General features: G+C 41.1%; 2 protein-coding genes across 2 annotated transcripts in view; both read right to left on the reverse strand.

Annotated features, from left to right (window-relative positions):
- Positions 1 to 30,766: 30,766 nt before the first annotated feature.
- On the reverse strand, positions 30,767 to 100,380 carry LOC308688260 (Fc receptor-like protein 5). Its single transcript, XM_081361217.1, has 23 exons — positions 100,348 to 100,380; positions 99,307 to 99,379; positions 88,385 to 88,768; positions 88,244 to 88,300; positions 76,850 to 77,233; positions 76,709 to 76,765; positions 71,738 to 71,812; positions 71,502 to 71,588; positions 71,251 to 71,328; positions 54,603 to 54,860; positions 54,255 to 54,509; positions 53,827 to 54,084; positions 53,396 to 53,653; positions 45,411 to 45,668; positions 44,986 to 45,240; positions 44,639 to 44,893; positions 44,205 to 44,459; positions 33,617 to 33,871; positions 33,407 to 33,491; positions 32,872 to 32,911; positions 31,619 to 31,696; positions 31,478 to 31,544; positions 30,767 to 31,331 (listed from the first exon to the last, which is right to left on the reverse strand). The coding sequence occupies exons 1-22, from the start codon at positions 100,360 to 100,362 to the stop codon at positions 31,512 to 31,514; spliced, it is 3,753 nt and encodes a 1,250-aa protein (XP_081217343.1). The 5' UTR covers positions 100,363 to 100,380; the 3' UTR covers positions 30,767 to 31,331; positions 31,478 to 31,511.
- A 34,970-nt stretch (positions 100,381 to 135,350) lies between these two features.
- Positions 135,351 to 144,179, reverse strand: part of LOC308688269 (B-cell receptor CD22-like) — a 19,395-nt gene continuing 10,566 nt past the window's right edge. The window contains exons 5-11 of the mRNA XM_081361230.1: positions 137,728 to 137,982; positions 137,370 to 137,624; positions 137,158 to 137,251; positions 137,016 to 137,055; positions 136,231 to 136,308; positions 136,090 to 136,156; positions 135,351 to 135,943 (exon numbers count right to left, since the gene is read on the reverse strand). Coding sequence (XP_081217356.1) covers positions 136,124 to 136,156; positions 136,231 to 136,308; positions 137,016 to 137,055; positions 137,158 to 137,251; positions 137,370 to 137,624; positions 137,728 to 137,982 — 755 coding nt within the window. The 3' untranslated portion in view covers positions 135,351 to 135,943; positions 136,090 to 136,123. The remainder of the gene's footprint in view (positions 135,944 to 136,089; positions 136,157 to 136,230; positions 136,309 to 137,015; positions 137,056 to 137,157; positions 137,252 to 137,369; positions 137,625 to 137,727; positions 137,983 to 144,179) is intronic.

Raw genomic sequence — 144,179 nt, forward strand, 5'->3', positions numbered from 1 at the left:
TTGGAGCTGCAGTTTAGGTCCGAGGACAAGAGCAAAGAGGGCCGGATCTTGTGGTCAGTGACTTTTAAAGCTTGACAAAGGACAGCCCTATGCAGGCTGGTTCACCCAATGAGAAGGGTAGAATTTCTGGCGGGAGTTTCTTCTGTCACCAGGATTTACAAGCCTTTGTCTTAAGCGTGCTCACTCAGACTGGCATGCTGGATTGATGTTTAATGACACTACTAAGGAAGATTCTTAGTAATTCTAATGTGTTGCACAGCTATTGGCATATCATGTACACAAACATTTCGATCTTCAAAGTACCAATTTATCGAGACCAAACATGTTATAAGTGGGGTTACATTGACAGTTGGTCCTGTAATAACTACATAGCATCAAAGAGATCATAGTATCAACAGAATTATTAAAATACAAAACACACAACAGTAAATCATTCTCAAAATGTTATGGAATGCATGTTCATTTCATGTTAGTCAGTTCATCAATAAATGAATGCAGGAGAGTTTGTTCTGATATCTGTGGCAGAGTTAGTTACTTGTTAGCATTCCTGAGAGTCATAAAAACATCCTATCTGATCGCGGCCATGGCAACCAGGCCCCTTTCGCCCCGCCTGGGGGGTTGGGACCCTGCTCTTGGATGGAAGTTTTTAAAGATTTGTGTGTGCATATGGCAAATAATTGTGTCTGATTTGTCTCAGTCGCTACATCAGTCAGAACATATGCGGTGCGAAACTAGGATAGTTCTCAACACAAACGTCCGTGTCCTCGTCTGATTCAGAGATTTCGTCCAGGAGAAATTGTCATCGTTGAAATTCTTTGCTGCAGACGGACTCTATCTCTGTGTTCGTAGCGGTTCGTAGTTGCATAGTGAGATCACCGGCGCGACCAGTCCGCCCTAACTCGAGCCAGTCCGGGCTCCACTTCCGCGGCAGGCAGGTCTTCTGCCTCGGCTGCTCTTCGCTATAATGCGGCTTGTAAAGGTAGCAACAAACACCTGATTCAAGCATCAGACTTCCGAAATCCTCTTCCTCTATATCATATTGAGCACTCTCCTCCGCTATTGTCATAACTTTACATCTGTCTCCACAGCGCCTGTTAGCTTAGCTTCAAACAAGATGGAGGATATTGCTTTCAGTTTCAGAGAGTAAAGCCCCACCCACTGATCTGTGATAGGTCTGTAGCGTGAGCGGGTCCCGCCCCCTGGGAAAGATGAGGAACGAGTGTTGTAGTCTTAACAGAAATCCCCCCCTCTTACACTTCCTCCTACAATGACGCAAAATGACGATTTTTGCGTCATTGTGGGAGGAAGTGTAAGAGGTAAATAACGGATTTCTCCCATCTCAGGGGAAAATGAGAGAGTGTTGCACGACCATTCAATAGTATGACTGGGTTTCTAACAATGCAAAGCTTACTGCAAATGGGTGGAGTGACCCTTTAAAGCTTTAAGCTGTTGACTGCCATGACCCAGGTTGAGTAAATTAGTACATTTTCATTTTTGGATGAACTATTCTAAGTATTTGACTATTCTTTTAAGACCAAAGGTCACGTTTAATTTGAGGTAGGTCATGTGTGATAGACAGTTGCCCTCCATTCATATTGAAACCAAAACTAAGATCACATCTGATAACAGACAAACACGCCGCTCCTATCTGACCTGATCTATAAATCCATAATCACAGTTATGACCAGATATAATTTGATATCTAAATACAACCTTTGTATGTTTGTTGTACTGAGTTTATTGTGTAATCTACAAATTATAGCCTATTATCAGCAATAAAAAAATGTAAGTGAAATGTTGATTTAAAACATGATTATTTTTTTTACATAATTACCCACTTTTTTACTTAATTTTATGGCTTTCTTTTTATGTTTACATTTATGCATATGGATTTATACAAAGTGACATGAGAAACTCTCCAATAGCTGCTCTTTACACAGATCTGGATAACAAACATCTGTTATGAATAATCATTTGCATTATTCATGTCCTGTATGTCTTTCTGAGGTGACAGACCTTTACACACAGGACAGAGTTAATTCAGAATTATGACTTTAATAACCAATCACATAAAACAATAAACACAGACATACAAAAAATGACATGTAGCAAAACCCTTTGTACACAACGGCGCCATCTAATGGAAGAAGACAGACATATAGAGGACTAAACCAGGATCAAACCAAGCTGGAAGTTCAAGCCGGAATTATTTTTAGGAAAAACAATCTCTAAAAATGCAAACACAACTGCAAAGTGATGATGATATCAGCAGATATGAGTCCAGGCGTGTTATCTGTCATCTTCAGTGGAAAAACTGAGGATTCAACAGGCTTATATTGTACAATGAATGTAAACTGAGTAGGTCTACTTTTATCTGGTTTTGATATGGCTATGAGGCAGGATTTATTTATTTATTTAATTTTTTTGTGAGGCAGGTCTTACAGTTTTTATCAGTCGCTTTGGTACATTTCTAGAATCTTCCTAAACATTTGCAAACCTTCATTTCTCAAAACAATTCGAACAAATAACATTTATTTCCATGCTACTCTAAGTGTAAAAATGCTACTGTAATATGAAGCAATAGTGTCCTGTAGTTCATCAGAAACATGCTTACACTCCTCCTCCTCTTGTCTCTGTACTCTTCACATCTTTACTCTTCTTCTTCTTCCGACTCTTCCCCCTGTTAGTTTCCTTGTTGTTCTTCCATTAGAAGAAACTGTAACTCTGTGTTGTGCTCTGTCTATACAGTCAAACCAAAAAGTATTCAGACAGAAATATGCTTTTCTAGTGTGTGCAGGACACTATAGTTCATTTATGTAAGTGAGGAGAGATAAATAAAGTCAACTGTGACATATTATACCCATTCTTCATAAAGTGGATTACCGGTAACATTTATAACAATTCACAAAATAAACGGAATGCATAACGGATATAAAAAATTGGATGACTTGTAATTTCCTACTTCTGAATTCTGAAAAAACAGAGTTCCTAATTATTGGACAAAAAACTTCCTCACGTAATAATCTAGAATACTGTCTAACACTTGATGGCTGCTCTGTTAAGTCTTCGTCGTCGGTTAGGAACCTGGGTGTGCTCTTTGATACCAATCTTTCATTTGAAAGTCACGTGTCTAGTATCTGTAAAACTGCATTTTTCCATCTTAAAAATATATCTAAATTACGCCATATGCTCTCATTGACAAATGCGGAACAGTTAGTTCATGCGTTCATGACCTCAAGGCTAGATTATTGTAATGCTCTACTGGGTGGTTGCCCTGCACGCTTAATAAACAAACTACAGCTGGTCCAAAACGCAGCAGCTCGAGTTCTTACCAGAACCAGGAAGTATGACCATATTAGCCCAGTTCTGTCAAAACTGCATTGGCTCCCTATTAAACATCGCATCAATTTTAAAATATTGCTGATTACTTACAAAGCACTGAATGGTTTAGCTCCGCAGTACTTGAGCGAGCTCTTAACGCATTATAGTCCGTCACGTCTATTACGATCTCAAAATTCTGGCCAGTTGATAATACCTAGAATATCAAAATCGACTGCTGGCGGTAGATCCTTTTCCTATTTAGCACCAAAACTCTGGAACAGTCTTCCTACCATTGTCCGGGAAACAGACACACTCTGTCAGTTCAAAGCCAGATTAAAGACACATCTCTTTGACCTAGCTTTCACATAATACATTATAGACTTCTATAATTTAATGTTAGGCTGCATATAGTAGGTCAGCCGGAACCGGGAACACTTCCCAAAAATCCTGATGTACTCGTTACATCATGAGAAGAATGGCATCTACGCTAATTTTAGTGTCTGTGTTTATCCCGAGGTTTTCCTGCAGCCTGCCGGATCCAGGCCGTATCCAGATCTGACGAAGGACCTTCGCCTGGACCGATGACAACGCAGTGCTGAAGTGCCAACTAGTCTCTCCCTATGGAGGATCCCACTACCACTCTACAGATAAGGCGTTGTCGGGAAAATTCGTCTCGCGGTCCTACCCCAAAGCAACAAATAAAATAAAATTCCTTATCAAAATTTATAAGGAAAGACAAGTATTCTGTTTAGGCTTGGCTTGTAGGGAATTCCAAACCTGCGTATATTCAAACGCACATAACTATAGAACCCATTCTAAATGCGCATGTGAACGCCATCAGTGTTTCTCACAGGTTCGCGTTTAAAGTCTGTGTAGAGAGAATGGTGTCGTCTTAGCGGCCCCGAATTTAATAACAAATGATCATTGCGACGGAAGCAAATCAATTAAAACTAACTTTAGATGGAAATAACTTAACTCTGCTGTACAGCCGAAACAATCTCTGTTGCCTTAAATTATACGCTTATCTCTGTAAAGCTGCTTTGAGACAATCTACATTGTTAAAAGCGCTATATAAATGAAGATGACTTGACTTGACTTGACTTGATAACAATTTGGGACTAAAAATTATTCTGACACTTTGAGCTGACCATGTTTTGCTGAAGTGTTTTTTCTTTAATTGCAAATGCAACCTTTTTACACACAGACTGAAATAAATGAAGCATTGATTGGTCACTGGTTGATCTAAACTGGTATTATATAATTGTGTAGTTAAATTTAACATCTGACAGATATTCAACATAATTCATTTATGAGACAGTCTGACAGAAGGACGGACAAAACCAGAGAAATATCCACTGATTTAATAACTCTGAGCTCTTCTCATATTGTATTACCATTTTCTATGTAGTGAATAAACTGTGATAATGTGAGAAATGTTGAAGGTGTCTGAATAAATGTTGGTTGGACTGGATACGCTCGCCAGATGAAGCTTCATGACATCTCTATATTAGAGAACTGGCTGATCTAATGCGTTACATTCCCCTTCATTAGGGAAACACACAATGCATCAGTTCAGGACACATTTACACATGTGTCACGGATAATGCAGACACAGGAGAGGAAGACGGCAGGCAAATCTTTATTAAACAATAGTGCAGTGATGAGGAGAGCCGGAGAGAGAGAGTCCAGATGAAGATCTTGACGGAGACACAGAGGAGAGGAAGATGCTGGAGAACAAAGAGAAGTGAGGAGAAGTGAGGAGGAGTGCGTGGTTGTGTTTGGAGCTCCGTCGAATTAATTCAGAAACCTTGTTTTTCTTCTTTACACTCTTTTACAAACTAACTTTTTTTCATTTTTATAGCGTGTGAACATATCTGGAATACTATTCTCCTTAAAAAAACAATCGGATTGCTCTGATATCGCTACATATATCCAACCTTTCGAACTTCTGCTACTAGCCTTAGCCCGCTAGCATTACACGCGTGGTCGCGCCTATCGATCGACTTTTTTACACCCGTATCACTGAAAGCTAAAATTCGCCATTATAGCACATCTGCTTTAATGGTGAATATAACGTATGTGTGTCTAACGTTACCTTTGAGTGCAGGTGAGGACACCTTCGAGCTGCATTCTGTGCAGTTAGAGCTGGAATCCGTGGAGAAGCAGATCCGCGACCTACTAGAGAGACAGGCCGAGCTAAGAGATCGACGATTCGCGCTTGAAACATCACGCGCCGATGCTCACAAATCAGTGGTTAGTAACCTTTTGACTCCAACCTCGTCTACTCCATGTGTTTCTCTGTCCAGGATGCGATCATCGCTGATTTCATTCACTCCGGCACCGACACAACAACATGGACCCTGGGTGATGCCACAGCACAGGAAGACGCGGGCCAGGACCAGAGCTAGGACCTCTCCGCCCCTCCCGGCCTTCGAGATCTCCACCTGGAACCGCTTCTCCCCTCTACGCGAGACGGAACGCGACGCTGTGATCATCGGCAGTTCCATCGTCCGGCATGTCCACGCTACAATAGGTAAAGGTAAGGTGCGCACTCACTGCTTTCCTGGTGCTCGTGTTCTCGATGTCGCTACACAGGTTCCCGGGATTCTGAATGGTGACGAGCCCGTCAGAGCTGTCGTGCTGCACGCGGGAACGAACGACATCAGGCTGCGGCAGTCGGAGGTTCTGAAGAAGGACTACAGGAGTCTGATCGAGACGGTACGCAGCACATCGCCTGAAACAACGATCATCGTGTCTGGACCGCTTCCCACTTACCGACTAGGACATGAAAGGTTCAGTAGATTATTTGCTCTAAATGAATGGTTAATGTCATGGTGTAATGAACAGAGACTGCTCTTTGTAAATAATTGGAATCTGTTCTGGGAGCGACCTAGGCTCTTCCGTGCTGATGGCCTTCACCCCAGCAGAATCGGAGCGGCTCTTCTGTCCGACAACATTTCCAAGACGCTACACACCATATGACTAGTAAGTCAAAGTCCAAATCACACTCTTTGCTGTCCAAACTTAATTGATATAAGTACCAATGTAGAACATTATATTGAAACAGTGTCTATTCCTCGTTTAGTGAGATCAAATAATAAATCTACTGCAGGATCTAGGAAAAATCTAATTGTGATTAAACCAGAAAATCTCAATATTAGTGAACAAAAACAATTTATAAAGCTAGGTCTTTTAAACATCAGATCGCTTACACCTAAGGCGGTTATTGTAAATGAAATGGTCACAGATAATAGTTTCGATGTACTTTGCCTTACTGAAACCTGGCTTAAACCAAATGATTATTTCGGTCTTAATGAGTCTACTCCTCCTGGATACTGTTACAAGCAAGAGCCCCGTCTGATTGGTCGTGGCGGTGGTGTTGCTATAATCTATAAAGATATTCTAACTGTTACTCAGAAAACAGGTCACAGGTTTAATTCGTTTGAAGTAATTGTGCTAAATGTTACTCTCTTAGATGTAAGAAAGAAATCCCTATTATCTTTAGCCTTGGCTACTGTATATAGACCGCCAGGGCCTTACGCTGATTTCCTAAAAGAGTTTGCAGACTTTCTCTCAGATCTTTTGGTCAATGTCGATAAAGCATTAATTGTTGGAGATTTTAACATACACGTAGATAATTCAAATGATGCGTTAGGGGCTGCGTTTACAGATTTATTAAACTCATTTGGGGTCAAGCAAAATGTAACTGGTCCCACTCATCGTCTTAATCATACGCTAGATTTAATTATATCATATGGAACCGATCCAACCGATATAGATATTATACCGCAAAGTGATGAAGTCACTGACCATTACATGGTCACTTGCATACTACGTATCGCTGAAATTTGTCATGTTGCGCCACGTTATCGACCAGGCAGAACAATCCTTCCAACATACAACCTATACAACCTATAGATAATTTCTCAAATAGCTTACCTGATCTATCTCAGCTGCTCAGTGAACCCAAACAAACAGATGAACTAGAGGAAATGACTAGCACTATGAGCACCATTTTCTCTAGTACATTAGACATCGTAGCACCAATTAGATTAAAAAAGGTTAGAGAGAAAACTAAAGCACCATGGTACAACAGTGCTACGCGTGTTCTAAAGAGAGAAACTCGTAATTTAGAGCGTAAATGGAAACAAACTAATTTAGAGGTCTATAGAATCGCGTGGAAAGACAGTATGTCACGTTATAAAAAGGCCCTAAAAGCAGCCAGGGCTGAGCATCTCCGCAAACTAATAGAAAATAACCAAAATAATCCTAGGTTTTTATTTAACACCGTCGCTAGACTAGGGGTGTGACGGTTAGTATTTAACCGTGAGACCGACGGTTATAGTTGAACACCGTCATTAGATCTCTATAACCGCCAAAACCGTGTTATTAAAATATTTTTTACAAACATTTTTTTATCATAGAGAATGTTTAAATACTAATTAAAAACAATTGTTAACAGTCTGTGTCATTAATGGTCTACGTCGTTTCCAACTGTATTTGATTCTTTGCCAAGTAGCCTACCAACGCAAGTTTTGTTTTGTAAATCGTCAGACATGATTTTTACCACTTCATTAAGTTTTTATTTGTAGAAAGCCTTTCTTTAAAGTGAATTTCGTTTTGTACAAATTGTATCTTAATTTTAATAAATGTTTCATCAACCAATTGCATGTAGGCTATTTAATACAAATCAGGTATAGCAGACAATATAATAACTGTGACATTGAGGCGCCAACGCACCGCGTTCACTTGTATTTTATTGTTAAAAGCCTTTCTTTAAAACGAATTTCGTTTTGTACAAATTGTATCTTAATTTTAATAAATGTTTCATCAACCAATTGCATGTATTTAAAAAAATAAAAAGCAGATATAGCAGACAATATAATAACCGGCGCTGGTGCGCCGCGTTCACTTGCATTGCATTGTGAACTAGAGTGCATCTCATCGTAAATGAACGAAACTCAGCGTAGGCCTAATACATTAGCATTAAATATCTTTGCATCCTTTCTAGAACAGACAAGGGCTTTCTCGCGGCTCGCATCAGCAGAGCATTCCTTCGTCCATAGACCGCAAAACAATCACACGGGCGGATGCGCCTTTAAATTTGGTAAAAAAAAAAAAAAAAAAACGGTGCGGATAATGAGTGCGGATGAGTGCCCCCCCCCCCAAGACGGTTATGTTACGAACCGTCATCACCAATTCTGAAACCGGCACACTATACGCTAGACTAACAAATAAACAGACGTTACCGGAGCAAAATATTCCGTTACAGTGTAGTAGTAATGATTTTATGAATTTCTTCACTGAGAAAATAGAAAGCATCAGAAACACAATTGTAAATGTACAATCTTTAATGGTGTCTTATGATTCAGCCTCAATTATCACCCCGCAAGAACAATTACAGCGCTTTGCAACTATAGGACAGGAAGAGCTAAATAAACTTATCATTGCATCTAAACCGACAACGTGTTTATTAGATCCAATACCAACTAAACTACTGAAACAAGTGTTACCTGTAGTGGAAGAGCCTCTTCTCAATATTATTAACTCGTCTTTATCCTTAGGTCATGTTCCAAGAATATTCAAGTTGGCAGTTATAAAACCTTTAATTAAGAAACCACAATTAGATCATAATAACCTAGCAAATTACAGACCCATTTCAAATCTTCCATTTATGTCTAAAATTCTAGAAAAAGTGGTGTCCGCTCAACTGTGCTCTTTCTTGCAAGAAAATGACACCTATGAAAAATTTCAGTCAGGATTCAGACCGCATCATAGCACAGAAACTGCGCTCGTTAAAATTACAAATGATTTACTTCTAGCTTCTGACCAAGGCTGTATCTCAATACTAGTTTTACTTGATCTTAGTGCTGCGTTCGACACTATAGATCACAAAATACTATTAGACCGACTACAAAACTACACTGGTGTTCAGAGACAGGCATTAAACTGGTTTAGATTGTACTTATCAGACCGTTACCACTTTATCTGCGTAAATGGGGAAAAATCGAAGATAACGTCAGTAAAGTATGGTGTACCGCAAGGATCTGTGTTAGGCCCTCTGCTATTCTCAATATATATGCTACCACAAGGATCTGTGTTAGGCCCTCTGCTATTCTCAATATATATGCTACCACTTGGTAATATTATAAGAAAACATGGAATTAATTTCCACTGTTATGCTGATGACACTCAATTATATATTTCATCACGACCAGATGAAAACAATAAATTATCTAAATTAACAGAGTGTGTTAAAGATATAAAATACTGGATGACGTGTAATTTTCTGCTATTAAATTCAGATAAAACGGAGGTATTACTTATTAGTCCAAAAAACTGCCCACAAAACCTCTTACAATACAACTTTAATTTAGTAGGATGTCCTGTTACTTTATCCTCTACAGTAAAAGACCTGGGTGTTATATTAGACCGCAACTTGTCTTTTGAAAATCATATTTCATATGTTACAAGAACAGCCTTTTTCCACCTTAGAAACATTGCTAAGCTACGTAACATGCTATCTGTTTCTGATGCAGAAAAGTTAGTTCATGCATTCATGACCTCGAGACTAGATTACTGTAATGCTTTATTAGCAGGTTGTCCTGCATCCTCAATAAACAAGCTACAGTTAGTCCAAAATGCAGCCGCTAGAGTTCTTACTAGATCAAGAAAATACGATCATATAACACCAATTCTATGGAGCGAAATTATGTGCCATAATTTAACAAACAAATCCAGCATTTTGCAAACAAACTCAATCTACTTCGCAAAGGAAAACTCGACTCGCAAACAAACTCAATCTACTTCGCAAGGAAAACTCGACTCGCAAACAAACTCGATCCGCTTTGCAAAGGAAATCTCGACTCACAAACAAAAAGAAACCAATGTGCAAGCACAAAGGTCACAAATACGTCCAGGCATATTTTCTCACAAATGCGTCCAGGCAGATTTTCTCACAAATGTGTCCAGGCAGATTTTCTCACAAATGTGTGCAGGCAGATTTTCTCACAAATGCGTCCAGGCAGATTTTCTCACAAATGCGCCCAGGCAGATTTTCTCACAAATGCAGTTGAGCAACTTCCTCTTCTAAAACAGTAGATGGCGCTAAACTATAGGCTAATTTAGTGCTAGTCTCCCAGGAGAAGCACTGATTTGAAACTTGCCTTTGCCTACAGCTGAGGAAAATGACCGGTGAACGGGTGTGTTTCTGTCTTATTTGATCTATAATTAACCTTTTTGAGGTTTTCTCTTGCCAAACGTTTATTGCATATCTAGACAGAAATCCACATTAGCACTTAGTAGCACTTCACTCTCTAGGATCGGGGAATCTATAAGCTGAAAGCTCTGCCATCTTGTTGCTTTTTGTCATTTTTTTCTGCATCGGACTCATGCGAAATTACTAAATTAGTGATTATGTCTACACTTGAATGAATCTATTTCTTTCGTTCTCCATAAATTAATGAGAACATTTAATTTAATTGAAAGGAGGCTCCCACTTATTTATTTATTTAGCCTAGTTGGAATTCAGTCAGCTTAACAAATAATGTAATAAAATAATTAATGCAAAAAACAAACAAACAAAAAAACAATATACAATTGTTTCTTATCTTGCCTGTGACGTAGCCTATGCAGTGCCCAAATTATTATTTTGGACACACAAATGAAACCCGCCGCTCAATTAAATGAAATGTTCTCATTCATTTATGGAGAACGAAAGAAATAGATTCGTTCAAGTGCAGACATAATCACTAATTTATGGTGCTAATGTGGATTTCTGTCTAGATATGCAATAAACGTTTGGCAAGAGAAAACCTCAAAAAGGTTAATTATAGATCAAATAAGACAGAAACACACCCGTTCACCGGTCATTTTCCTCAGCTGTAGGCAAAGGCAAGTTTCAAATCAGTGCTTCTCCTGGGAGACTAGCGCTAAATTAGCCTATAGTTTAGCGCCATCTACTGTTTTAGAGGAGGAAGTTGCTCAACTGCATTTGTGAGAAAATCTGCCTGCACGTATTTGTGAGAAAATCTGCCTGCACGCATTTGTGAGAAAATCTGCCTGGACGCATTTGTGAGAAAATCTGCCTGGACGCATTTGTGAGAAAATCTGCCTGCACGCATTTGTGAGAAAATGTGCCTGGACGCATTTGTGAGAAAATCGGCCTGGACGTATTTGTGAGAAAATCTGCCTGGACGCATTTGTGACCTTTGTGCTTGCACATTGCTTTCTGTTTGTTTGTGAGTCGAGATTTCCTTTGCAAAGCGGATCGAGTTTGTTTGCGAGTCGAGTTTTCCTTTGCGAAGTAGATTGAGTTTGTTTGCGAGTCGAGTTTTCCTTTGCAAAGTAGATTGAGTTTGTTTGCAAAATGCTGAATTTGTTTGTTAAATTATGGCACATATTTCGCTCCATACAATTCTGTCGTCTCTACATTGGTTACCTATAAAGTTCCGAATCAATTACAAAGTATTACTACTGACCTATAAAGCCCTAAATGGTTTAGCTCCCGTGTATTTAACGGATCTTCTATCGCCCTACAATCCATCGCGCTCTTTAAGATCACTAAATTCGAGGCTTCTGGTCATTCCTAGGATATCTAAGTCCACTAAAGGAGGGAGGGCGTTTTCACGTTTAGCTCCTAAACTCTGGAATGGCCTTCCTGATATTGTTCGAGGCTCAGACTCGCTGTCCCAGTTTAAAACTAGATTAAAGACGCATCTCTTTAGCCAGGCATTCACATAATACTTACCTTTTATACTACAGTTGAATCAGATTGAATGCATTAATATTGCGAACAGCAGCTACGCTAATTATTTCCCATATGCTTTTCTGTTGTTATCTCGGGACGCTAGTCCCGAGGTAAATGCAGATCGTCAGCTCCAGTTTGTATCCAGCCTCTCATGGAAACTACAGATTCTCCAACACCCGTGCAGAGACGACTCGGCGCCTGTGAAGAGACGACTCGACGCTGGCGATATGTTTATGCCCTAAATCAATACATGATTAACTAACTGTATTTCTCTATGTATATTTCTGAAATGCACTTTCTGTAAAGCTGCTTTGAAACAATATGCATTGTGAAAAGCGCTATACAAATAAATTTGAATCGAAATTTGAATTGAATTGAAAGTGTGTATTTATAGAGGCGGTGATGATGATGACGTGCAAGTGTGTGTGTGTGTGTGTGTGTGTGTGTGTGTGTGTGATTGTGGACGATGTGCAGGTGTATGTGATTGTGAATGATGTGCAGGTGTGTGTGATTGTGGACGATGTGCAGGTGTATGTGATTGTGAATGATGTGCAGGTGTGTGTGATTGTAATACAGGTGAAGGGTTCCGCATACTAATTTGATACCAGCATTACTAACAGCAATGTACAAAACTGATCTATGGAATAGTTACTGTGTGTGATGTAGAACCAGTAAAAAACACAACGATTTGTTTTAACTAATTTTTCATTTGTTTTATTTTTCTTTACTTGTTGGCAAGTCTATTTTCTAGACTGTTAGCTTTACAAATAATTTTCCACTGCTAAATAACGTTCAAATACATTTAGATGTGTGAATGACAATGAATATAAAGAAATTAAATAATAGTAAAATAATAAATCATTATTATCATGAGTATAGTTTCATTACAATGTTCACATCTAACGATAAAAGGTTTAACTCTAATGTGTTTCATTTGAAGTCACCATAAGAGTGAATAGTGTTTCCATTAGTTGGGCTCTTAACTCGTAATATATCTTTTGTCTTCTTTGGCTATTGTGACAGTGTGTTTGTCAAACACATTTGCAGCAGCAAAGAAAGCTAAAGTGAAATGAGATCAGGTGTTGATGGTTTTATAATCATCATTCAAACAACATTTAATGTTAACAGTAGGGGTGACTCCGAATAGTCGAAGATTCGATGCTTCGATAGGAGGAGCCTGATTCGATTACCAATCTCCCGGTCGAATCTTCGCAGAGGTGTTATGAAACGAGGATCATGCCACTTTGGCTATATGAGGGCGCTCAATGTCTGATTTCACATAGAACTAGCTTTTATGTCAATTCGTTAATATTCAGCCTATTATGATAATGCCGTATATAAAAATGTGCAAAGAAAGAAGCTTTTAATAAATATTTTTTAACATGCGTGAATAAATCCAAACACCCCGTGACCGATTTAAGTTTCACTTTCAATCCGTGACCGACAGAGGAGCGTCTTCGCGGCAAGGATTTAAATCTTTAAAGTAACAACATGTAGCTTTTCAACCTTCATAATATATTTCCAAGACCCTTGTGATAGTACATCGACTTACAATAGGTTGAATGAGACGTCTGCCAGAGCCTGACGGGGTCTGTATCGCTTTTACTGGCACTATGTAACTTCGCGGTGCGGGTAGTAACCAGCGCTCAAAAAGAACTACAAAATTCGACTGCTTTACGGCATACGTCACTTCGCCCACCACTTCCTCAAATGTGGCCAACCAGCGCGTTTGTTTTCGTGCGTCTGTTTTCGTCATGGCTGAAGCAGCAGCGAAACGTAAGAAGTCCAAGGTTTTGTCGGAGTAGAGTCTGAAGAGGAAAAGGGAGAGTGATAAACTGAAAGGCAGGACGAGGATCAATATGGGTCGAGCGTTTGCTCGCTGGCGTGAGCTAATGGAGGAGGAGTGTTACCAGACCGATGCTGACTTGGTCGTCATGCTGTTGAACTAGTAAGTAACTGTAAATTGCTTGCATACTATCTTTAGTTTTTCTAATCTGTTGTCTGCCTGGCTACGTTACGGAAACTATCTGGTCCTCCATTTATTTATCTTCATGAATCAGCTAGTAGATGAGCGAATTATCAATCTGGTAGCTAGTAAGCACTAACATGCGTTATAGGGATGCACTGTAAAATGTAATTAGTTGACCTTACTTAAAAAAAGTATGCAAACTCGTTGCCTCAAAAAAATTAAGCAAAGTAAGCTTAAGATTAGTGAGTTAGAAAAGCTTGTTTATTTTAAGTGTGCAGTACTAAATCAAGTAGTACCACTAGCACGTTTTTTTATGTTCATGTAACTTAATAGTCATGATTAGTGTTAACTTAGTTTTTTCATTTTGTGTGGTTTGCTTGATATAAATTTAACCCCACTTAGAATTACTAAATTCCTACAACTTAACACTTTTAGTTCTGCTAACTCATTTTTCAAGTTCACTTAAATTAAAGAAACCAATTTCTGAGTTAGGTTTACTTTATTAATTATAGCACTGTTCTTGTACAGCATAATATTTAGAATTTCTTAAGTTTCCATTATAAAGAAATATATATATTTTTTTTTGTTTAATTTAGTTTTTAGACACATTGACATCAAGAATCAGCCTGTGAATCTCAACAATGGTGACAATTATAAAGCATGTTGCAGTGCATTCTGGGTGCAACCAATCAAAACTCATTCATGGCTCCCATCATGCATTGCTGCATGAATAAATAATGAGCTTATGATCAGGGGGTGATCTGTTTGTCACCATTGTTGAGATTCATACGCTAATTCTTGATGTCTGTGTGTGCCTACATTAAAAAAAAAAAATAATTGACGTTTTTTTATTATTTATTTGATTATTTGGATTTCATTGAAATGGCTAAAAATATTATACTGTACCAGGACAGTGCTGTTATAATTAATAAAGTAAATCTAACTCAGAAATTAACTCTGAACTATATGAGTTCAGTGAATCAGGTCAAATGATTGTGAAATAACGATTATGTTAAAACACAACCATCACCATCAGATCACCTTTTCTGTTTGTTCATCTGGCTGTTATAACTCAGGTACAGCAGCCAAACAAAAGGTTAAATTAATGATATAACGGTCAAGAGCCCAACTAAAACAAACACTAATCGCCACAATGGTGGCTTAAAATTACGGTTTTCACCTTCAGCCAATAGTGGCTATTGAAGGGCGAGTCTTGGCGTGGCCATATATTGCCGTCTAGCGTAGAGAGGACTGATCTGCGCATGCCCACAGGTCATAAACTTACTTTTTCTAAATGAATCCAGCTCAAGTAGACTGAGCTGGTACGATTTTTCAACCTCAAAGTACAAGTAACTTACTAAAAGTGAGTGTTAATAGCAGGTTGAAAAAAAATGATTAAGGTCAATTTACTATTTTTAATTAAATACAATGTTTGCATTTACAGTGTGGGCGATATATCGCACGATATTGTTAGGCGCATCTCATCAGTAAAGCCGGTTCCCTTGATTAGTAGTAAATCACCTTCACCTGCTTTCAGATGGAGCGGTGTTAAATTAACACTCCTGGGGCTGGGAGTGTATATGAGTCCACACTCAAGAGTGTAAAGTGTTAAAATAAGAGTGTTAAATTAACACTCAAGAGTGTTAAAGTTAATGAGATAATTAAGTGATTAATTTAGTGATGATTGAGCATTATTGAAGACACCTGATGATAACAAGCAGAATCACTGAAGGAGAAAATCACAAATTGTAAGTTACCATTAAGGTGATGGGTGTTTGCTTTAGTTGGGCTCTAGACCATTATATGTTTACTTTAATATTTACTGTTGTTTGTCTGCTGTTATTGATTTATAACAGTTAAATGAACAAAGTATAGTGTGATCTGATAGTGTTGGTTATGTGTTGACATAATCATGCTGTGATCTGAAAAAGGAAACTTATTGAGATAGTTTGGTTTAACTTGTTAGCAGCAGTTTTGTGATTCTTCAGCCTATGATTATCAGTACTTTACTTATAATTCAAAATATTTAATAAACATTGTTCTGATCAAAATACATTCAGTTAAATTCATTTAAAACACAGACATCAATAATCAGCCTGTGAATCTCAACAATGGTGACAATAATAAAGCATGTTGCAGTGGCTGCCACCAATCACAACTCATTAATGGCTCCCATCATGCATGAATAAATTATGATCTGAATTGTCTATGTAATTTACTTTTCCTAATTGAATATTCTGCTCGTCACCATTGTTGAGATGCATAGACTGAATCTTGACATCTGTGTGTGCCTAAAAGAAAGATTTTTTTAAAAAACAACTTTTAAGAAATCCTTTATATTATATAAAAAATTCTGGGCATTTAAGCAGATTCACTAACCAACAACATAAATCAAAGTCAGAATGAAGGATTTTAATGAGTTCAGTGATCAAGTTCAAATGATGAATGTCATAATATAACCAACACCATCAGATCACTTTTTTCTTTGTTCAACTGGCAGTTACATTTCAGATACAACAACCAAACAAAATTTAAAGTACACATATAATGGCCTAGAGCCCAACTAAAGCAACTACCCATCACCACAATGGTAGCTTACAATTAGTGATTTTCTCCTTCAGTGATTCTGCTTGTTAACATCAGGTGTCTTCAATAATGTTCAATCATCACTAAATTAATCACTTAATTATCTCATTAACTTTAACACTCTTGAGTGTGGACTCATACACTCCCAGCAGTGTTAATTTACTGGAGTTTTTGCTGTGTACAAAGAGCCGTAGTTAACTGACAAGCTGAGCCATATCGCATTAATTATTGCTGCCGATACATCCGCGATATTGATGTGATTTGGCTCAGCTTGTCAGTTAACTACGGCTCTTTGTAGTAAATGCCGCTCCATCTGAAAGCAGGTGAAGGCGATTTACTACTAATCAAGGAACCGGCATTACTGATGAGATGCGCATAACAATATCGTGCGATATATCGCCCATCCCTATCGGACCGGCTTTTTCAGAATGGTGAGAACTGAGAGAAACAGAAGCCTGCAAAACGGATGCTGACCTGGCCTTATTGCTGTTGCACTTGTAAGTATCTTTGGAATAAACTGTGTTTAATATTTAAATTTCTAGTAACTGTGACCTCAGGATGTTTGCTATTGTCTGTAAAGTTTTTTTTATTATGATCGCTGTCTGTTACGGGCTTACTAGTACGCTAGATACTATAACTTTGATGTTAGGCATTGTCATTAGCAAACACGTTTGATTTCTGTAGTTGTGTGGCCGTTCCTCTGTCGGTTTTATTTGTGTAACTTGCACTTTTATTTTATGTCACTAAGTCAACGTGTCTGATAATAAGCAATAAACATGTTGCACGTATCATGATCGAGCTAGAAAAAAACGTTCTGATGTTTTCTTAGACAGGCAAAGGTAACCGTCATTCTAGATGAACCTTGCTAATATAACTTTAGACAAATATTAGCCTCCGATATATATATATATTTTATGCTCATGCCCACTATCCCAAAAACAAACAAACAAACACGAAAGCAGTAGTTCGCCTCGTTCATATCGTTCGTTCCCGGTAAAAATACTACTAGTATTCATGACAACACACAAAAAAAAAAAAATCGCCATCAGTTGGAAAGAAAATATTGCTTTGCTTGCCTCGGTAGACATAACTGGCTTTGAAATAGCTGGTTCCTCTGCTCAGCTGGGTTGACAGCTGATCAGCTGGGTTGCTCGTGGCGAGGGGGGTGGGGTGACAACAGTTCGTTTTTACAACAGAGTGTATGAAAGCATTTACTACCAGACACTAGGGGGAGCTTCGTAGAGAAAAAACATTCAAGAGTTGCCTGGTGTCCCTTTAATGCGATATAGCTCAGCTTGTCAGTTAACTACGGCTCTTTGTACACAGCAAAAACTCCTGTGTTAAATTAACACGCCGTAGTTGGAGTGTATGAGTCCACACTCAAGAGTGTTGAAGTTAAAGAGGGGGTGAAATGCTCATTTTCACTCAATCTCCTGTTAATCTTGAGTACCTATAGAGTAGTATTGCATCCTTCATATCTCCAAAACGTCTTTAGTTTTATTATATTTATAAGTTAAAGATTGGCTGTACCGAGTCTTTCCGGAAAAAACCGAGCGGCTGGGGGCGGGCCGTGTGGGCGGTGTGCTATAGCTGTGCTAACTGATCTAACAACAACACAGAGAGACATTTGAAGTAGTTTACTCACCGTGACTGCTCGATCCTTAAGCATTAGACGATCTGCAAATAAGTCGATCTGGGCTTTGTTTATAAAACAATCATCGTCGAAATGCAGGGAACAAAGAGTCGTGCACAACCTCCGTTGATGCTTCGAAAAAACAAACTCCATCCACTATTCCCTTAACGCTGGGTTCTTTGGGAATCTGTGCAGGGTTGTCTTGCCCTGCCAACCAAAAACCCACTTCTTTGGTGACATTGACTTCCCTAAAAGCCGAGCATAGCGCTTTGAGGTAACGTACTGCTTTCGCTCTCTTCTCTCTCTGGTCTGCGAGTGCGCGCGCGGCCGCGGAGAAGTGCCCTTAGGACCCATATAAGGAAATTCCGCTCTATCTTACGTAAGACAGAGCCATACTCGAAAAAAACTTTCCGAAACTTGTGACAAACCGGATGGAGTATTTTTGGAACAAAAATACTCCTTCAAACGTACAACTTAACTTTTGAAACTTTGTCCATGTTTAGCATGGGAATCCAACTCTTTAACAGTGTAAAAAACTCAGTATGCATGAAACAGCAATTCACCCCCCCTTTAATGAGATAATTAAGTGATTAATTTAGTGATGATTGAGCATTATTGAAGACACCTGATGTTAACAAGCAGAATCACTGAAGGAGAAAATCACAAATTGTAAGTTACCATTATAGTGATGGGTAGTTGCTTTAGTTGGGCTCTAGACCATTATATGTGTACTTTAGATTTTGTTTGGCTGCTGTATCTGAATTATAACTGCCAGATGAACAAAGAATAAAGTGATCTGAAGGTATTGGTTATATAATAACAATGTCAAATGACAATCATCATTTGAGCTTGATCACTGATCTCCTTATTTGCTTATTTCTGACTTAAATTTATGTTTTTGACCACAGAGTAACTGTAATTCTGCATAAATATCCAGAGTTTTTGATGTAATATAAAGGATTACTTAAAAGTTGTTTAAAAAAAAATCTTTCTTTTAGGCACACACAGATGTCAAGATTCAGTCTATGCATCTCAACAATGGTGACAAGCAGAATATTCAATTACAAAAAGTAAATTACATAGACAATTCAGATCATAATTTATTCATACCGCAATGCATGATGGGAGCCATTAATGAGTTGTGATTGGTGGCAGTTACTGCAACAGGCTTTATTATTGTCACCATTGTTGAGATTCACAGACTGATTATTGATGTCTGTGTTTCCAAAAAAAAAAAATTAACAAAATTTTGATCAGAACAATGTTTATTAAATATTATGGGTTAAAAGAAATATACTGATAATCATATGCTGTAGAATCACAAAGCTGCTGGTAACAAGATAAACCAAATTATCTCAATAAGTTTCATTTTACAGATCACAGCATGATTATGTCAAAACATAGCCAACACTATCAGATCACACTTTTGTTTGTTCATTTGACTGTTATAAATCAATAACAGCAGACAAACAAAAGTAAATATTAAAGTAAACATACAATGGTCTAGATCCCAACTAAAGCAAACACCTATCACCTTAATGGTAACTTACAATTTGTGATTTTCTCCTTCAGTGATTCTGCTTGTTAACATCAGGTGTCTTCAATAATGCTCAATCATCACTAAATTAATCACTTAATTATCTCATTAACTTCAACACTCTTGAGTGTTAATTTAACACTGGAGTTTTTGCTGTGTAGTAAATGCCGCTCCATCTGAAAGCAGGTGATGGTGATTTACTACTAATCAAGGAACCGGCTTTACTGACGAGACGCGCATAACAATATCGCGATTTAAATCGCCCAGCCCTACTGCAAATGTGTATTTAATTTAACACATTTGAAACAGCAAAAATAAACACGAGAAAATATGCTCAGTTGATAATTTTATCATCATGAGCATGTAAGGTTGTTCAGCAAGAGCTCAGAAAGAGTTTAATATTTGAAAGATGAGATACATAATAGATTAGCATAATGCAATTAGCTTAAAATTAATTAATAAATACACAGCTCATACAGACTCTTACAGTCTATGGTATCAAACAGACATCAAGAATCAGCACATGAATCTCAACAATGATGACAAATGAAAAGCTTCATGCAGCAATGCATGCTGGGTGCCACCATAGTGCAAATCTCATCCATGACTCCCAGCATGCATTGCGGCATGAAGCTTTTCATTTGTCACCATTGTTGAGATTTATACGCTGATTCTTGAGGTCTGTGTTTGACTGATTGCGCCTACAGATTAAAATTTACAGAAAACATTTATTTTGTTATTCTGCACTGCTGGATAGCTATAACTAACAGTACATTAATAAATTAAATGCGCACCATCCATATACTCATAAACCTGATCAGATCTGCACTTGTTGATTATGACATCATCAAGAAATATCTGATCATATTTTCACTCGCCATAACAAATGTATGTTATTAAAATACAGTAAAAGTAGCCAGAGAAAGACTAAAAGAAGAGTAAAGGGTCAAGAGCCCAAAAAAAAGGAGCCATTAATCACGATTCTGGTGACTTCAAATAAGACATTCAGTGACACATCAACATCTAAACCTCAGTTAATTCTCAATAAGAGCTTGTCTATGTAGATTCATGATGTCTAAACCATCCAAATGTTCAAACAAACTCTTTATTAAACGTCACTGGACTCCATGAACACAAGTTAACAATACGTTTCAGTGTTCATCCAAACACTCAGTTGTAAAAACACAGGAAGTAACTCTGGCAAATACACACCGACTACAGTCACATGCAGGGCCTGAAATTAACACCCGACCACACGCCAAATGCGGGTGAATTCTGCAATTGGCGGGTAACACTGTCAATCTACCTGCCACATTGGCAGGTAGCCAATGAGAATCGACCCTTCGCGGGGAGTTTGATTGACGGCGATCTGGCCAATCATAATCCGCCGAATCCGCCTTTTTTTTTGTCCGACAAAGCAGTCAGGAGAGTTCAACGTTGGATGATTTGAACATGAAAAAACGGAGTGTACTGAGTAGACCTACTGACATCTTTCCGCAGTTAAAACTTTATTCCTTCTTATGTTCATTCATGTTTATTTTATGCTATAAATTAACTAGAAGGAAGAGATGATCGGTTCACAAGCAGCTTTAACTGAGGCACCACAGCGATCTGTCAAGACACATTACAGAGCCACAAAACGGTATTGTCTAAATTTCTTTAAAAATGACCAAATTTTAACGTTGATACTTTGTTTAAAATCAAAAGTAACCTGGACTGTCTTGTCTGTCAGCGTGTTGTCAGTGTCTCTGCTGCGCGATGTGTTTTTCATTGCGTGAGATGGTTTGGCGTGAGCGCGGTGTAGCTTGTCGGACATTTTTTTTTTTTTTTTGTTCTTTGACATTTAAACGAAGTCAGCCATAACGCACCAAACGCGAATATGCGTCTAAATTCGCGCCTGACGCGCTATTCGCATCTGGTCCCAGTGGGCATTTGATGTCAATTTAACATCAATATGACATCAAATTGATGTCAAAATTACGTCAAGAAATAGGTCAAAAATGAAAGTCAAATTGACGTCAAAGTGTTGATGTCAATTTGATGTCAAGATTTTGACCTCTGCTGATGTCATTTTGCCAAACAAAAAGGCTAAATGCATGGCCGTACACTTATTACCAGCTGCACTTAAACTAACCAGATTTACTTTATTTAATTTCCGGTTTAATGAAATCATATTTTGTATTTTAAAGTCACCATGATGGTGGTTAGCGTTTGCTTTAGTTGTGTTCTTGACCCTTGACTCTTTAATATAAAATTTTTCTGGCTGCTTTAACTGTGTGTTTATAAAGCACAATTGTTGTAGCTAAAAAAGCCATCAGAAACTGAGATCAGGAGATGTTGGCTGTTTATTGATGATATCACATATATTCATGATATGTAACTGCCTGAATCCCTGATTATGTTCAGTGTCTAATGCTTTGATTATATAGGACTTGTGGTATAAAAGTGATTTTATTCATGATAAAAGTAATTTGATTCTACAGCATGTCTAGCAATGTTATCAAATAATATACTTGGTGTTTAATAACTATTTAGTGCACAAAAACCTTTCATCTATGGCAGTACTTAGACACAGACATCAAGAAACAGCATATGAATCTCAACAATGGTGACAATCAAACAAAATATCCAGATAATCAGATCAACTCCAGCTGCATAATGTATTAATGCCGCAATGCATGCTGGGAGATATGGGTGAGTTTTGATTGGTGGTTCCCAGCATGCACTGCAGCATGAAGCATTTCACTGATTGTCACCATTGTTGAGAGTCATACACTGATTCATGATAGCTAAGTAACAATGTTGAGTTTAATGCATTAAATGTTTTTAAAATCCTTTATTAATTAAAAAAAATTATTCTCATGCTGTAAAATTAAATGGCTTCTATTATAATACAATATTAAAATCACAAGTCCTATATAATCAAACATTAGACACTGAATAAGATCAGAGATTCAGGCAGTTACATGATGACAATATCATCATTTTCAATAAACCGCCAACATCTCCTGATCTAATTTTTTCATGGCTTTTTTAGCTACAACACATGTGCTTTATAAACACACAATTACAGCAGCCAGAGAAATTTTATATTAATATATAATATAAAATTATTATTAAAATTACATATTTATATTTTATATTATTTATATTCAAGGGTCAAGAGCACAACTAAAGCAAACGCTAACCACCATCATGGTGTCATCAAAATATGTTTAATATATTTTACACTATTTAAATATTATATTTATTCAAACCGGAAATGAAATAAAGTAAATCTGGTTAGTTTTAAGTGAAGCTGGTAATAAGTGTACGGTCATGCATTTCACCTTTTTGTTTGGCAAAATGACATCAGCAGAGGTCAAATCTTGACATCAAATTGACATCAACACTTTGACGTCAATTTGATTTTCATTTTTGACCTATTTCTTGACGTAATTTTGACATCAAGGTGCCCGCTGGGGTGTGAACGCACCATAACGGTTCCTGAACGCTGTAACTAACAGCTGCCCAGCCATCAACACAGCCGCGTGTGATTTGTTTACGAGCTGCACTATCTGTATTCCAAGTTATTATTACTTGTATGGATCTCGTTAATAACTTGACAGCACTTAAATGTGTATTCTTACAAGTTAAAGAACAAATGTTTGTGCAGTTCCTTTTTTTTTCACCTTTTATGAGGCAAAAAAAAAAAAAAAACTGGCTGGTAAAAAGTCACAGTGGCTGGTGGTCAAAAAAGTTAACTTCAGGCCCTGGTCACATGTGACACATATCTGACACAAGTTGTGTAACTATAACACATTAGTGTGTAAAAGGTTTCAACACACTTCTGTGTAAGAGGAATAACACATTAGTTGTGTTAAAGGTAACACAAAATGGGTAGTCCTTATAAACACAGAGATGTGTTAAGAATCAACACAGGTTGTATGTTAAATTTGACACAACATGTGTTGTCCCTGAGCACACACACTACATGTGTTAAAATCTACACAACATGTGTTAAAATCTACACAACATGTGTTGTCCCTGAGCACACACACTACATGTGTTAAAATCTACACAACATGTGTTAAAATCTACACAACATGTGTTGTCCTTGAGCACACACACTACATGTGTTAAAATCTACACAACATGTGTTAAAATCTACACAACATGTGTTGTCCCTGAGCACACACACTACATGTGTTAAAATCTACACAACATGTGCTGTCCTTGAGCACACTCACTACATGTGTTAAAATCTACACAACATGTGTTGTCCCTGAGCACACACACTACATGTGTTAAAATCCACACAACATGTGTTGTCCCTGAGCACACACACTACATGTGTTAAAATCTACACAACATGTGTTGTCCCTGAGCACACTCACTACATGTGTTAAAATCTACACAACATGTGTTGTCCCTGAGCACACACACTACATGTGTTAAAATCTACACAACATGTGTTAAAATCTACACAACATGTGTTGTCCCTGAGCACACACACTACATGTGTTAAAATCTACACAACATGTGCTGTCCTTGAGCACACTCACTACATGTGTTAAAATCTACACAACATGTGTTGTCCCTGAGCACACACACTACATGTGTTAAAATCCACACAACATGTGTTGTCCCTGAGCACACACACTACATGTGTTAAAATCTACACAACATGTGTTGTCCCTGAGCACACTCACTACATGTGTTAAAATCTACACAACATGTGTTGTCCCTGAGCACACACACTACATGTGTTAAAATCTACACAACATGTGTTGTCCCTGAGCACACACACTACATGTGTTAAAATCTACACAACATGTGTCATTTTTAACATCTCTTTTTACAGGTTGTGTTGTTTTCAACTCATCATTTTATAAGAGCGCGCCGACACTCTCCATCACTGTGAATGGTATGCAGTGTTTGCTATGTTCTCAGACAAACAGGCCAGTGGAAATACAACTTATTTATATACAATATTTTGTCAGTTGTTACATTTTAATTAAATTCAAAGTGCAAACTCGGTGAACTGTTATCTCTTCATGAACTTTTGTCAAAAGCAGCATTATCAATTAGGGGTTGAAGCGTGAATAACTGAATAATGTCCAGTACAGTGAGTCTGTCCAGTCATTGAGCTTGAAACATTGTGTTGTACTTTGTGTGCACATGCATTCTGTACTCGACTATTGATTAAACGGTTAATATTTTTGCATCTGACCCTTTCTCTTTATTTTTTTTAAATGACACAATTTGTGTGTTAAAATGACTTACACATTTATTGTGTTAAATTTGACACAACATGTGTTGTCCCTGAGCACACTCACCACATGTGTTAAAACTGACACAACATGTGTCATTTTTAACATCTCTTTTTAGAGTGTAGGAACATCCCCCATACAGTGCGGTTTCAGTGTTTTCCTGTTGGAAAACACTCACACACCACTCCGTGTCTCTGTCTGGAAAACATTACTTACTTTTAGAGTCATCTTTGATTAAATGATGTCATGTATTTATTATTTCTGAATTGGCTTTTAATCATTTACTTGTGTAATTGGCATGATACATTTTTACCTGACAAATAAATGTTACATCTTGATTTATTCTGAAGTTTTCTGAAATCATTATTTTAGTAGATTATGAGGAGGCTGGTGCTACCGCAGCTCTGTGTCCAGGATAGGTCAAACTAAAGGCACATATGAACGGAGCAGTGGGCACGTCATCTGAAGACCTTTTGTTTTCTGTCTATCACTGACTTGGCAAGTTGTATGGAAGTGGCTAAATAAACTACACTTTTTGTATGAGTGAGCAGTAGGCAACCGACTTAAGAGGTATTAGCAAACCCTGCACCCTCTGACCAAGATCAGACTGGAGAGGCTGTGTCCGTGAGGTCCACGTAAACCCGGGGCGTGTGACTCTGTGCAGCATCGGGTCCCTTAATGAATGAATAATTGAAAATATGGGATACTCAGAATAATCAAAGATCTAAATTAATACATAATCAATATTTATGACTATTTTCTAATCAAATTTCGATTCAAATTTGATCTAAATTTGATTATCATTTGAAATTGGAGTCAGATTAAGCATAGAGCTAAAGTAATATTGAAACTAAATTCCAATAAATTAAGTGAACTTCATTGGAGCGCTGAAAAGACATACTGTACACGCGTTATCCCTTCGCCCACCGTTGGATTCCGTCGTTGAGCCAATGGGTGGTCCTTACACACCCAACCCCCTGTGAGGTAATGGCACCCTGGGGAGACGAAATAACTTGTTCTCTACAAGCTGGCGCCTCGAAACACAGTCCTGTGACCCAGGGGAGTCTCTTCGTACGTAACTCAGGGTCCTGGTGTCAGCTGTATAACCGATGGAGATATGCTTTATCAGTCCATGTGTGGATATTTTATAAATGTATCTATTTCTTAGCCAATCAGAATCATTCAACCTGAAATAATGACGTAGCTTCATGATTGTGTGAGAGTATAATTGGTGTGAAACTGGGAATGTACGACAGAACGGCCTACGAACTCCTGTCTGAGTATTGAAGCTGATTCTGCTGATGAAACTGCAAACTTGCATCAATTGACTGCACTTCTGACTCCTGGTCTTCATTCATCATATCTGGTCCTGGTCTTTAAAACCTGTTAACTGTCATGGGCCCACCGGTGGGCCCAAATTCATTACATATTTAAAACAGTAATATCCTATACTAAACCTAAACTAATCTTGACAAACTATATATCATTTGAAAGCTTACAATCTCTAGTTTTCATATTTGGTGACTGATTTTCAAAATAAATTACAGAGGAGCCGTAATTTATCAATTTGCAACAAGACTATTTTCATATTCCTAAGGCGTGTTCAGACCTTTATTTTGAAATAGCAATGAACATTTTTACGTGTTTCTTAGAGGTTGAATTCATATCAAAATCTGCCAAACTTCCCATATTACTTCTGAATAGAATGTCTACTTAATAAATTGTATGAAAATTGTGGAAATAATGGTTCAGATGATCACTCAAACCACATATGGAAATGGAGGCGCCCTTATATGGGCAGTAATGGAGTCTGGTTGTCACCTAGTGAAAATGTTTGGTACTGCGCCCAAACAAAATCTTACTGAAAGCTCATTTTTTGAGATATCAACCTAAATTTTGAAACACAACTTGTTCAGATTTTTGACTTTGATTTTTTTGCAGTTTTAGAGTCACCCAGGTTTTAAAAATATATATTTTATATAAAATATGAATAATTACATTTTTTACATTTTACATTTCCATAAACTCAAACTTCTATAACTTTTTTTCTTTTTCACTTTCTTAATTTATTTCACTTCTACAAAAATCTGCCAAATGTCTTCTTTAAAACAAGACCAATTGTACGTCTATACTCCAAAGCATTCTTTAATTACAACCATTTAAGTTCGAAATGTGCATTTTCATGTCTACTCAAAAAAAGGGGGTGACAGTTAACAGGTTAACTGTTAATTCCTCTCCTTCAACAAGACAACAATATTACTGGACTAAAACTAAATAAAAATGATGATCTTTTTCTTTGTTGAAGAGTGAAGATGAATGATAGTGATTTACAGGTGAGGCTCATCGAGGTTGATGTCAGACGCAGGAGATGTGACCTCTGGTGGCAGTTTAAGGGATTGTTAGCGATGGGCGATTACAAACTTTTTATTTTGATCTGATACCTACGGTGACCGGGAGGGGACATGTTCGGTTCACTTATTTTTGTCGTGGCCACAACATATAAACTCGTGGGAACGTGATATTAAGTCGTGGGAACGTCATAATATCTCGTGGGAATGTCATATTAAGTCGTGGCCACGAGATCATTTTGTTGAGGTAACGACATCATGTCGTGGCCACGCGATGCAAAGTCGTGGCCTCGAGATCATATGTTGTGGGAACGATATATTTTTCTCGTGGCCACGAGATCATTTTGTTGAGGTAACGACATCATTATGCCGTGGCCACGCGTTGAGGGAGCCACAGCAGCCAATACTGTAACCGTACTATAGACTGGGCTACAGCAGAGATGGAGATGACAGAAGAAATAACATTTTACTTTAAATTAGGAATGTCATATAAAGATATAGTGCGGTCTTTGGCATTAAGACATGGGTACGTTATAAAGATAAGCGCATTCTTAGACTTTTTTTGTGGCACGCATATTTAGGGACCGTCTCAAAATTACATGCGACATTGGCATAAACGTTTCTAACTTCAATAGCATTTGAAGACAATGACTTACAGTCATAAAACCAATTGTACATTGTTCACCCAGGTCTCATGTATGATGCACACCTTTTAGATTTTTAATATTTATTACAATAAACCAGGCGCGTAGCCAGTAATGGGCCAGGGCGGCACTGGCCCGCCCACATAACTCACTGGCCCGCCCAGGCAAGTTTGATCAAAATATATTTTTAGTTTATTTTTATTATTCAAATGTATTTAAGAAAATATATTAATATAAACCTGATTTATTGTTGACTGGTGTGTGTGTTTAATTCTTTTTCCGAATAAAATGCGTGAAAGCCTCCCTCCGGAACGTAATTGGTTGCTAGGGGTTCCGAGTCCGACAGGAAGACTCTCTAGGTGGCGGGCTCTGGCGGCCTTTAGTTCTTTCAAAAATAACTCTGTGACTCTTTGGACTATGATGAGATCATTTCTGTTTTTAATACTAAACCCAGGCACTTGCATCTTGTTTTGTAGAATGAAAACAACAAAGGTAGGCCAGTTGTTTAACTAATTTCCTTAATTTTTGCCCGTGAAGTGATTTAAGGCGAGACACGGCAAAAACATCGGGGTTTTTTTTCACAGGCCAATTTTAAGATTTTGGGCTATTTGTCTTCTTCAATGCCTTATTTCAGACTTGTGGTGAAAAAAAAATCCAAAATACACATTTAGGTCTTTATTTTACTACATTTTGTCTATTTGCGTCTGTATATTTCTCCTAAATTCAACAAAAGTTGGCGTTGTTTATCAATATGCTGCTCCGCAATCGCTGTCTGCACCTGTCATAACACAAACACCGTTGAAATTAAAGCTCTCTACTTTCTCCTGTACACAAACACAATGCTGTCGGATCCAAATATGGTAATTTCCTTTAATCAGCAACCAATCGTGAAAGTACAATGGGGCATTTAACTCTAAAAGCGAAATCTCATTGGCTGATGTCAATTTCTGACAACGTGATTCGTTCAGATGCATCACGTGACGTGCTCTGACATTTTGATGTGTGTTTTTGACTGGGATTATTAGACAGTGTTTTGTTATTGCCTTTGCCCAATATTGCAAAATAAAGGTGTAACTGTTTTTGCAGTTTATCTATTATTTTTTTCTACTCTCTAAGGTTTAATTATTATTTAAGTAATTTTTTTTCTAGGAAAAACTATTGGCCCACTCACTTTTTCACTGGCCCGCCCAAAATACAATTTCTGCCTACGCCACTGCAATAAACTGCTAAATCATATGCAAATATTGTAGGCCTATTTCACATACTGTATGGGATCATACACAAAATATGACAATATTTAAAGCTCAATATCATTTGAAGACAATGACTTAGTCATAAAACCAACTGTATATTGTTCATATAGGTCTCATGTATGATGCACACCTTTAATATTTTTGATATTTATGACAATAAACTGCTAAATCATATGCAAATATTGCTATGAATTTCACTACTGTATGGGATCATATACAGAATATGACAATATTTAAAGCTCAATAGCATTTGAAGACAGTGACTTACAGTCATAAAACCAACTGTACATTGTTCATATAGGTCTCATGTATGATGCACACCTTTAATATTTTTGATATGTATGACAGTAAACTGCTAAATCATATGCAAATAATGCTATGTATTTCACTACTGTGTGGGATCATATACAGAATATGACCACATTTAAAGCTCAATAGCATTTGAAGACAATGACTTACAGTCATAAAACCAACTGTACATTGTTCATCTAGGTGTCAGGTATGTGGCAGTAGTGAAATATGCCTACAATATTTGCATATGATTTAGCAGTTTGTTGTCATAAAAATCTAAAAGGTGTGCATCATACATGAGACCTGGGTGAACAGTGTACAGTTGGTTTTATGACTGTAAGTCGTTGTCTTCAAATGCTATTGAAGTTAGAAATGTTTATGCCAATGTCGCATGTAATTTTGAGACGGTCCCTAAATATGCGTGCGACAAAGTCTAAGAATGCGCTTCATGTGTCTTTCACTTATAACAGTCTTAATGCCAAAGACCGCACTATATCTTTATATGACATTCCTAATTTAAAGTAAAATGTTATTTCTTCTGTCATCTCCATCTCTGCTGTAGCCCAGTCTATAGTACGGTTACAGTATTGGCCGCTGTGGCTCCCTCAACGCGTGGCCACGACATAATGATGTCGTTACCTCAACAAAATGATCTCGTGGCCACGAGAAAAATATATCGTTCCCTCAACATATGATCTCGAGGCCACGACTTTGCATCGCGTGGCCACGACATGATGTCGTTACCTCAACAAAATGATCTCGTGGCCACGACTTTGCATCGCGTGGCCACGACATAATGATGTCGTTACCTCAACAAAATGATCTCGTGGCCACGACTTAATCTGACGTTCCCACGAGATATTATGACGTTCCCACGACTTAATATCACGTTCCCACGAGTTTATATGTTGTGGCCACGACAAAAATAAGTGAACCGAACATGTCCCCTCCCGGTCACCGTAGATACCAATACTTTTTCTTACAGTTTTAACAATGCCAATGTAAAAAACAGTTATTTCTTAAATTGGTATGAGATTTTTCAAAATTATGATTAGAAGAAAAAATTAAATTACACTTAAAGGCATATCACACCAACAAACTCCAGCTAAATGTCAGGGGTGTTTTGGAGCAAACATGAAAAAAGTATTAAAAACAAATAAAAGTGATGCAGAAACCCATGTTTTGTCATTAACAATTTTAATATTGATATTTTTAAATGGAATCAATACCAAATAAGTAGCTTGTGAGAATCGATATATATCAATACTGCAGGATCTATGAGCCCTTAAGGTTTGTACAAGCAAATATGAGACGATCACAAATACAACTTAAAAACTTAAAAACATTTAAAGCGAGAGTTACAGGAACACAAAAGAGAAAATAACAGAAGCTGATTATATTGAGCACAAAAAAAATACATTTTCCATTGTGAATGAATTCCATTATCAGAATAAAATGATGAAAAGCAGGAAAATGTTGTAAAATGAGAAAGCATAGATTGTTTGCCACAACTGACCATCACTTTAGGTGTTTTGACTGAATTTTAACATATATTTAGACAATAACAATTCACCAGCTTTTAACTTTCATTGAAACCCACTGTTACATCATGTTTCTTAAACTATACAGAAATCAATCTCTTGTGACTCATCACTGATGATACCTGTCAATCATCAGTGGCTCCGCCCACAGAGCTCAGGATTGGTTCATTTGTGCTCCGCCTCTCACTGCAGAATCTTCCTGTTGATCTGAACAAACAATAAGATGAAGAAAGACTGACTGAAGTTCATCAACAACATTATAAAACCTTTCACAAGATACATAAAACAATCACTCTATACTGAAGAGAGTTTTATTGATTATATTGAGAAGAGCTGCAGGTTCTGACACTTACTGATGGATTCTCATGTTTAGAAAAGCTCTGAGGATCAAGAGTATTCAGGAGGTCTGCGATCAACGGTCTGTGTGAAAGAGAGCGAGAGATCGGTCATGTGATCATCTGTGATGGAGTATCTGACTTTGAATTCTCACTTACTGTGAGTGTGTCGTACAGGTCAGAGGTCGTGGACTTGAGCTCAAGAGCTGTATATGTGTCTTCATTGGGATCAGAGATCTGCAGGAGAGACAGAAGGACACACACATTGTGAGTTCATGTTTTAACCCTCTGATGGTCTTCGTTTGGAGTGACACTCGTGGTCTCCAGACAATAACATGTTTTTGTTACAGAATTTTTTTTTTTTTTTTTTACAAATGTCATTTTACTCTGTTTATTAATGTTTTTACTCCACATTTGTGGAGGATTTATTATATATTTAAAATTTATATAAATATTTTTTTTTTTTTGGTTTTTATACAAAAACAGCTTTTTTATGTAAAATTCACTTTATAAAAGACCTAAATTTCTAAATTTCATTTATGGAGATTTTTTGTATTTTAAAAATACAAAATTTTAAGGCAACCAGGTAACTTACATTTAACTTAAAAATGTAAGTTACCTGGTAGCCTTAAAATTTTGAGTTCATTGAAATTAAAAAATTGAGTTAATGCAACAAAGAGATTGGTTTAATAAATAGAAACTCAAAATATATTTTATCTGAACAACATTATCTAAGTTGATTTGACAAAAGATTATGGTTTAATAAATAGAACTTCAAAATATATGTTATCTGAACCACATTAATTATCTAAGTTGATTTGACAAAAGATTAAAAGTTAAGAGAACAAATCATGAAAATATTTTTTTACAGTGTATTTATTTATTTTTTTGTTTGTTTTTTTACATTTATTTATATAAATTTAAAATATATCATAAATCCTCCAAAAACTGCACAGATGTGGAGTAAAAACATTAATAAACAGAGTAAAATTACATTTGTTAAAAAAAATATATATGTTCTGTTACAAAATGACATGTTATTGCCATATTTGATCATATTTGATCATTTTATTACATTGTTATTTTTCAAAGACCATGAGTGTGACTAGTTTTTTCATTTAACATAAAAACAGATATCATTACAATTTTTTTTTTTTTTTTTTGTAGATCTAGAAAGGGTTGAGAGCCGTAAAAAGTTGCATGCCATTTGGACAAAAAACACATTTTTTTTAAATGTAATGTTTAGAGGATCTTGATGGAAATCAGTTTTACTGGATCTAGAACTGAAGAATCGGGTGTTTGGTCACGAGACTCGTGTGTCTTATACTCTTAATATCTGTGTACGGCTCATAGCGGCTGTAGGAAACATCTCTCATGCAGGAAAACACTGTGAATAATTGAGATCATCTCACCTCCTTCATAGCAGATCTTCTGTTCATCCTTTTAGTAAGACTGTCAGAAGAAAGATGAATAAACAACACATTTAAAGGAGAACTAGTAGATGTGAAAGATATGAATAAAAATTATAATAATTCAGCCAGCGCTCATTTATTCTGGCTGAATAAACATCATTTTTATTCATATCTTTCACATATACTGCAGTCAGATTCACCCGTGTTCACTCTGAAGGAATCACTCACATTGACTGGGCACTTGTAATGACACATCAATTTTAAAAAGAGGATAACATGGTGTAGGCAACACCAATTTTTGTCGTTGTTCTCTGTATTGACAGCACTCCAAATGTACAAAAAAAATGAGTTAAAATGTTAAAATTGACCGGAGTTCTCCTTTAACGCCGCAAATAACTGCGATTTCAGGTTTCAAACAGAGATGGCGACAATGAGGCAAAGCTTACGCACTACCGCTTTAAATGCAACACTTAATCTAAATGTAATACAGTAATTCTTTATATACAGAAGTAGATTTTTTAAATGAACTTCTTACCAAATGTACATCACAAAAGCACCTGATGCTCCGCCGAGTAAAACACCGACAGCAACACCGACAGTTACAGACGAGAAACATCTGACTGATGAAATACAGACAAACTCACACCAATGTTTAACAGGACTAGATCAGACAAAATATACTGACAGATAAGAAAGTAAGCAGGAGTATGTGGTTAAAATACAGAATATGATTCATAAAACTCACACATGACACACAAAGTCACAGCATCAGAGTATTTCTCTCCATGTTCATTGATGGACTTGCACTTGTATTCTCCACTGTAATTAGAGCTGATCTTTGAGATGCTGAAGATTCTTCCAGATCCTACAATCGTTCCTCCTTTAATCCAGCTGATTTCTGCAGGAGGGTTTGAGTCACTGGTGCAGTTCAGAGTCACTGAATCTCCCTCCACTATTACACCAGATGGACTGATGAACGCTGAGATGTTCCTGGGAGGATCTAATACAGAGAAATATTCTTATCATTAAAGGGTTAGTTCACCCAAAAATGAAAATTCTGTCAGTAATTACTCACCCTCATGTTGTTCCAACCATGTAAGTCTTTCGTTCATCTTCGGAACACAAATTAAGATATTTTTGATGAAATCTGACAGAATTTTGACTCCTCCATAGGCTTCCAGTGTGACCGAAACTCACCGGCCCAGAATAGTTATTAAAACATCGTTAAAATAGTCCAAGTAACTACAGTGGCACTACATTAAGTTTATCATGCGACGACAATACTTTTTGTGCGGAAAAACAACAAAAATAACGACTTTATCCAACTATTAGTGTTCCTCAATGTGGGCCTCTGACGAGAGTTCACGGGAGCGCCAGGACGCATGCGCGAGAACTGAGCTTACGGCGTTCTTCTTCTACTACTACTTGTTACTGACTGCTCAATCCTTGGGAGTATTACCGCCATCTACTGTACAGGATGACGTCCCGACATTGCCGGGTGCGCAAAACGGTCAGTAACAAGTAGTAGTAGAAGAAGAACGCGGTAATCTCAGTTCTCGCGCATGCGTCCTGGCGCTCCCGTGAACTCTCGTCAGAGGCCCACATTGAGGAACACTAATAGTTGGATAAAGTCGTTATTTTTGTTGTTTTTCCGCACAAAAAGTATTGTCGTCGCATGATAAACAATGTAGTGCCACTGTAGTTACTTGGACTATTTTAACGATGTTTTAATAACTATTCTGGGCCGGTGAGTTTCGGTCACACTGGAAGCCTATGGAGGAGTCAAAATTCTGTCAGATTTCATCAAAAATATCTTAATTTGTGTTCCGAAGATGAACGAAAGACTTACATGGTTGGAACAACATGAGGGTGAGTAATTACTGACAGAATTTTCATTTTTGGGTGAACTAAACCTTTAAAGGTGCCATGTGTAAAAATTGAGGTAAAAATATCCAAAAAATGAGCTACACTTATCAAAAGAATGAGAAGAAATAAGGGCGATTATGTCATTAAAAAAATGTCAAGTTATAGTGCTGCAGAGATATCAACCTGAATTAGCATGCTAAATTACTAGTGTCGTAATACCAGTTTCGGCCATGGGAGGCGGTATGCGGGCAACATAACCACCAGCCAAACATGCAACACCCGAATAACTCGCACGGCTTGTTGGCGTACTTGAACCTGATGCTTTTTTATTTTATTTTTTATTCACATACATATATTCATATGCACTTGAGATAAAACAAAGAACAAAGAAATGATCATGCATGTGAACTGGTCCCCAAAGAAGCTATCTAAAGCTTATACTAGGGGGCCATGACAAACAAGAAAGATGAAAGATGTGTGGCCTACATATAATACATTTCATACATCTCATTCATACAACAAATAGTAGGAGATCCCATTTAACAGGTACAAATTTTGTTTAACAGTTTACCTTGAGGTTGAAAGATTAATACTGACATACAGTACCAGTCAAAAGTTTGGAAACATTACTATTTTTAATTTTTTTTGAAAGAAGTCTCTTATGCTCATCAAGTCTGCAGTAAAAAAAAAAAAAAAAAAAACAGTAATATTATGAAATATTATTACAATTTAAAATAATGGTTCTCTTTTTTAATATATTTTAAAATGTAATTTATTTTTGTGATGCAAAGCTGAATTTTCATCAGCAAGTACTCCAGTCTTTGGTGTCTTATGATCCTTCAGAAATAATTCTAATATGATGATTTGCGCGAATCTTAAATGGAAACGCGGCTAGTGACCCCTTGGCTTTCACAGCACGCATAATCCTGTCTTTGTCACTGGGATTGTGGAATTTTATGATCATCGCTCGTGGTCTGTCATCCTGCTTGGGTCCAACGCGGTGAGCCCGATCAATCTTCACCCTGCCCTTGCCAGTCTGGAGGCCCAATTGTTTTAGGAGCATAGATTCAAGGAATATTTTCGGGTCAGTCCCTTCAATTCCTTCTTTTAGATTCAGGATTTTGAGATTGTCCCAACGACTTCGACTTTCCAGATCGATCACTTTGTCGTTTGCTGTTTTCAGCTGTGTTTCCATTAAAGCCACTTTAGTTTGAAGTATCTTAACGGAATCTTCCACAGTTGATATCCGCTCTTCTGCCGATTGAAGTCTCTGCTCATTTTGTGCCACTACAATTGTGAGTTTATCAGTGATTTTTTTTAGCTTATCGTCCATTAGTGTAGAAATAACTTCAGTTAATTCAGCAATCAAGGCAGCGTTGTCAGCCCTCAGCATCCCCATGCCTACTTGTTCCTGAAGCGACGCGTAAACTTTTCCTTTCAACTTTTTCTTCTCTCCTCTAGTGATATTAGGAGCGTCCATACGCTGTACTGTTACTTTAGGCTATATTTCAACTTGCCCATGTAAATGCCAACTGAAAACCATTTAAACCGCAGTTCCCTTTCAGTCGCTCACGTTCGACGTAACGTCGACGTGACGACGTAATTGGGATCACTTCAGGGAGCCCTATCAACTTCGAGTGTCTACAGAACGAGCCAATGAAAGTTGGCGTGCGTGAATCGCGTCACGCTCCCCCGCCCCGCCGCGCGGGTATAAACAGGAAGCGGGCGCACGCACACATTGTCTTTCACTTCGGAGCCGAGTTTCTGTGAGACTTTTTTGTCTATGAGAATCAGCCTTGAAGACTTCAAAGAGGATCATCTCTCTCTGTTCCTGTGTTGGTGTGACGGCGCGATCAGCGGTGGCCGCGAGCATTGCAGCTCTCAACTGCTGTTTTCACAGCACTGTGTTTGTGTCTGTGTGTGTGTGTGTGTGTGTCGGTTCGGTGGGCGTTTCCCCTGTGTGTGCATTCACACTGCGGCTACCCCTGGGTGCCTCAACACAAAAAGAGAGTTCTAAATCCTTTTTTATTTTTTACTAAAAGAGCAACACAAGCGTGACCCTGCGTCTTTTTCAAGATGTCATTCCGCTTGTGCGTTTCTGGATGCCGTCGTTCCCTGGCGCCAACAGATGGCCACAGCAGTTGCCTCTCGTGTTTGGGCATTCAACACGCTGAGGCAGCTTTTGTGGATAGTTCATGTTCCCATTGCGGGAATATGACTATCGCAGCGCTGAGATCGAGACTTGCTTACCTCAAGGGAGGTGCAGTCCCCTCGCCTATGCCCCGATCTAGTGTCTATTCTGCCCCGCAGAATAGACCTACTTTGGCGCATGACCAGGGTGATCTGAGGATTACCGTGAGGGCTTCCCCGTCGAGTCATCCTCCGCGGGCCCCTCACGCCTCACAAGCGCTGTCGCCACTGGGGCCCCTTAGTGGACGCCTTGGTCCTTCTCCGGAACGACCAACCGTTTCCTTTGGGGCTCCGGCTGATGACCAGATGTCGATCGCAGCATCGGAGGGGGAGCTGTCCTCTGGAAATGACGACTCGGCTGCGTTGCCCCCCTCGGGGTGTGTAGCGTTGTCCGAGCCGGATCCAGAATGGACTGCTATGCTTTCCCGGGCCGCCGAGAAGGTCGGGCTTGCGTGGAATCCTCCACCACGTCCCGAACCTTCTTGGTTGGACGATTGGTTTCTCGGGGCGGGCCGTGCTGGTTCTCAGTGCGCCGCCCCGGTACCTTTCTTTCCGGAAGTGCATGAGGAGCTTTCTAGGACGTGGAAGGCACCGTATAGTGCCCGAAGCCGTTCTAGTGGCTCCTCACCCCTCGCCACCCTCGACGGCGGGGCAGCTAAGGGGTATGTGGATATCCCCCCAGTGGAGCGGGCCGTCGTGATGCAGCTGTGTCCGGCGTCCGCTTCCTCTTGGCGGGGTAATCCACGCCTCCCGTCCAAGGCCTGTAAGTTTTCGTCCGGTCTAACGGCGAAGGCTTACAAGGCCTGTGGACAGGCTGCTTCCGCCCTCCATGCCATGGCGCTCTTGCAGGTCCACCAGGCCCAGACGCTCATGGACATGAACGAGGGTGGTTCTGACCCAGAGCTCCTCCGGGAGCTCCGTGTGGCAACCGACCTCGCCCTCCGGGCGACGAAGGAAACCGCACGTTCAGTTGGTCAGGCGATGTCCACCTTGGTGGTCCAGGAGCGCCACCTTTGGCTCAACCTGGCGGATATGAGGGACACCGATAAATATCGGTTCCTGGATGCCCCTCTTTCCCAGGTTGGGTTGTTCGGCGACGCGATCGAGAGCTTTGCCCAACAGTTCTCGGCCGCACAGAAGCAGACGGAGGCCATCCGGCACATCCTGCCCCGGCGGACCCCTGCTGCTCCCACCCGTCCGCCGGCCGCAGACCCTCCGTCTACTCGTCGCCGTGGTCGGCCTTCTGCGGCGTCCTCCGCTCCCGCTAAGCCCCAGCAGCAGCAGCCATCATCCCGGCCTCAGCGTGGAGCAAGCCGCAGGAAGCCGACCCCGCCCGTCCAGGCCGCTGCCAAACCAGGAGGCAAGCGACGGTGCAAACGACCCTGAGACGGGCGGCCCAGAGGTGGATCAAGTTGCTCTTCAGGAGATGGCGAAGGCGCCACTCCTTCCCCCGGTGGAGGGCCGGGCGGAGAATCTTTTGTTTCCTTTTCTTTTTGTTCCACGGGTCAGTGGTACCCACATTTTCAAAAAAAGAGCAATTTCTGAAACCTCTGGGCCCCAAGAGGGCGCGCTTGGCAGTCGACGACGCCGCCATGCCTTGTCACTCCCGAGCCCCTCTTTCATCACCAGCGAGCAGCAGTGGCTGTGTTCCGGACGTGCTGTCGCCTCCACACACTCACTCTGCCCTTCGACGGAAGCAGGTATGTGCTGCACCACACACTCAGACCCCACTTCGGGCCGCTGTGCCGTCCGAGTCGGGTCCCTGCATTCCGCCCCACCCCGGGTACGTCTGTGGTGCCGTTAGTCCCGCTTGCTCGGTCTCTGGGAGCCTGGTTAACGCTTCCCAGCCCGTCTCGCTGGCTCATCCGTACCATCAGACTCGGCTATGCGATTCAGTTCGCCCGGCGCCCCCCTGCTTTCAGGGGCATCCTGTTCACCCGTGTTCTGGCGGACAATGCCCCGGTGCTCAGGGCGGAGATCGCAGTCCTACTGGCGAAGGACACGATCGAGTCCCTCCAGCCGATATGAAGACCGGCTTCTACAGCCTGTACTTCATTGTACCCAAGAAAGGTGGTGGGTTACGACCAATCTTGGACCTGCGCGTCCTGAACCGGTCCCTTCACAGGCTACCGTTCAAGATGCTTATGCAGAAACGCATTTTCAAATGCATCCGTCCCCAAGATTGGTTTGCAGCGATCGACCTGAAGGACGCGTACTTTCATGTCTCGATTCTCCCTCGACACAGACCGTTTCTCCGCTTTGCGTTCGAGGGACGGGCATATCAGTACAAGGTCTTACCCTTCGGGCTGGCCCTGTCGCCCCGCGTCTTCACGAAAGTCGCGGAGGCGGCCATTGCTCCCATGTGCGAGCGTGGTGTTCGCATCCTCAACTACCTCGACGACTGGCTTATTCTGGCCCAGTCGAGAGAGCAGTTGTGCGAACACAGGGACATGGTGCTCAGTCACCTCAGCCACCTAGGGCTTCGGGTCAACTGGGAAAAGAGCAAACTCACCCCCGGGCAGAGGATCTCTTTTCTCGGTATGGAGTTGGACTCGATCAGCATGACAGCGCGCCTCACCGAGGCCCGTGTCCAGTCAGTGTTGAACTGCGTGAGCACGCTCAAACGCAGAACAGCGGCACCACTTAAACTGTTTCAGAGGCTCCTGGGGCATATGGCATCTGCAGCCGCGGTTACGCCGCTCGGATTGCTTCATATGAGGCCGCTCCAACACTGGCTCCACGATCGAGTCCCGAGATGGGCGTGGCAGAGCGGCTCGTGCCGGGTCCAAGTGACTCTGCACTGTCGCCAAACTCTCAGCTTGTGGTCGGACCCTTCGTTCCTTCGGGCAGGTGTTCCCCTGGAACAAGTGTCCAGGCACTCTGTGGTCTCCACGGATGCCTCTACCACCGGCTGGGGGGCCACGTACAACGGGCATGCAGCTTCAGGTCTGTGGACGGGGCCTCAACTGCATTGGCACATCAACTGCCTCGAGTTGTTAGCAGTACGTCTTGCATTGAGCCGTTTCAAAACGCTGCTACTAGGCAAGCACGTACTGGTCCGTACGGACAGCACTGCGACCATTGCGTACATCAACCGCCAAGGTGGTCTACGCTCCCGCCGCATGTCACAACTCGCCCGCCATCTCCTCCTCTGGAGTCAGAAGCATCTGAGGTTGCTTCGTGCCGTTTACATTCCGGGCCTGCTCAACCGTGCAGCCGACGAGCTCTCACGGCAGCAGGTGCTACCGGGAGAATGGCGACTCCATCCCCAGGTGGTCCAGCTGATTTTCAGGCGCTTCGGGACCGCTCAGGTAGATCTGTTTGCCGCCCCGGACACGTCTCATTGCCAGTTGTTCTATTCTCTGACCGAGGGGACCCTCGGCACGGATGCTCTGGCACACAGCTGGCCCCGGGGCCTTCGCAAGTATGCGTTTCCCCCAGTGAGCCTTCTTGCACAGACCTTGTGCAAAGTCAGGGAGGACGAGGAGCAGGTCTTGTTAGTTGCGCCGTATTGGCCCAACCGGACCTGGTTCCCGGAACTAGTGCTCCTCGCGACAGCCCCTCCCTGGCCCATCCCTCTGAGAGAGGACCTGCTCTCTCAGAGACGGGGCACCCTTTGGCACCCGCGTCCAGACCTCTGGAAACTCCATGTCTGGTCCCTGGACGGGACGCGGAGGTTCTAAGTGACCTACCCCCTGCGGTAGTTGACACCATCACTTCCGCTAGAGCCCCCTCTACGAGGCGCCTCTATGCTTTGAAGTGGAACCTGTTCGTTGACTGGTGCTCCTCTCATGAGGAGAACCCCCGATCTTGCTCGATCAGAGCCGTGCTTTCCTTCCTGCAAGAAGGGCTGGAGCGAAGGCTGTCTCCCTCCACCCTTAAAGTGTATGTTGCCGCTATTGCCGCACATCACGATGCTGTTGATGGTAAGTCTTTGGGAAAGCATGACCTGATCGTCAGGTTCCTGAGGGGAGCGAGGAGACTGAATCCTCCTCGCCCACTCTCTATACCCTCTTGGGACTTGTCTCTGGTCCTTTCGGCACTTCAGAGACCACCCTTTGAGCCTCTGCAATCAGCTGAGTTAAAAATTCTGTCCTGTAAGACAGTACTCCTGGTTGCACTGGCCTCTATCAAGAGGTTAGGGGACCTGCATGCATTTTCGGTCGACGAATCGTGCCTAGAATTCGGCCCGGATAACTCTCACGTCATCCTGAGACCCCGGCCCGGATACGTGCCCAAGGTTCCTACCACTCCCTTCCGGGACCAGGTAGTGAACCTGCAAGCGCTGCCTTCGGAGGAGGCAGACCCAGCCCTGGCTTTTCTCTGTCCCGTTCGCGCTCTGCGTCTGTACGTGGACAGAACGCAAAGCCTCAGGACCTCAGATCAGCTCTTCATCTGTTACGGAGGCCAGCAGAAAGGGAAGGCTGTCTCCAAGCAGAGGATGGCCCACTGGATAGTGGATGCCATCGCCTTGGCTTACGAAGCCCAAGGCGTGCCCTGCCCGCCTGGGTTGAAAGCCCACTCCACTAGGAGTGTCGCTTCTTCCTGGGCGCTGGCTCACGGCGCCTCGCTGACAGACATCTGTAGAGCTGCGGGCTGGGCGACACCTAACACGTTCGCTAGGTTTTATAGCTTACGTGTTGAGCCGGTTTCTTCCTGTGTGCTCGCTTCTACTAGCCGGTAACACCGAAGTTCCCGCTCTAGTGTCGGCTTGCTGCGCCACTCCCTTCCTAGGAACGGATACGTGCGCTTTTTACTCCAGTCGAGTTCCCCATTGGCGAACCCTGTGAGTTCCTCCGCACCCCTTCGGCAGTCGGACGTTGCGGAGCGTCCGACGCCAGGCCTAGTGCTCGTATGCTTGTGTAACTTGTGCTAGGCTGGGTCCCTTATGTGGTGATCCCTGCGGCGATCCCATATGTGTTTTCTTCCACGACCAGCTCCCTGCGGTGAGCCCGTGTCTTCCCTTGGCAGAGTCTGCTCTGCCGTCACTGTCCGGTGTGTCTCCCCCTTCGGGTGGAGCCACCCCAGTGACATTCCATATGTCGCACTGCCCCTTCGGCCAGTCCATATGTGTATTCTCCACATGTTACCTCCCTTCGGGCAGGATGTGGCTCCGCAGCGTTCTTTCCCCTGGAGAGGTACACTTTCCCAGTGTTATCCTAGAGTTCCGCTGTGTGGGGTATAATGGAACAGCAGTTGAACTCCCTCTACGCAGGTCTTCCGCTCCAGCAGTTGGGGGTCTGAGAGTCTTGCGTAGGGCGCTGGATGTGGCAGCAACCGTGGCGTTTTCCATGGGATCCCAATTACGTCGTCACGTCGACGTTACGTCGAACGTGAGCGACTGAAAGGGAACGTCTCGGTTACTGATGTAACCCTCGTTCCCTGAAGGAGGGAACGGGAGACGTAACGTCCCGTCGCCACCGTTGCTGACCATCGCTGCATGGCCGTCACAAATCTCGGCTCCTCAGCGAAAAACAATGTGTGCGTGCGCCCGCTTCCTGTTTATACCCGCGGGGCGGGGGCGCGTGACGCGATTCACGCACGCCAACTTTCATTGGCTCGTTCTGTAGACACTCGAAGTTGATAGGGCTCCCTGAAGTGATCCCAATTACGTCGTCACGTCGACGTTACATCTCCCGTTCCCTCCTTCAGGGAACGAGGGTTACATCAGTAACCGAGACGTTTTGTTTGCAGACGAGCAGGTGCTTCAGGAGTGTTCACCTAATCCGCCATCTTGTTCATCCTGTTAAAAAAACCTGATGTCAATCGTGTAGAAAGTACAGCCCACTACTACATTTCAGTTCAGGGAAGAGAGCGGAAGAATGGCTGAAGCCCTTGGCAAGAGACCCCTACCACCACCACAACCACCCGCTGCAGGGAAAAAAACGCGCTCTGAAGCACAAATAAAATCAGATAAGAAAAGGAGCCGAACCCGAGTAAATATTGGCACTGCTTTCCATCGCTGGAGACAACTGATGGACATGAAAGAAATGAGGTTCGACTCCGAACTTGCAACATTTCTTTTGGATTGGTAAGTAAGATGCTGTTAGTATTTCGCTAGAAGTTTGTTTTATATGTTTGTGTAGTTTTTCCAGGAAGTTATAACATAGAAATGTATCGAAGGCTGTTCGATAAACGTGCTAATGTTAGCGATGGCTAACTGTTTGCGTTTCATAGTTAGCTCTACCCACAGATCCGATCTGGTTTTCACCTGTTATCTACCAGAGCCCGTCTCTACCAAGCTGATGCTAAAATGTAACATTACCTAAGAAGCTTGAAATGTCTTCGATGATAATGAACCCCAAATGGACGCACGCAGGGTCCGAAACTAACACCCGCCAAGCCAAGCGCCAAATGCGGGTAGATTTTCTGTTTGGTGAGTAAATCTCAAAAGGCTATCCACCACACTGGTGGGTGAATGTTCATACCAAAATATGAAATTTTAAGCGCTCTTCTGCCTCTAAGAACGAGCAGAGAGAGAGAGAGAGATAGAGCCCTGGCCGCGCGCGCGCACTCACTCACTCACTATTCAGAGCGGTCAAGTTTCCCCGTACTTTTTGACAAGCGTCCTTGACAGGGCGGCCAGAGCTTCTTTGCAGCTCAAGTCGGCGCCGGTGACAACTTTATTTAATGATATAAGTAAAAATATAATAAATATGTAGTATTGTAATATAGTACACATATATAGCACAATACTCTCTATAGCTCTTTTTTTCTTGCCAACTACGTGACCTATATTATGTTTATTAAATGGCTTTCCTGAGGTAAATGTGACATAATTGTTCTCCAGCTATGTTATTGACCTCTTCACGCTGATAAAAAACACTGATTGATCGATATTATGTATGAGTAATACATTTTGGTAAGTTGTAGCCTACTGTATCTTTCAACAGTGTTCGTGTTTTTTTACTAATAGCTAGTAGAGATGATCGGTACACGTGCGTTGGCTCGGCTTCGGCCATGGCTCTAGGGTCGTTGTGAAGGTAGGGGCGGAGCATAGAGACTATGCCGTTTCTCGTTTGTTACTCTAGTCTAGAGTAGACCAATTCACTTTCTGGAGGTATTCTGCCCCCATCTGGTATGGAATGTGGAGTATGACTTGATTTTTTGCCAGACATAACACATGGCACCTTTAACAATCATATTAAACTTGACATCACAGAGGATTTAATCACGTTTAGAGGATTTAATGTCACAAAATATACTCTATACTCATGTTTTGCATTTGTTAATCCACTAATTTGTTGATCACAGTTACTGAACCATCATTTACTCACACATGACGTTTAAAGTCACAGCATCAGAGTATTTCCCTCCATGTTTATTGTTGGACTTGCACTTGTATTCTCCACTGTCATCAGAGCTGATCTTTGAGATGCTGAAGATTCTTCCAGATCCTACAATCGTTCCTTCTTTAATCCAGCTGATTTCTGCAGGAGGGTTTGAGTCACTGATGCAGTTCAGAGTCACTGAAGCTCCCTCCACTATTACACCAGATGGACTGATGGACACTGAGACGCTCCTGGGAGGATCTAATACAAAAAAACAACAAAAGAAAAAACACTTTAACAATCAAATTAAATTTGACATCAGACTTATGAATCACCCTCCATTATTTCACCTGATGGACTGATGCAATCACAGGATTTATTGGATAGGAGGATCTGTGTCAAGTAGAAGGTATGAAAAATGAAAATATGATTCAACTCACACATGACGTTTAAAGTCACAGCATCAGAGTATTTCTCTCCATGCTCATTTCTGGACTTGCACTTGTATGTTTTACTGTCATCAGAGCTGATCTTTGAGATGCTGAAGATTCTTCCAGATCCTACAATCGTTCCTCCTTTAATCCAGCTGATTTCTGCAGGAGGGTTTGAGTCACTGATGCAGTTCAGAGTCACTGAGTCTCCCTCCACTATTACACCAGATGGACTGATGGACACTGAGACACTCCTGGGAGGATCTGTAAAGACAAAAATGTAAAATGACATGCAGTGAGACAAATCATTGCACAAATAATCTTCCAGAACTGGTTAAAAATAAAGGCAGACTTACACATGATATTCACATTTACAGCAGCAGAAGCCTGAGATCCATGATTATTTCTAGCAGAGCAATGATAGTCTCCGCTGGACTCAGACTTAATATTAGTGATGCTGTAGGTTTCACCAGATTGCAAAATCGTTCCTCCTTTAAACCAGCTGATTTCTGCAGGAGGGTTTGAGTCACTGATGCAGTTCAGAGTCACTGAATCTCCCTCCACTATTACACCAGATGGACTGATGGACACTGAGACGCTCCTGGGAGGGTCTAACACAGAGAAATATTGATATCATTAACAATCATATTAAACTTGACATCACAGAGGATTTAATAACATTTAGAGGATTTAATGTCAGAAAATAAACTCTATACTCATGTTTTGTATTTGTTAATCCACTAATTTGATGATCACAGTTACTGAACCATCATTTACTCACACATGACGTTTAAAGTCACAGCTTCAGAGTATTTCTCTCCATGTTCATTGATGGACTTGCACTTGTATTCTCCACTGTCTTCAGAGCTGATCTTTGAGATGCTGTAGATTCTTCCAGATCCTACAATCGTTCCTCCTTTAATCCAGCTGAAGTTCAGAGCAGGAGGGTTTGAGTCACTGATGCAGTTCAGAGTCACTGAATCTCCCTCCACTATTACACCAGATGGACTGATGGACACTGAGACGCTCCTGGGAGGATCTAAAACAAAAAAACAAAACACTTTAACAATCAAATTAAATTTGACATCAGACTTATGAATCACCCTCCATTATTTCACCTGATGGACTGATGCAATTGTAGCGTGTGGGTGACGTAGATGTCACTCATTGGTTATGTCAAATCAGGAAACGCGTATTTAAGTAGGCTGTGCCTGTGTTGTGATGCGATCGGTTGTAACATCCGCCCTATTGTGTTGTCATTCCGGCTCGACGTGTTGCAGGGAAAAGGTATGTGTAAGTGTTTGCGGTTGATCTATTTTCTTAGGATATAACTATTAAATATTCTCTGTTGGTGCTGGTATAGACTGGGAGCTAGCATGCAAATCAGTTGGACCACTTGATACAGGAACAGATAGGTTGGAGTTGGCTGGTTGTTTATTCAGGTGAGTGGCGTTCACGTGGGCTTAATGTTGGTGTGCGTGCGTTTATAATGTGTATCATTGCAGCATTCTGTGGCGTGGGTCGTTTAGTGGCGTCTGTGCACCAGCTGCAGTTCACCTAAGTGAACAGAATCGTCATCTTCGGTATGTATTGAGCGTTTATTCCACTGTGATTGATTTGACTATATTCTGACCCTTGATATCTTTGTGTTGGATAGGTTGGGCATGACGTGCTGCAAAATGTGTAGTTTCTCCTTTTTCTTGTCTTAATGATACTTTGTCTGGTCGTTATTGTATGTGTCCGTGACTTAAGTTGATTTATTAAATTTTTTTTTTTTTTTTTTTGTAAAGACTAAAAGGAGTTATTCTCCTCTGTTCGTAGATTCATTACCGTGATTATTTCTTTATATCTGATTTTGATGACATTATTGGGGATGCTGGATTTTTGGGCTGTGTAAGTCCAGCTAACTGTTCCATCTTGACCCTATTTATTGTTGTTTTGGATTAGCCTACACTGCTAGTGGTGTAAAATTGTTTATTGTATTTGTATTTATTTCTTTTTTTGTATTTCCATACAGGAGCTGAGGGCCACTTACGTGGGTGTCCTGGGGCTGTGGTAGTGGGGTCTCCCGTTCACTTGAGAGTGCTTTATTTCACTTGTGTGGTGTGGTGAGGTGTGAGTATGGAGTGAGCTTTTCTTTTTGCTTTCCTTGTAGGCCACTTCCAGCTGGGGGTGCCCAAAGTAGATGTCCTCCAGCCCTGTATGGTCATGTCGATGAACGTGTTTTTTTTTTTGTCTTCTTTGGTAATTTACCGTTGCCGTTATTGACATCTCAACTTTTTGATTTATTTCTTTGTCAATTATTGTGTGTATGTTGAATTAGTATTTTGTCTAATGCTTCGTTGAGGGGTGGTTTTATAGTGTGACTGAGGCTTGTTGTAATAAAGTATCTTTTTGTAGAACCCATGACTCTGCCCAGTTACTTGCTGATAACGAACCTCTGTGCTCTGAGTAGATAAAAGCCGGTGGCTTGTAATTCATTCTTAGGGTGCAAGTCCCTAGGTGGCGCAGTCGACAACCAAAAATTATATTAACCCTCTGGGGTCTGAGGGGTTTTTGGGGTCCTTGAGATGTTCTGACATGCCCTGACATTTGTGCTTTTTTCAGTTGCTTATAAACATATTAATGGCAAAGGTGTAAATTCACTCTATTTAGCACAAACAGGGCTACCATAATATATGAACAACTTGCATGTACATGTTTGTATTTTTGATAGAATAATGTTTATGCATGGTTTTTTCAAAAACAAAAAACTAAAGTTTCTGAAATAAGGCCATAAAACACATTCTAAATATATGTAAATAAGACTTTTGACAAATGGATGACGTTGCCTAGAATTTTTTCTTCAAAATTATGTGAAAATCATCCTGCCTAATCATTCACATAACACAATACATTGATTTAAATCTTGTAAAACACTTTTTGTTTGGAAAGGCCATATGCGGGTGGGCGTGATTCACACCTGTGGAGTCAATGGGGCCCGCATAATGAGGCTGCATACGTAATGAGCCTTTCATTCAGGTGTGTGAATGAGCCACAAAAATGCAAGGACAATATATAACTGGTTTGTTGTTTTTTTCCACAAATTTTGCTTGCAAATTGTACAATATCCAAGGTAAACATTTCTAGTAATTGTGCAGTTAATTGTTCTCATACTGTATTTTCAGATTTGGAATATATTCTCTTCCCAAATGTGTCACTAATAAAGCATAATAAAATTATTTAAAGAGAAGGCTTATAATGACCTTTTAAGATTTTGTTTACATCTATCCTTATATATATATATATATATATATATATATATATATATATATATATATATATATATATATTTTTTTTTTTTTTTTTTTTATACAATTAAGGTTATACAATTACAACAACATTTAAAATTGTAACAATATTTCCAGTGTAATCTTTCTTTGTATTCGCGATTCATATTAAAACAGTATTTTTGCCAGCTGTAGTAGCTCCACAACAGTGCGCATCTGTGCGTTCGTTCGTTCATTCATTCATACACAGAAACGCAATTCATATTTAAACAGTATTTTTGCCAGCTGTAGTAGCTCCACAACAGCACGCATCTCTGCGTTCATTCATTCAAACGCGATTCATATTATTTAAACAGTATTTTTGCCAGCTGTAGTAGCTCCACAACAGCACGCATCTGTGCGTTCGTTCATTCATTCATACACAGAAACGCAATTCATATTTAAACAGTATTTTTGCCAGCTGTAGTAGCTCCACAACAGCGCGCATCTGTGCGTTCATTCATTCAAACGCGATTCATATTATTTAAACAGTATTTTTGCCAGCTGTAGTAGCTCCACAACAGCGCGCATCTGTGCGTTCGTTCATTCATTCATACACAGAAACGCAATTCATATTTAAACAGTATTTTTGCCAGCTGTAGCTCCACAACAGCACGCATCTGTGCGTTCATTCATTCAAACGCGATTCATATTATTTAAACAGTATTTTTGCCAGCTGTAGTAGCTCCACAACAGCGCGCATCTGTGCGTTCATTCATTCAAACGCGATTCATATTATTTAAACAGTATTTTTGCCAGCTGTAGTAGCTCCACAACAGCGCGCATCTGTGCGTTCATTCATTCAAACGCGATTCATATTATTTAAACAGTATTTTTGCCAGCTGTAGTAGCTCCACAACAGCACGCATCTCTGCGTTCATTCATTCAAACGCGATTCATATTATTTAAACAGTATTTTTGCCAGCTGTAGTAGCTCCACAACAGCGCGCATCTGTGCGTTCATTCATTCAAACGCGATTCATATTATTTAAACAGTATTTTTGCCAGCTGTAGTAGCTCCACAACAGCGCGCATCTGTGCGTTCATTCATTCAAACGCGATTCATATTATTTAAACAGTATTTTTGCCAGCTGTAGTAGCTCCACAACAGCGCGCATCTGTGCGTTCGTTCATTCATTCATACACAGAAACGCAATTCATATTTAAACAGTATTTTTGCCAGCTGTAGTAGCTCCACAACAGCACGCATCTGTGCGTTCATTCATTCAAACGCGATTCATATTATTTAAACAGTATTTTTGCCAGCTGTAGTAGCTCCACAACAGCGCGCATCTGTGCGTTCATTCATTCAAACGCGATTCATATTATTTAAACAGTATTTTTGCCAGCTGTAGTAGCTCCACAACAGCACGCATCTGTGCGTTCGTTCGTTCATTCATTCATACACAGAAACGCAATTCATATTTAAACAGTATTTTTGCCAGCTGTAGCTCCACAACAGCACGCATCTGTGCGTTCATTCATTCAGATTAGAACAAAGCAAACAGAACTGACCTAATTCCTCAGCGGGATCCGTTTGCTCCTCGAAATGATACTTCCAGAACTTCTGAGGTAAATTTTTGCAGGATTATTATCAAGATAGTAGTATTCCTCACAGCATCGTAAAGTACATAAGTCTGAAAGTGAACTCGCGGTGTGTGTTATCCAGCTGATGTGGGCGTTTCACAGGTTTGTTTGGATCGCCTCACATTTGCGTTTGAATAGCGCGCGCTCTCCGTGGGCGGAGCACATTAAAACTTAATTAGCTGAGATGAGAACGACTGACATCTCTCTCTTTGCATACATATTACATAAACTGTGAATATTTGTTTTTCATAAAAATTACTTCATTTAAAAGAAGAAAATTCAAGCTTCATGCCTGTGTGACTGTATGCCTGTTTGACTGAGTATTCGCTGAGTTACAGTTCATTTTCGGACGCGTTTCAGAATTGACTTCACTGACGGAGAGTAGGCAGAACTCGCATCATGTTTATTTTTCTTTATTTGGCAAAAAGCACAACACTTTGTTTTTATTATGAGCATACACAAAAAAAAATACACACTAAACAGGATCGATTGATGTATAACACAAGCATATAAGATAAAAATTATTATTTTTTTTTTATTTATTTTTTGCACTCATACGGAAAAAAACGAGCCTATCGCGCCGGCGCGACAGCCGACCTCAGGGGGTTAAGAATCATTTCTTTAGGTTAGGCTGACTCCCGCCTTGTCGGTAACCGCTCGGTCACACAATCACAAGATTTATTGGATAGGAGGATCTGTGTCAAGTAGAAGGTATGAAAAATGAAAATGTTTTAGTTTTAGTTTACACTTGAGTAACGTCCGGGGGCGCGGCCTGCTGCTGACCCTGTGTCTCGCTGTTGTCTCGTGGCGTTTTTGTTTGTGTATTAAGTTGTTATTTTATTCGTTTTTATTTTTGTTCTTTTAAACTGGAAGCAGTATGAATGTGTACATGATCAGCGTGGTCTCTGCATTGTTTGTATTGGTGCTGGCGGGCGAGGCCTTCGAAGAAGCTTCTATGGTGTCGAGTCAGACTTATTCAAGAGACTTCTTGCTATCCTTACGATATAATAATAATTATGCTGTCGACGTGGAGATTCCACCAACTATATGTCTGCACAAAAAAAGGAGATCAAGAACTAAGAAGCGAGGGTCGAGAGGAGGAATTCGCAATAGACTGCGGAGGCGAGGAAGCCGTCATCCCCTTCCAGTGATCACGCTGTCTAACGTAAGATCTCTTAATAATAAGATGGATGAGGTTGCTCTCCGAGTTAAACAAGAGGAGGAATTTAGGAGCAGTAATCTCATCTGTTTTACAGAAACATGGCTAAATGAAGATCATATTGTGGACATCGAGGGGTTTACCACTATACGAGCCGACAGAGACAAGGTGAAATCACGGAAATCAGTTGGCGGGGGACTCTGTATGTATGTTGATAAGAGCTGGTCATCGCAGTTTACCATAATTGAACAGACTTGTACCCCGGAATATGAGACTTTGGGTGTATCTTTTAGATCCTTTTATCTACCGCGGGAATTTGGTCAAATAACCATATTCCTAGTGTATGTACCAGGACCTAATAATGGCGAGGCAGCGGAGCATATTGCAGAGTGCTTCACTAGGATCCTAACAAAGTCGGCAGACCAACCAGTCTTCATACTAGGGGATTTTAATACACTTTCATTAACAGAGACTCTTCCACACTTGCAGCAATATATTGATTGTCCAACCCGTTTCTCACGCACACTGGATTTGTGTTATGGTAACATTGACGACGCATACAAGGCAGTATGTCGAGCACCGATTGGCAGATCGGATCATAATGTTATCCATCTACTGCCAACATACAGACAATGTGTTAGAAGGGACAAACCAGTGGAAAAGAGAATTCAGGTTTGGAGTAAGGATAAAGAAGACATGTTAAAGGATTGTTTTTGCACTACAAACTGGGATGTCTTTTTTGATTCATGCAGAGACCCTCACGAACTAACTGACTGTATTACCTCCTATATTCAATTTTGTGAAGAAACAGTTATTGACACTAAAGTCTTTTCAAATAATAAGCCATGGCTCTCTAAAGATTTAAAGAAACTCCTTAATGAAAAGAATCGGGCATTTCGTGAAAATAATCATGATGGTTTCAAAATTAAAAGGAAGGAATTGAGAGCCATGATACAGAAAGCAAAAATTGACTTTAAATGTAAGGTAGAGGATCAGTTAGCAAATCAAGATGCAAGGAGTGCTTGGCAAGGCTTGAACAAGATGATGGGGCGTGACTCGAGAGATGTAAATAATGATATTATTATAGGGACAGATGGTTTTAAATGGGTAAATGATTTGAATTTGTTTTATGGAAGATATGATGCAGCTGACAATTGGAATAAGATTGAAGAAATAAGTGATAGGATTCCAGTGGGGCCGCCCATTTGGTTGACAGGTGACCAGATCAGAAGGTCCCTTAAATGTATTAGGCCCTATAAAACACCGGGTCCAGATGGCCTTAAGGGCAGAGTTTTAAAGATATGTTCAAACGAACTAACTAGCCCCTTAACTAAATTATTTCAATTTTTATTAGATTTACAGATTGTACCAAATACATGGAAGTTATCATTTATACGACCCCTTCCTAAAAAAGTGAGCGCAAAAAATCTAGAGGACTTTCGTCCTGTGGCTCTTACATCAGTACTTTCTAAATGCATGGCAAGAGTAGTTAGTTATCACCTGAAACCATACATTTCAGAGCAACTAGATGTACTGCAATTTGCATACAAATCGCAAAGAGGGACAGAGGATGCAACGCTCACTATGGTTGATACAATTGCTAGCCATTTACAACAAGCGAAGGCTTATGTGCGTGTTCTTTTTATCGATTACACCTCTGCCTTTAATACTATGCAGATACATTTACTCTTGGAACGTCTCCTTGTTCTAGGTGTAAATGGAGGAATAGTACATTGGATAAAGAATTTTTTAACAAATAGACCACAGCGAGTTTGTGTTCGGGGGTTTAAATCAGATATTATGTTTTTAAACACAGGGGGCACCCCAAGGATGTGTCCTGTCACCTCTTTTATTTTCTGTTTATACAAGTGGTAAAAGAGTGCAGCATGAGAATTATAAATTATTCAAATATGCTGATGATATGGCACTTGTGGCACTTTTATGGAAAGACTGTGCACATTTTGAGTATGAGGAGCAGGTTTTGAAATTAGAAAAATGGTGTGAAGCAAGTTCCTTATTGATTAATGTAAGTAAAACAAAAGAGTTGATTTGAAATTATTCAGAGCCTATAACAGAAAAAATGTTATGTGATCAAACAGTTGAAATTGTGAAGACTTTTAAGAATTTGGGAACCATGATTGACTGTAAATTGAATTTTTCTGATAATGTGAATCTTATTTGTAAGAAAGCAAATCAAAGGCTTTTCTTGCTAAGGAAACTGAGAGAATTTTCTGTAAGTCAGGATGTTCTGCAAAGAGTTTATATAAGTTTAATTGAGAGTGTTTTAGGATATAATATAACTGTGTGGTTTGGATGAGTTACATCTGTGAATAAAGTAAAATTAGACAGAATTACAAGAGTAGCAGGAAAAATAATAGGATCTAAGCAAAAATCAGTCGCACAGTTATATCAAAGTGCTGTTCAGAGAAAGGCCTTGACTATAGCAAGAGACACAACACACCCATTGAATCATGTTTTTGAATTATTGCCATCACGTCGTCGCTACAGAACACAAAAAGCGATCAAAGCAATATATAAACAAACTTTTGTACCAAATGCAATAAGTCTTTTGAATAAGAGGAAATTTGATGTATATTGTGTATTGTTAATTGTTTTGTGATTGTATGGCGAGATCAAAGACCAATTTTCAGCTAAGGCTGAACAATAAAGTTCTACTAACTAACTAACTAAAATATGATTCATAAAACTCACACATGACGTATAAAGTCACAGCATCTGAGTATTTCTCTCCATGTTTATTGACGGTCTTGCACTTGTATTCTCCACTGTCATCAGAGCTGATCTTTGAGATGCTGAAGATTCTTCCAGATCCTACAAATGTTCCTCCTTTAAACCAGCTGAAGTTCAGAGCAGGAGGGTTTGAGTCACTGATGCAGTTCAGAGTCACTGAAGCTCCCTCCACTATTACACCAGATGGACTGATGGACACTGAGACGCTCCTGGGAGGATCTAATACAAAAAAACAAAACACTTTAACAATCAAATTAAATTTGACATCAGACTTATGAATCACCCTCCATTATTTCACCTGATGGACTGATGCAATCACAGGATTTATTGGATAGGAGGATCTGTGTCAAGTAGAAGGTATGAAAAATGAAAATATGATTCATAAAACTCACACATGATGTTTAAAGTCACAGCATCTGAGTATTTCTCTCCATGTTCATTGACACTCTTGCACTTGTATTCTCCACTGTCATCAGAGCTGATCTTTGAGATGCTGTAGATTCTTCCAGATCCTACAATCGTTCCTCCTTTAAACCAGATGAAGTTCAGAGCAGGAGGGTTTGAGTCACTGATGCAGTTCAGAGTCACTGAATCTCCCTCCACTATTACACCAGATGGACTGATGGACACTGAGACGCTCCTGGGAGGATCTAACACAGAGAAATATTGATATCATTAACAATCATATTAAACTTGACATCACAGAGGATTTAATCACGTTTAGAGGATTTAATGTCACAAAATAAACTCTATAATCATGTTTTGCATTTGTTAATCCACTAATTCGTCGATCACAGTTACTGAACCATCATTAACTCACACATGACGTTTAAAGTCACAGCATCAGAGTATTTCTCTCCATGTTTATTGATGGACTTGCACTTGTATTCTCCACTGTCATCAGAGCTGATCTTTGAGATTCTGTAGATTCTTCCTGATCTTACAAACGTTCTTCCTTTAAACCAGCTGATTTCTGCAGGAGGGTTTGAGTCACTGATGCAGTTCAGAGTCACTGAATCTCCCTCCATTATTACACCAGATGGACTGATGGACGCTGAGACGCTCCTGGGAGGATCTGTTAAGATAAAAAGTGTAAAATGACATGCAGTAAGACAAATCATTGCACAAATAATCTTCCAGAACTGGTTAAAAATAAAGGCAGACTTACACATGACATTCACATTCACAGCAGCAGAAGCCTGAGATCCATGATTATTTCTAGCAGAGCAATGATAGTCTCCGCTGGCCTCAGACTTAATATTAGTGATGCTGTAGGTTTCACCAGATTGCAAAATATTCTTTTTTCCTTTAAACCAGCTGATTTCTGCAGGAGGGTTTGAGTCACTGATGCAGTTCAGAGTCACTGAATCTCCCTCCACTATTACACCAGATGGACTGATGGACACTGAGACGCTCCTGGGAGGATCTAACACAGAGAAATATTGATATCATTAACAATCATATTAAACTTGACATCACAGAGGATTTAATCACGTTTAGAGGATTTAATGAATGAGTCACTGAATCTCCCTCCACTATTACACCAGATGGACTGATGGAGATCACAGGTTTCACTGGAGGATCTACAGATGTCAGGTAAACGTATTTATCAGAGACGGCTGGTGGAAAATGTTCTAGGAAAGGCTGCAGTTGGTTATTATTGGACAATTTCAGCAAACATTTTTCACTGTTTAATGCTCAAAGTTAAAGAAAAAGTTTAAGCAAAAAAGTTAACAGAAGGAAAAACTATTAAGACTAGAATTTGAGAGGCTTGAAATATTTGAAATACAGACAAATGTTTTACCAAGTTCTAGATTAAGATATTATTTAAAAAACTATTTAAAAATAAGATTTTTTTTTTTACTTTTCCTAGTTGACAATGAATGTATATAGTGCAACTGCAAAAACTGAGAGGAAAAAAATACGTTACATTTGTTTAGAGATTTTTTATATATAACTACAATTTTGATGCTACTTCTTTTCCTCGCTCCTCCGTCCTCCAGCCTGTGACCCGGAAACTGATCAAACTCAGCATCTTGAAGGACATCTCAATTCTCTCCATTCCCTTCACATGTCACAATCATTTTTTTTTATGCTTTACCTTTGCAGTTTAAATTAATTATATATCAAATATATATCAACAGGACATCTTGCTTTATCTTTATTAAGTATGTATTTCTTAAATAACCAAACTTTAACAGCATAAGGGCAGATCCCTTGATCACAGCTGTTGATGCTTTGAAGTGACGCTCCAGTGATAAAGAATATTCCAATATACAAATAGAGCGCTTCTCATTTCTTATTTGTGTATCCTCGTTTCCTTTCCTCATGTTTCAGTTCCACCCCCTGTAGGATTCAAGGGAAGGTTGCAAGGATAGAAAATTATTTGTTATTTAACAAATCAGTGACCACTGGATTGTGGCAATGGGACGTAACTTCTCCCATGTAGCGTCTGAACCAATCGGACACACACAAGTTATTAATTTATTTAATGAATAATCCAGCAAACTCACTGTGAAACTCTCCCCAAAAACTAACATCCCAAATGAAGCTAACACACTGGCAGGACGCGGTGTCTTGTTACAGGACACACAAAGAGTTTTACGATCCAAAGGAATGTGGCCGCATGTGCAAGAGAGAGACAATGGGGAGACAGAAACGATCTTCCATGCAGACTTTGCTACATTAATCAGAGACGAACTGATCTAGAAATGAACGTGCATCCCAGAAACTGTGTGAATGATTGTGATGTTTTGTGTCCTATTTTGTATACACCATAGTATGTATTTTATTATACAACCAACGGTCAATGTAAACTTACCTGTATCATGTCTCCTATCTAATTAATCCTCATTTGATGACTCACGCTTTGATGTACATCACCTTCTCTTAGAATGCAGTGTGGATTTGTTATATCTATCTGAATATTAATGAACAGAAAAGAGGTAAGGCAGATTTGAGATAGCGTCATAAATCTTCACCACAGAGGAAACTCCCGCCAGACAGTCCACCCTTCTCATTGGTCCAGCAAACCCAGAGAGGGGTGGCCATTCTCAGGCTTTATTAGAGACAGACCACAGTGACCGCCTCTCTCTCTTAGCTCGTCTCATCCGGCTACAACACTGCTTCTGCTGATACTGGGGGGAACCCTTTCCCCCACTGGGCCCAGCAGGCCGGAGCACCGCCTGCCATGTTTTCGTACTACCAAAGGGAGACAGAAGGCTGTGTCTCCAATCCAGCAAACTGCAACTTTACCATCACTGAATGGACAACGATCAATTCCCGGCCTTCTCGGCACTTCAGGATGCCGTGCCGTCCAGCGTGCCCTCAGCAGGCCAGGGCCGCAGGCTTCGACTCACAACAGCCATGTGCTCGTCGAAACCACAATGCAAGCTCACCATCATCTTCTCCATCAGGCAGAGAAGAAAACGATGGCAACTTGCACCATGACTTTTGGCACTCACGGACTCATCAACAAACTCAATTTTCAACCACTTCAAGAACTGTCCGTGCACACAAACTATGAAAGTATCAATTTAATGAGGTGCTCTGAAAATGCTCAGCTGATGGTTCTTTTCATACTGAAATAGATCTTTTCCATAGTTCTATTTCCTGTTTCCGGTTCCACATCACTCACCCCTTTACCTATGCATGTATGGATGGATGAATATATGTATGTTTGTTTGTTTGTTTAGTTTAATTATGTTTGTGATTTAGTTCATAAAACTTGTGCACAATTATGTATTTGGTTTCTGATTCTCTGCTTGCATACAAAGTCCCTTTTATGATCTTGATCTTGTTACATGCTCTAAATGCTGTACATGCTAAGGAATAATTATTTTTCAGTGACCATGAAAGATACACTTTTCTTAGAATAAATGAATAATCAAAGAGTTCGTTGGAACTGATTAATTGATTGTAATATTAATTTGGCTTACCTCAAAGTTAATTTAATTAACTGACCCAAATATTAATAATTAATCATAATTGGTAATTATGGATTATTATTAAAATTTCCCCTTTGAGCTAATATTGTTACAGTTTGGTGGAGAATGCGGGCATCGTATTAAACATTGTATGCAAGCAGACAGTAATCAATCATGTTGTCCCATAAGTTTTATTAACATTGTCTACATGCACGTACAAGTTTCTGATAAAATCAGCAAAACTATAGCTTGAATATGCCTTCCTACGAACGGCAGAAAGTTTCTCAATGCTATAAGGCATGTTTAAATCGTACGATAAGAAACTTCTGATTTTAGCGAAGCAATTCTTAATTTCAGTTTTAAATCGAGCGTAAGCCTTCTCTGACGAAGAAATCTCAGATTATCTGCGCGTATAAATGGTACCAGAACTTTAAATCGTACGATAAGAAATTCCTGATATTAGCGAAGCAATCCTAATTTCAGTTCTAAATCGAGCGTAAGCCTTCTCTGACGAAGAAATCTCAGATTAGCCGCATGTATAGATGGTACCAGAACAAATTAATCTGATCATTGGGCAAAGAAATCCCCATTTTCAGCATTTTTGAAGGTGATTGAGCGATGCTCCTCAATCACCGATTAAGGCCTTATTATTATTCGTTACGTCATTGTATTCATATTAAACCGCTGAACCGCTCATATGAAACAATCACGTCGAATTAGTGGTATAAATGCTAGCCTAGCTAACTAGCAATTTGCCATTGTCTGTAAAGGGACTGTGCTGTTTTTATTTGTGAAAGAGTTGCATCACTTGCATGCAACTTCATGTGTTTAAACTGGAGTTCTCAATGCAAACCTTCATCGCAACCTGAACGCTGCTCCGCAGGCACTTTGACAATCTGATAACAGCACAAAACCTCACAGACCCTTGTGTAAAGCTTGCTCCCGAGCAACCCTACACACATACAAGTTAAAGCCCTATACCTCGACGGATAGCTTTTAGCGCCGGCTAAAACTTAGACATGTGTGAATGTAAAGTGTAACCTTCAAACTAAAGACTATAGACTTTGGGCCTTGGCCCTTGAAACAAAGGGATAGTGATTTGAACACGAGTAACGAGAATCAAAGCTCCTCGATGCTTTGAATCAAAGGAGTCAATTGCGTCACAAATGATTCTTTGTTTTGAAGCGCCCTCGTTGGCGACCCCTGCTCGTCAGAACAGTGTAAGTGTAGAGAAAACTCAACTCAATGAAACACCTTTCACAAACCAATCGCAAAGGTTTGATCAAAGGTGTAAGCATGTAATAGCAACGCACAAACTATTTAATACCGTTTAATATGAGGTGTCTTTCAAGGCACGATATCTTAGTAAACTTTATGAAAGCTTGGTCAATTAGACCAATAAGAGACTGTTAAATTCGCCTCTTCCTTTTATCAAATGCGTCATTAAATGTGTATGAATCTATAAAAGTGATACAAGGTCACATAGAAATCAAATACACACTGGTTCACGAACCGTTGAAATTTCGAAACAGCTATGACGCGCAACGAAGCCCGTTTACTGAAATCCAGTGACTTTAGCAGTCTTCACACTGGTTTCAGAGCTTCACGAAGCATGTCTCGTAGGCGGTTTAAACTACTCTGTCCTCTCTCTCTCTCTCTCTTTCTCTCTCTCTCTCTCTCTCTCTCTCTCTCTCTCTCTCTCTCTCTCTCTCTCTCGACCCCCTCCCTTTTGGTTTCACTTTTAGTTGAAACCCAGATACCTTGGTTTTTATTTGTGTTTCATTTATTTCGACATAAGTCTACCCCTATTTTATTTTGTGTATTCACACCTGTTGAGCCTGAATATTCCTATTCAGTTAAGTTGAAATTAATTAAATTTGGAATTTAATTAAATCAATTTGCTTATTCAATTTCCCTTTTAGTTACCAGGGCTATGAGGACACTCCCGCTTTATTTTGATTTTATTTCAGTTTATTTACTTACTTTGTTTAAGCCTGAATTTCCATATTCAGCTACATAAAGTTTAACTAAATTTGAAATTTAACTAAATCAATTGTTTCCCTTTCCTTTCCTTTAGTTTTTTTTTGTTTTGTTTTAGCTATAAGGACATTCTACCTTTACTTATACCTTATCTTAGTTATTTACTATCAACATCTTTCCTCTCTCTATAGGATTACAGTAGCTCTAGCAACTGTTGTTTCCGTAATTACCCAGGTCATTAGTATCCTAATTCCTGTCTATGCTTTACCCCTCCTCACTCCTTAGCACCAAGCTATAAGTACATAAAGTACGGTAGACAGAACGGGAGACACTTCCCGCTGTTCTTGTTCTTTTGACCTTGATGTTTGATGTGTCCCTGCTAGCTTAGTCTAACAGCAGCTTAACCCATACGTGACACCTGTTTACCTATGTCTCCTAGCTAAACTTAACCTGTTAAGCTGCAACCCCACTTTTGAAAAATCCCCAGAAATGACATACCCAAACTGAAACAGATACAGTTCATGAACCCTTTGTACTAAAAGCACAAGTATGGTCTCATTTGAAAGCTGACACCTGGCAGTTTATTGTAAATGTAGAATTAATTATTGTCATAATGACAAAAATTGTTATAAATAGCTTGAAAGTTTTGTAAAGTTATTAGAAATTAATTTTTATGAAACATCCTCATGAAAATAAAATTGAAGTTGGCACTGTAGCAATCTAGAAATGCACTACAGCTAAAGCCACATGTCTAAACATTTTATGTTTAAAATCTGAAGATAATAAGTCCAAAACTCTGTATTTAGTTAAATGTTTTTCAAGACCATGTCAGTTGACTTTATTTTGATTTGACGCTAAGATGCTTCTGATGTTTATTGCCATCTTCTAAGCATCTATCCAGTATATTGTCTCTATTGTTTTGTGGTGCAGACGAGCCCCATTCAGTCTCAGTCTCCCCCTGCACACATTCACACCTCTCCAGCCTGGCTATGGCTCTAAATATGCATTTCTTTTGTCTGCATTATAGTTACTAACGACTGGCTATTCACAAGCTATTCATAGGGTTTCAATCCCTAATTTCTTTTCTCAAAGTTCACCTCACATTTTAAATAAAGAATAAAGAACATTCTTGAATAAAGAAACTTTCAGTAAGCATTCAAAAAAACATAAAAGTATAACTTCTAGGTTGCAGGTGCACCTAGGGCTAGCTAGCATGTTAGCTTAGCACACCATCAATACACGACCATTTATGAGATTAAAACCATGTTTGTGCTCCAAACTTACTTTTATAACGCAAGTGGAGTATTTTAAATAATCTTCTGTGATCTAATTTGGCTTCAGATAAAAAAATCTGACAGAAAATATACTATTGTATACTGTTCTGCACAATGATAGTCTATATAGATTAGCATTACATTATAAATATAATCTATTATTATGAAAATACCTGGCATGTCTTGAAAAACACAGGTAACTGAAATATCATTGCAATCATGTTTATTATCTTCAAAACATCTGTATCTGCATTTTACAGCGCGAACTCTGTAGCTTTGTGTGTATCAGTGATGTCCTGGAATGTCACATGATCATGGCTCTTCTTCATGTTCCATATATGGACAATTATTGTGCATATAGCGCCCTCAGGCTGTTGGTATGAATTGAAAACACAGTATCAGAGTATGCAAGCGCTCATAATGATTACATCGACGCATTTGGGTATAAATTCAATAAATATTATTCCTGTCTATAGAAATATGATGTGAATCTATGAGAATATATCAATATTTCTCCAAATCTGCACATTTTTGAGCTAAAGCCCTGAGGGACGTTGTTTTGTGTATCGCTGTCATGACGACGGCACGGGAGTTTTTTTATGAATGAAAGCGGCTGACGCGCATAATTCATATTAAAGGTATCGACTCATTTTTTCATTTCATAACTCCTGACACAAATTAAGAAATAACTGTCGCTATAAGTTTCTCAGAATACAATAGTGGTCAAATACTGAAACTTGAGTCTTATATCTTTTTAATGATGTATAGTTTGTCGAAGTATAACATTAAATCTGATAGTAACTTTGAGCTATAGACGAATCCGGCGAAACTACCGGAAGTAGGCGGGCGCCATTACTGAGCTGTTGCTGGGTAGCGTTGCGCCATTGCCTCCTATTGGTTTGGTTGCGTCCAATGGAATAAACAGCCCGCGATTTACGACTGTCACTAACGTTACATCTACAACTTTACTATTCTTCCTCTGCAGAGTTATTTGAACAGTATAAGTGTTGTTAATGGTCTGTGAAAATCGGACAGGTCCTTTAAGAACTATGTATTTATCATCTGGTAGAGTGTGCATTATTTGACCAACCTATCCGGAGCTCAGATAATTTTGACCCTCTATCAGTGACCTGTAGTTGGCATTTTGTTGATCATCGGATGCCAGGCGAAGGAGAAAATACTCTTGAATACCTTTGTCACGGTTCATGAATTCACTGACTCTTTCTCGCGCTGTGTTGTGTTGTGTGTGTGTGTGTGTGTTGGGCGTGGTCGCTGATCAGTTGCTGATTGTCATCAGCGCCAGCTGATTCTGATCAGCGATCTCTATTTTAGCTCATGGTGTTTCGTCTTGTGTTTGTCAGATCGTTGCGAGAGTTCTCCCTGTGCAGTTGGTCTTCTTTGGTGTTCCCGGTTCCCGTTTGGATGTTCACGTTGAGTTCTGCCTGCCTGTTCTTGTTCAAGGATCCTGTTTCGTCTCTGCACTTCACTGGTTCGTGTTGTGTTCCTGTCAGCCCACGTCATCTGAGGATTTATCCCTTCTCATCACATCACCACGGGATTCGGGTTGCCCATCTGCCCCCTGCGTTACCAGGGATATATGGACTGAGTCTTGAGTGTTGGACTACTCTTTCTACGTGTTCATTCAATAAAATTGAGTTCTTGCATTTGCATCTTCTGTCTTCATTTCCCGTAACAGAACGATCTGACCATCATGGATGCAGCGAGAAGCACAGACCTGGCAGAGTTTCTGTCCCGAAGCACGACGAGGATGGACCAGCAGGAGGAGAATTTAGCCCTGACTGGACGCGCTGTGCAAGCCTTGGTAGCGCAGGTGACCGAGCTCACCCAGCGAATTCAAGATCTAACTCCTCCCACTGCGCCACCCACACCGCCAACCCCGCCTACAACCCCGTCAACTAACCAGCCACATGAGCCCAGAGTACCAGCTCCTGAGAGATACAGCGGTGAGCCACATTTATGTAGAGCATTTCTAACCAAGTGTTCCATGTTTTTTGCTCTGCAACCCCAGACTTTTGCTTCGGAAAACGCAAAGGTAGCTCTGGTTCTCACGCTACTATCTGGACGTGCGGCTCAGTGGGGAACGGCGGTGTGGGAGAGTCAAGATCCATGCTGTTCCTCGTTCCAGTCACTCGCGGCGGAGATAAAGAGAGTGTTTGATCGAGCGGTGGCTGGAAGAGAAGCTGCACGTCAACTAGCTGATCTTCGCCAAGGAAGCCAATCAGTCACCGACTACTCGATTGAGTTTCGCACTCTCGCCGCGGAGTGTAACTGGAACGAGGAGGCGCAGTGGGATCGCTTCCTGCATGGGCTGGCTGACCGTATCCAACGAGAGATATATGCTTTGGATCTCCCGAAGGATCTTAATGGACTAATCGAGTTGGCCCTGCGGGTGGATGCCCGACTGCAACGGGTGGAACAACATTCCCGCAGGACTCTGGTTCCGGAGACCTTCGCAGCCCCTCGAGTCAGTGGTGGTGATACGGTCAGCCATACCTTCGATCACGAGCCCATGCAGGTGGGTAGAGCTCGGCTCTCCCGGGAGGAGAGAGAACGACGGAGATCCCGGGGCCTATGCCTGTACTGCGGTGGGGCTGGTCATTTCATCAATATCTGCCCCGTAAAAGATCGAGCTCGACAGTAAGCGGGAGGCTACTGTCGGGCGGGATCTCCACCAACAAGACCTCCTCCACTCTCCTCCCGGTGAGACTGCAATGGGCAACCCGATTTTTCAACTGCCACGCACTTCTGGATTCTGGGGCCGAGGGGAATTTTATGGATTTATCCATGGCACGTAAGCTGCAAATTCCCATCAGATCACTCACCAGTCCGATTTCTGTCAATGCACTTAACGGACAAGAACTACCGGTCATTACACTCACCACTGATAAGCTGACACTCATAACCTCAGGCAACCATACAGAAGAACTATCTTTCTTACTCCTGGACTCTCCTCATTCCCCGGTGGTCCTCGGTCATCCCTGGCTCACACAGCATAATCCCAGGGTTGACTGGGGTCACAATTCTGTGTCTGCTTGGAGCACCAATTGTTATGCGTCTTGTTTAATGTCTGCCTGTTCTTTGGTGTCCAGTTCTGTCTTGCAGGAGGAGTCGGTGAATTTATCTAACGTGCCCGCGGAGTACCTCGACCTGAAGGAAGTGTTCAGTAAGTCTCGGGCTGCTTCTCTTCCTCCGCATCGTCCCTATGACTGTGCTATAGATCTTATGCCAGGTACGTCTCCGCCTAAGGGCAAGTTATACTCTCTTTCTGTTCCTGAGAGGGAGGCCATGGAGAAATACATTTCTGATTCTCTAGCTTCCGAATTCATTCGTCCTTCCTCTTCTCCAGCGGGGGCGGGGTTCTTTTTTGTGGGTAAGAAGGATGGATCTCTGCGACCGTGTATTGATTACCGGGGGTTGAACAACATCACGGTAAAGAATACTTATCCTTTGCCGTTGATGTCTTCAGCCTTCGAGCGGTTGCAGGGAGCCTCCATATTCACAAAACTGGACTTGCGCAATGCATATCATTTGGTTCGCATCAGGAAGGGGGATGAATGGAAAACCGCTTTCAATACCCCCAGGGGCCATTTTGAATATTTGGTCATGCCCTTCGGCCTGTCCAACTCCCCAGCAGTTTTCCAGGCACTCGTCAATGACGTGCTGAGAGATATGGTTGACCAGTTCATATATGTTTACCTGGATGACATATTGATTTTTTCGTCTTCTCTCCAGGAACACGTTCAGCATGTCAGACGAGTGCTTCAGAGGTTGCTAGAGAATGGGCTTTTTGTCAAGGCGGAGAAATGCGCTTTTCATGCACAGTCTGTTCCTTTCTTAGGTTACATCATCTCATCTGAGGGAATACGCATGGATCCTGACAAGGTTAAGGCTGTGATGGATTGGCCAAGTCCAGATTCCCGTAAGGCCCTACAGAGGTTTCTGGGGTTTGCCAATTTCTATCGGCGTTTTATTCGCAACTTCAGCCAACTAGCCGCGCCTCTGACTGCCTTGACCTCCCCCAGAACGACGTTCAGGTGGTCGAATACAGCCGAGGCTGTGTTCGCCAACCTCAAGAGCCGCTTCAGTTCAGCTCCCATTCTGATTGCCCCTGATTCCTCCCGTCAGTTCGTGGTGGAGGTCGACGCGTCAGAGGTGGGGGTAGGTGCAGTTCTATCCCAGCGTTCTTCCTCAGATGACAAGATGCACCCTTGCGCGTTTTTGTCCCATCGTTTATCTCCTGCCGAACGTAACTATGACATTGGTAACAGAGAGTTGTTGGCAGTCAAGTTAGCGCTGGAGGAGTGGCGTCATTGGTTAGAGGGGTCGGGGGTACCTTTTATCGTTTGGACCGATCATAAGAACTTGGAATATATCAGATCTGCCAAAAGACTCAACTCCAGGCAGGCTCGATGGGCACTTTTTTTCGGACGTTTTGACTTTGTTCTCTCGTACCGCCCGGGCTCCAAAAACATCAAGCCCGACTCTTTATCTCGTATTTTTGACCCATCCGAACGCCCGGTTACTCCCGAGTGCATTTTACCTGAGAAAGTAGTTATCTCCACACTCACATGGGAGGTCGAATCGAAGGTCAAGGCGGCCTTAGAAGGGGTAATGCCTCCGCCCGGTTGCCCACCGAGTCGTTTGTTTGTGCCAGAGGGGGTTCGGTCCGACGTTATTCGATGGGGTCACTGTTCCAGCGTAGCATGTCATCCAGGGGTTAATCGTACCAGTTTTTTGGTCAAGCAACGATTCTGGTGGCCATTAATGGCTCGCGACATTCGGAGTTTTGTTTTGGCTTACTCGGTTTGTGCCACTGGTAAGACTTCCAATCGACCCCCAGATGGGTTACTCCAACCGCTGTCTGTCCCTTCGAGACCCTGGTCCCATATAGCGCTAGATTTTATAACCGCCCTCCCACCCTCCCAGGGTAAGACGGTCGTTTTGACCGTAGTGGACCGGTTCTCGAAGGCGGCTCATTTTATTCCCTTGCCCAAATTACCTTCAGCCAAGGAGACAGCGGTGGCTGTCATAGATCACGTCTTTCGGTTACATGGCCTCCCGACTGATGTGGTTTCTGACAGAGGGTCCCAATTTGTGTCCAAATTTTGGCAGGAGTTTTGTAAATTACTGGGCGCGACTGTCAGTCTGTCTTCGGGTTACCATCCCCAGAGCAATGGGCAAACGGAGAGGGCCAACCAAGATCTTGAGAGAATGTTGCGATGTTTGGTGTCCAAGAATCCTTCCTCCTGGAGTCAGCAACTTTCTTTAGTGGAGTACGCCCATAACTCGTTACCAGTGTCATCCACGGGCCTATCTCCGTTTCAGTGCAGTTTAGGGTACCAGCCACCAGTTTTTTCTAGCCTGGAATCCGAAGTTGCGGTCCCTTCCGCTCACGCCTTCGTCCAGAGGTGTTGTCGCACATGGAACAGAGCCCGTGAGACTCTTCTCCAAGTGAGGGCACGCACCAAGGCTAAGGCCGATCGCCACCGGTCAAAGCCTCCCGTATACGTTGTGGGTCAAAAAGTGTGGCTTTCTACTAGAAACATTCCGCTCCGCTCCGTGTCTAACAAACTAGCTCCTAAATTCATTGGCCCATTCACTGTCACCAAGATCATTAGTCCGGTGACAGTCCGCCTCAAACTTCCTCCAGCGTACAGGAGAATTCACCCCGCCTTTCATGTCTCCAAATTAAAGCCCGTGTTTCATTCTCAGCTTAATCCGCCAGTCCCGGTTCCCCCACCGCCGCGACTCGTAGATGGGGAACCTACGTATTCGGTAAATCGTATTCTGGACTCAAGGCGGAGGGGACGCGGATTTCAGTATCTGGTGGACTGGGAAGGTTATGGTCCGGAGGAGAGAAGTTGGGTTCCTGCCAGAGACATTCTGGATCACTCCCTTATTGATGATTACAATCAACAGGTAGGTCCTCCTGGGAGCGCCAGGAGGCGCTCCTAGGGGGAGGGGTAATGTCACGGTTCATGAATTCACTGACTCTTTCTCGCGCTGTGTTGTGTTGTGTGTGTGTGTGTGTGTGTTGGGCGTGGTCGCTGATCAGTTGCTGATTGTCATCAGCGCCAGCTGATTCTGATCAGCGATCTCTATTTTAGCTCATGGTGTTTCGTCTTGTGTTTGTCAGATCGTTGCGAGAGTTCTCCCTGTGCAGTTGGTCTTCTTTGGTGTTCCCGGTTCCCGTTTGGATGTTCACGTTGAGTTCTGCCTGCCTGTTCTTGTTCAAGGATCCTGTTTCGTCTCTGCACTTCACTGGTTCGTGTTGTGTTCCTGTCAGCCCACGTCATCTGAGGATTTATCCCTTCTCATCACATCACCACGGGATTCGGGTTGCCCATCTGCCCCCTGCGCTACCAGGGATATATGGACTGAGTCTTGAGTGTTGGACTACTCTTTCTACGTGTTCATTCAATAAAATTGAGTTCTTGCATTTGCATCTTCTGTCTTCATTTCCCGTAACAACCTTTAAAACAACCGAAGGGGCGCGTTGGGGCAGTAGTAGCATTAACGTTACTGTATTTGCTTGACTGTGACTCAACAACAACTGAGAACCAACAACGCTAGCAGTTAGCTGTACCTTACCCTTTCCTTTTGAAATGTGAAAATGAGATAAATAATGGTCACAAAATAAAAACCATGAATTCGTTTATTTTATATTATTAATTAATTTATTGTTGCCAAATGGACAGATCTTTTAATAGTTTCCTCGTTAGCTTGCCTAGCTAGCATAGTTATTGCCAAGCTATTTTCATAAATAATCTGTAAGATCGTTTGTACCTTCATCTGTGACTGGAGGCCACTGTCTAACATCATCAACCCAACAAGTCATACTGCCTGGCTGTAGCTGTCATCGAAGGTGCGTTTGCGTTATCACGGAGGTTTGTTTACATACTAGTAACAGCTCAGTAATGGCGTCGCCACAAGATGGCAGCCTACACAGAACGCTCGTCGGATTCGTCTATATGTGACCCTGGACCACAAAACCAGTCTTATGGGTAATTTGTTTTAAATTGAGATTTATACATCATCTGAAAGCTGAATATATAATCTTTCCATTGATGTATGGTTTGTTAGGAATAGGACAATATTTGGCCGAGATACAACTATTTGAAAATCTGGAATCTGAGGGTACAGAAAAATCGAAATATTGAGAAAATCGCCTTTAAAGTTGTCCATTTCTATTGGCGATAGTGCTGCATCCATTCACAAAAATAAATGTTTTATATATTTAAGGTGGGAAATTTACAAAATATCTTCATGGAACATGATCTTTACTTAATATCCTAAGGATTTTTGGCATAAAAGAAAAATCTATAATTTTGACCCATACAATGGTTTTGTGATCCAGGGTCACATATATATAAAAAAATGCTTCAGTGCGCCGACGCACTGGTGAGGCTTAACAGGTTAAAGTAATACTGAAGCAGTGTTAAAGTTAATGAGACAATTAAGTGATCAATTGAGTGATGATTGAGCATTAGTGATGAACACCTATTGTTGTTAACAAGCAGAATCACTGAAGGAAAGAGAAACAGTAGAACTACTTCAGCCACAGCCTTAAATTAAATCAGATGAAGATAAAAATACATTAAATCTGTGAAGATCTCAGCAGAGGAGGATTAAACAACTCCACAAACAGCATTACCAACTTCAATTATTACTAACCAGACTGACTTTATTTCTGTCATATGTCTATTAGGGATGGGCGATATATCGCATGACATTGATATGCGCCTCTCGTCAGTAAAGCCGGTTCCTTGATTAGTAGTAAATCGCCTTCACCTGCTTTCAGATGAAATGAACTAACGCTGCCAGCCACAGAATTCCAAGAGAGACGCTAAAGCCATCAGTGTCCAGCCAGAGCTGAAGTCCAAACACTGACTCAGCAATGCTGTAACATCATAGACAAACACAAGGGGGGTCCTGAACAGAACTGAAACAGTCCAACCACCTGCAAATGGACCCCACAAGAAGATGTATCCTGCTAAACTTGCATTCAGCAGGGAAACCTCCCCCAGCCAAGCACAGAGTTACCAAGGGGGGAAACAAACTCCTCTGCTTAACACGTCAACGGACGGTTTCCTGGAAGCTTTTGAAGCCGCAGAAGGAAAAGGATTGATTCAGACGAATCCTGAAACAACACGTGTAGTGACAACTCAAAGACCAAAACGTCCACGCCTACCTACGAGACATTGACGTTCACCTGCAGTCTTTGATGAGTGTGCACCATCAAGATAGACTATCTGATCTGGGTCACAACCAGCCCAGACTGGCACTGCGTTTTGGCTTTGGCTGTGGTACTACCAGCAGCTGGAACAAGCCATCATAACAGGATTCTCAGAATTTTTTTTTTTTTTTTTTTGCCCAACCACCACCCCCCCCATCTTCGGAGGTCAACTTTATTTTTATTCATATAACAAAATAAGACAGTTTGTTTGCAAATAATAAAGAGTGACAAGCTGTAACATAGAGACAGGGAGGTACACAGAGAGACGGTCAGACAGACACACGGCCAGACAGACAGACAGACAGACTGACAGGCAGGCAGACAGCGAGAAGTTATAAGTGTGGGATTGGTATGTCTGTAAGTGTGTGACTATTAGGTATTGTTAAGGCAGATATATTGGGGGGGGGGTAGAGATGATTGGAGGGGAGGGGTGGAGAGGGGGTGAATGGGAAAGCACGTGGCTTACATTAACTGTTGAATTTGTAAAAAAAAAAAAAAGGTTATGAGGGGATTCCAGGTTTCTTTAAAGGCAGATAAATTGTTCTTTTTATGAGCTATGGTTTCTTCTGTCAAAATAAATTCTGTGATTAGGTTAATCCAATGGGTAAAATGGCAAGATGATTTTGATTTCCAGTTTTGAAAGATTTTTTTTTAGCGATTGCTAGAGAAACAAGAACTGGGGTTTTGTATTTGGAAGGAATGGAGGTTTCTGAAGTATCTCCTAGGAGACAGAGTGCAGGAGACAGTGGGACTCTGCAGTCCAGGATCGAAGACAGTGTGTTAGTTAATGTGAACCAGAGAGAGTGAACAGGCTGGCAAAGCCAAGTGGCGTGGAGATAGGTGTCTGTGCTCCCAGAGGTGCACTGTGAGCAGGTGTCTGTGTCAGATAATCCCATTTTAAATTGTTTGCTCTGAGTGATGTAGGTTCTGTGGATGGTTTTATATTGTATGAGTTGTAAATTGGTGTTGGTGGTCATAGTAAAGATATTCTTGCAGATCTGTGTCCAAAAATTCAGGTCGGGAGATAGCATGAGGTCGCTTTCCCACTTCCCCTTAGGCAGGGTTATTGTGGGGTTAGATGAAGCGATGAAGCTGTAGAGTTTGGATATACGTTTTCTTGGGTGGTTGGCTACTTCCAATAACTGTTCACTGATTTTTGAAGGCTGTAGAGTGTTAGTTGAAGTTGTTTTGCTTTGAAAAACCTTCACCAGTGCTAGGTTAACCTTCACCAGTGCGCACTACTGGATAAAATTATGCCTCTCATGACTGCTTTGCCCGATTCCCAAAGTGTTGATGGTGAGATTTCTGGAGAGTCGTTCATCTCCAGAAAGGATGCCCACTCTCTTTTTATAAGAGTGGTAAAATTGTGGTCCTCTAGGAGAGAAGTGTTGAAGCGCCATCTTGTAGAGGTTTTCTTCTGTGCTGGGTTGTTTAATGTTAAAGATACAGCAGCATGGTCACTGATAATAATTGAATGGATAGTATTTTCTGATATCTGTTGAATTAAGGAGTTGCTAATCAAAAAATAAATCTATTCTAGAGGAAGAACAGTGGGCTGAAGAGGCATAGGAATATTCTCTTAGCAGTGGGTTCCTTGCTCTCCAGCTATCGCCAAGGCCATCATCCTTCATATATTGTTTAAGTACTTAGATGAGTGACAAGTTCGTGTGTTACTGTGGTTGTGTGTACGGTCAAATGATGGGTTGAGAAAAATATTGAAATCTCCGGCTACTATGAGATTTGTGGAATTGTACAACAGAGAGAAGAGATTATGAAAGAAAAGTGGGTCATCATTGTTTGGAGCGTAAATGTTTGCTAGTGTAAAAGTTAAGTGATTGATTGATATATTGATGATAATAAATCTTCCTTCTGGATCTGTGTATGGTTTCTTGCATAATTAGATTTTCTTTGGTGAGTTTTGTGACTTGGGTGGAGAGGTGTGATACGGTTCTTTTTAGTTCGATGTAATCTTGCATTAGAGTTTCGATTTGGGATTGGGAAAATTCGAGACTAGCTTTCAGATCACGGATGTCTATATGGAGAAGTTCGAGCAGGGCCGGCTTTAGCCCTTTGGTTGCCCTAGGCGAGATTGAGTTTATGCTTTTATAGTCACTGCAACACTTCAACAAACAAATTATGACTTGAAGGATCAACAGTAATAAATTGTTCATACACAAATGCTACAAAGAATGTTCGAGGATATTTACCAAATTAAGTAATAAACTTAAGGAAGAAGGAGGATATACTATAGACCAGCATATAGAGTATAATAGACCAGTAGTGTTTGAGATTAATTAATGAGGAATGTCAATGTTAACTTGGAAACAAGTCACTGAAGTTTTAAATTGTGGTTGAATAAACGGTATTCAAGGGTCTTACATGCTTCAGGCTGAGTATCCCTGGTCTCAGTGGTCTGTGTTTCACTGGTGCCTGGAATGCTAGATGTGGCCCCTTCACCTGCAACAGCCAGATCAGTGGTGTTAAATTAAATTAGTGAAAATTACTAAAACTGTGGTTGAAATTAGATTCATAGGGATGGGATGTTATTGTGATTTCCATGTGTTTTCATTATCTTCTAGTACATATTGTCAGATGGTTGTAAGCTTAAATTAGTTATTCAAATGACTAACTTCCTTCAGGCTGTGTGTCTCTGGTCTCAGTCATCTGTCTTTCACTGGTGCCCTGAGTGCTTGATGTGGTCCTGGGTGTCCCTTCACCTGTATACAAGCATATTGTATAGCCAGACAAGCAGTGAGTGAAATGATGAATGTGGTTGAACTTCTTGAACAAGCTAACATGCTAACCTATTTCTATTGTACTTTAAAGTATGGATGTGGCTTGAATAAATACTATTAAATAGACTCACTTGATGCAGGCTGTGTGTTCCTGGCCTGGTCACTGGTCCCTGGAGTACCACTACTGGATGTCCCTTCTCCTGCAGCTGTATGTATTTAAACACAGAGTTCATCCTAGCTGTTCGTTACACAATTGCATTTGGTCATTTCTATCATCCTACCACATAGTTGCATTGTACAAATACATTTTATCTTTGACCATGTAACTTGAAGTAGATAAATTACAATTACTACCACCACTACCATTATTACTAATCTATTAGGCTGCTACAAGGCTAAATAATACTACTGATTACAATTAGTAGTATTAATGTTATGTGATTATAAAAGTACTAATTGCTAATAATAATAACAATAACAAAAACAGCAACAATAGTACTAGTTGTACTTTCAAAGTTCAGAGAGAGGAGAACATGAAGGATCAGGTGTCCTTTCTCCAGCAGGTGCCGGCCTCTGCAAATATTGCCCGAGTGCATCTGGCCATGGCCAATTAAAGGTCCCGTTGTATGCGATTCCATGTTTCAAAGTTTAGTTAGTGTGTAATGTTGTTGTTAGAGTATAAATAATATCTGTAAAATTATAATGCTCAAAGTTCAATGCCAAGCGAGATATTTTATTTAACAGAAGTTGACTACAAAAAACGGCTGGATTGGACTACACCCCTCTACATCCTGCTTTAGTGATGTCACCAGAACCGTGTTTAGACTAACCTCCGCCCACAGGAACACAGGCGTATTGATGGCGAAATGTCAACAGACGGTTGATGTTTATCTATAATCGGATACCGCAAAAGTTTAATTCGAAGTTGTTAGTTTGCTCTGTCCATTTCACCACGGACTGTTTTTCTAACCTGGGATAATATCAAGCAGGCTTCTCTCAGCGTTTCATACTGACGAAGGGGGCAATTTCAACTATATTCCAGCAAGCGGTAAGTACAAGTAGTGATTTAATATGGAAGTAGCGATCAACTTCACATCGTTTCTCTTAGTAGGATGAAAATAATCTTACTTAAACTGTGATTAATATACAGAAAGCGATCAAAGAACAATCCCTTTCAAATCGCCCAAGCTGTCAATCACACAGCGCGAGTTTATCTGGACACTTGCCAAAACTCGTTATGAAATCAATGACGCTGTTACACTGCACAACGAAGCGCTTACTGTATTTATATACCTCATGTTTGCATTGGTGAAATCATTAGTGAGTGCAGAAACTGCGTTGCAATGATAAAATCTTTTTTCACGCGATCAACAGACTGCCATCTGCTCAATGCTCATCACTGCAACCTTTTATGTGATTGAAATAGATCTAAATACTTAAAAAAACTTCTCACGATTCGTTAATCCTGATAGCTGTAATAGTAAAAACGTATAATAGCAGTAATAGTAAAAGTTTTCCAAATAGTTCCACATGTAATGCCAGATATTTCATATGCAAGCATTTCAGCCAATCACAGCAGAGGGCGTTTACATTGAAGTCTCACAGCAGACACGCCCCTTCAAACAGAGCGTTCAAACCAGGGAATGAAATCAGGCTAGGAAATATGCCTTTTACTTCTAAATTATAACAATTTTTGATCTAAAAAACATACTAACATTATTAGGGCACCCCTGGAAACATGATAAAATAATAAAAATAATCCATGGAATGGGACCTTTAAAAAAACAAACATATTTTAGTATATTCCTAGAGGGGAACTGTACAGAAGGGTGAACACCACGTCAGTAGTTTTCATCTAAAGTAGATGAAAATGTGTGCTCAAAAGAAGCAGGAAGCTGCATTAGTAAAATTTGAATTTTACTGATTTAAAATAAATCTTGAATGCATATGTTAGCCTCACGTGCCAACAGACTATGCACTGTTTTCGAACCATACAGACATTTGCCACCTTCTGGTTGAAATTGGCACTGCTGCATATTCGTTTCCATGACAATGACTTGTCACATGACATACTAACTTTAAATAGGGCATGCGTCACCCGACACCAGATAGTAAGCAAACCACCTGAGCTGCGTAAACTAACAAAACCTAGTGGCCCTTCGTTTAACTACTGTTATCCTAAAGTGCGCATTTGATCATCCCGATCCAAATAGGACGCAACATGCAATACGCATTTTGATCACTGGTTACTGGCTTGTTTAAATGCAGATAAAACAATAGCTGGAATTGACATCTCTACTAAAAGGGAAAAAGTCTTAGATTTTTAACTAGTGTCTGTAATTTCAGCATTAAAGCGTAAGTCCGTTTGACAAAAGAAGCTCAACTCAGCGGCATGCTGTACCGGCATTTATTATTCTGCTTGATTGGAGAAATCCAAAGTGCAGCATCTGTTTCTGACGAAGAAATCTCAGTACAGTGTTATACACGTAAACTTGGGTGATGCTCCCCTTTCTGCAATGTAAAGGCCTTACAAATTATTGTTAGGTTGATGTAATTCATCTAAATTTTGGCTGCATCTACAAGCAGAGCTACCTAGTGATCAAAATTGTTCCACTCGCTGAAAAGTCAATATTTATGCATGAGATAGATGTAACCTTGTATGCTTAGACAAGCTTCAACTTACAGAAAATCTATTTCCTTACCTTTTAAACAAGTAGAATAAGTTGTTTAAAGTAAAGGAAAGAGTTACTCCAGTAAAATTAGCAAATGCCAAACCACATTTGCATTTTACTGAACGTAACATCTAGTTTTTGGAAGACTCAAAGTATAGGCGCCACATTTGAACTCGTTTAAACATGTATAACTCATTTAAAATGTGCAGACATTCTTCATAGACTGTTGAATTGCTCTGACATGGTTCCCATGACAACTACTTGTCACAGGAAGAGCAAACTCGTAACGTCATATTGTAAACAAATCAGCCTAGATGGCTAAGCTAACCTAACCTAGCGTCCGTTCAGCTTAGGCTAAGCTAAATAATAACTGCTATAGTTAGCGGTTAGCATCATTCACTTGAAGCCTTTAACTACAGCTTGTGCTGTGCACAGTGCAAAGTGATCTAACATACTTTTCCTTTAACCCCAGTTAGAGTTCTGATCTCTCACTTTCTCTTTCCTTACTTTCAATTCTTTCCAGCTGAATTTTACCGCCACTATTTTAGGAGTAGTCCTTGCTGAGTGCTGTCAGCTAAGTTTGCAGTTACCTTGTAAATTAAATCTAAATTTAATTACATGTAAACTGTGTAGCTAGAGAAGAAATCTTATAGTCATGAGGATTTTCATCAGCATGTTGACTAAACTTTTGTAAGGACACGCACACAGGGATCGTGTGTCTTGAACACACTGCAGCTGTGACCCACTATGGAGTCTGGTCCAAGCAAATTAAAAGTTTGGCCACTCGTGCTATTGATTATTCCCAATTTCAGTTCTTTCTTGTTGTCTTGATCACTTAAGCTTTTGTTTTATATATTTTTATTTTACTTTAATAATAATAGCCGTCAGCTATTCACTTGTCCATTCTTTCATTTATTTGATTTATTTACATTTCCCCTCTTGTTCTAATGTGGTTCCAGTCCACATAGGGCCCAGAAAGGAACCAGAGACACCTTTATTTGTGATTTTGTTTATTTTCAACAAGTGCACTCATTTTTATGACCCTGCAAAACAAGTAATCTCAACGATTACTAGGGCATAACTATAGTCCTGAGGATTGATAATAAGCATAATAGGAAAACTGTATTTATTTTTTTGATTTCCTGAACAATCATTGTTATGATGTAAATAATCTTTGAAAAGTTTGAAAAAAAAACATGTTATTAATATAAAGTTACTTTTCTTCAGCTGACCAGCCAATTATGATAGTGTGTGTTGATTGGTGTTTATATTTGTTCAAGCTTGACAACCTTATTGCCTTTTTGATTACTTTGTAATATATATTTATAATTACAAATAAGTACAAAGATTACATTGTTAAAAAGGGATGCTTATGAGAGAGCATACATTTGAAACTGCTGAGTCTGTGAAGGGTTTTGATTACGTAATTTGCCTGCCTTATAGCATAACTTGACATCAACAATCAGCAAATGAATCTCAACATAGTGACAATAAAATATTCAGATAAACAGATCAACTCTAAACATCCCAAAACAGGGATACTAAAAATCACAACAAAAGCGCAATTAAAGAAAATAGTAAGATCATTCAGCTGCATAATTTATTCATGCCTCAATGCATGCTGGGGAGTCATCGATGTGTTTTGTTCTCTGCTGGCTCCCAGCATGCATTGCGGCAAAAATATATTTGTTGATTGTCACCATTGTTGAGATTTATGTGCCGATTCTTGATGTCTGTGTGTCTGAATAATACATATGCCATTTTTTTTAATCTTTTAATTTCTTTATAATAACCATTTACAATAACACTATTAGATCTCTTGCTGTTGTAACTGTGTGTTAATAAAACACATTTGTTATGGGAAAAATGCCAAAAGAAAATAGATCAGGTGATTTTTGGAAACTGTTGATCTATTGGCCTGAATCTCTGATCTCATCCAGTGTCTATATTTTGAATATATGGTGATGTGTTGATAATTTGTATTTTTGATAATAGTTGCCCTGTGATTCAACAGCATGAGATCCAGTAGTGTTATGGTAACTATTTATTATACAGACATTTATAGTATATACATTTATATTCTACATCTGGCATGTAAGCCTGATGAAAAATCAATGTTAAGTTTCAGTCTTGATTCAATGTTGATCTGCTATCAGGGATATAGTTCTTTATAATTATAAACACAACAAGAACTGTTTTTGACTATGAAGTGTGGCATATTCAGAACTACTGTACAGTGTGAATGACAGCCAGACACACCTGAGAACAATCTACAGGTTTCATACATTTCTACCAAAACATTTCCATGACTTTTGAGGCAAATATTCATATTAAAATCCATGTTCAAATTTACCATAGCATATCTGTAGCCTACATAGATTAGAAAACATTAATAAAATAAGCCAATAGAGACACAGTGTGTAACATTACCAGGTGAGATGGTCACTGGTGTGACAGTTGTAGGGCTGGTGTTAATGCTGTCAGTGTCTGAAAGTTTGGATGAATAGTGATTAATGAACAGAGACACAAATATCATGAGTGTGTAGAAAGAGCTCATGTGAATATAATAACCTGCACAGTATGATGAACAGTACACAGCCGGACTAACCAGCTCATAGACATAATAATTGTCTGGACAGGCTTTGACTTTAATGGGAAAAGACCCGTAATAGCAGCAGTAACTCCCATCATCACCGCAGACAGCTCGAGTGACGACTCCATCTGTTACTGTTGGGTGTCCACCACGGATCCACAGTGCGGTATCAGTGCCACAGCTGTACTTAGCAACACACGTGTCTGGGATATGAGCGCTAGTGTTGTTAATGAAGAGACGATACCAGCCGCTCCAGGATACATAGTAGTCACAGTTTCTGAATGAAGCATATGTATTATTGATGGATCTCCATGTATCGTTCAGCACAGTGTAGTTGTAGCAGGGGTCTGCAGAAAGATTAGCTGTGATGGAAATATATTAAGACATTAATGAGTTTCTGAAAAACATGTTATTATAAAATGTAACCAGAAATGGAGTTTTTGGTACAGCTTCCAACCAGTTTGATTTCATTTCTGTCAGACGACAACAAGAGTTCTTACTGAGAATTAACAGAGGTTTAGATGTTAATGTTTTATAGTTTTATTTGAAGTGACAATTATAAAACATTGTCCAATGCATATGCCAAAAACAGAATTAGTCATTATAACATGTACAGCATTAAGGCCTGTTCACACCGGGGTCGCCGTTTAACGCCTCGTGACTAAACAAAGGGCACCAATGTGAGTGTGCACACCGACGCAAAAAACGGCACACGTTAAAAGCGTAATTTTTTTTAAAACGCCTCAGGTTCGTTTTTTGGGTTTGACGCGCTGCGTCAAAAACTATCCGACCAATGAGATTGGCGCTTTTGCTCACGTGTCTGGAGCTTCTGAAGTTATAGTAAAACACAACTTGGGGGCGCTCAAACACAAAACGGTCTTGCCGAGCACACATACGTAACGGCAAAGAAGATATACGCCAAGTACGGTCAAGTACTACAGTCCATGGTCAAGTAGCGTCTACACTGCTGGGAAGAAATAAGACGAGGAAGATGCAAGGCAAGATGAATGTAGAGCTGCTGTATGGGATCAAATTCCCGCCAAATATATAGCGGTCGCGTATAAAAAAATAATAAGCGTGAATCAAAAATTTAAAAACACATGTAAAAATATATTGCACAAACTGAAAAAAATAATGCAAAATGATCAGAATAGCAAACAACGTGGTCACGGATCAAAATATAATAAGCGTGAATAAAGAAATAACAAGCATGAATAAAAACTTTAAACACATTAAAAGTTATTTTGCACAAAACTTAAACTTATGGTCATGCTTTGTTAAAAAGTATGGTTTTATTACTGTGTACTTTGTGCTTTCTTGCATTTTCTGCCCATATTTTACTCTTTTGTACGCTTGTGATGTTTTTCTCTTCGCTCTTCTTTCTATGTTCTGCGCTTGCTCTTCCAAATGTTGCAGTTCGAGTTTCATGTAAATTAGGGCGGGCTTAAGCGTCACCATTGGTCCACTAGTTCTAGATTGACAGATACTCCTCTAGCCAATCAATCGAAGAGGGGAGTTGACGTCACACCAATGCGACTCGTGGTGGCTACTGATGCTTACTTGTTATACAGGAAGACGACCATCAACAGGACACCTTTAAACTGCATGTGTGCCTGCAACTCAAACTGTTGCCGGTATACGTATACCTGGCAATATGGTATAGTTAAATTCGTCATCCTAACAACGACCTGTTACAGTTATGCCTGTCTGATGATCCATCATTCACCTCTAATGCACTTGACCTGGCACCGCGAGCGTCGATCTTCTCCGAGCAGCCACCACCTCCTGGCCGTTTTACTTTCATATTTAATCAATAACAAGGATGTGTAATGTCGGTCCTGGGTGCAGAGTTTAGCTCCTTCAACCCTAATCAAACACACCTGAACCAGCTAATCATCGTCTTTAGGATATTTAAGACAGGTGAGGTTTTTAATCGGAGTTGACGCTAAACTCTGCTGGACAGCGGCACTCTAGAAACAACGTTACCTATCGCTGATGGAGATGTTGCTGTATTCAAATTTTAAGCTATATTTAAAACATTAATTCTAAAGTAATATGCAATTATGTAGCTATGTATGTAAACACAGTAAGTTTGTAATAAATCACTGTATTAAATTCAACTGGTTTCTCTATATCTTCTCTGTAACACAATCTTTTTCAATAATCTTGTCAAATTTGGCGAGGTTAATAAAAAAAAGGTAGGCAATGCGTCGACAGGTCAAAGTCCTAAAGTCTTCAGACAATGGCCGTTTTTAACTTAGTTTTTGCAACGAATTGTAGTGTTTCATAATTGCAGGATGTTTCGCTTACAAGCAGCCTTAACATATTGACATCATGAGCCAAGTAATATTGTTTAACACCAATTACCAGTGTGCACATTAACATTCTCATGTATCTAAAAAAAAAATGAATTTAATTATTTATGTCCAGAGATCAGATAGCTTTACTGCTTGAAAGCCTTTGTAAAGTTAAATTGAACTGCCGTCTTCCCTTGTAAGTGTAGCACTCCTGAAAAGGAGTATAATGGTTAAAGAAAAATGAAATAAAAGAGAGTGCAGCAGTGCTTCTTTGTTGTTATATTTACTCAGAATGAAGTGCATCACGGGCCCGCACCACCCACTGAAGTGTGCGGTGACGTAATCACGCTGGTATGCCAAGCGAAAATAATGAATTTAATAAATGCACATATCAAAGCACAAATAAGAAATTTAACAGTATATAATAGTATTAGAAAAATAACATTTTAGTATATTATAATGGAATTGAAGAAATTGTACAAACATAAACAGCTTGTACCACGAGTCGCATTAGTGTGACGTCAACTCCCCTCTTCGATTGATTGGCTAGAGAAGTATCTGTCAATCTAGAACTAGTGGACCAATGGTGACGCTTAAGCCCGCCCTAATTTACATGAAACTCGAACTGCAACATTTGGAAGAGCAAGTGCAGAACATAGAAAGAAGAGCGAAGAGAAAAACATCACAAGCGTACAAAAGAGTAAAATATGAGCAGAAAATGCAAGAAAGCACAAAGTACACAGTAATAAAACCATACTTTTTAACAAAGCATGACCATAAGTTTAAGTTTTGTGCAAAATAACTTTTAATGTGTTTAAAGTTTTTATTCATGCTTGTTATTTCTTTATTCACGCTTATTATATTTTGATCCGTGACCACGTTGTTTGCTATTCTGATCATTTTGCATTATTTTTTTCAGTTTGTGCAATATATTTTTACATGTGTTTTTAAATTTTTGATTCACGCTTATTATTTTTTTATACACGACCGCTATATATTTGGCGGGAATTTGATCCCATACTGCTGGTCTCGTTGGTGTCGGAACATAAAGAACTATATGACAAACGCGAGAGCGACTACAAAAATCTTGATAAAAGAGGCTATGGAGTAGGGCTGAACGATATTCTGTTTTAACATTGACATTGCGATGTGTGAATGAGCGATAGTCACATCGGCGGAACATGCGATGTGAAGGGTAACGTTAGTAGGACCCTTAGTGTATTAAGAGAATGGTAGCACCAGGTTAGCACACCGTAAACACGAGTTTGTTGTATGGCTTTTTGCTTGTATACGCTTGTATATTGCTTGTATATTGTTGTATACGCGTTCTGCGTGCCTGCACAGTGATTGGTTCGCTGTGCCGCAGCTCACTGCGCTCACCGCTCACAGCCAACATTCAAAAATGCGCGACGAAGAGGATCCGCCGCAAAAAAAGTCAAAATCAGCTATTTGGGACTAGCCTATTTCGTCTCCAAAAAGGAGGATGTTGACCAAAAAGAGGTAGGCTACTTTGCTGGAGTGTTATAAAGTTGTGGATGGTTGTCTTTTTTAAAAATTCGTTTATTTTTCCATGTTCGCATTTATGAGGAAAAAACAATGTTACGTGACATTATGGACGCGACCGTTATGAAAGCGGCATTAAAAGACTGCTTTAAAACTTTCACAGAGACCTCAAACAGAAAGCACAAAGCCTTTCTTTAAAACGAATTTCGTTTTGTATTAATTGTATCTTAATTTTAATCAGTATTTCATTATCCAATTTCCTCGATTTAATAAATAAAAATTAAATATAGCAGCTAGCACCTGAACTGGAGATTAAGCTATGATCCCTGAACCGAAACTCAGCGTAAAAGGTAGCCTACTCGCCTCACACACCTAAAAAAAAAAAAAGAAATATATCTATTATCTACAGAAATCTCTACTTTTAAACAGAACCATTAAAAAAATATATAGCTATATTTAATCTGTATGAAAAGTGCATTTCTCCCGATCACTGCTGCGAAGATCGCGAGTCAGTATTGTCAACTTCATCTTTACAGAAAACACTTGTTTATTAATAAACAATTAAAATGTCTCATTGTAATATTTTACATATTATTAATCATTACTTTTGCTGGGTCTAGGTGCCGTTTACATGAACGCGTCACTGAATCAGCACAGAAAACATAATTTTTCAGGTCCTAGAACCCGAAGAACGTTAGGTCCTGCGTAGAACGTTCACCGAATTCTGAGAGAAATATGTTTCTGGAATAAAATATTAAGTGGCCTTTTTGTTACTTGTAATGAAGCTTGCTTATTAGTGAAATTATTAATAACATGGAATGGTAATTATTGACTTTAGCCTGGATTGATGGCTCGCAATATCACAATATATATCGTTGGGAAAAAAATATCGCAATGTAATTTTTTTTCCAATATCGTGCAGCCCTACTATGGAGTGTAATTGTCACGGTTCATGAATGCATTGCTTTCTTTTCGTCTCGTGCGTTTCTTATTTGTGTATGTGTGTGTGTGTCGCATGGATCTGTGGGTGTGGCCGGAGCAATCACGCTCATTCATCAATCTGCAATCATCATCGGCGCCAGCTGCGACTCATCATCACTTCCTTAAATACTCACCGTTTTCTCCTCTCCATTGTCAGATCGTTGTTGATGTCTTGTGCTGTCTGGTGTCCTGATCCTGTGTTCCTGTTCCCGTTCTGTGATCGTGTGGTGTTTGTTCCTGGATTCCTGTTCGCTGTTCTGTTTGTCGTTCACACCGGAATTCACCATCACCATCACTTCACTCAGCACCAGCCCAGACTCACCCGTGTTTGACCATCGAGGTCCCTGCGTCACCCGCCAGTGTTTGTTGCCTTTTATGTTTCATCAGTGTTGCTAAATAAAGAGTTTATTGCACCTGCTATTGCTTCCTCGTTCTCTCAACATGACAGAACGATCTGACCATGGAATGGAAGCAGCAGGCGGAGCTCAGATGTCCATGGAGACGTTCGTCAACAGCAGCCTTCAACGCATGGACTCCCAGGAGGAGGGGCTTAACTACACTGGCCGTGCTGTCCAGGCTCTGATGACGCAGGTGTCCGAGCTCAGCCAGCAAATTCAACAACTGCGAGCTCCCACTGCGCCGCCCACACCGTTCGTTCCTCCCACACCATCAGATCCTCTCTTCCAGTCGGAACCTCGCCTACCTGTGCCTGAGAGGTATGCCGGAGAACCCAGTTTCTGTCGAGCGTTCCTGACAGGATGCTCCATGCACTTTGCACTGCAACCGAGAACCTTCAACAATGAGTGATCCAAAGTTGCATTCGTCCTTTCTCTGCTGACTGGGAGAGCGGCACTTTGGGGAACGGCGGTGTGGGAAAACCAAGACCCATGCTGCGAGTCGTTCCAGGCACTCTCCGCCGCCATTAAGCGAGTCTTTGACCGTGCAGTCGCCGGAAGAGAGGCGGCGAGGGTGCTCGCCGAACTTCGCCAGGGAGAGAGATCAGTTTCGGACTATTCGATCGAATTCCGGACTCTCGCGGCAGAGTGCCGATGGAACGACGAGGCGCAGTGGGATATGTTCCTGCATGGGCTGGCTGACCGCATCCAGAGGGAGATCTACGCCCTGGACCTGCCCACCACCTTGGATGAACTGATTGAGTTAGCACTGTGAGTTGATGCAAGACTGTCAAGAGTCGAGCGACGTCCTTTCCAGTCGAGCTCTTGGAGGAGCGGAGAGTCTGCGGTCCAGCGGCACGGACGCAGTCAGCCCTACCTACGATCCCGAGCCCATGCAGGTAGGGCGAGCTCGGCTTTCCCGGGAGGAGAAGGAGAGGCGGAGGTCCCAAGGCCTTTGCCTTTACTGCGGCGGAGCTGGACATTTTCTGAACACGTGTCCGGTAAAAGGCCACGCCCGATAGTAACAGTGAGGCTACTATCGGGTGGGATCTCCGCCGAGAAGACCTCATCGACATCTACCCTCCTCCCGGTAAGACTGCACTTTCGCACACAACCTTCAGATTCCCCTTCAGTCACTCCTACATGACATTTCAGTTCACGCACTCAATGGTCAAGAGCTTCCCATGATTTCACTGTCTACTGGACCCATTACCCTCATCACATCTGGTAACCACTCAGAGACTCTGTCATTTTACATCATGGACTCACCTCTTGCACCCATAGTACTCGGGCATCCTTGGTTAACTCAACACAACCCTAGAGTGGACTGGCTCCGGAGGTCCATTATGGAGTGGAGCACTAAATGTCATGAGTCCTGTCTTGTGTCTGCCTGTTCGTCTGTTCCTATGTCTGTGTTACAGGAGAAAGCAGTGGATTTGTCTAACGTGCCCGCGGAGTACCACGACCTGAAGGAGGTGTTCAGTAAGTCTTGAGCTGCTTCTCTGCCTCCGCATCGTCCCTACGACTGTGCCATAGATTTATTGCCAGGTAAATCTCCGCCTAAGGGCAAGTTATATTCGCTTTCTGCTCCAGAAAGGGAGGCCATGGAGAAATACATTTCTGATTCTCTAGCAACGAAGTTCATTTGCCCTTCCTCTTCTCCAGCGGGGGCGGGGTTCTTTTTTGTGGGGAAGAAGGACGGATCTCTGCGACCTTGTATTGATTACCGGGGGTTGAACAACATCACGGTAAAGAATACTTATCCTTTGCCGTTGATGTCTTCAGCTTTCGAGAGGTTGCAGGGAGCGTCACTCTTCACAAAATTGGACTTGCGTAATGCTTATCATTTGGTCCGCATCAGGGAGGGGGATGAATGGAAGACTGCTTTTAACACCCCCAGGGGTCACTTTGAATACTTGGTCATGCCCTTCGGGTTGTCCAACTCCCCAGCAGTCTTCCAGGCCCTCGTCAATGACGTGCTGCGAGATATGGTAGATCAGTTCATATATGTCTACCTGGATGACATTGATTTTTTCTTCTTCTCTCCAGGAACATGTGCAGCACGTCCGACGAGTGCTTCAGAGGTTGCTAGAGAATGGGCTTTTTGTCAAGGCGGAGAAATGCGAGTTCCACGCACAGTCGGTTCCATTTCTTGGGTACATCATTTCGTCTGAGGGAGTACGTATGGACCCTGAGAAGGTTAAGGCTGTGGTGGAGTGGCCAATCCCAGATTCCCGCAAGGCCCTGCAGAGGTTTCTGGGATTCGCCAACTTCTACCGACGTTTTATTCGTAACTTCAACCAACTAGCCGCACCTCTGACTGCCTTGACCTCCCCCAGAACTACATTCAGGTGGTCAGACGCAGCTGAGGCCGCGTTTGCCAAACTGAAAGACCGCTTTGTTTCGGCCCCTATTCTGATAGCCCCTGATTCCTCACGTCAGTTTGTGGCGGAGGTCGACGCGTCAGAGGTGGGGGTAGGTGCAGTGTTGTCCCAACATTCTTCCACGGACGAGAAAATGCATCCCTGCGCGTTTTTATCCCATCGCTTGTCCCCAGCCGAACGTAACTATGACATTGGTAACAGAGAGTTGTTGGCAGTCAAGTTAGCGTTGGAAGAATGGCGTCACTGGTTAGAAGGGTCGGGGGTACCTTTTATCATCTGGACCGATCACAAGAATTTGGAATATATCAGGTCCGCTAAAAGATTGAACTCCAGGCAGGCTCGGTGGGCACTTTTTTTCGGTCGTTTTGACTTTACTCTCTCATGCCGCCCGGGTTCCAAAAACATCAAACCCGATTCTTTATCGCGCATTTTTGATCGTTCCGAACGCCTTGTTACTCCCGAGTGCATTTTACCCGAGACCCTATTTGTCTCCACACTCACATGGGAGGTCGAATCGAAGGTCAAGAAGGCCTTAGAAGGGGTAACGCCCCCGGTTGGTTGCCCACCGAACCGTTTATTTGTGCCGGAGGGATTACGGTCAGACGTTATTCAGTGGGGGCATTGTTCCAAAGTAGCCTGTCATCCAGGAGTGACCCGTACTAGTTTTCTGGTTAAGCAACGATTCTGGTGGCCACTTATGGCCCGGGACATTCACAGTTTTGTTTTGGCTTGCTCGGTTTGTGCCATTGGTAAGTCTTCCAATCGACCCCCAGATGGGTTACTCCAACCGCTGCCTGTCCCTTCGAGACCCTGGTCCCATATCGCACTAGATTTTATTACCGCCCTCCCGCCCTCCAAGGGCAACACGGTAGTTTTAACCGTGGTGGACCGGTTCTCGAAGGCGACTCACTTTATTCCCTTGCCCAAATTACCCTCAGCCAAGGAGACAGCGGTGACCGTCGTAGATCACGTCTTTCGTTTACATGGCCTCCCGATTGACGTGGTCTCCGACAGAGGACCCCAATTTGTGTCCAAATTTTGGCAAGAGTTTTGTAAATTACTGGGCGCGACTGTCAGTCTATCCTCAGGGTTTCATCCCCAGAGCAATGGCCAGACCGATAGAGCCAACCAGGATCTGGAAAGAATGTTGCGGTGTTTGGTATCCAAGAATCCTTCTTCCTGGAGTCAGCAACTGTCTATGGTGGAGTACGCCCACAATAAGTTACCAGTGTCATCCACGGGCCTGTCTCCGTTTGAGTGTAGTGTAGGTTACCAGCCACCTATCTTTCCCAGTCTGGAGTCCGAAGTCGCGGTCCCCTCCGCACACGCCTTTGTCCAGAGGTGTCACCGCACCTGGACTAGAGCCCGTGAGACTCTACTCCAGGTGAGGTCGCGCACCAAGGCTAAAGCCGATCGCCACCGGTCGAAGCCTCCCGTATACGTCGTTGGTCAAAAAGTGTGGCTTTCTACTAAGAATATTCCTCTCTGTTCCGTCTCTAATAAGCTCGCACCCAAATTCATTGGCCCGTTCACTGTCACCAAGATCATTAGTCCGGTGGCAGTCCGCCTCAACCTTCCTCCAGCGTACAGGAGAGTTCACCCCGTTTTCCATGTATCCAAAATTAAGCCTGTGTTTCGATCAGCGATTAACCCGCCAGTCCCAGTTCCTCCCCCGCCGCGTCTCGTAGATGGGGAACCTACTTATTCTGTAAATCGTATTCTGGACTCTAGGCAGAGGGGACGCGGAGTCCAGTACTTGGTGGACTGGGAAGGTTACGGTTCAGAGAAGAGGAGTTGGGTACCTACGAGAGACATTCTGGATCACTCCCTTATCGATGATTACAATCAACAGGTAAGGGAGTCTGGGAACGCCAGGAGGCGTTCCTAGGAGGGGGGGTACTGTCACGGTTCACGAATGCATTGCTTTCTTTTCGTCTTGTGCGTTTGTTATTTGTGTATGCGTGTCGCGTGGATCTGTGGGTGTGGCCGGAGCAATCACGCTCATTCATCAATCTGCAATCATCATCGGCGCCAGCTGCGACTCATCATCACTTCCTTAAATACTCACCGTTTTCTCCTCTCCATTGTCAGATCGTTGTTGATGTCTTGTGCTGTCTGGTGTCCTGATCCTGTGTTCCTGTTCCCGTTCTGTGATCGTGTGGTGTTTGTTCCTGGATTCCTGTTCGCTGTTCTGTTCGTCGTTCACGCCGGAATTCACCATCACCATCACTTCACTCAGCACCAGCCCAGACTCACCCGTGTTTGACCATCGAGGTCCCTGCGTCACCCGCCAGTGTTTGTTGCCTTTTATGTTTCATCAGTGTTGCTAAATTTGACATTTGGTATTTCTGTTTTACATTAAGCGCCATCTAATGTCAGGGAATGAATTTGCATGTTCACTCGGCTCATCGTCAGCGAAAATCGCTTGGGTGTGAACACAAAAAACGCGTTGAAAAACGCTGGCGAATAACGCGCGCCGATATTCGTCCCGGTGTGTACAGCCGTTTACATTAACATTATTTTTGTAAATGATCTTTGAAAAGTAAAAAAAAAAAAAAACATGTTATGAATATAAATTTACTTTTCTTCAGCTGACCAGCCAATTAAGATAGTGTGTTTTGATTGGTGTTTATATTTGTTCAAGCTTGACAACCTTATTGCCTTTTTGATTACTTTGTAATATATATTTATAATTACAAATAAGTACAAAGATTACATTGTTAAAAAGGGATGCTTATGAGAGAGCATACATTTGAAACTGCTGAGTCTGTGAAGGGTTTTGATTACGTAATTTGCCTGCCTTATAGCATAACTTGACATCAACAATCAGCAAATGAATCTCAACAATAGTGACAATAAAATATTCAGATAAACAGATCAACTCTAAACATCCCAAAACAGGCTACTAAAAATCACAACAAAAGCGCAATTAAAGAAAATAGTAAGATCATTCAGTTGCATAATTTATTCATGCCTCAATGCATGCTGGGAGTCATCGATGTGTTTTGTTCTCTGCTGGCTCCCAGCATGCATTGCGGCACAAATATATTTGTTGATTGTCACCATTGCTGAGATTTATGTGCTGATTCTTGATGTCTGTGTGTCTGAATAATACATATGCCATTTTTTTTTAAATCTTTAAATTTCTTTATAATAACCATTTACAATAACACTATTAGATCTCTTGCTGTTGTAACTGTGTGTTAATAAAACACATTTGTTATGGGAAAAATGGCAAAAGAAAATACCAAAAGAAAATAGATCAGGTAATTTTTGGAAACTGTTGATCTATTGGCCTGAATCTCTGATCTCATCCAGTGTCTAAATTTTGAATATGGTGATGTGTTGATAATTTGTATTTTTGATTATAGTTGCCCTGCGATTCAACAGCATGAGATCCAGTAGTGTTATGGTAACTATTTATTATACAGACAATCATAGTATATACATTTATATTCTACATCTGGCATGTAAGCCTGATGAAAAATCAATGTTAAGTTTCAGTCTTGATTCAATGTTGATCTGCTATCAGGGATATAGTTCTTTATAATTATAAACACAACAAGAACTGTTTTTGACTATGAAGTGTGGCATATTCAGAACTACTGTACAGTGTGAATGACAGCCAGACACACCTGAGAACAATCTACAGGTTTCATACATTTCTACCAAAACATTTCCATGACTTTTGAGGCAAATATTCATATTAAAATCCACGTTCAAATTTACCAGAGCATATCTGTAGCCTACATAGATTAAAAAAACATTAATAAAATAAGCCAATAGAATAGAGACACAGTGTGTAACATTACCAGGTGAGATGGTCACTGGTGTGACAGTTGTAGGGCTGGTGTTAATGCTGTCAGTGTCTGAAAGTTTGGATGAAAAGAGATTAATGAACAGAGACACAAATATCATGAATGTGTAGAAAGAGCTCATGTGAATATAATTACCTGCACAGTATGCTGAATCACAGAGACTCGGACTAACCAGCTCATAGACATAATAATTGCCTGGACAGGCTTTGACTTTAATGGGAAAAGACCCAAAATAGCAGCAGTCATTGTTCCAGTGACTGCAGACATCTCGAGTGACGACTCCATCTGTTACTGTTGGGTGTCCACCACGGATCCACAGTGGGACATTAGTGCCACAGCTGTACTTAGCAACACACGTGTCTGGGATATGAGCGCTCAAGCCGTTAATGAAGAGACGATACCAGCCGCTCCAGGAGACAGATGTGTCACACTTTCTGACTGAAGCATATGTATTATTGATGGATCTCCATGTATCGTCCATCACAGTGTAGGTGTAGCAGGGGTCTGCAGAGAGATTAGCTGTGATGGAAATATATTAAGACATTAATGAGTTTCTGAAAAACATGTTATTATAAAATGTAACCAGAAATGGAGTTTTTGGTACATCTTCCAACCAGTTTGATTTTATTTCTGTCAGACGACAACAAGAGTTCTTACTGAGAATTAACAGAGGTTTAGATGTTAATGTTTTATAGTTTTATTTGAAGTGACAATTATAAAACATTGTCCAATGCATATGCAAAAAACAGAATTAGTCATTACAACGTACATCATTAAGGCCTGTTCACACCGGGGTCGCCGTTTAACGCCTCGTGACTAAACAAAGGGCACCAATGTGAGTGTGCACACCGACGCAAAAAACGGCACGCGTAAAAGCGGCATTTTTTAAAAAACGCCTCGGGTTCGTTTTTTTGGTTTGACGCGCCGCGTCAAAAACTATCCGACCAATGAGATTGGCGCTTTTGCTCACGTGTCTGGAGCTTCTGAAGTTACAGTAAAACACAACTTGGGGGCGCTCAAACACAAAACGGTCTTGCCGAGCACACATACGTAACGGCGAAGAAGATATACAGTACGTCAAGTAGGGTCAAGTACTACAGTCTATGGTCAAGTAGCGTCTACACTGCCGGGAAGAAATAAGACGAGGAAGATGCAAGGCAAGATGAATGTAGAGCTGCTGGTCTCATTGGTGTCGGAACATAAAGAACTATATGACAAATGCGACAGTGACTACAAAAATCTTGATAAAACAGAACTGTTATGGAGTGTAATTGCAGAGCAAATGGGCCTTGATTGTGAGTTTCATTTCATGTACATTGTAACTTTTTCCCACAAACGTTTGACAATCACCGGGGTATTTCTGTTTTACATTAAGCGCCATCTAATGTCAGGGAATGAATTTGCATGTTCACTCGGCTCATCGTCAGCGAAAATGGCTTGGGTGTGAACACAAAAAACGCGTTGAAAAACGCTGGCGAATAACGCGCGCCGATATTCGTCCCGGTGTGTACGGCTGTTTACATTAACATTATTTTTACAAAATGAAGCAGTGTATTTATTTTTTGATTTCCTGAACAATCATTGTTATGATGTAAATGATCTTTGAAAAGTTTGAAAAAAAAAAAAAAAAAAAAAAAAAAACATGTTATGAACATAAAGTTACTTTTCTTGAGCTGACCAGCCAATTATGAGGTTATTATGTGAGTATAGGAGACCATAAGTCTGAGTGGACATCCATGACATGCGGAGTCCCTCAAGGCTCAATTCTTGCGCCACTCCTGTTCAACCTGTATATGCTCCCAATGAGCCAAATAATGAGAAAGAACCAAATCTCTTACCACAGCTATGCAGACGACACACAGCTCTACTTAGCCCTATCGCCTAACGATTACAGCCCCATTTACTCCCTGTGCCAATGCATCGATGAAGTCAACAGTTGGATGTGTCAAAACTTTCTTCAGTTAAACAAAGACAAAACTGAAGTCATTGCATTTGGAAACAAAGATGAAGTTCTCAAGGTGAACGCATACCTTCACTCTAGGGGTCAAACAACTAAACATCAAGTCAGGAATCTTGGTGTGACACTAGAGTCAGACCTTAGTTTCAGTAGTCATGTCAAAGCAATAACTAAATCAGCATACTATCATCTGAAAAATATTGCAAGAATTAAATGCTTTGTTTCCAGACAAGACTTAGAGAAACTTGTGCATGCTTTCATCACCACAGGGTGGATTACTGTAATGGACTCCTCACTGGCCTTCCCAAAAAGACCATAAGACAGTTGCAGCTCATACAGAACGCTGAGCAGAACCAGAAAATATGAACATATCACACCAGTCCTCAGGTCTTTACACTGGCTCCCAGTTAAATTTAGGATTGATTTTAAAGTATTATTACTGGTATATAAATCATTCAATGGCCTAGGACCTCAATACATTGCAGATATGCTCACTGAATATAAACCCAACAGATCACTCAGATCACTAGGATCACATCAGCTAGAAATACCAAGGGTTCACTCAAAGCATGGCGAGTCCGCTTTTAGCTATTATGCCAGCCGCAGCTGGAACCAGCTTCCAGAGGAGATCAGATGTGCTCCTACTGTAGTCACATTCAAATCCAGACTCAAAACACTTCTGTTTAGCTGTGCATTTACTGAATGAGCACTGTGCCAATGTTCGTCCGACTGTTTGTACTGTACTGTATTTTATTTTTTATTTTTCTAAAATGTTTTAATTATTCTTATTTCTTTTTATTATTTTAATTTCTTCTATGTAAAGCACTTGGAATTGCCATTGTGTATGAAATGTGCTATATAAATAAACTTGCCTTGTCTTGCCTTGCCTCCTCTTACAAACACACTCTTCCTCCTCTAACTCACACTCTTCCTCCTCTTATACTCACACTCTTCCTCCTCTTATACTCACACTCTTCCTCCTCTAACTCACACTCTTCCTCCTCTAACTCACACTCTCCCTCTTCTTATACTCACACTCTTCCTCCTCTTATACTCACACTCTTCCTCCTCTTATACTCATACTCTTCCTCCTCTAACTCATACTCTTCCTCCTCTTATACTCACACTCTTCCTCCTCTTATACTCATACTCTTCCTCCTCTTACACACACACACTCTTCCTCCTCTCATACTTATACTCTTCCTCTTCTAACTCACACTCTTCCTCCTCTAACTCACACTCTTCCTCCTCTAACTCATATTCTTCTTCCTCTAACTCATACTCTTCCTCCTTTTACACACACAATCTTCCTCCTCTTACACACACACTCTTTCTCCTCTATACTCTTCCTCTTCTAACTCACAATCTTCCTCTAACTCATACTATCCCTGCTCTAACTCACAATCTTCCTCCTCTAACTCACACTCATCCTCCTCTTATACTCATACTCTTCCTCCTCTTACACACACACACACACACACACTCTCTTCCTCATCTTACACTCATACTCTTCCTCCTCTAACTCACACTCTTCCTCCTCTAACTCACACTCTTCCTCCTCTTACTCACACACTCTTCCTCCTCTTACACATACAATCTTCCTCCTCTTACACACACACACACACACACACACACACACACACACACACACACACACACACACTCTTCCTCCTCTTATACTCATACTCTTCCTCCTCTTACACACACACACACACTCTTCCTCCTCTTATACTTATACTCTTCCTTCTCTTACACACACACTCTTCCTCCTCTTATACTCATTCTCTTCCTCCTCTTATACTCATACTCTTCCTCCTCTAACACACACTCTTCCTCCTCTTATACTCATACTCTTCCTCCTCTTATACACACACTCTTCCTCCTCTTATACTCACACTCTTCCTCCTCTAACTCACACTCTTCCTCCTTTAACTCACACTCTTCCTTCTCTTATACTCATACTCTTCCTCCTCTTATACTCATACTCTTCCTCATCTAACTCACACTCTTCATCCTCTAACTCACACTCTTCCTTCTCTTATACTCATCCTCTTCCTCCTCTTATACTCATACTCTTCCTCCTCTTATACTCACACACTCTTCCTCATCTAACTCATACTCTTCATCCTCTAACTCACACTCTTCCTTCTCTTATACTCATCCTCTTCCTCCACGTATACTCACACTCTTCCTCCTCTAATTCACACTCTTCCTCCTCTTATACTTATACTGTTCCTCCTCTAACTCACACTCTTCCTCTTATACTCACACACTTCCTCCTCTTATACACACACTCTTCCTCCTCTTATACACACACTCTTCCTCCTCTCCCTCTTATATTGTTTCCATCCATTATTGCTATCAACATTCAGTGCAACATTTTGAGTCAATTTAGGCACTTTAAACCATATATGTCTTGTATTTTGTACAGTTGGTTTTCTCTCATCATTAGAAATAAGTGTGAACAATTTTGAGTCGTTGTGTGTAAACGATGACAACTGTGTTGTAGTTGTGTTTGACTTTAGCCTGCCTGTGTTAAGTGTTTTGAAACATAAGTGCATCACAGTGAGAAATGTGTTTTAATGAGTGAGAAAGTGTTTTGAGTTTTGCAAAAAGAGTGCATGAGATTTGCAAACAGCGTTTTAACGACCTGAACTTGTTTAATGTTTTACAGAAAGAATGATTTATTCGACAAATTGGTTTAGACTATTGAGAATGTGGTTCAGAGAAGTGGGTTTAGTGTTTTAGCAATTCAGAAACACTGTATATCCTTGAATATGACTAAATATATATTTAACATATATACATTCACTTACGAGAACAAGAGCAAAAAATATTCACGATCTAGTGCTAGGGCAGGGCTGCAAACTGTCACACATTCAGCCTGAGACTCTGATACTCATACTCTTCCTCCTCTTACACACATACTCTTCCTCCTTTCACACACAAAATCTTCCTCCTCTTACACACACACACACACACACACACACACACACACACACACACACACACACACACTCTTCCTCCTCTTATACTCATACACTTCCTCTTCTAACTCACACTCTTCCTCCTCATACTCATACTCTTCCTTCTCTTACACACACACGCACACACACACACTTCCTCCTCTTACACTCACACTCTTCCTACTCTAACTCACAATCTTCCTCCTCTTATACTCATACTCTTCCTCCTCTTACACACACACTCTTCCTCTTCTAACTCACACTCTTCCTACTCTAACTCATACTCTTCCTCCTCTTATACTCATACTCTTCCTCCTCTTACACACATACTCTTCCTCCTCTAACACATACACACACACACACACACACACACACACTTCCTCCTCTTATACTCATACACTTCCTCTTCTAACTCACACTCTTCCTCCTCTAACTCATACTCTTCCTCCTCTAACCCACACCCTTCCTCCTCTTATACTCATACTCTTCCTCCTCTTATACTCATAATCTTCCTCCATTTACACACACACACACACACTTTTCCTTCTCTTATACTCACACTCTTCCCCCTCTAACTAACACTCTTCTTCCTCTAACTCATACTCTTCCTCCTTTTACACACACAATCTTCCTCCTCTTACACACACACTCTTTCTCCTCTATACTCTTCCTCTTCTAACTCACAATCTTCCTCTAACTCATACTATTCCTGCTCTAACTCACACTCTTCCTCTTATACTCACACTCCTCCTCCTCTAACTCACACTCATCCTCCTCTTATACTCATACTCTTCCTCCTCTTACACACACACACACACACACTCTTCCTCCTCTAACTCACACTCTTCCTCCTCTTATACTTATACTCTTCCTTCACACACACACACACACACACACACACACACACACACACACACACACACACACACACTCTTCCTCCTCTTATACTCATACTCTTCCGCCTCTAACTCACAATCTTCATCCTCTTATACTCATACTCTTCCTCCTCTTATACTCATACTCTTCCTCCTCTTATACTCACACTCTTCCTCCTCTAACTCACACTCTTCCTCCTCTTTTATTTATACTCTTCCTCCTCTTACAAACATACTCTTCATCCTCTAACTCACACTCTGCCTCCTCTTACACACACTCTCTTCCGCCTCTTATACTAATACTCTTCCTTTTCTAACTCACACTCTTCCTCCTCTAACTCATACTCTTCCTCCTCTAACTCACACCCCCTTTCCTCTTATACTCATACTCTTCCTCCTCTTATACTCATAATCTTCCTCCATTTACACACACACACACACACTCTTCCTTCTCTTATACTCACACTCTTCCCCCTCTAACTCACACTCTTCTTCCTCTAACTCATACTCTTCCTCCTCTTATACTCACAATCTTCCTCCTCTAACTCATACTCTCATCATATAACTCACCCTCTTCCCCATCTAACTCTTACTCTTCCTCCTCTTACACACTTACTCTTCATTCTCTTATACTCATACTCTTCTTCCTCTAACTCACACTCTTCCTCCTCTAACTCATACTCTTCCTCCTCTTATACTCAAGTCTTCCTCCTCTTATACTCATACTCTTCCTCATCTTACACACACACTCTTCCTCTTCTAACTCACACTCTTCCTCCTCTAACTCACACTCTTCCCCATCTAACTCACAGTCTTCCTCCTCTTATACTCATACTCTTCCTCCTCTTATACTCATACTCTTCCTCCTCTAACTCACACTCTTCCTCCTCTTATACTCACACTCTTCCTTCTCTTATACTCATACTCTTCCTCCTCTTTTACTCATACTCTTCCTCCTCTTACACACATACTTGTCCTCCTCTTATACTCATATTCTTCCTCCTCTAACTCACACTCTTCCTCATCTAACTCATACTCTTCATCCTCTAACTCACACTCTTCCTTCTCTTATACTCATCCTCTTCCTCCTCTTATACTCATATTCTTCCTCCTCTAACTCACACTCTTCCTCTTATACTCACACACTTCCTCCTCTTATACACACACTCTTCCTTCTCTTATACTCACACTCTTCCTCCTCTTATACACACACTCTTCCTCCTCTTATACACACACTCTTCCTCCTCTCCCTCTTATATTGTTTCCATCCATTGTTGCTATCAACATTCAATGCAACATTTTGAGCCAATTTAGGCACTTTAAACTGTCTTGTATTTTGTACAGTTGGTTTCCTCTCATCATTAGAAATAAGTCTGAACAATTTTGAGTCGTTGTGTGTAAACGATGACAACTGTGTTGTAGTTATGTTTAACTTTAGCCTGCCTGTGTTTAGCGTTTTGAAACATTTAACATATATACATTCACTTACGAGAACAAGAGCAAAAAATATTCACGATCTAGAGCTAGGGCAGGGCTGTGAACTGTCACACATTCAGCCTGAGACTCTAATCGACACGTTTCACACACTCTCACGCCACACACACATTTTCTCACGCATAGAAAAATTGCACCAACACTGACCAGAGGTTTATAGTCCAGGGGTCAGAAAGTAAAAGTCCTGCCATATGTTTATTCCACCCATGAACTCAGCAAGAGCAAGCTGATTTAAATAATTAGTTCTCTCTCCTGCTGAATTAGCAAATCCAGGTGATTGGAACAAAATACTGAGGAGGACTTTTACTTTCTGAACCTGGACTTTACACCTCTGACACCAACAGACTAGACAGAGCTGGTTACTTTTAAAATGAAACAAATTCTTAGCCCTCAGATTCTGTACATTTTATTTCAAAATTAAAACAATAAATATCGTTTACATTCCGGGCCTGCTCAACCGTGCAGCCGACGAGCTCTCACAGCAGCAGGTGCTACCGGGAGAATGGCGACTCCATCCCCAGGTGGTCAAGCTGATTTTCAGGCGCTTCGGGGCCGCACAGGTAGATCTGTTTGCTGCCCCGGACATGTCTCACTGCCAGTTGTTCTATTCCCTGACCGAGGGGACCCTCAGCACGGATGCTCTGGCACACAGCTGGCCCCGGGGCCTACGCAAGTATGCGTTTCCCCCAGTGAGCCTTATTGCACAGACCTTGTGCAAAGTCAAGGAGGACGAGGAGCAGGTCTTGCTAGTTGCGCCGTATTGGCCCAACCGGACCTGGTTCCCAGAACTAGTACTCCTCGCGACAGCCCCTCCCTAGCCCACTCCTCTGAGAGAGGACCTGCTCTCTTAGAGACGGGGCACCACATGGCACCCACGTCCAGACCTCTGGAAACTCCATGTCTGGTCCCTGGACAGGACGCGGAGGTTCTAGGTGACCTACCACCCGTGGTAGTTACGAGGCGCCTCTATGCACTGAAGTGGAACCTTTTCGTTGACTGGTGTTCTTCTCACGAGGAGAACCCCCGATCTTGCTTGATCAGAGCCGTGCTTTCCTTCCTGCAAGAGGGGCTAGAGCGAAGGCTGTCTCCCTCCACCCTTAAAGTGTATGTTGCCGCGATTGCCGCACATCACCATAGAGTTGAAGGTACGTTTTTGAGAAAGCACGACTTGATCATCAGGTTCCTGAGGGGGATGAGGAGACTAAATCTGAGACCACATTTTTGAGCCCTTGCAATCAGCTGAGTTAAAAATCCTGTCCTGTAAGACAGTTCTCTTGGTTGCATTGGCCTCTATCAAGATGGTAGGGGACCTGCATGCATTTTCGATCGACGAATCATGCCTAGAATTTGGCCCGGATAACTCTCACGTGATCCTGAGACCCCGGCCCGGATATGTGCCCAAGGTTCCTACCACTCCCTTCCGGGACCAGGTAGTGAACCTGCAAGCACTGCCTTCGGAGGAGGCAGACCCAGCCCTGGCTTTTCTCTGTCCACTGGAACGGATACATGCGCTTTTTGCTCCAGTCGAGTTCCCCACTCAGGCGAACCCTGTGAGTTCCTCTGCACCCCTTCAGCAGTCGGACATTGCGGAGCATCCGACGCCAGGCCTAGTGCTTGTATGCTTGTGTAACTTGTGCTTGGCTGGGTTCCATATGTGGTGATCCCTGCGGCGATCCCATATGTGTATTCTTCTACGACCAGCTCCCTGCGGTGAGCCTGTGTCTTTCCCAGAGTCGCTCTGCCGTCACTGTCCGGTGCTGCCTCCCCCTTCTCAGGTGGAGCCACCGCAGTGACATTCCATATGTTGCACTGCCCCTATCCGGCCAGTCCATATGTGTATTCTCCACATGGTACCTCCCTTCGGGCAGGATGTGGCTTCCGCAGCGTCCCTCTCCCCTGGAAAGGCACGCTTTCCCAATGTTATCCAAGAGTTCCTCTGTGTGGGGTATAACAGAACAGCAGTTGAACTCCCTCTACGCAGGTCTTCCACCCCAGCCAGTTGGGGGTCTGAGAGTCTGCGTAGGGCGCTGGATGTGGCAGCAACCGGGGCGTTTTCCATGGCATCCCAATTACATTGTCACGTCAACGTTACATCGAACGTGAGCGGCTGAAAGGGAACGTTTCGGTTACTATTGTAACCCTCGTTCCCTGAAGGAGGGAATGGGAGACGTAACGTCCCGTCGCCACCTTTGCTGACCATCGCTGCAATGGCCGTCACAATCTCGGCTCCTCAGCGAAAAACAATGTGTGCGTGCACCTGCTTCCTGTTTATACCCGCGCTGCGGGGCAGGTCACGTGACGCATTTCACGCACGTCAATGTTCATTGGCTCGTTCTGTAGACACACGAAGATGATAGGGCTCCCTGAAGTGATCCCAATTACATTGTCATGTCGACGTTACATCTCCCATTCCCTCCTTCAGGGAACGAGGATTACATTAGTAACCGAGACGTTTTGTTCAATCAAATGCTCTGAACTTTGAGAAAGTCCCTTCCCCTAAACCATGTGACACTGACTAGCAAGTAGCAAAAGACTATTGAACATTTCTAAAAGGGACAAGCGTTTGACATGTTCAACACAAACTTCCTGTTTCAGAGAGAAATATGTGAGTACAGGATGGAAGAAAGTGCTGTATGAAGGTAATATGATGCCATAAAGAATCTCATGCACAGGGTAAGATTTGTGAAAGTGTACATAAGATTGCAAGCATAAATTAAATTTGCATGTGCAAGACAAGATTTGTAAAGGTGTAAATCACCTAAAAAACAGCCATCTAGTGGTTACACGATGGCATTGCTGGTGATAAATGGTGCATAATTTAGAGATGCTCTTAAAATGAACGTTAAAGGGAAAAATATTATTGTAACTCATTTTAGTAAAATAATAATAGTAATTCTGCAATCCTCCCAATCAGTAGACAGGTGAAATTATGCATGCAGTAGTGCAGATACTAGATTTTCTTTCTTAACACACCAGCTCGAAATTCAGTATGGACTCATATAGTCAGCCTAATGGTGCACAGGCTATTAAGCAATCATGATCTATTTGTTTATCTATTTATTTAACATGTATGTGTGCATTGAAAGTATCATTTTTGCAACGAGAACGTTTCTGAGCCAAATGAAGATAAAGATGTGTTCTGGTGACTGGCGTGTTTATTGAACCAGTCAGATAAGAGTAAACCTAGAGTCAGCGAGAAGCTCATCTGATTGGCTACACGAAGAAGGTGGACCCGCCTTCCTCTTCATGCTTGCAAAACTCAATGAGTGAGAGAATCGTGCCAAAACTGGAAGCTCAGGTAAAAGAAAGACTTAACTGTACAAATCGGGTTATTTCTGAACTTTTTTGCCCCATGCACACAACAAGTCATAAAGACATTTGCAACAGCTTATTTTTTTTTTTACACAAAGTTTGATTTTACACAATTAATCTGTTTTGCAGTTCCTTGCTTTCGGTTGCAAATTGCTGTTCACAGGCCTGCAATACTTTTGGCCATATTTGTGCGCAAAAACTGTGCCAAAAGTGTAAGCGCGGAAAAATGGAAGTCAGAAGAATGCAGATCCTATTTATTTTGCGTTAGCATGAAGCTGCAGCTTCACAATACATGAATTACACTTACGAATAACAGTTAAATGTAAAACTGCAAATATTATTTTCTTAGACTTGAAAGGCGATTTCACAAATCTTACCTGGCGCATGTGATTCTTTATGGCATAATATTACCTTCAAAGAGGTGTTTCTAATGTGAATGTAAGAGAGACTCACCGTGAATCATGAGCAGAAAGAAGATCAGAGGAAGAGGATTAGCCATTCTGACCCACATCAGCATAAAATATATCTATAATACAGCATTCAATTCAATTCACATTTGTCTGTATAGCGCTTTTCACAATGCACATCGTTTCAAAGCAGCTTTACAGAAAATACACGAGTCCACATTAGAGTTCTCAACGGGCCTGAAAATTACAACTCGACCCGACCCGGCCCGTGGCTTTTAAAGCCTGGACCCGATGTAACCCGACACATGAACATGAATTATCTGCCCGAACCCGGCCCGCGGCCCGACGATTACTTTTTTCTCTCTCTCATAAACGTATTATCATGACCAGCAGACGGGAATTCAAATCAACCTTTAATGTTCACGCCTTTTAACAATACAAAAAACTTTCCAGACCTCTGATTTTCCCACTCCTGTAGTAGCGACGGTGAATTCACGAATTCAACTCCATCTTCTTCTCTCCAGGCTAAAAGCGTGCACGCAGCGCCATCAGGTCTGCCCCCGTCCGCCCCTCGTCATGATGCATGTTGTACGCAGCAGCAGCCAGACTTTCTTTACGGTGAACAGCAGCGATGATTAATAAATGTTTTTTTTTTGTTTGTTTTGTTTTTTACTGAGCGGAAAAGATTAAGCCCGAGGTCCGACCCGACCCGAGTCATTTGCTTATATTTTCGACCCGAACCCGCGGGTCCCGTCGGGTTTGTCGGGCCGACCCGACCCATTGAGAACTCTAGTCCACATTACAATTTAGAGTGATCTGTTATCAGAGGAATCTGTCTAAGTTATGCATTTCAGAAATGTACATATACAAAATCACAGTTAGCTAAATAATGATTAATTTAAACAATGTAATAATTTAAGGCAGAAACAATGAGCTCATTGAAGTAATGAATACTTGCATTAATATATTCATCACTTAAACAAGTATATGTAAATCACCCTATTCTTAACATTTCTCATGTAAAGACACATATGTTATATGGGCAATAATCATCAGTTTCATTTAAGCAAGAGTGTGTTTGTCTTACCGTGTTGAAGCTCATCAGATCAACAGCAACCAAATGACTGACTGTTTTAACACAAGCACTTTAGATTTACAGTGAAGGACTTTGTGTGGTTAACACTGTTTATTAACGAACGCCCATTGACGTAAATATCACAGTCCCTCCCTCAACAAGAGAACAACATTACTGTACTAAAACTAACTAAAGAGAAATAATGATATTTTTCTGCAAGTTGAAGATGAATAATTGTGAAGATGAATGAAGGTGAGTGATTTACAGGTGAGGCTCATCAAGGTTGATGTCAGACACAGGAGATGGTGACCTCTGGTGGCAGTTTGAGGGATTAAACGAGCACATATGAGACAAGATGTGTCTGACTGCAGAACTATATACGTGACATAGAAATATTAAAACAACGACAGACACTGCGTTTCCCTCAATCTCTGTATTATGAGCGGGGAAAAGGAATAACAATTCCATGCCTGCCCCACCCCTTGCTGGAGTCCTTCGGTACTGCACAAAAACAAACTACATGAACCAATGAAATAACCAATCATAACAATAATATTCTCTTCTCAATACCTGCTACAACTGCAGTTTCAGGCCAGCAGCTTCAGACCAGACGTTAGGAGCTGACGATCACCTAAAGCCTGCTTTATACCAGAGATGGTCTCATTACTGGGAGAGACCAGGATCTGTGGATCTACCATTGGAAAAAAGTGTAATGGCTAACTTGTATCATTTGTGTCTTGATAACCAATCACTGTCTTGACTTCATTGAGGCTGTGTCTGAAATCGCCCCCTATACCCTTAAATAGGGCATTATTTGAGGGAACAGCCATTTGTAGTGGTGTCTGAAACCATAGTGGACGTTATCGAGTTCACTCATTCAATCCCACAGTGCACTGCAATAACAAGTGCACAACAGATATAGGCTGCGTCCGAAACCGCATACTTCCCTACTATTTAGTATGGGAAAAAGAGTAGGCGAGCGAAAAAGTATGTACGAATCCAAAAGAGTAGGCGAGAATTACATGGGTGACGTACTAATTATCGCGAGATTCGGACTTAAGTGCGTTCCAATATGCCTACTTTCCTACTATATAGTAGGCGAAAACAGTACGTGAAGGAAGCAGTACGTTCGAAACATCAGTATTCATAAAAGAGTAGGCGAGAAGTTCCCGGATGGCTTACTTCTTCCGGACAGATTTTTGAGTGCTCAACCGATGGATACTCTTCTATCCCAGGAGGCCACGCGAGAGGATACGTCATAAAAAAGAAGAAGAAGGATAGGTCATACTCGAACGTGACGGAAAGGATGAGCGACGAGACTGTTTTCAAATGTGAGTATTACAAATCAAATGATCGCATGTGTTGAACTACTGTACAGTAAACTGTTGAATTGTTTAAGGTGTAAAGACGCTATATATTTGTGATTTTGCTGTAGCCTAAATCACATTTTATTATGTATAGCAAACAGAGAAGCTCCAGTAAGGACACATACGTCTCCAAAGTGGATTTGCATACATTTTAAAGCATATACATCTTAAATACAATTACTAATGTCGATTTAATATCTGGCAAGAAACTCTTCTATAAGAATTGCAGATTACTACGTCTAATAGATATGAAATAGGCATCTGAGTGATGTATGTGTGCTATTATGTAGAACAAATCTATAAAGTAACTAAACATAAGTTACCTATTTTATTTGTCCATTAGTACTGTTGATAAATTAAGGAACATTTATGTTGGATAAAAAGTTAAAACAACCTCAACATGTAAATGCAGTGTTGAGTTCATAAATCACAGAAGTAATGTGAATCATGTCTGGATGTTACAGGGACAGATGAACAGATGTGTGTTTATCTGCTGGAGAGATGCTCATGAAGCTGAATGCTGCCATCAAAGGCTTTGTGACATTACAGAAATGAATAACAACAACTATTTAAATCTTAAGTTGTAGTTTATTTTAATTAATGTAATTTCAAACAGAGCTATTACAGCACTTTTCTGATTCTTGATTTCTGTGCATTTGCTGCAGAGCTTTTGTGGAGCAGGACCTGCAAGGAAAGATGATGGCGGCATTTGTGGAAAAAAGCATTTTTGTCTTCTAAATAATACTGAAATCAAATGACATTGTGCGGTTAAAATTACTGCTTTTGTGTTATGTTTGTGTATTTTGTAGGATCTGAAATGTCAGCAGACTGGTGTGAGCACTGAGGATGAGGAGCCCAGAGCTGAATCCTGGAGATGGTGCCATGGACGAGACCCTCCATCACTCCACCTGCCCTTACGAGTCCCTCCATCACTCCACCTGCCCTTACGCGACCCTCCATCACTCAACCTGCCCTTATGAGTCCCTCCATCACTCCACCTGCCCTTATGATACCCTCCATCACTCCACCTGCCCTTACGAGTCCCTCCATCACTCCACCTGCCCTCATGAGATCCTCCATCACTCCACCTGCCCTTACGAGACCCTCCATCACTCCACCTGCCCTTACGAGATCCTCCATCACTCCACCTGCCCTTACGAGACCCTCCATCACTCCACCTGCCCTTACGAGACCCTCCATCACTCCACCTGCCCTTACGAGTCCCTCCATCACTCCACCTGCCCTTATGATACCCTCCATCACTCCACCTGCCCTTACGAGTCCCTCCATCACTCCACCTGCCCTCATGAGATCCTCCATCACTCCACCTGCCCTTACGAGACCCTCCATCACTCCACCTGCCCTAACGAGACCCTCCATCACTCCACCTGCCCTTACGAGACCCTCCATCACTCCACCTGCCCTTACGAGACCCTCCATCACTCCACCTGCCCTCATGAGACCCTCCATCACTCCACCTGTCCTTATGAGACCCTCCATCACTCCACCTGCCCTTATGAGACCCTCCATCACTCAACCTGCCCTTACGAGACCCTCCATCACTCCACCTGCCCTTATGATACCCTCCATCAATCCACCTGCCCTTATGAGACCCTCCATCACTCAACCTGCCCTTATGAGACCCTCCATCACTCCACCTGCCCTCACGAGACCCTCCATCACTCCACCTGCCCTTATGAGACCCTCCATCACTCAACCTGCCCTTATGAGACCCTCCATCACTCCACCTGCCCTCACGAGACCCTCCATCACTCCACCTGCCCTCACGAGACCCTCCATCACTCCACCTGCCCTCATGAGATCCTCCATCACTCCATCTGCCCTCATGAGACCCTCCATCACTCCACCTGCCCTCATGAGACCCTCCATCACTCCACCTGCCCTCATGAGACCCTCCATCACTCCACCTGCCCTCATGAGACCCTCCATCACTCCACCTGCCCTCATGAGACCCTCCATCACTCCACCTGCCCTTATTGCCTCAGATTGTGAAGCACAACACATCACACAACAACCTCAGGCACAAAGGAACGGCTCACCTCTGGTCAGCTGATTCATCAGAGCCGCAGAATGGGAACCGTTGAGATGGCAGAAGGATGTGGGGTTCAGCGCCTGTAGCCTATATACGATTGTAGTTTGAATAAAGCTTTGTTTCATGTGTTGACTTGTATATGCATTTGTTTATTGTGTGATGGTGACTTTGATTCAATCTTTTACTAATTTATTAATATTTCTCATTGTTGTCAGTAAATAAAATACAATTAATTAATGCTTTATTTATTGTTTGAATGAAAATGTAGATGTTTACTATATACACATCTAGAGTGTATTCATGCATAGCTATTTCAAATTACATACATTACATTTTGTTTGTTTTATTGAATTATATAATTTACAGTAAAAAGTAATATAATTAATTGATCAGCATTTATCGTTGTTATTATTGTATGTTTTGGGCTGGGATAGCAATGCAATTCATTCTGGGGTAATATTAATTTTTAATAATGATACTTAAATTTTTCGAGTATAAAATCAACAGTTTTCTCCAAAGGTGAATCTCCCTTTGTGCAGACATTACAAACGCTGAGGAAAACCGTTCTAGGTAGGGCTGTCGAGTTACTGATGTTATGAGGTATATGTATGTATGTATGTATCAATCATGGGTTTGCAAACGTATTATGAGATTTTATACACAGGAAAAAAACTATAAGGTTGAATATCAATATATATTTTCTTAAATAATTAATTACATAATACATTTAAAAAAATGCATTTTCTGTTATTTATAGGCCTGAGGGATGAAACGAGAGTTAAATTTAACAAGAAAAAGAGGAAAACAAAGCAGTAAGCCACTTTTGCTTGTGGATGAAAATGTTTGGATATAAAATAAAGAAATTAACAACATATTCAAGAGATGAGAATTTTGGGATTTCGTAATAAAAATAAATATCGTTAAGGATAAAACAGTGGGTCATATTAGTAGGGTTAAATATAAGAACTTAAATCAACCCTAAATGTACTCACAAAATAAATGGGCAGCAGTTTCTTCAAAAAGACCACAAAATGAGCAAGTTTAATCAATATCAAGATATTTACGGATAGATGAATTAAACATGTCGTTCAAATCTTTTAAGTTGTTGCGCTTGTGATAGCGCGTCGTAGGTCACATGATAACGTCAACATGGCAGATGTCCGGTTCTCATTCATACTCAACGAGATCTGGCTATAAAGTACCTACTCTTTTAGCGCTCGTTAAGTAAGTACTTATTGAAATTAAGTACCTACTCATTGAGTATGCGGTTTCGAACGCAGCCATACACTCAACGGCTAGAGAATACCCACAATGCACTGTGAGAGTCGTTTGCCAAAAGAATTCCTGCATCTGAACAGAAGATGGTGCTGCAAATGAATCATCCATCCATCCATTTTCCAAACCGTTGGTCCAATGTCGCTACAGCATAATATAAAACAGGTATAAATTCCTTTTTTATTGATTATTAAATTAATAAATTAAGGTTTATACATGCTAGTTTCCATGACAGAGTTCAAAGTAAATTTTTTCATTACTACTGGAGCAAACATGTTTAGCACAGCGTTAGCTAGTGTTACGCTTTTTTTCGGCTAAGGTTGCAGGTTTGACAAAACCACTAACCCTAACTTGACAATAACTATAGGCTCCTGCATAACAAAATACCCAACCCCACCACTAAACCTGACCTTAAAGGGATACTTCAGGATTTAGCATTAAAGGTATAGCGGAGGATTTTTTACTTCCGGGTGGATCACCTATACTATTGGTCCTCCTAATTGTCAATCATTCTGGTGAATCAATCAAACTTTTCAAAAAGTGGAGAGGGCGGGTCTTATCTAAAATTCAGAAAGATCCTCCGCTATACCTTTAAGCTTTGTATTAGTAGAAAACCTATAGTATTTTCAAATTACCATGCTTTCCACCCTCATATCCCCCTGAAACGAGAGATTTTGTCTGGAAAAAATCCTCCGAAGACATCAAAATCATCATTTTGCATCATCGGAGGATTTTTTGGCAGAGGCTAAAGACTACAGCCAGTAGTAGGAGCTTTCCCGCATGTTTTCAACCCGCCCATAGAGGGTGGGATCTCACTCACAGAATGTACACATAGTGCTCAGCCATCTTTCTTTGGAAGCTAAGCTAGCAGGCTCTTGTTCTGTGGAGAAAGCCGAGTAGTAGGAGAAAGCTGAGTAGTAGGGGTTACCATCCTCTTTTTTCCGGACATGTCGTCAAAAATGTCCGGGATTCGGCTTTTTTTCCCCACAGCAATTCATTGTTTACATGCACACCTTTTGTTTCAATCTAACTGAATTCATTCCGATTGGTGAATATGAATGTAGTGCTTACATGAACGCTAAACAAGTGATCGGTTGATGTGCGTTTTAACATTGCTAAAGAAAATTCCCGCTCCTCCGTGAGAGATACGAGACCGGTGAATCTCAGTAATCACGCCACCGGCCTCGCGCCGTTTTTCCGCGGCCCTCAGTCTCGTCCTGCTCGCCACAGTAAACATGATGAATGGCGACTGTAGAACGCAAAAGCCAAATCGCGGACATTTTGGGCGATCTCGAAAACGCGGGCAGAGCAGACTCGTCACGGAGACTCACTAGTAGCCTTGTTGCTTAACTGCGCGCTCTTACGGGTAGGCGTGGCTTGGGAGTGGCCTCCTAGGGCAGCGAAGCAAGTGCATTCTGAGAGTTGTTGTCTTTCATCCACATAAGCCAAAAATACATTTTCTGGCTTTTCTCAGTCTAGAAAGCTCCAAATTCAAAAATAATTTCACATTTCTTCTACATAAATGACCCATTTTAAATACACATTCATCTTTCCAGAGGTGAAGTATCCCTTTAATGCTGTTGTAATCTCCACGCTAACGGCCGGTCTGAGACTGCTGGTCTGGCGCTGCTGTGGCGTGTGGCTCTGCGCTGGGCTAGTATTGTATGAGCGCATCACTAATAAAAATGATCACTTAAAGGGAAAATTACAGGAACACCAAAGACAGAATAGCAGAAGCTGATAATATTGACCATAACATGATAGTGTCCATTATGAAGAGGCACAATTATGATTTTGTTCAGTATATTATGGTAAAATAATCAATTATTATTTATAAGCAGAAAAATGCACTTTATCCACCAATGAACATCATGTTAGCATTTATATATATATATATATATATATATATATATATATATATATTTTTTTTTTTTTTTTTTTTTTTACACAGCGTGTGACAATTCACCAGCTTTTAAACTTTATTTAATTCCACTGTTACATAATTTGTTTTAACTATACAAAAATAAATCTATTTTTGTGACTCATCACTGATGATCCCTGTCAATCATCAGTGGCTCCGCCCACAGAGCTCAGGATTGGTTCATTTGTGCTCCGCCTCTCACTGCAGAATCTTCCTGTTGATCTGAACAAACAATAAGATGAAGAAAGACTGACTGAAGTTCATCAACAACATTATAAAACCTTTCACAAGATACATAAAACAATCACATTATACTGAAGAGAGTTTTATTGATTATATTGAGAAGAGCTGCAGGTTCTGACACTTACTGATGGATTCTCATGTTTAGAAAAGCTCTGAGGATCAAGAGTCTTCAGGAGATCTGCGATCAACGGTCTGTGTGAAAGAGAAGTCAAAACAGGGACAGTAATAGGTGAACGCCAGCCAATGAGATTTCCGTTTGCGTATACAACAAAAATACAACAAAGTATATTGTTTACACGTAGCATGTCAATTCTGCGTGGTATAAGACTCTCTCTCTCTCTCTCTCTCTCTCTCTCTCTCTCTCTCTCTCTCTGAGTGTGTGAGAAACAAAAAAGCAATGACTAGTGTTTCCCTGTGCATTCATTGAGATGAACTGAATTGGGCTTTAATAAACTCACAAGCGCTCAGTCAGTGTTCAGCGAGTGAAAATATATCTGTGTGCCAGTTCCAGACTGTAAAGGTAGTTCCTCTTTTAGCCATAAACTCCTCCTCAGCTTCACTGGTTAAGTTCAGTTCCGCCATAGTTGTTTTCGCTCTGTGTGTGAGCTAACAGAAAAACATAATCAACTAGGCTTTATCGTTGTTAGCGTTGAGAAAAGGTTTAAATGTTGATATTTTATTGAAAATAATAAAGTCAGTAGTCACCATTTTGGTGATCAGTGTTTGCTTTAGTTGGGCTCAACTCTTGATTTTATAATGTGGCGATACGATGGGCAAGACGTTTAGAATCACACTTTTATTTATACCCGACTACGCCACCCTGGTGGAGGGCCAGGGAAATACTCCAAAGAAAGAAACACAGGTAAGTATTACCCACTGAGGGCAAAGATATAAACCAATGAGACAGGGGTAACAATACAAAACATACTTTATTTTATTAAAACGCCATAAACATCATTAAAAACTCACACCATAGAAAAATACTTCTCCAGGGCCAGGCTTCACAGGAACAAGGCAGGCCGGGCGCACTCGAGAGGTCGTCCAACCCACCCCAAGGGTTCACCCCAGATCAGACTGCAAGGCAATTGTGTCAACACACATCACACACTGTGAAGCACACGCCTCTAGACAAAGGCAGCCGGCCTCCCCCGTTCCACATCGAATCCCTACTGGCTCCTGGAGACACAGAAAAAGGATTTGCTACTAATTATGAGAAAATTATACTACACAAAAACCACCAACCCCAAAAAAATATACAAACACAAAAATGGCACGTTGAGTGTGTCCCAGCCTCCTGACCAAGTATGGCCAAGCAGAGGGCAGTGACTGAATGGTCACCAACAGAGTCCAACTCAAAACTCTAAAACTCAAAAACGGTTACAATATTAACATAATAAATTGCACAAAAGAAAACCATAAATATGTAGTAATATTGAAAAAAAAAAGAAAACTAATCACAAATAACCAACGAGCAGTAGTTGCAAAAGAAATTCAACACAACAAAACAAGAAAAAAAAAAGGTAGCAGAAATCCCAAAATCAAGGAAATCCCCAAAGAATACACACTTAGACAATCGAGTCAACCATAATACGCCATATAGCTAGGGCTGGGCGATATATTGGATGGACTGGAGCGGTGTTAAATTAACACTCCTGGGGCTGGGAGTGTATATGAGTCCACACGTGTAAAGTGTTAAAATATGAATGTTAAATTAACACTCAAGAGTGTTTAAGTTAATGAGATAATTAAGTGATTAATTTAGTGATGATTGAGCATTATTGAAGACACCTGATGTTAACAAGCAGAATCACTGAAGGAGAAAATCACAAATTGTAAGCCACCATTATGGCGATCATTGTTTGCTTTAGTTGGGCTCTTGAACCATATATGTTAACTTTAACTTTTACTGTTGTTTGTCTGCTGTTATTGATTTACAACAGTTAAATGAATAAAGTAAAGTGTGATCTGATAGTGTTGGTTATGTTTTGACATAATCATGCTGTGATCTGAAAAATGAAACTTATTGAGATAGTTTGGTTTAACTTGTTAGCAGCAGCTTTGTGTTTCTACAGCATATGATTATCAGTATTTTTCTTATAATCAAAAATATTTAATAAACATTGTTCTGATCAAAAGACTTTCAAATGAGTTTATTTAGAAACACAGACATCAATAATCAGCCTGTGAATCTCAACAATGGTGACAATAATAAAGCATGTTGCAGTGGCTGCCACCAATCACATCTCATTAATGAGTTGTGGCTTTCCTGTAGCTCAAACAGTAGAGCATTGGTGCTAGCAACGCCAAGGTCATGGATTCGATTCCCAGGGAAAGCAAGAACTGACAAAATGTAAAATGTGTACCTTGAATACAATGTAAGTCGCTTTGGATAAAAGCGTCTGCCAAATGCATAAATGTAAATTAATGGCTCCCATCATGCATTGTGGTATGAATAAATTATGATCTGAATTGTCTATGTAATTTACTTTTCCCTAATTGAATATTCTGCTCGTCACCATTGTTGAGATGCATAGCGTCGCTGTCCGATGAAAACCGCGTATGTCCATTTTGCCGATTTTGAGATTTTTTGACGGATAGAATGTCCAGGTTCATTTCCGTATACAGTATGCTTCACATATCTAAATGACCAATGAAAAGTTGTGAAATCATGTCATCTGATTTTCACGTATATCCATTTGGTGTCAATGCTGTCAATCACGCCGCGTATCTCCCGCCCTGTGGAGACATCTCGCGGTCTAAGCGTCTCGGGAAGCTCAGCATTGGATAGCCGAATAACTCTGTGAGGTAAAGTATCAGCAAACGTTTGTTTTTGACAACTGTTCAAGTTTATTATATATTCGCAATATATTCACAACTGTTATTTACCAGTAAATGGTCTAGACGAAGTAATTGTCACTGTTTATTGTGGAGATGTTAACGCACGGGTCTGTTAACTTAAGCAATACTTTTAAGGTAGTCTAATATTTTTCTGACTAATAAATTACTGACACAGTAAAGGGTAGATTTAAATAAAGAATAACGAATTTTAAATAAAGAAAAACAAAATTTAAATAAAAAACTAAATTTAAAAAAAGAAAAATTAAATTTAAATAAAGAAAAAAACTAAATTTAAATAAAGAAAAATGACATTTAGATAAAGAAAAAACGAAATTTAAATAAAGAACAACGAAATTTAAATAAAGAAAAACGAAATTAAGTTAAATTAAAAACGAGATTAATTTAGATTGATAACGGGTAAAAAGGCTAATAGCCTACATGTTGGGTCCGTGTACTTTTTCGTCCATTCATTATTCTATTTCGGAATGAAAGATGAAATGTAAAAAAAAGGTGCAGCTTGTTTTTTTTGTTTGTTTTTGTTTTTTAAAGAAAAAAAACAGAAATGGCTGTATTTTTTTGTACATAGCATAGCCTACTTTGTTATGATTTTAGTATCATAATGATTAATAAATGCACGCACAATTATCCGTGAACTTGATTTGAAGCCTTTCAACTTGTGTGTGCAAAATTCAGAATTAAATGAATGTGCAGCAGTTTGTACAAATAGAGTCTGTAGGTCTACTATGCTGTTGAAAGTATTAAAAGTGAACAGCACGAGTATGCACAATTTGAGACGGGTCAGACATGATTTTGACCACTTCATTAAGTTTTGTTTTGTATAAAACCTTTCTTTAAAGTGAAATTCGTTTTGTATAAATTGTATCTTAATTTTAATACATTTTTCATCAACCAATTGCCTGGGGTGGATTTAATAAATAAGCAAATACCAGTATATAGCAGACAATATAATCATGGAGGCGCCAGCGCGTTCACTTGCACTTTAACTGGAGCGCATCTCATTAACGAAACTCAGTGTATGCCTCACACAGACATGAGAAAGACATCAAATACACAAAGCTTGAAAAGTCTTTAAACAAAATAATTCATAACGAAAAGAAAAGGGCAGCTCTCTGATTATGATCATATAGCCTAGCCTATTTTGTGAATTGTTCATTCCCGGTTGGCACACATTTTGCTGCCCTTACAAAAGTGCCGCTCTAGGCAATTGCCTAGTTTGCCTATATGGACGCGCCGGCCCTGGGGTCAGCATGAGTGTATTGATTCATTGTCCCTTCATAGTTTGCAAGAGACATTTAATAAACTGAGCGTATTTAATAAACTGAGACATAGGCTATTTAATAAACTGAGCGTATTCATCTGTCAATATGAAACGCGACTTGGCCATTCTAATTAATGATCGGAAGAACGCGTATCGACCACCGTTACTGTAAAATATGCACGTATGTCCATTTAAACTCGATTTTGGTCAAATGTGGATTATATCATTAGACTGGCAAGAATATGGCTACATTTAAAGATGCCGTACCAAGTATGACAACGCTATGTTCATATGCTTTTAAATTGCGGTGTTTTTTTCACTTCCTGAAAAGTAACCGTTTTGGACATACGTGATTTTCATCGGGCAGCGACGATAGACTGAATCTTGACGTCTGTGTGTATTTTTTTTTTTAACAACTTTGAAGAAATCCTTTATATTACATCTAAAATTCTGGCATTTATGCAGAATCACAGTTATTCTGTAATCAACAACATAAATCTACAAGAAGGATCTTAACGAGTTCAGTGATCAAGTTCAAATGATGATTGTCATAATATGACCAACACCATCAGATAACTTTTCTCTTTGTTCAACTGGCGGTTATAACTCAGATACAGCCAAACAAAGTCTATAGTAAACATATAAGGGTCAAGAGTCCAACTAAAGCAAACACTATTCTCCATAACGGTGACTTACAATTTGTGATTTTCTCCTTCAGTGATTCTACTTGTTAACATCAGGTGTCTTCAATAATGTTCAATCATCACTAAATTGATCACTTAATTATCTCATTAACTTCAACACTCTTGAGTGTGGACTCATACACTCCCAGGAGTGTTAATTTAACACTGAAGTTTTCGCTGTGTACAAAGAGCCGTAGTTAATTGACAAGCTGAGCCATATCGCATTAATTATCGCTGGTGATATGTCCGCAATATTGATGCGATATGGCTCAGCTTGTCAGTTAACTACGGCTCTGTGTAGTAAATGCCGCTCCATCTGAAAGCAGGTGATGGCGATTTACTACTAATCAAGGAACCGGCTTTACTGACGAGATGCGCATAACAATATCGTGTGATATATCGCCCAGCCAGGGCCGGATCTACCATAGGGGCCCTTGCACAAAGAGGGGCTCTCCGTGATCGGAGGTTTTTTTTTTTTGCGCCATATACGTTGCTAAATAAAAATAGTATACACAAGGCTTGGCCTCGATCTTGATAATTTTCCAATCAGAATAAAGAAAAGTATATATTAAATTATATGATCTCTTATTCATGAGAATGCTTTTAAGCAATTCATGTGCGACAAGACAAAAGTGTGACTGAGACACACACAGAAAGACACGCGCGCGCGCCAGTATCGTTCACACAGACAGCAAGGCAGAATACAGTTATCTTTTGTGTTTGAACTTACAATAACGCACACAATTATGCCAAAATGTCCGTTTTGTCGAGTATCTTCATAACATAAGAGCTGTCTTATGATGAACGTGAAGAGTTGTGAGAGAATGAGTCGCGTGTGAGATCCGCGTCTCCATCAGCTGGTATTAAAGAGACAGCAAGCCAATAAAGCTTTCTGTTAGTAAAATGAATCAAAGAACAAAAATAACAGAGAAAATGACTCACTGCTGTTGACTAAAGTTTATTTATTTTTTATTTTTTTGCTATAATAAGGATTAGTCTATATTTAATTTATAATTTATGCAGTGCAGTTTGATAACTTTATTCAATTTCGGTATGTCCTAGGTCTACCAGTTATAGGCACAGGTAAATAGGTAAATATTTATTTATTTTTAACTCTTGTATTATTGAGACAAATAACAATATTTCATTTTTAAAAAATATTATTTTAATTTGAAAACACAGTGCATTTAGTTGTTGTTTATAGTTTGAGTTGAGAAATAGGCTATAAATTTCAGCATTATCACTAATCTGTGTGTGCATTTTACTTGAGAAATAAGCAAGTTAACTCATGAAACCACTTGTTTACTATTATCGCAATCGCATATCGCAATATTGACCTCACGCGCGTGATCATAGGTAACTAAACCTATGCGCGTGAACTCGGCAATCGACTACTTTGGACTTCACCCGAAAACAGGATGTAAACACAGGTATTTGCGCTGGCTGAATTAACATCACTTTTATACATATCTTTCACATCTACTGCTCTCAGATTCACCCGTGTTCACTCTGAAGGAATCACTCACATTTTCTGTGCACTTGTAATGACACATCAAGGATGTTAAGAGGCTAAAAGCAGGTTTAGTACTTGCCCCATTGAAGTCAACAGGGTGCAAATTTTAAAAATAGAATAACTCTGTGTAGGCAACACCGATTTTTGTCGTTGTTCTCTGTATTGACAGCACTCCAAATGTACAAAAAAAATTAGCTCAATGTTAAAATTGACCGGAGTTCTCCTTTAAGGCACGTTTATTAAAGCTACTTAAATGTTCCAATTGAAAAAAGGCCTAATTCTGGCTTAATCTAAACCCTGTGTGTTAAACCAGGCCTGGGAGATTAAGGGGATTGTTTACACGACAACGATATGCTTAAAACGGAAACATTTTCTGTTAAAACGATCCCCATAAAAACGCTGTGTTCTGCTGCCAGACCATTAGATGAATGAAACACAATAGACTGAACACATAATACGCATGTGCATGACATCTTCGTCATACAGGAAGTCTGTTGTAATTCTTGTGTTTCTCTTTCCTTCAGTGATTCTGCTCATTATCATTAGCTGTCTTTAATAATGCTTAATCATCCCTTAAAAATAAAATCTCATCCACATGATAATGCAAAAAAAAAAACTACAGGTGGCGATATAACCCTAACCGTAAAGCCATGTTGGCCAATCAGAAGAAAGGTTATTATTTTGAATTATATTTTTTATATTATTTTATTATATTTTTGCATTCTATTATTTGCAATATTTTGGCTATTGCCACCATTGCACAGACTCGCCTCGTGTAAACAAAGGAGATAGTGGTGCACAATCTGGCGTTATCAAATGTGATGCTTTAAAGTGATAGTTCACCCAAAAAATGAAAATTCTGTCATCATTTACTCTCCCTCAAGTTGTTCCAAACCTGTATGTATTTCTTTCCTCTGCTGAACTCAAAATAATATATTCTGAAGAAAGTCGGTAACAAAACAGTTGACTTACATACCAATTTACTTCCATAGTATTTTTTTTTTCCCTACTATGGAAGTCAATGGTGTCCATCAACTGTCTGATTACTGACATTCTTCAAAATATCTTCCTTTGTGTTCAGTAGAAGAAACAACTTGAGGGAGAGTAAATGATGACAGAATTTTCATTTTTTGGTGCTTGTAGCCAAGTATGCTGTCCCATACTCTGAATTTGTGCTCTGCTTTTCACCCATCCAAGTGCACACGCACACACACACACACACACACACACACACACACATACACACTTGGGGGTTGTCTTGCTCAAGGGCACATCTTTTGAGGGTATAATGATCCCCACACCTATACTTCCTGCAGGTACTGAGACTCAAACTCAAGATAATAATAGCATTGTTGTATCCATATCTTTTTGAAAACCGTAAGAATGAACTTAAACGCAGATTTATTTATTTTTATATTGCTCTCTGATAACAAGAATAACATTTAACAAAACAAAAAAAAAACAACTTTTTTTTAAAGGAGAACTTGGTAACTTTTTTAACTTAATAAAACTGTCTAGAAATCATTTGGATGGTTAAACAACCTGTTCTGGTGATATTGGTGACTTCCGAATCGCTTTACGGCAATTCAACATAAACACACACGCATGTATGATGTATTACCAGATTACCCACCTCGGTAGACAAAGCTCCACACGATGCAGTTGGCTTGCTCCGATCAAAACAAACGCACATGAGCAGCGGTAGAGAGGGGGAGGAGGCCGCCGCAAGTGAGTTTTTTACGACTGTGTTGTGAAATATACGCCCCCCCCCACAGCTGTAGGGGGAGCTCGTGTGGAAAACATGCGACAACAAAAGGGAAAATCAGCGAAGAAGTGACTAGAGTTCGCTAAAGTTGCCGAATTCTCCTTTAAATTAACACACAAAGTGTAGCTCTCTTCACAACAACACAGACACAGGTCGGTTCCTTAAAACAGGTGTTTTAATTCTTTGGCTCGTCTTGTTTACGCCGTGAGAACTGCATTCATAAATGAACATAGTACAAACACATCAGCCTATTATACAATGCAGTCTTAAAGGAAACGAGATGCAAAAAAAGTGATGCTTTCAATACATCAAACAAAACAAATACCTCGTTGGCTGCTTGTCGTGAAAAGAGGTCCTTTGTTTAACAAAATCTTCTTTACTGTCCCCTTTTGACCTGAAACAACACTTATTTTAAACTTAAATTCAACTTTCAGAGCCTCGTTAGGCGTCCGCTCTTCATCAGTCCATTGGGGGTGACGCAATATTTTTGTCATTTCCGCTAAAGTGATGCATTCTCATCCCTTACATTTAAAGAGCCACAAATGAGTTTACATAGCATTACATCAAATTCATAAATATAAGACGATATGCATGATAATTAGGGATGCAGCGAATGTTCGGCAACCGAAATTATTCGGCCGAAAATAGTCAAAAAAAGCACTTTCGGTGTTCGGCCGAATAAGTAAAAAGGCCGAATAAATTTTGCCGAACAATGACGTTTTTAATGACGTGATCAAATATTAACCCGCGTAGAGTGAGAGGCGCGCGCTTTATGCAGCAAACATGTTAGCAGTGTGGAAGCACTTTAAAGTGTCAGAGAAAGAGGCAAAAACGGCCGTTTGCAGACACTGTTCTGCTGAATTGTCCAGAGGGGTGCATCTGCAAAAACGTAGCCTACAGTACTTCAAGTTTAATTTATCACTTCAAATCAAGACACCCCTAACATCATGCATCACATGATTAAAATGTTAACGCAGCGGAACGGGACACTGCAGTTCGCAAAAAGTTCATAATTTGCATGTGCAATAATGACTTGTCGGTTAAACATTTAATTTGCGTGCTGATGCGCGTTCTCTTACGAGAGTCCTCTCGTACTGCGTTTTATCAAAACGCTACGGGAAAAGTCTCTTTTCACGAAACACTGAAGCAAAAAATTATCCTTTAATTTTCATATATGTAAAACGCGTTGCGGCAGCAGCAGACAGCTATGGCGAGACGGCTTGCTCGCTCATTGGCTGCTCTGCGGCAACTGCTTAAGCCTATCGAGCGAGGCCTGGGATGACATCAGGCCAATGAGGGCGCTTCGCGCCCTCCTCGCCACTTCCCGCCGAAACGGGCGTGGCTTACCTCTATAAAAGGAGCTCGAGAAGGCTGACTCACTTGATTTTAATCTCTTCAGCGAAGCGCACGCATCGCTGGATCACGGAAGCAGCGTCGTTGAAGCAAGCACATCAGCGGGACGAGCCCTCGAAGCCGCTGGCCTACGCCGCCTTCTACAGCCGTACCTGCTGCGCTTTCCGACGCCTATATCCTTTTCATATTATTGCTTTTCTGTGTGTGTGTGTGTGTGTGTGTTCTTCGCAACACTCACCCCTAAAAGACCTGCGTCTTTTTCAAGATGCCTTCCTGCGGCTCCTGCCGAGCCCCACTCACCGAGGGAGACAAGCACGTCATCTGTGTTTCCTGCCTGGGTGAGGACCATGCAGCGCTCGCGCTCGCTGACGGCGGATGCCCTCACTGCGAGCTTTTGCCGATGGTGACTCTGAGGACTCGCCTGGCATCCTTTTCCAAGCCTGCATTCACCGCCGCGATGCCGCGCCGTAAAAAGCGCCGCTCGCAGCGGGTCCCGGAACCCGCTCCAGCCCGACCAAGCTCGCCGGTTCGCCCGCCAGCTTCACCGGCCTCTCTCGAATCACTTCCTGATGCTCAGCGCCCGCAGTCTGCCGCCGCTTCATCAGAGGAAGTCGGTTCAGAGGCCGCGTCGGGGGAGAAGGATTCCTGCTCTCTGCTAGCTTCAGGCAGCGAGGATTGGGCGAGCTTTGAGGATCTCGCGCCTCCTGCCCGCAAGCCCTCAACGAGAGCCAACATTGAGACGGAGCTCATGCGGGTACTCGCGCTGGCCGCGGCGAGCCTCGGCCTCGAGTGGTCTGCACCGGAGCCCCCCTCTCGAACCCGGCTGGATGGTAGTTTCCTCCCTGGTGAGCGCACTTCTCCGGAATCTAAGCCCGCTCCTTTTCTTCCTGAGTTACACGAAGAAGTTGCGAAGGCTTGGAACGCGCCCTACTCTGCGCGGACGCGCTCATCTGTGTCACCCGCATTTTCCTCTCTGGATAATGCCAGTGACCGAGGCTACCTCTCTCTTCCGCCGGTGGAACAGGCGATAGCGACCCACCTTTGCCCGCCCTCTGCTGGACGGCGGACTAAACCGGTGTTGCCTTCCAGAGCCTGCCGCATGACGTCGACGCTGCTCGCGCGAATCTTCTCCGCCGCTGGGCAGGCCGCGTCATCGCTACACACCATGGCTACGCTGCAGATTTACCAGGGTGATCTCCTCCGTAAGCTGGACGAGATGGGACCTGACGCTATCTGCATCGCGGATTTAAGGAGCGCTGCAGATCTCACGCTCCGAGCTACTAAAGCCGCCGCACAAGCCATGGGACGGTGTATGGCTTCCGCCACTGTCGCTGAGAGGCACTTATGGCTGACGCTCACGGAGATGGCCGATTCCGAGCGCACTGCGTTTCTCGATGCCCCGCTGTCTTCCACCGGCCTTTTTGGTTCTTCTCTCTCCGAGTTCGTGGAGAGATTTACCGAGGCCCAGAAAGCGTCTCAAGCCTTCAAGCACTTCCTACCGAAGCGCTCCGGTTCTGCAGCGGTTCGTGACAAACGGACCCCGCGGAGCTCTCAGCCTCAGCCCCCGCCTTCGGCCGCCTCTTCGCAGCAGCCACAACAGCGCAGCTCGAGGCCCCGCTCTCGGTCCAGCGCCCGGCGCCCCTCTTCGCGCGGGCCGCGATCGAGGGTTGTGGTAAAACCGGAAGTGCCGAAGAAGTCCTAGCAAGCCTGGGAAAGCGCAGGTGTGTGAGTCCCGTTGCGGCCGGCCTCCCACCCAAGCGCCCCGCTGTTTCAGTCCCAAGGTTTGCGACTGTTCCAGTGTTTTCTGCAGAGAACAAGCCTGCACTGCCGCCCGCTTGCCTGCACACAAAAGCCGTTCTCACGGCTACCCAGATAAATCTCGAAAAGAGTGTATTTTCTGGTGTCCCGGCCACGGCCGATGGTGCTATAAATGTAGTCTCGATGCCCACTCCTCAGTGCCCATCACTACACATAAGCACAGCCCTACACGTAGGGCCCGCGCACATAAAATCGACTCAGGTCGGTTGCGCTTCCAGCATAGTGAGAGTGCCCACTTCCCAGTGCCCACGAACACTATGTCTAACACATCACAGGCTCTCTGTAAAAACGAGAACTGTGAGCGCGCGCTCTGCTCAGGCAGACGCCGCGCCCAAAGCAGTAAATGTGCCCGCTCCCAGCCCACATCTACTCGCTCACATGGGTCCTATGAGACTTTCTCAGTCCTCCCTCACTCAGCTAAGCACTGTAGTAAGGTCGAGGACGAGCGTCTCGCCCGCTGTATTAAGCGCGCGCCCCGCCTCAAATGCCACAGGCATAATGCCTATGTTTGTATCCCCCGAAGCACCTCTGTCGCACGGCGATCAGAGTGCGCTCCGTATCCAGCCCCTAGCCAGCCATGCAGAAGCATGGGCAGCGCTCCCAGGGGTTTCGGACTGGGTGCTAGGCATTATAAAGAGAGGCTTCTCGCTACAGTTTTGTCGACGCCCTCCCCGCTTCATAGCGTGCGTCGAAACTACGGTCTCGTTGGAAGTAGCTCACCTACTTCGAGCCGAAATATCAAAACTCATAAGCAAAGGGGCGATAGAGCGCGTTCCCCCAGCTCTAAGCGAAGGGGGGCTATACAGCAGATACTTTCTAGCCCCCAAAAAGGACGGCGGTATCAGACCCATACTGGATCTAAGACGGTTGAACAGAGTATTGGTGAAACGCAGTTTCAAAATGCTCACAACCAGCAAAATTCTCGCGCATGTTCGCCGAGAAGACTGGTTCATGTCAATAGATCTGAAGGACGCGTATTTTCAAATACAAATAGCGTCACACCACAGGCGATACTTGAGATTCGCCTTCGAGGGTCAGACATACCAGTATACAGTCCTGCCATTCGGCTTGTCCCTAGCACCCCGTACATTTACGAAATGCATGGACGCAGCGCTCGCTCCTCTCAGACTCAGAGGCATGCGAGTGCTGAACTATTTGGACGACTGGTTGATCCTAGCTCAATCACGATCACAGCTCGTGGAGCACAGAACCATTTTACTCGATCACCTCGAGAATCTTGGTATCACAGTCAACTGGACAAAGAGTTCATTGAACCCCAGTCAAACGATTTTGTTTCTGGGCGTCGTTCTGGACTCACAGTCTATGACAGCGCGGCTGTCACCACAGCGCGTGTTGATCATTCAGCGCGCGGCGAGGTCTTTCCGCCGCGGCGCTGTCACCCCGCTCAGGAAGTTTCAAAAGATGCTGGGTCTCATGGCTTCAGCATCGTCAGTTCTCCGGCTGGGCTTGCTCCGCATGCGCCCGCTGCAGTTCTGGTTGAAAACGCGGGTACCGCGCAGAGCGTGGGCGACCGGTCGATTACGCCTCAAGGTCGATCAGAGCTGTGTTTCAGCCCTGGCGCCTTGGACGGCGGACGACTGGTACCAATCAGGTGTAAGCCTGGGGACTTCCTCGAGAGTGAGGATGGTGTCGACAGACGCATCCACCTCGGGATGGGGAGCTCTGCTCGAGGGCAGACCGTTCTTCGGCCTGTGGTCGGAACGAGAAAAGCTCCTACACATAAACTGCCTAGAAATGCTGGCAGTGCACAACGCGATGACACGTTTTTGTCCCCGCGTCAAGGACGAACACGTCATAGTCCGTTCGGACAACATGGCTGTGGTGTCCTACATAAATCGCCAGGGCGGTCTGAAATCCATATCCCTGTACAGGCTGGCGAAACGCCTCCTACTATGGGCTCAGCACAACTTACGCTCGCTGAGAGCAGTGCATGTACCTGGGCTTCAGAATGTGGGCCCAGACAGACTGTCCAGGAACAATGTTCCCCCGGGCGAATGGTCTCTACACCCACAAACAGTCCGGCTGTTGTGGGAGAGATTCGGCAGAGCGGAGGTGGACCTTTTCGCGTCCCGCGAAAACGCGCACTGCCCCGCGTTCTTTTCAAAGACCGACAGCGCGCTGTCCCGGAGGTGGCCGCGCTGCCCGTTATACGCTTTTCCCCCCGTCTCCCTCCTGCCACAGGTGCTGGAACGGATCAGGGAAACGAGATGCCCAGTCCTGCTTGTAGCTCCGTTCTGGGAGAACCAAACATGGTTCCCAGTTCTGATGCAGTTGGCAGATATCGCTCCATGGCCGCTGCCGTTGAGGAGAGATCTCCTCTCGCAGGCCGGGGGCTCGATTTGGCACCCACACCCGGAACTGTGGTCCCTTCATGTGTGGGTGCTCAACGGATACCCGTTGGTCTCACAGAGGGAGTCGTGAATACCATCACTCAGGCTAGAGCACCGTCGACACGGCGGCTTTATGCTTCGAAGTGGTCGGTTTTCTCCGGCTGGTGTGCAGCTCGGAGCATTTCACCCCTCGAATGTGAGGTAACGGAGGTTCTCTCCTTCCTACAAGAGCTGTTGGATAAGGGCAGATCCCCTTCCACGCTCAAAGTGTATGTGGCGGCTATTTCAGCGTTCTTTGGTTCAACGCTGGGTCAGTCGCTGGGAAGGAATGATTTAGTCATCCGCTTCCTCAGGGGAGCTAGGAGACTGAATCCACCCAGACCTCCTTCAGTTCCTTTGTGGGACCTTTCTACGGTCCTAGCGGCCATGAAAGGTGCCCCTTTCGAGCCTATCCAGTCTATTAGCCTCAAACATTTGTCTTTCAAAACAGTGTTTTTGATGGCTCTCGCTTCAGTGAAGCGCATAGGCGACCTGCACGCGCTCTCTGTGAGCCCGGCGTGCTTGGAGTTTGGTCCTAATGACTCTAAAGTCATACTCAAACCTAAGCATGGCTATGTGCCGAAATCCCTCAACACGCCTTTTCGGGCTCAGGTTATATCCCTGGCTGCCCTGCCGGCATCGAGTGAGGAAGGGGACTCGAGTTTTCTTTGCCCTGTTAGGGCTTTAAGAGCTTATATGTCCCGCTCTGCTGTCTTCAGACAGACAGAGCAGCTCTTTGTCTCGTTCAGCGGACGTTCCAAAGGAATGGCTGTTTCGAAACAAAGTCTATCCAGATGGATAGTTGACGCCATAGCGCTGGCTTATACTGCCAAGGGCATTCCATGCCCTTTGGGAGTCAGAGCGCACTCTACGAGAAGCGTTGCTTCTTCGTGGGCTTGGTCCAGCGGGATTTCCCTACAGGATATATGTACGGCGGCAGGTTGGGCCTCGCCGTCTACATTTATCAGGTTTTATAACCTAGAGGTTCCCGCCTTGCAGGCTAAGCTTTTGTCGGTGTAATCTGTTCAGCCGTCTAATCAGACCGCTGAAACTCATGCGCTATGCGCTACCGACTATCTTGGGCAGAACTGTGTAAGACCCACATTTTCCACATTAGTTCAGGTTCCCTACCCTGTCTATGTGATGATTATACTTGCGTCTGTGGACATGTTTTTTCTACGACGCTAAAATATAGGGATTTAAGGCTCTCACCCTTATTCCCTGACTCTGTGTGAGTCAATCTGGTGATTATGCACTGTATGCCTGAAAAAGCTTCCGGTGATCAGTGTTTTTATCCCAGCACGCACGGCGTTTTGCAAGGGGTTCCCGTAGCGTTTTGATAAAACGCAGTACGAGAGGACTCTCGTAAGAGAACGTACTCGGTTACTAACGTAACCTCGGTTCTCTCTAGAAGAGGGAACGAGTACTGCGTTCTCTGCCGTGCGTACGGTTCACTCTGGTTCGCTTCGGCGATCAAAATCAAGTGAGTCAGCCTTATCGAGCTCCTTTTATAGAGGTAAGCCACGCCCGTTTCGGCGGGAAGTGGCGAGGAGGGCGCAAAGCGCCCTCATTGGCCTGATGTCATCCCAGGCCTCGCTCGATAGGCTTAAGCAGTTGCCGCAGAGCAGCCAATGAGCGAGCAAGCCGTCTCGCCATAGCTGTCTGCTGCTGCCGCAACGCGTTTTACATATATGAAAATTAAAGGATAATTTTTTGCTTCAGTGTTTCGTGAAAAGAGACTTTTCCCGTAGCGTTTTGATAAAACGCAGTACTCGTTCCCTCTTCTAGAGAGAACCGAGGTTACGTTAGTAACCGAGTACGTTTCTCAGTGCGTACGTTAAATTATGTGAAGCTCACATGGCCTGTCTACCAGTGCCTGGATACTGGACTAAGTTATCTTTCGAGTCTTATTGTGCTAATACTGTCAAATACACAAGGTTTACATAAACAAAGTCGGTTATGTCTAAAGTGAAAGCAAACTTGAGAAAATTGAGAGAAATTCATGGAGAAAATCTGCTTGTCAAATGCGTGTATATTAGACGAGTCGCGCGCAGCTCTTAAAGAGACAGTAGCAGAATAGAAAACACGCTGCCGCTTGTCCTTAAAGGAATAGTTCACCCAAAAATAAAAATTATCTCATTATTTACGCACTCTGATGTTGTTCCAAACCGGCATTAATTTCCTTCTAATATTTTTCTAATATTAATATTTTGAAGAATGTGGCTCAGTAACTATTATTTTCAACAGAAGAAAGAAACTTATTTGAGTTTGAGTAAATTATGACAATTAAAATTTATAGAACTATCCCTTTAATGTTAAAGGTCCCATGACATGAAATTTTCACTTTCTGAGGTTTTTTAACATTAATATGAGTTCCCCTAGCCTGTATATGGTCCCCAAGTTTCTAGAAATTTCAATCGGTGTAAATCGAGCTTTTGCTATCTTTCTCTGCCTTTGAGAAAATGGAAGCTCAATCGCGCTGATCTTGAATCTCCTCCTTGTGACGTTATAAGGAGGAATGTTACCTCCCCTGTCTCTGCTTTGCCCGCCCAGAGAATATTTCCGCCCATGAGAAAATGAGCTAGGAAGGAATTAACGTAGGAACGCGCACGCGCGATTTTAGTTTGTCCACGAGAGATATCGTGGCTTTTGAGCGAGCGAAGCATAACAATTGCTCAATAATTGGATGTACAAATGAACACCGAAGGAGCTGGGCTTGCTGAACGTCTGAAACTAAAGTCTGGATCACTCTCTTTGGCACAGCTACACACCTCGGAACAGTAAGTCAACTAATGATATATAAGTGTGTTGCTTTACTGTTTATGTTTGCCTAGACTGTTACACGTAGAATGTGGCTGTCACATTAGCTATGCAGCCATGCAGTTTATGTGTGTGAATACACACACTGTAACGCGAGTGTTGTACACTTCTTTGTTATTTGGATAACCGTTTTCCTGTTGGTTACGGCGCGCGCGATATCCGCATTTCAAGATCGCAGAGCTTGATGATGTAATTGTAATAAGATAAATTACAGATGTTACAGATCTCTCATGAAAAGGCAACAGTAGGTTAGCGTTAGCTACATGATAATAACTGTAAACCATCCGAATAAAGTACCGTATCCAGACATAATATTTTAAACTAACCATTCGGAAATGTCCTGCTGGAACCGCTGAGTTGTTGCTTCTCCATCCGGATCAGATTCTGGGTCAAACTGAAATGCTTGAACGACTGCGTGTCTTCGTGCCATTGCTATATCCAACGTAAACATGCACGCCATGGTACCGTTGCGCAAGATGGTCAAGGCCACACCCACCCTCCACCTTGCGCCGCCTTTCTCCTCCTCATTAACATTTAAAGCTACAGACACCGAAACGGCCTGTCTGAAGGAAGCTCATTCTGGGACTGGCTTGTAGTGGCTATAATTCTACACCGAGGCTGAATTTTTGAGAAGAGATTTCAGATACAGTACTAGGGACCACTAAGGCCTATATTAAAGCCTACAAAAAATAGCATGTCATGGGACCTTTAATAAAACAACAAAATGCAAAGAGAAAATCAGTCACTGCTCTTGACTGATAGCTTTAATAGTAGCTGTAATAAGTATCATAAAATATTTTTTTATTTTACTAATTTATTTATTTTAAGTTATATTGTGCTTTGTTTGTATAATATCTGCTGGAATGTTAAAAAAAATGTTCAGTGTTAAATAAATATTTTGAAATAGTATTTTTGATATTTGATTTATTTCTCTGAAAAGCAACACAAAATATTAAAAATATTGTCAAAATAAATGGAAAAAGATGCGAAACACTGCGTTCGGTATTCGGCCTTCGGCCTTCGGCCAAGCATTTCATTATTATTCGGCTTCGGCTTCGGCCAAGAATTTCATTTCGGTGCATCCCTAATGATAATAGACGAATGTATGAATAGACGAATGCATGAAATGATGGATTTAATTATAAGTTAATTATTAAACAAATGCATAGAACATCTGCTTAACAGCAATTACAAAAAGATAATAAACAGACTTTTCTGTTCACAAGCTGTTTACAAGCTGAGCTATTTCTCAACAAAGTAACATGTGAAAACATTCACGTTTCAATATGTGAACATTTCACTCTGCTGCCACCTACTGATGATATAATGCAGCGTGACAAAAATAACCATCTTTTTCTTTCAGAAGTCAAATGTAAAGTAAAATGCAAGTAAAGTGACAACCCTGACTCATTGGAAAAACTCAGCTAAGTTCTGTTTCTTGTTCTCCCCTGTTTCTGAGTTGCTGGAGCTGCAGATATACTTTCTAGATAAAAAAAATACACTCCTAAACCAGCTGCTGCTGCTACCAGGACTGTACCTGCTGCTGCTCCTATTACTGCTGCCTTTCCTACAGTTAAATATGGAGTAATTTCAGCCACAGCCTCAGATGAAATCAACTGAAGAGAAAAGAAGACATTAAATCTGTGAAGATCTCAGCAGAGGAGGATTAAACAACTCCACAAACAGCATTACCAGCTTCACTTATTACTAACCAGACTGACTTTATTTCTGGTAGACGTCTACAAAAGTTTTATTGAGAATAAAAAACCGAAGCAGCACAAACGAAACTTTTTACAGCACAAACAGGCACTGTAAGCTGTTAAAAGTAAGCCTATTCAGAAAACTTAAGACACTACACAATTTTTTAAATATTTTTTTTTTATTGGTTATTTTTTTTTATTTTAATACAAAATACTTACAGCCAGAGTAGTGACAGTACATTACATATCGTAGTGCATTGGTGATTAAGATCAAATGTCAATAGCACAAATCTAAACTAAAACATTCCCATATCTAAAGAACAGAACAATGACAGCTGCGGCCCTGTGCGAGCACAAACGAACCGGACAGGTTTGTAGACGAGATGGATGGAGAGCGCGGCTTGTTTGCGTGACGTCACTACTCCTCCAAAGATTTTGTGATGTCTAAAGCCGGGAACACACCAAGCCGACAGTCGGCCGTCGGGCAGTTTTTGTGCATCGGCCGACTAAATCTTCTCAGTGTGTCGGCTGAACCGTCAACCGTCGGCTGAAATTGGTTCTCGTCGACTTTGTAATGGCCGACTTGACATGTTGAATCGGCGTCGTGTGTGTGTGTGTGTGTGTGTGTGAGAGAGAGAGAGGGAGAGGGAGAGAGAAGCGAGCGCGATCGAAAAGTCGCAAAGTGTTTACATTTGTGTGCGCGCGCGTGTGTGTGAGGCAGGGACGCGATCGAACAGTGAAAACATAAAAACACTCCGTAATTTTGTTTATACAGGACATTCAAACTGCAAAGTGTTTCCAAATTCTTTGACATATAGCAACTTTTTTTTTTACAGTAACGCAAATAGTTACTTTCCCTGGTAACGAGTTACTTTTATTATAGAGTAATTCAGTTACTAACTCAGTTACTTTTTGGAACAAGTAGTGAGTAACTATAACTAATTACTTTTTTTAAAGTAACGTTCCCAACACTGGTGACGAAGCAAGTAAACAACAAAGTCATTTCTCGTGATTATTTCTCGTGATTATCATTCGTGATTATTTAAAAAAGATATGGCTGTCTGGACCGAGGCAAGTGAAGACGCATTGATCAGCATGATCCAGGAAAGGCCGGCCTTGTAAGACATTACAGAAAAATCGAATGCCAGCCGTGTGGTGAAAGCTGAAATGTGGCGTGAGATCGAAAATAAACTTGTCATATCAGGTAAGATTCTCTTTTTGGCAATCGAGGTCTTTAGAAAACTTGTTTGTTATTTTTAAATGGTCCATAGTGAAAAAAATAATGACGTGTTTGATTTGTGTGTGTGTGTACCAAAAATAATTTGGTTTATGGAAACAGGCAGTTATTAATATTATGTGCTAGCATCTAGTGTACGTCCAGTAGAGCAAAAAGTAAATTTTTTTGGCATTACAAATAGTCATGAAACTGACAAATAACTAGGCATAATGCTCACAAAATTTGACATTATCCCTCAGAGAAAGAGCTCAAGTAGCGGTGGGATTCATTGCGAACCCAGTACATGCGTTATAAGAAACAAGGACCCTCAGGAAGCTCTGGATCTCAGAAGACTGGCAGGCAGCAATGGATCCTGAACCGCCTGCAGTTTCTACAGCCTCACACAAAAAGGAATTAATATACTATCAGGGTAAATAAACAAATCTATATGTTTTTTTTTTTTTTTTTGAATAAAATGAAATATTTTGCTTTTTTAAAGTGGCCACTGATTGTTCAGATGGGTCTATTACAAGCAACTCAACATATTAACACAAGCCGTTAAATTAATTTGTCACAATGTGCCATAAAGTGCTTCTGAATAGAGCCATTTCACCAATTTGCAGGGTATTGTTTTTGCTTTGCCCTGTTATTGTTATGGGTGATTGGTGAACAGTTGTAAGAATCTATGGTATCACATCATTTGCATTTTGATTTTTATCTTTTTCTTTTTTTTTTTAAGGAACCTTCGGCTGATAGTGATTCCTGTTGTTTACCCTCAGATGGTACCAACAGTGACACCTGGCCTGGCACCCATGAAGAGCCCAGCTTCATTGAGGCGGAGCTACGGCCCAGTACACCCTTGCCTGAATCCACGATCTGTGGAGCTGAGTCCACAGCCATTAGAAAGAAACCAAATACTCCAAAGCCTCCGGGGAAGCGAAGGAAGATGCAGGATGAATCCTCCAGTGAGGAGTCCACATACTTGATGCGCACCATCGGCAAAACTCTGGAAAAGTTGGCATCACAGGAAAACACCAATGATGCCATCTCAGCCTTCTGCAAAAATCTAGAACACCGAATGCTGAATTTGCCACCACATGTACTGCCACATTTCTATTTTTGGTCATTTTATATCATTTACCTTCTAGCAATTTTTTTGGCCATTGTTCTGAACATTGCAAAATAAAACACTTTGACTTTGTGTAAAAAGGTATTTGCATTCACAATTCTCTATGTAAAAAGAGATCACAAAACACATAATGATGTAAAATCCTGACTTTTATTTAGCAAATTCACACCACTGTCATAAAACAAAACAAAAAATTTCAGCTCCGAGCATATTACTGCATATGATAAAATATGATATCAAATATCAGCTCCAAAAAATATAAAGAACTTTGCAAATACATAGAGAAGTGTTAGACGTGTGTGTGTGAAGTTTAAAAAAAGAGAAAGTTGTGAATCTCGCACACAAACAACATGCATTTTAATCCAAGAACAAATATATACAAAATTATATTTTGAATTAGAAAATTATAGATTTTTTTGTGAAAGTTACACACACATACAACAGTTTTCATTCCCACTTTTGGAACACACTGCAGTGACTCAGTGACTTATATTTTTCCCCACTGAAAGGGGACTGCACCAATGTCTGAATTAAAATACTGGCACGGTTTATCCCTGAGCTGTTTGGCGTGTGTTGTACTGTTGGTTGTGTGTGGCAGAGAGGCCTGCTGTAGGCCGGGGTCTTGATCTAGTACTTCCTGGTCGATTCCTGCCATGTATGCTTCACAGCACTCTGTACGCAGAAAGTTGTGCAGAGCACAACAAGCCAACACAATGTCCTCCACTTTGGCAGTGTTTTGAATATTAATGGTAGTTAGAAAAACCAGGATGCCAAATGCATTTTCAACCACACTCCGAGCTCGCGAAAGCCTGTAGTTGAATATGCGTTGCTCAACAGATAGCCTGCGGTTCGGATATGGCTTCATGAGGTATTCCTTCAAGGGAAATGCCTCATCTGCCACAATGCAGTAAGGGGCCAGCTGGTCAGATTCAGGAAGTGGTGCAGGTGCAGGTATGTTCGATGTTCTTTTCTCCAAAGCATCCTGTAAAGAGCATCCACCAAACACTCCACCATCTGAAACACGCCCATTGCAGCCCACATCAACATAAAGGAATCTGTAATTGCTGTCAACTAGTGCCATTTAAACAATGGAAAATGTTCGCTTGTAGTTGTAAAATGTCGATCCAGTTCCTGGTGGGGGACGACTGTTGATGTGCTTCCCATACAGAGCACCCAGGCAGTTTGGGAAGTTCCACTGAGCCTGGAATCCAATGGCAACTCGCTGCCACTCTTAGTGTCTGGGCACTGAAAAACAGTAAAATGTAAAAAAAAAAAAAAAGTTTTATTTGTCAGACCCTTTATAACTCGTAGTCATTTTGGGATGTTTCACTGTCTGAATGTGTACAAACCTTCAGGTATTTCTCTTTTAAGACCTGGTAGATTGCTGCACAGGTTTCAGGAACGAATTGCTGAATTGTAGACATTCCCACTCGGAACTGGTAAGAAAGGCTCTTGAAGCTTTCTCCTGCAAAGAATACAATCACATAACTCTATCAATTTTCCACACCTTTTCCAGAATCAATCATCAAGAACAAAACACTTTTAATGCATTTTCATATGATTATATTTTATATGCTGTTTCTTTTTAAGTAGGCTACAATTGCCATCCGAAATAATCAATTTCTTTTAACTTTTATAAAGCTTAATAATACACCAAAATGTACACAACTGAAAAGGTATTGTATTGCAATGTTAAAACAAAGAATAACCTTTAGCTTGCTTACCTGTTGCCAGGAACCGTAGTGTAATCATCAGACGTTCCCCTACGGAAATACAATCCCGGTAGTTCGTGTTTTTTCTCTGTATAATAGGAGTGATAAGTTCCTTTAACGTGTTAAACTGAGTAGGAAAAAGCCATGCAAATTTTTTTAAATCGGAGGTTTCATCTAGTTCCAGCTCTCTACACAGGTTTGGGAAAGCCCCATGAGCCTGTTTCTGAAGAATCCATGGTTTCACCCATTTAGTGCGCTTTCTGCGTATTTTTCGCGCCCGATTCTTTCTTTCCTCTTCCACAAGCAAAATACCAAGGGCTGACAACGCCAGTGCCATTTGCAATGTGTCAGACATTTCCGATTTCCGCAATATCACAAATCCGTCTGTGGATAGCGAGACTCTGATATGCTTTTTCTTTGTATATGTTTTGTATCCCTGTAGCTTCTTCCGGTTTCCCGCTTTGAGTAACTACTGCCAAGACTGCCACCTGCTGGTACGGAAAGGTATTTCCTACGCAGGTGCAGAACGGACGTGCTAGTTGGCCGTCGGGTGTCGAGAATCGGCTTAGTGTGTCAGGGCAAATCTGGACCCAGACGCTGCCAACGTGAGCCGATCCTGCAATCTGCTTTCGTTCCCACTAGTTCGTCGGCGTCGGCTTGGTGTGTTCCCGGCTTAAAGAATGGAATAATTTTATGATGGTTCTTTCTGCGGCACAAATCAAACACAAACAAAAAGCACCGGTGTGGGGCGATTTGGACGGCATGGGGTGGAGAGTGACGTCACTGTCCCGAATCCAATGTGTTATTTCTAAGGAGGGGAAAAAGATACAATGTTCATCGTAACGGCACAAACCGGCACAAATCGAGCACAAACGAGCGGCACAGTTTTGCAACGATTTGGACTATATGGGGTGGACAGTTATGTAACTGTACTTAAAAAGTTTCTTTTTTTATGTTTAAGAGGGGATCGTAGTTGCAATGTTTCTTTCAACGGCACAAACCGGCACAAATCGAGCACAAACAAATGACACTGGTTTGGAGCGATTTGAAGGACATGGGGTGGAGAGTGACGTCACACAACCCCAAAAAATAATGTTCAATACCTCAAACACCAAACCAGCACAAACGTTCATTTTTGCGGCACAAATCAGCACAAACGAATGGCATAGTTTTGGAAATTATTTCGTTTTATGGGGTGCCAACTTCACAGAGGTTCTGTCTACGCTTATGCAGAGCAAGGACAGTATGTAATACTACATGGCATTTCTTTAGATTACTCACAGAAATTGCCTTCAAGGCAGCCTAATACATCACTGGACTAGTTTTGAGCCATTCCACCGAATGTGACATTTATATTTACATTTACATTTACATTTATTTTAAATTACTCTAAAATACATTTTATTAGGCAAAGTGTCCCGCACCTTAAGCTAACTGCAAATTTAAAATGTATAATTAAAAAAAAAACGACACTTTAAAAAGTTCAACATTTTTATACGCAAAAAAAATTGAGTACATTTTAAAGCTGTGAAATCAATTAAATATACTGTATGAATTGAGTAAATGCAAGAAAATAATTAATTAAATCTGAGTAACTGCATCTGGTACATTAATAAATAAAATTGAGTAGAAATAATTTAACATTTAAACATTTAAAAAACAATATTAATGAGTAATATTAGCTGTTTTTATTTATGAGTAATATCAACTTTTTTTATTTCCTCTAAACCTTTGTAAAACAGTATTCCATACAACCAACCACCAGTAGACATGACATTGGCCTTTATTGTCGATGAGTACAGCAGCAAATTTTACACCGTTTTAACATGTAGCCTATACAATATTGCCTGCATTTAAACATTATAAACATTTTAGAAGTAAAAATGAAACATTTAAACATTCAGGTTGAACACTCAACCGTTGAGCTGTGTCACGTCAGAGGGTGGGGGAGGGGTGCATTGTTTTAACTGAGTAAACTTACTCAATTTATTAAGAGTGTGTTATATATTAATAATATTTATTTGACTTAAGTAATATTTTTGTTTCTTGAAACAGATCAGTTTATCCATTCTCAAATATTTTGATTGAAATTTCACATATATTAAGGCTGAATCCCAATTCTCTGTCTTACTCCCATAGTTGCTTTGCAGCATATTTTGTTCATTCCGAAAGTGGATCAGCTGCCGGGTTTCCTCTGGCATCCCTGTGTGATACAGGACAGTATATGTAAAGCACATATCGATGTCTCCAGGGTGACCATGCAATGTCCTCTTTTTCCCGGACATGTCGCCTGTCGGCTTTTGCTTTCTGCCGTCGCTATTCATTATGTGTACATTATTTGACACTGACACGTATGTGCCAGCTTTGCAGGTCATGCATTCAGCTTCAAACGGATCCCGACTGATACGAAAACAAAGGAATTTAAACTGCATTTCTGTCAGTGCGTAACTACAGCTCGTTAATAAACAAAGTTTTTTGATTGATCCATTTCATACAATCCGTGTTCATTTGGCAAGTGCACTTGTGCAAAAACATTTTTCATGTTCAACTTTTGTTTTTTTGTGTGTGGATGCTGCTGATAAAACAGCTTCGCCGAGACTACAAAGAGACATGCATTTGTGTGTGTGTGTGTGTGTGTGTTTCTTTTGTAAAAGTTTCCCGGATATAACTTCCCTATTTAATGCACAATTTTCCTTACAAATTATATTATCAGCATTACAATGTGAGTAAATGTAGCCGTGTAAAATGTAAGGGATAATGCCTCCCTTCTACAACAATGTGCATTTACGTTTAAATTGTAACATATTTAATGTCATGGAATTACAGTGTAATTAGAGCTAGCCTACTATCTTAGCCTTTTTCAGTGCATTAGGTGAGGTAATCTGATAATATTAGTGATTCTCATTTATCAAAACACTAAAATTGGTACTGTTTTGGAGAGAAATTGGGTATTTTTTAATCTCTCTATTAAACCCATCTTATAGTGTGTGATGCTGAACTATCATATGAGTTTCTAAAGGTTTTTGAATTCTTTGCACAGTTATGAACATTGATATTTTATGTGCAACAATATCAGGCTCAGTGGCCTTTCGCCTAATTTTAAATGCCTTTTTTTTTTTTTCAAATAATATGTTTTAAATGGTGATGAGTGTACTGATTTGATGCATTTTAAAAAGATGGATGATAGATATTCTTCAATCTTTCTGACAAAGTTTTTGAATTACAGTGTGTGCAATTTTTTTAAATTTATAAATTGTAGTGCACAGTGTTTATTATAAGGGGGTAGAATCCGCAGCTCAGTACTCACTACTCACTACTCATGAGTACTTTAAATAAGCTACTTTTTTACTCTTACTCAAGTAGTTTTTTGGACAAATACTTTTTACTCTACTCACACTACATTTTTTGGAATGTAATGGTACTTTTACTTGAGTATGTTTTTTCAGTACTCTTTCCACCACTGCACATATGGTGTATCTTGTGAATATATTGTTTTTCCTTTTCATGTTTGGCATCATTTTAAGTGTCTCAGTGCAATGGTCTGGTAATGGTCTCAGTGCAATTGGTAAAATGGTCTTAATTTCATTGCAGTCATTGGTTTAATGAGGAAGATTGAGAACTTAGGAGAATCCTGTTCTATCTCCCGAAACCAGGTGTTACCCCCTGGGGGACATGGATTGACCCAAACAACTGTAAACAATATTGGTATAACCCTTTTGTTCTGGTCTGGGTATTTAAGGCTAGGTGACAGCAGTCTTTGGGACCCTTTACTAGGATCACCCCCATAAAGTGCGGTTTCAGTGTTTTCCTGTTGGAAAACACTCACACACCACTGTGTGTCTCAGTCAGAAAAGCATTACTTACTTTTAGAGTCATTTTTGACTAAATGATGTCATGTATTGGTGTGAAACTGGGAATGTACAGCAGAACAGTCTACGAACTCCTGTCTGAGTATTGAAGCTGATTCTGCTGATGAAACTGCAAACTTTCTTCAGGAAAACTTTCATCAATTGACTGCACTTCTGACTCCTGGTCTTCATTCATCATATCTGCTCCTGGTCTTTAACTGTAAATTCCTCTCCTTCAACAAGACAACAATAGGACTAAAACTAAATAAAAATGATGATCTTTTTCTTTGTTGAAGAGTGAAGATGAATGATAGTGATTTACAGGTGAGGCTCATCGAGGTTGATGTCAGACGCAGGAGATGTGACCTCTGGTGGCAGTTTGAGGGATTGTTAGGGATGGGGGATTACAAACTTTTTCATTTTGGTCTGATACCAATACTTTTTCTTACAGTTTTAACAACGCCAATGTCAAAACCAGTTATTTTTTAAATTGGTGTGTGATTTTTCTAAATTATTTTTAGAAGAAAAAATGAAATTACACTTAAAGCAGCGCTCAGTAAGACTGGCTGTTTTCTCGCAGGTTTCTCTCTCGAGCCCCCCCTACAGTTTCGGAGTATATATATTTTTGAGAAAACTGTCGTAAACTCGTTGTCAACTATCCCCCCTCCCATCTCGCACAGGCCATGTGCATTTGTTTTCAGAGAAGCCGGCGAACAAACGGAGCCATGTCAACTGAAGTAGGCTATGTATGATTCTCACAAGAATCATATAAATATTGAGATAGTGTATATTTGTATAGTGGAGATAGTGTATATTTTTACAGTGTTGCCAAACGTCAGTAACATTATGGCAAAAACAATACTATAAGAAATATCTCCGCTATTTATTTATTTTTAGTTTAGACTATAGCTATAGCTACTTAGGTTATGCATTATCAAAATAAATGTTACACATTCTTTTATCATTTTGACGGTGATCCGAGTTGTCCATCATAACGATTGACCAAACAAAGTCAAACACGTAGGCTACGTGTAAGTTTGTTTATTTATTTTGCAAGAATACGTGTACTATGGTATAAGGCTATAATTTATTCGTTCAAAACGTTTGGTTTGAAATTTCATAAGTTGTATTGCTAGCTAGCATCCTAACATAGATCTGTGAACATGCAACATAACGTTATTAATTCTGAGGCAGACGGCAAGCTAAACTAAAGCATAATTTGAAGAATTTCATATCGATTTATAGGCGATCTCAGTAACACAAATAAAACCTGATAAAGGAACGGAGAAAACACTACAGAAAACAAACACGTTTGTTTACTAATGAAAATGCTAACATCTAAGTTACAGTATCTAGCGTACTAGTAAGCCCGTAACAGACAGCGACCATAATAAAAACCTAAACAGACAATAGCAAACATCCTGAGGTCACAATTACAAGAAATACAAACATTAAACACAGTTTATTCTAAAGATACAAGTGCAACAGCAAGAAGGGCAGGTCAGCATCGGTTTTGCCGGCTTCGGTTTCTTTCAGTTCTCTCCATTCTGAAAAAGCCGGTCCAATATTAACTCTAGTCTGACTTCACGCTCGGTCAGTCTCCCATTTCCCCTTTCTTTGGTCCTCTGACAAAGATTTTCTAGCTTTCTGCTTCTTTTTTACATGTTCAGCCATTACGAAAACTTGAAGAACTCAATATCTAGCGTTACCTTGTTCTTATAGCTAGCCGGATACTGGATGGATGGGGGCGTGTACGCGTGCAGTGCCGTAAAGCAATTCGTTACCTCGCGAGACCTGATATCACACGATACTTCCTAACACTGAGGCCGGCGGCCCGTCGGCCCAAAGTTGCAAGGGTGGTTTTGCGGCTCACAGGCACCAGGGGGGTGCGAGACGACCACCATTCAACCCGAAATCAGTAATATAACCATTACAATGACTCCAAAGCTGTTCGGTTAAGGTAAAAAAGTTACTTAGTTCACCTTTAAAGGCATATCACACCAACAAACTCCAGCTAAATGTCAGGGGTGTTTTGGAGCAAACATGAAAAAAGTATTGAAAACAAATAAAAGTGATGCAGAAACCCATGTTTTGTCATTAACAATTTTAATATCGATATTTTTTAATGGAATCAATACCAAAAAAGTAGCTTGTGAGAATCAATATATATATCAATACTGCAGGATCTATGAGCCCTTAAGGTTTGTACAAGTATATATGAGACGATCACAAATTACACAACTTAAAAAATTTAAAAAACATTTAAAGCGAGAGTTACAGGAACACAAAAGACTGAATAACAGAAGCTGATTATATTGAGCACTTTGAGAACAAAAAAAAAGATACATTTTCCATTGTGAATGAATTCCATTATCATAATAAAATGATCAATTATGATTTAAAAGCAGGAAAATGTTGTAAAATGAGAAAGCATAGATTGTTTGCCACAACTGAACATCACTTTAGGTGTTCTGACTTAATTTTAACATATTTAGACAATAACAATTCTCCAGCTTTTAACTTTCATTTAATTCCACTGTTATATCAGGTTTCTTAAACTATACAGAAATCAATCTCTTGTGACTCATCACTGATGATCCCTGTCAATTATCAGTGGCTCCGCCCACAGAGCTCAGGATTGGTTCATTTGTGCTCCGCCTCTCACTGCAGAATCTTCCTGTTGATCTGAACAAACAATAAGATGAAGAAAGACTGACTGAAGTTCATCAACAACATTATAAAACCTTTCACAATATACATAAAACAATCACACTAAACTGAAGAGAGTTTTATTGATTATATTGAGAAGAGCTGCAGGTTCTGACACTTACTGATGGATTCTCATGTTTAGAAAAGCTCTGAGGATCAAGAGTCTTCAGGAGGTCTGCGATCAACGGTCTGTGTGAAAGAGAGCGAGAGATCGGTCATGTGATCATCTGTGATGGAGTATCTGACTTTGACGTCTCACTTACTGTGAGTGTGTCGTACAGGTCAGAGGTCGTGGACTTGAGCTCAAGAGCTGTATAAGTGTCTTCACTGGGATCAGAGATCTGCAGGAGAGACAGAAGGACACACACATTGTGAGTTCACGTTTTAACCCTCTGATGGTCTTCGTTTGGAGTGACACTCGTGGTCTCCAGACAATAACATGTTTTTGTTACAGAATAATCTTTTTTTTTTTTTTTTTTTTACAAATGTCATTTTACTCTGTTTATTAATGTTTTTACTCCATTTATTAAATATATCATTTATGGATTTATGATATATTTAAATGTATATATTTATATAAATAAATGTAAAAATATATATATATATATATATATATATATATATATTTTTTTTTTTTTTTTTTTTTTTTTTTTTTGGGGTTTTTATACAAAAACAGCTTTTTATGTAAAATTCACTTTATAAAAGACCCAAAATTCAAAATTTCATTATGGAGATTTTTTGTATAAAAACCTATTTATTTACTTTTATTTAATTTATTTTTTTTACATTTATTTATATAAATTTAAAATATATCATAAATCCCCCAAAAACTGCACAGATGTGGAGTAAAAACATTAATAAACAGAGTAAAAAATGTTTAGAGGATCTTGATGAAAATCAGTTTTACTGGATCTAGAACTGAAGAATCGGGTGTTTGGTCACGAGACTCGTGTGTCTTATACTCTTAATATCTGTGTACGGCTCATAGCGGCTGTAGGAAACATCTCTGCATGCAGGAAAACACTGTGAATAATTGAGATCATCTCACCTCCTTCATAGCAGATCTTCTGTTCATCCTTTTAGTAAGACTGTCAGAAGAAAGATGAATAAACAACACATTTAACGCCACAAATAACTGCAATTTCAGGATTCAAACAGAGGCAAAGCCTCTTTGCCAATTTTTTTCTTACCAAATGTACATCACAAAAGCCCCTGATGCTCCACCGAGTAAAACACCAACAGCAACACCAACAACACCGACAGTTACAGACGAGAAACCTCTGACTGATGAAATACAGACAAAAAACACACCAATGTCTAGATCAGACAAAATATTCTGACAAATAAGAAAGTAATCAGGAGTATGTGGTTCAAAATACAGAATATGATTCATAAAACTCACACATGACGTTTAAAGTCACATTATCAGAGTATTTCTCCCCATGTTCATTGATGGACTTGCACTTGTATTCTCCACTGTCATCAGAGCTGATCTTTGAGATGTTGTAGATTCTTCCAGATCCTACAATCGTTCCTCCTTTAATCCAGATGATTTCTGCAGGAGGGTTTGAGTCACTGATGCAGTTCAGAGTCACTGAATCTCCCTCCACTATTACACCAGATGGACTGATGGAGATCACAGGTTTCACTGGAGGATCTAACACAGAGAAATATTAATATCATTAACAATCATTTTAAACTTAACATCACAGATGTTTCAAGGATTTAATGTCACAGTTACTGAACCATCAATAACTCACACATGACGTTTAAAGTCACAGCATCAGAGTATTTCTCTCCATGTTCATTGATGGACTTGCACTTGTATTCTCCACTGTCATCAGAGCTGATCTTTGAGATGCTGAAGATTCTTCCAGATCCAACAATCGTTCCTCCTTTAATCCAGCTGATTTCTGCAGGAGGGTTTGAGTCACTGATGCAGTTCAGAGTCACTGAATCTCCCTCCACTATTACACCAGATGGACTGATGGAGATCACAGGTTTCACTGGAGGATCTACAGATGTCAGGTAAAAGTATTTATCAGAGACGGCTGGTGGAAAATGTTCTAGGAAAGTTGCAGTTGGTTATTATTGGACAATTTCAGCGAGTGTAGCGCAATGACTGAGTATTGCACTTCAAGAATGTCATAATGGGTAGTTAAACATAATAATGTTAAATTGTGCACCAGCAGGAGGAGGCGATGTTGCGTAATCTAGGTTATGGAACCAATCTCTCGTGAAGTCTCGCGTGAGTTATGTCCTTTCGATTTCTTACAGGTTGAGTTGTTGTTGCCCATAACACGCTAGCATTCTGCTAATGAACGCTGATTGGTCAGTGAAGGACTGATTACGACCAGAGATACCGCTTGATGGCATCGTGTCATCCGCAGCGGGACCAGAAACAAACAAAACAAAAACTCTTCTAGCAAGTGTGTTTACCTGTGTCAGCTGTGTTGTCGATGCCTCGAGTGAAAAGAAAGTGCAGACTGCCGTGAAGCAGTATCTCTGGTCGTACGATGTGTATGACGTCATTGACACTTTAAAAGACTTTTTAAAGCAAATAAGTGACTCAAAAAAATCTAACACCCAGCAATGTGTAATTTATTTGCATCTCCTTTCGAATACAACATTCAAATTACTAGACAAAAAATTATATCCTGAGAAAAGTGGATTTTTATTGGTATAGCGCCATAGACCTCCATTCATTCTGCACTCGTCCTGTGAGCGCCCTCATATGGAATCAGAGAGGAACTGCAACCAGTTCAGAAGCCGGAAGTGTACTGAGAGTGAAACTTCTCGCCATATTAGACATTCTCTGGTGATAATAGGCTTGTTTGAGATGCGCCTCGCCTCGTCTGAAATGTATGCGAGAGTAGGAGCGGCTGCAGTGAGAGGAGGAGTGAAACAAGCGCAGGCAAGCCGGACAGTTCTCTCTTCTCGCAGTGGATCTGACACCTGTGAGATCAAAGATGGATATCGCGGGATTCACGGGATTCACGCTTGTGCACAGTGTTGCTAATAAACTGGATGGAATTTAAGTTCTGTTTTATGTGAAAATAAATCTAATGAACAAGACACCCAAAGTAGCCTACTTATTTAATTCCATTCCAAATACATGTTTATCAGTCTTTTTTTTTTAATACAGACATGTGTTTTTGTTTCTTTTTTCTTTTTTTTTTAATAAAAATTAAATTGCATAACCCATAGAGATCGCACTGTCAGATAGTTTGGGAATATTCACACATATACACATAAAACATGATATTAGAGTTTTAAAATCAAACATTTTAAAAGAGAAAAATACATCGCAGTTGTTTAAACCAATGAGCATTAAGCTGTGTCTCAGCAAGTCGTTTCCCATCATGCTTTTGATCAGCGCAGTCAGTGGAGAGCAACTGCGCTCGACTGCAGAATCCGACACGTGCGCCTTGCGCTCGCGAGAGATTTTTGACATACGTCAGCATGACATCAGAGCAAGGCGGACCGCACTCGGACACATTTCTAACCGGCATGCATCTCGCGCTGATCACCGGTGATCGATTCTGCGCAGATTTTGCTCATCTCAAACAAGCCTAGTGTGTGATAACCACGAGAGCTGCAACTAAAACGTTTAACTCCTGTTTTGCAGGTAAGCTGGTGAATAGTTTGTGAGACTTGTGTATTAATGGTTATGTGGATATTCCCGAAGTGTTTGCATAGACTGTGAATCATATATATGTTATATTAACCGTGCTATGCGTTGATTAGTGAGTTGTAGTGATGGCAAAATGAGGCTTCCTGAACCACCGAGACCTCGCAGCCCATTGCTTCAGCCAAAGGTTCATTACTCGAAGCTTCATTCAGCATTGCTCACTAGTGACACCTAGCTACTGTGCAAAGAAATAGCAGACAAATTAATTAATTCTGAACCAGTCTCGCGCCCCACCCACCCTCCCAATGCATATTTTATAAAAATACTTTTATAAATAAAAATATTTATTTGTAATGTAAATATACAAATAAATATTTATATTTATTTGTATATTTATATTTAAATTTATATTTTATACAAATATTTTTATAAATAAAAATATTTATTTATTTATTTTGTACTCACTGTTGATGTCTGTAACCTTTCATTTGCAATAATAAAAAGACATGATCAGATATTTGTCCATTACTGTGTATAATATAAAATATGTATCTTTCTCTGTCTGAATTTACGTGTGCCGAGTCACACACATAGTTAATTAATTATTCATTAATTGTTTGGATAGTGACAGTATGAACAACAATAGTGACACTGTGTTGAGTGCAGTGCTTATGTTAGAGGGAGTGTAATAAAGTACATTTTGTTCATTTAGCAGATTATAGATAACAGATTAAAGTAAACTGCAACAGAATAGTTCCGGAAGGAAGGATTACAATAGATTTTTTATTGAGAAACAGGATTATTTCAAGTGTGTTGGGGTTTAGACGATTCCTCTTCTAGGACAAAATCACTCTAGCCTTGGAAAAGATCCTTTCACAAGGAACAGAGGAACGTAAAGATGGCAGTGGTACAAATGAGGATACTGATGCTTCTGTTGAGCCCAGACAGGGGAGGATTCCCTCTTTCTCGCTGTCTCCATTACCAGGAAAAAGGAAAAGTCACAAAAAGCAAACAATTCCAAAAGGCCAATCCAAATCAAAAAGCAGTCCAGCCCAGATGCAAAAATCCAGAGCAATCCAAATAATCTTATCTAATTAATATAACAAGACTATAATATAGCGAGGCCTACTATAATAATAATAGGCTATACTACAACTATTCTAACCTGATGTAATAATATACAGCCCTCACATATGACACAATAACGACACTGACAATGATAGTTTTCTAACTCTCTGACTCTCTGACACTACTACAACTGCTTCTACAACTCCTGACAACACCCACAAGGTGGCGCGAGTTTCGAACCGCAATTTATCCGGAAGCGACACTCAGACCGAACCGATGACGTATCCACACTAGTCTCGCGTAGCCAGACCTCCAGACTGACGGCTGAAGGTCTGGAATTCATAGCAGCTTTCTTTGGCCAAGGCCCGCCCATAAGGCCGTTTGACCGACATGTCAAACAACCAATTACAGTTCGTTTCATTCAGCGTCACGTTTCGGGGCGTGGAAATGTCCCCACAACAACAGACCGGCGTGCAACAAGCCAGTCAGCATAGAAAATCAAAGAAGGAGAAGAAAACAAGCAGTAAGTCATTGATCTGTTTGTGCACGTATACTACGTTTAGCTGATCTTGATAAATGCTCATTGTCACTCATGTAAACACAACAGTTTTTCTTCCGCAATCACACGTCTGCGCTTTGTTTCCCGGCTGACCAAAAATAAACGCGACACTCGCGCCCCCCCGGAAATCCGATAAAATTCAACCAATCAGATGACGACTTCGACATTCCTGAAGTGTTTCCAGTTAAGTGTACCATATGCATCAGACGTTTAGCCAACGTTCCGTGGGCGTGACGTCTGAGGCTGAGACTATATCCACACAAACCGAGGCCTCGTTTGTCATTAGTCACGTGATTTTCACGTTAACAACACAAGCCTCGAATCGCGGCTTCATCTGGCACGCCCACTTTTTCTCGACACACGCTCCGACGCCTCGCTTCAAATGTCACATCACTAGTGAGTTGGCATGGGTATTAATATGAGTTCATATGGCCATTTACACGAGTGTTGTTTATAGGGAATATAGCAGAGATGTAGTTACAATTATTTCATGCTGAACTATAAGAGGATATTTGCATGTTTACAATGTAGTTTAAAACGTGTTGTGTGAAGTCTCGCGTGAGTTAGAGAGCGAGACTTCCCCGTAAATGATAGTGTGTGATAACCTTGAGAGCTGCAACTAAAACCTTTAACTCCTGTTTTGCAGAATAAATAAACTTTAAATGTGCAACCCCCTCTGCGAATTCATCATTGTACACTGGGAAGTGTTACACAAACATCCCAGTTTAATTTTTCACTGTTTAATGCTCAAAGTTAAAGAAAAAGTTTAAACAAAAAAGTTAACAAGGACAAACTATTAAGACTAGAATTTGAGAGGCTTGAAACATTTGAAATACAGACAAATGTTTTACCAAGTTCTGGATTAAGTTTGAAGCTTTTTTTTTTTTTACTTTTCCTAATTTACAGTGAATGTATATAGTGCAACTGCAAAAACTGAGAGGAAAAAAATACATGTTACATTTGTTTAGAGATTTTTTATATACAACTACAATTTTGATACTTCTTTTCCTCGCTCCTCCGTCCTCCAGCCTGTGACCCGGAAACTGATCAAACTCAGCATCTTGAAGGACATCTCAATTCTCTCCATTCCCTTCACATCACAATCATTTTATTTATGCTTTACCTTTGCAGTTTATATAAATTATATATCTAACATTTATCAACAGGGCATCTTGCTTTATCTTTATTATTTATGAATTTCTTAAATAACCAAACTTTAACAACATAAGGGCAGATCCCTTGATCACAGCTGTTGATGCTTTGAAGTGACGCTCCAGTGATCAAGAATATTCCAATATACAAATAGAGCGCTTCTCATTTCTTATTTGTGTATGCTCGTTTCCTTTCCTCGTGTCTCAGTTCCACCCCCTGTAGTGGTGCTCGGTTACTCAGCGGTGAACACAGGGATTGTGGCAAAGGGACGTAACTTCTCCCTTCCCTCCTTCAGGGAACGGGGGTTACATTAGTAACCTAGACGTTCACATTCAGTCATCACTATGAGTTACGTATAAATATATTTATACTGTATTTAGCGTCTAGGTTACTGATGTAACCCCCGTTCCCTGAAGGAGGGAACCGAGACGTTGCATGACTGACGAATTAGGATCGCGCCTGAGAACATATCATCATCGAGTTTTAACAGAACCGCTCCAATGGACATTGTCGAGTGAGATTTGCATAGCGGACCCCGTGCTGTGGTTATAAAGGAAGCGATCAGACACACTCACCAATTGATAATGACGTTGTTAAATGTATTAAAATGCATTAAAGTATATTTGTATTGTACTAAAACATACTCAAGTACATTTTTAATATATTTAATTGTACGTCTTTTCCCCCTTGGCTCCCTTCCCTCCTTCAGAGAAGAGGAGTTACATTAGTACCCTAGACGTTCCCCTTCAGTCGTCACTATGAGTTACGTCAGTGACTGATGAATTGGGATCCCTAAGAAATACGCCACAAACACTGTCTTCCAGCTCCTCGTGTAAACCGCCTGATCCCCCGCACCCTTGGAGAAGGAGAGGGCTTTACACAGAGAAGTCAATCACTGCTGTTCCTACTTGTTCCCACGCAGTCAGGATATTGGATAACACTGGGAAAGCGTGCCTACTCGTTGTTGTGCTTTCAAGTCAAGATGGATTTGTAGATCACCTTGAAGGTTTATGTACGCATATCGATGTGTTGTCCGTTCGGACCAGTATGCTTGTCTTGCAGAAACCGGCGAAGAGCAAGGAATACTGTGAGCAACTTGAGACAATTGATCTGCCACTGGAGTCGAGTTTGCTCTTTCCCAGTTGACCTGAAGCCCCAGATGGCAGAGGTGTCTGAGCACCAGGTCCCTGTGTTCGCACAACTGATCTCTCGAGTGGGGCAAGATGAGCCAGTCGTTGAGATAGTTGAGGATGCGAACACCCACCTCCCGTAACAGGGAATGGGCGGCCTCCGCAACCTTCGTAAAGACGCCGGGTGACAGGGAAACTCAGAAGCGCAGGACTTTGTACTGGTATGCCCGTCCCTCGATTGCAAAGCTTAGGAACGGTCTGTGTCGAGTAGGGCTGAACGATTAATTGCATTTGCTATAATATCGCGATATGATGAAATGCGTTTTTTTTTTTTTTTAAACCGCAAAGCTGCGATTATAGTGTGGTCACGTGACACGCGAGAGTAAACCAGTCTGTATCGCAGATGAAGCATCAACTTGGCACGCGACACATTTAGACCTGGCTACAGGAAATAACAGAGTATGTTTAATTTATGTGATATTGTGTTATAGATTCTCTCCAACGATTCTGTATTGTGTATGTCTGAGCTTAGTTTTAAACACAGACGTGTAGGCCTACGACGTGCATGCTTTATAAACAACCGTATTCTGCTTGCTTCTAATTCCTCTGTCTCTCTCTCTCTCTCACACACACACACACACACACACACACACACACACACGACACCACTCG

The sequence above is a fragment of the Scardinius erythrophthalmus genome (assembly GCF_964197995.2).
Source record: "Scardinius erythrophthalmus genome assembly, chromosome: 3".
NCBI lineage: Eukaryota > Metazoa > Chordata > Actinopteri > Cypriniformes > Leuciscidae > Scardinius > Scardinius erythrophthalmus.

Excerpts from the sequence above, each read along its gene's own strand:
- LOC308688260 (XM_081361217.1), bottom strand. Across the intron at positions 71,329-71,501 it reads AGACACACAGCCTGAAGGAA|GTGAAGGGGCCACATCTAGC; the intron begins GTTAGTCATTTG and ends TGGCTGTTGCAG. Across the intron at positions 54,510-54,602 it reads TGTGAATGTGAATGTCATGT|ATCCTCCCAGGAGCGTCTCA; the intron begins GTAAGTCTGCCT and ends TTATCTTAACAG.